This window comes from Salmo salar, chromosome ssa02, assembly GCF_905237065.1.
Source record: "Salmo salar chromosome ssa02, Ssal_v3.1, whole genome shotgun sequence".
NCBI lineage: Eukaryota > Metazoa > Chordata > Actinopteri > Salmoniformes > Salmonidae > Salmo > Salmo salar.
This window is the reverse complement of record NC_059443.1, coordinates 23,056,369-23,180,314: the sequence shown is the minus strand read 5'-3', so window position 1 is coordinate 23,180,314 and position 123,946 is coordinate 23,056,369. Positions and strand designations below refer to the sequence as shown.

Here is a 123,946-nt window from a genome sequence, read left to right as displayed (position 1 = left end):
GACAAGACTCTCGTTAACCTCTCTAGGCTAGGCGGGACGAATTCGTCCCACCTACGTAACAGCCACTGCCAGCCTGTGGCGCGATTTTCAAAACCTTAAAAATCCTATTACTTCAATTTCTCAAACATATGACTATTTTACAGCCATTTAAAGATAAGACTCTCGTTAATCTAACCACACTGTCCGATTTCAAAAAGGCTTTACAACGAAAGCAAAACATTAGATTATGTCAGCAGAGTACCAAGCCAGAAATAATCAGACACCCATTTTTCAAGCCAGCATATAATGTCACCAAAACCCAGAAGACAGCTAAATGCAGCACTCACCTTTGATGATCTTCATCAGATGACAACCCTAGGACATTATGTTATACAATACATGCATGTTTTGTTCAATCAAGTTAATATTTATATCAAAAACCAGCTTTTACATTAGCATGTGACGTTCAGAACTAGCATACCCCCCGCAAACTTCCGGGGAATTCGCTAACATTTTACTAAATTACTCACGATAAACGTTCACAAAAAGCATAACAATTATTTTAAGAATTATAGATACAGACCTCCTCTATGCACTCGATATGTCCGATTTTAAAATAGCTTTTTGGTGAAAGCACATTTTGCAATATTCTAAGTACATAGCCCAGGCATCACGGGCTCGCTATTTAGACACCCAGCAAGTTTAGCACTCACCATAATCATATTTACTATTATAAAAGTTTGATTACCTTTTGTTGTCTTCGTCAGAATGCACTCCCAGGACGTCTACTTCAATAACAAATGTTGGTTTGGTCCAAAATAATCCATCGTTATATCCGAATAGCGGCGTTTTGTTCGTGCGTTCCAGACACTATCCGAAATGGTAAAGAAGTGTCGCGCGCATGGCGCAATTCGTGACAATAAAATTCTAAATATTCCATTACCGTACTTCGAAGCATGTCAACCGCTGTTTAAAATCAATTTTTACGCCATTTTTCTCGTAGAAAAGCGATAATATTCCGACAGGGAATCTCCTTTTTGGCAAACAGAGGAAAAAATCACAAAGGCGGGGGCGGTCGGGTCACACGCATAAGCCCAGAGTCCATTGATCGGCCACTTGAGAAAGGCGATAATGTGTTTCAGCCTGGGGCTGGAATGACGACATTCTGTTTTTTCCCGGGCTCTGAGAGCCTATGGAAGATGTGGGAAGTGTCACGTTAGAGCAGAGATCCTTAGTAAAAGATAGAGATGGAAAAGAAGTTCAAGAAATGGTCAGACAGGCCACTTCCTGTAAAGGAATCTCTCAGGTTTTGACCTGCCATTTGAGTTCTGTTATACTCACAGACACCATTCAAACAGTTTTAGAAACTTTAGGGTGTTTTCTATCCATATGTAATAAGTATATGCATATTCTAGTTACTGGGTAGGAGTGGTAACCAGATTAAATCGGGTATGTTTTTTATCCAGCCGTGTCAATACTGCCCCCTAGCCCTAACAGGTTAATCTAACCACACTGTCCTATTTCAAAAAGGCTTTACAACGAAAGCAAAACATTAGATTATGTCAGCAGAGTACCCAGCCAGAAATAATCAGACACCCATTTTTCAAGCTAGCATATAATGTCACATAAACCCAAACCACAGCTAAATGCAGCACTAACCTTTGATGATCTTCATCAGATGACACTCCTAGGACATTATGTTATACAATACATGCATGTTTCGTTCAATCAAGTTCATATTTATATCAAAAAACAGCTTTTTGAATTAGCATGTGACGTTCAGAACTAGCATTCCCACCGAACACTTCCGGTGAATTTACTAAATTACTCACGATAAACGTTCACAAAAAAATATATATATTTTAAGAATTATAGATACAGAACTCCTTTATGCAATCGCGGTGTCCGATTTTAAAATAGCTTTTCGGTGAAAGCACATTTTTCAATATTCTGAGTAGATAGCTCGCCATCACGTGCTACCTATTTTGACACCCACCAAGTTTGGTACTCACCAAACTCAGATTTACTATAAAAAAATTGTATTACCTTTGCTGTTCTTCGTCAGAATGCACTCCCAGGACTTCTACTTCAACAACAAATGTTGTTTTGGTTCAAAATAATCCATAGTTATATCCAAATAGCGGCGTTTTGTTCGTGCGTTCAAGACACTATCCGAAGGGTAACGAAGGGTGACGCGCGGACGCGTATCATGACAAAAAATGACAAAATATTCCATTACCGTACTTCGAAGCATGTCAAACGCTGTTTAAAATCAATTTTTATGCCATTTTTCTCATAAATAGCGATAATATTCCGACCGGGAGTCGTTGTTTTAGTTCAAAGACTGATCATCTAAAATGAACTCTTCACGTGCATGCGCACATCCGTCTCATTGTTCTCAGATCCACCACTTACCAAATGCGCTACTGTTTTTCAGCCATGGGCTGCAAAGTCATCATTCAACGTTCTGGCGCCTTCTGAGAGCCTATGGGAGCCTTAGGAAGTGTCACGTTACAGCAGAGATCCTTTGTTTTGGATAGAGATGACAAAGAAGTCCGAGAAATGGTCAGACAGGGTACTTCCTGTACAGAATCTTCTCAGGTTTTGGCCTGCCATTTGAGTTCTGTTATACTCACAGACACCATTCAAACAGTTTTAGAAACTTTGGAGTGTTTTCTATCCAAAGCTACTAATTATATGCATATTCTAGTTTCTGGGCAGGAGTAATAACCAGATTAAATCGGGTACGTTTTTTATCCGGACGTGAAAACACTGCCCCCTATCCATAACAAGTTAAAAAATGCTCAGAGGCAACATCCTGAGAAAGTATGGCCTGGTCAAAGCCGCAAACAGAGAATTTGGATTTTCAGCAAAAGCAGTGAGGGCAAATGAAAACAGGCCAACAAGTCTTCAAAACTCCAGGAAAAAGCAGTGTAACATAATTAGCACAGCCACAGAAGAGAATATCACTAGATTCAATGAATGTGATGTCAACAGTAGAGCAACAACAGGGAAAAAGGACACACTAATGAGGAACAAGGGAAAAAAGCTACGCGCTTCTTGAATGGCAAAATTCAGAACCTTTATCAGAATTTGAAGAAGGAATATTCAGAGATTAAAATTTCCTACTATGAATTCTGCAAAATAACAGTCCAGGATAGGGACACATGCCTCTGCAAAACCCACGCCAATTTCCAGTTCATGGCGGACAAACTACAGTATCACAAAGTGATCAGCTGCAGGAACAATGAGAACCTTATTGCGTCTTTGTGCTGTGAGAACCTGAAGAAAGAGTGCATGAGCACTCTGAATATTTCCTCTTAAAATTCTAATAAAGGTTCTGAATTGTGCCATTCAAGAAGTGCTTCTGCTTTTTTTCTTGTCCCTCGTTAGTGTGTCCTTCTCCCCCTGTTGCTTTACTTTTGACATCACGTCCATAGAATCCAGTATCATGACGTTGGCCTGTGGGTAACGTTTATGACCCCTCCATAAATACCTTTCTCCCTTCCCCTCTCTTTCTGACCCTACTGAAGGACTGTTGAATAGCCTTTGTTAAATATAGAGAGTCTGAGAACATCAAACAAATGGGGAAAAGGAACCATATTTTGGTAATAAAACCAGTTGGAAATATGCTTTGGAACTTAATGAGTATGGATGTCAGTTCGGTTGTCATCTGAGACATTATGACTGATGACAGGACGACATAAACTGTACCTGGGAAAGTATACACCCTCTAGTTATCAGAGTCACATGGAATTGTTATGCAATTGAAATGTTTGATATTGAAATTGTTTGTTAGGAGATTAAATGTAATTTTAGCTTCCAATTGAGAGAATTGGGTTTTCATAAGGAAAGTGCCCTGCTTGATCAGTGTCCCGCCCCGGTGAAGAGACATCGGTTATAAACGATGAAACACACCCTCCTCCCCTCGCCACTATATAAGACAATGACACAATGTAACTGAGTTCCACTACGTGAGGTCTGCAGCCTCTGCGTTACAAGGACAGACATGTCAAGTACAGAACTAAGCCAACCTCGGCGTGAGCTTTGGTTGTGAATGGTATGAACTTTGAACTTATTCACTACAGAAGTGATACTTCCTAGCCGTTGAGTTAGCAGCGGCTGCTGTAGACGTGGGCTAGGAAAGGACGGATGACGGATCCAGTCTAACACAAACGAAGATACCACAACGTATCCAATTTACCACCAGAGACATTCTTCCGAGGACAGGAAGATCTCTCTTGGCCAACCCGGCCTACTATCTACGACCAATCTACCGAAGCACAGCTCAGAGTAAATATTTATTGCATTTTCCTTTTCCAAATGGGCGGTAATTTAGAATGCATAAGATTCTGTATTTACGATAGCATAGCTGTTTCTTTGTTCCTCGGTCTTCCCGCTCTTTCATTCAAGCCCAACCCCCTTTCTTTGTGTAACAAGCTGCCATGTCGGCTCCGTCCGCCAGGGACGTTTTCTGTATGACATAATTTGTATTCTGTGTACATGTAATTCTGTGTGATTAGTTAGGTATTTAGTAAATAAATAATTAAACCCAATTTTGTATTGCTGATTCAACTTGTTAGCCAGGGTTCGTGAAGATAACCAAGAATTTACAACTTTCATTATGAGACTGAAATAAGGTGAGGATTAAGATGACGGCTATCGATGTAAAATATTACTAAGTCTTTTAAGAGTTTATTCGGAAGATAACGGCTCTATAAACGTTCTTCCGTGGTGCCCCGACTTTCTAGTTAATTACATTTACATGATTAGCTTAATCAGGTAATATTAATTACAGAGAAAGGATTTAATAGAATAGCATGTCATATCACTTAATCCGACATAGCCAAAGACACAACATTTTGGAGCTCCCATGCAAGGAATCTAAAATAGGATGACGCTTTCATTTTGATTCAGCCTATATAAAATTGAAAAGCAGATTAAATAATATACCAAGTTTATTATATACATTATGGGAATTGTAGAAAGGAATTGTTGGTGGTGTGTGCTGGAGATTCCCCGTCTCCGTGTTGTTCTCTGACGTAGTCAGTGGGTAGCGTAAGCTATACATTTCTGTATTTGGGCTGATAAAGCTATCTGAGAAATAGTGTGTTTGGCCAAACGCAGGGCTATTTCTGCCTCGCGCGTTTCAGACGCGTGTTGGCTCGGTCATTATTGACTTCTCAAGCGAGGACAAAGATCCAGCCAATTGAAATTTAGTAGAGATTAGCTTGACCAGCGATAAGTATCTCTCTGTCTCTCTCGTGTTTACACGCGAGTAGACCACGGCGCAGTTTGTTGTTTGCCGCGAGTTCCGGTTAAAACATCGTCAAAATAACGCCAAAAAGGGTTTGAACATAGTACGTTATGATTAAAACCTTTCCGTTGCCAAGGGAATCCTATGTTATACCTGAAATATGCAAAATGTAGGATTAGCTTGCTCGAGATGCTAAGCTAACAAAAGGGAAAACAGCCATTTTGTTTTGTGCCATATGGTAAGTCCTCCGCCTTGCGGAAGGGAAGTCCCGCCCTGGGTACTTCCGCTTGATTTCAGTGTGTGCCAGCAGGGGCCTCTGAAGAGTCACCAGTACTTTCCTTCAAGAAGAATTAGTCAGGTGACACTCAAGTCGTTACTCATGATATCCAGACCGATATCGATGTCTTATTCAATTGAACTAATAAGTGAAATTGCCAAATTTACATTCTCAAGTGGATCTTTTAAATAATATCCAAATTGATGAGTTTTCTAAATGAGACATTGTAATCTTTTTTCCACATTAACGTGGAAAAGATGAATAAACCTCTCAGGTTAATTAAAGTTTAAATCCCAAATAGCCTATACAGGTTTGATTTATCATTAAAATTGATCAATCAGTAAAAAAATGTTTTGCAAAACCCATTCAGTAATCCAGTACTGACAGAAGTCCCGCCCCAGCGGGAATCCCATGTGGCTTCGGCCCAAGGAAGAAGTGTACCATAGTGGGACTTTGTTATCCTTAAGCCATTTTGCCACAACATTGGAAGTATGCTTGGGGTCATTGTCCATTTAGAAGACCGATTTGTGACCAAGCTTTAAGTTCCTGACTGATGTCTTGAGATGTTGCTTCAATATATCCATATAATTTCCCTCCCTCCTGATGCCATCTATTTTGTGAAGTGCACCAGTCCCTCCTGCAGGAAAGCACCCCCACACCATGAAGCTGCCACCCCCATGCTTCACGATTGGGATGGTGTTCTTCGGCTTGCAAGCCTCCCCCTTTTTCCTCCTAACATAACGATGGTCATTACGGCCAAATAGTTATATTTTTGCTTCATCAGACCAGAGGACATTTCTCCAAAAAGTATGATCTTTGTCCCCATGTACAGTTGCAAACCGTAGTCTGGCTTTTTTATGGAGATTTTGGAGCAGTAGCTTCTTCTTTGCTGAGCGGCATTTCAGGTTATGTCAATGTAGGACTCGTTTTACTGTGGATATAGATAGTTTTGTACCCGTTTCCTCCAGCATCTTCACAAGGTCCTTTGCTGTTGTTCTGGGATTGATTTGCACTTTTCGCACCAAAGTACGTTCATCCCTAGGAGACAGAACCCGTCTCCTTCCTGAGCGGTATGACGGCTGCGTGGTCCCATGGTGTTTATACTTGCGTACTGTTGTTTGTACAGATGAACGTGGTACCTTCAGGCATTTGGAAATTGCTCCCAAGGATGAACCAGACTTGTGGAGGTCTACAGTTTTTTTTCTGAGGTCTTGGCTGATTTCTTTTTATTTTCTTATGATGTCAATCAGAGGCACTGAGTTTGAAGGTAGGCCTTGAAATACATCCACAGGTACACCTTCAATTGACTCAAATGATGTCAATTAGCCTATCAGAAGCTTCTAATGCCATGACATTATTTGCTAGAATTTTCCAAGCTGATTAAGGCACAGTCAACTTAGTGTATGTAAACGTCTGATCCACTGGAATTGTGAAACAGGGAATTATAAGTGAAATAATCTGTCTGTAAACAATTTTTGGAAAAATGACTTGTGTCATGCACAAAGTAGATGTCCTACCTGACTTGCCAAAACTCTAGTTTAACAAGACATTTATGGAGTGGTTGAAAAACAAGTTTTAAACTTCTTAGAGACCCCTTAACCTCTTAGGGCTAGGGGGCAGTATTTACACCGCCGGATAAAAAACATACCCGATTTAATCTGGTTACTACTCCTACCCAGTAACTAGAATATGCATATACTTATTAGATATGGATAGAAAACACCCTAAAGTTTCTAAAACTGTTTGAATGGTGTCTGTGAGTATAACAGAACTCATATGGCAGGTAAAAACCTGAGAGATTCCTTTACAGGAAGTGGCCTGTCTGACCATTTATTGGCTTTCTTTGACATCTCTTTCCAAAACAAAGTATCTCTGCGGTAACGTGACACTTCCCACGGCTCCCATAGGCTCTCAGAGCCCGGGAAAAAGATGAATGTCGTCATTCCAGCCCCAGGCTGAAACACATTATCGCCTTTGTCAAGTGGCCGATCAGGGGACAGTGGGCTTAGGCGCGTGCACTGGTCGCCCCCGTCTTTCTTTTTTTCCCTCTATTTACCGAAACGCAGATTCCCGGTCGGAATATTATCGCTTTTTTACGAGATAAATTGCATAAAAATTGATTTTAAACAGCGGTTGACATGCTTCGAAGTACGGTAATGGAATATTTAGACATTTTTTTGTCACGAAATGCGCCATGCTCGTAACCCTGATTTACCATTTCGGATAGTGTCTAGAACGCACGAACAAAACGCCGCTGTTTGGATATAACGATGGATTATTTGGGACCAAACCAACATTTGTTATTGAAGTAGAAGTCCTGGGAGTGCATTCTGACGAAGAACAGCAAAGGTAATAACATTTTTTTTATAGTAAATCTGATTTTGGTGAAGGCTAAACTTGCTGGGTGTCTAAATAGCTAGCCCGTGATGGCTGGGCTATGTACTTAGAATATTGCAAAGTGTGCTTTCACCAAAAAGCTATTTTAAAATCGGACATATCGAGTGCATAGAGGAGTTCTGTATCTATAATTCTTAAAATAATTGTTATGCTTTTTGTGAACGTTTATCGTGAGTAATTTAGTAAATTGTTAGTAAATTCCCCGGAAGTTTGCGGGGGGTATGCTAGTTCTGAACGTCACATGCTAATGTAAAAAGCTGATTTTTGATATAAATATGAACTTGATTGAACAAAACATGCATGTATTGTATAACATAATGTTCTAGGGTTGTCATCTGATGAAGATCATCAAAGGTTAGTGCTGCATTTAGCTGTGGTTTGGGTTTATGTGACATTATATGCTAGCTTGAAAAATGGGTGTCTGATTATTTCTGTCTGGGTACTCTGCTGACATAATCTAATGTTTTGCTTTCGTTGTAAAGCCTTTTTGAAATCGGACAGTGTGGTTAGATAAAGGAGAGTCTTGTCTTTAAAATGGTGTAAAATAGTTATATGTTTGAGAAATTGAAGTAATAGCATTTTTAAGGTATTTGAATATCGCGCCACGGGATTAGACTGGCTGTTGCGTAGGTGGGACGATTTGGTGCCACCTACCCTAGAGAGGTTAACACTCAGATCCCGTTAACGGGATTGATTTTGACAACAGCCAGTGAAAAAATCAGAGCGCCAAATTCAAAACAACAAAAATGTCATAATTCAGATTTCTCACACATAATAGCATTATACATCATTTTAAAGATAAGATTCTCCTTAATCTAACCACATTGTCCGATTTCAAAAAGGCTTTACAGCGAAAGCAAAACATTAGATTATGTTAGGATACCACCTAAACAAGAAAAGCCACACAACCATTTTCCCAGCAAGGAGAGACGTCACAATAACCAGAAGTACAGCTAAAATTAAGCACTAACCTTTGATGATCTTCATCAGATGGCACTCATAGGACTTCATGTTACACAATACATGTATGTTTTGCTCGATAAAGTTCATATTTATATCCAAAAATCCCATTTTACATTGGCGCGTAATGTTCAGAAATGTTTACCCTCCAAACCTTCCGGTGAATGAGCACAATGAGCACACATATTACAGAAATACTCATCATAAACTTTGATCAATATACAAGTATTAGGCACAGAATTATAGATAAACTTCTCCTAAATGTAACCGCTTTGTCAGATTTAAAAAAAGGTTTGAAAGCACAATTTGCAATAATCTGAGTACAGCCCAGAAGACAACAACAACCAGCAAACAGAAACCCGCCATCTTGGAGTCAATAAAACTAAGAAATTACATTAGAAATATTCACTTACCTTTGATTATCTTCATCAGAATGCACTCCCAGGAATCTCAACTCCACAATAAATGTTCGATAAAGATTATCTTTATGTCCAAATATATCCATTTTGTTCGCGCGTTAGGTTCACTATCCAAATCCACAACGCGCGTGCTTACTTAGTCCAGACGAAAAGTCAAAAAAGTTTTACTACAGTTTGTAGAAACATGTCAAACGATGTATAGAATCAATCTTTCGGTTGTTTTTAACATATGTCTTCAATAAAATTCCAACCGGACCTATCCGTTCTCTTTAGGAATGAATATGAACGCAGCTCGCTCCCAAGTCTCTGCACATGACTGAACCCATGCCTTATAATGGGACACGTACTTCCTTGGGCTGTTATTCCCTTCAAATTCACCATCAAACAAGGTTCTAAAGACTGTTGACATCTAGTGGAAGCTTTAGGAAGTGCAAAATAAACCCTAAGTCACGGTATACTGTAAAGGCAATCACTTGAAAAGACTACAACCTCAGATTTCCCTCTTCCTGGTTGGATTTTTCTCAGGTTTTTGCCTGCCATATGAGTTCTGTTATACTCACAGACATCATTCAAACAGGTTTAGAAACTTCAGAGTGTTTTCTATCCAAATCTATATCCTACCTCCTGGGCACGAGTAGCAGGCAGTTTCATTTGGGTACGTTTTTCATCCAGCCGTGAAAATACTGCCCCCTATCCCTAAGAGGTTTTAATGACTCCAATCTAAGTGTATGTAAACTTCCGACTTCAACTGTATGTATAATTTACATTGATTGTGCCCGAAGGTGCAGAATCACCCACCTATACAATATTGGCAATATGCCTAGTAATCCTAATTGTACATAATGCACCTGACATGTACGTTCTGGGTTTTTACTTGTCACATCAGACTGTTATGATTGTTACTCTCTGAATGTAAAACAATAAGACCTGTACATCATTAATTAACTGAGAACGGTTTGTCTTCTCAACTTCAGAGAACTTAAAAAAACTCCCATTTCCTACCATAGCTGGGTTATCTTTGAGTAGAGTGCCATTTTGTCCTTGTGACATTGTGTGTTCATTTTAATAAAACACTAAATTTAACAGTTGGATCCCATACATCTACCCTGTAACTAATCTAAACAATGTAAAAAATGGCCGGTAGTGTGTTTTAAATTATATATAAGTTGTGGGGGGAGAGGAAACTGATAGGCAACCTTAGTTGCTAGGCGGGATGGGAAGAGGGTGAAATCATGGTTTCCGGGAGGTGGATGGTTGGATGGTAACATGTTGTCTGGGGGGGTTGGAGGCCCACCTTTTTTGTTTATTTTCCTTTATATACTAAATGGATTATTACTAAGTTTAGTAAATTTGGTCACAAATCTTTGGTCTTTGACAATCCCAATTTTGGCACGTCTCACATCATGTTTGTCCAACTTCTAAGAAGATTTTAACCCACTTAACCCCAACATTTCCCCAAGTTTTAACCATTGTGAAGCCCCAGTTATTTTGTTGCTTTGACAAAGTCATTTTTGAAGATTATTTATTGTATTTAATGTGATTAATTTACATTTCTCCCTCAGGTTTAAGGTCAACGTGTTATGTGAACTGAACTTTTTTGGGGGTGGGGGTTGGGGGGGTAGATCAGCTTTAATATTGCAGATTGTGGGTTTTAGAACTCTGGTGTTACTATGGTAAAACCTTTTTTCAAAAGGAACATTTGACCATCTAGTATATACTGAACAAAAATATAAATGCAACAATTTTACCACTATTTTACTGAGTTCCAGTTTATATGAGTAAACAAGTAAATTGAAATAAATGCGTTAGGCCATAATATATGGATTTCACATGACTGGGATGACTGGCACCTTAAAGAAAATGGGCCTCAGGATCTCGCCACGGTATTTCTGTGCATTCAAATGGCCATCAATAAAATGCAATTGTGTTTGTTAGCCGTAGCTTATGCCTACCCATACCGTAACCCCACCGCCACCATGGGGCACTCTGTTCACAACATTGACATCAGCAAACCGCTCTCCCACACATCATACACAGGGTCTGCGGTTGTGAGCCCGGTTGTACGTACTGTCAAATTCTCTAAAACAACGTTGGAGGCAGCTTATGGTAGAGAAATTAACATTACATTTTGTGGCAACAGCTCTGGTGGACATTCTGCGATACTCATGCCAATTGCACGCTCCCTCAACTTGAGACCTCTGTGACATTGTGTTTGCCAAAAATGCATATTTTTAGAGTGGCCTTTTTGTTCCCAGCACAAGGGGCACCTGTGTAATGATCATGCTGTTTTATCAGGTTCTTGATATGCCATACTTGTCAGGCGGATGGATTATCTTGGCAAAGGAGAAAGCTCACTAACAGGGATGTAAACAAATTTGTGCACCACATTTGAGAGAAACAAGCTTTTTGTGCATATTGAACATTTCTAGGATCTTTTATTTGAGCTCATGAAATATAGGACCAACACTTTACATGTTGCGTTTATATTTCTGTTCAGTGTAATATTCAAATCATACTGTAAAAGCAGGTGAGCTGGTGATACAATTTTACATTTTTTTGCAATTTTCTGATGTTTTGTGGTAGATGTTTTAAGTTCAAATGTTTTGATAAGCTTGCTTTCAATTGCTCCTCCCGGTTGCACACAACAAGCTTCCATCCCCCCTTTCACAAGAGGAGTTATGGCTGATTTAATAGGATGTTTTGATACCCTGTTACGGTCAACCTTGTTACTTTAATTGTCACCTTTTTATAGTCCTTTTTCTTAATTTAAGCTCTGGAGATGTTTAATTATAAAATTTGCCGTACTCTTAATGACAGAATGTTAAAATGAGGTGAAATAAATAGTTGGGTCTTTATTCAATCCATAAAGATTCTGTATAAGAAATGTAAAGGTTAGTTTTTCCATTGAGACAACATATACAGTGTTCACGCTGAATGCAGTCTCCACTAAAGTGGGAACATTGCCTTTAAATTTCAATCACGCTGTAAAGCTGAACTTCTGCGATGCAGATTGAATAGAGCCCTTATTCTTTAAAAAATTACACGAACAAAAAAAGCGCTATTCATGGAACGACCTAAGAGGGATAACTCAGAAACCAATAGGTGCTCAGCCTGAAACTCAGAAACATACAATAGAAGACAGACTTTCATATACACAAAAGTGTACAGACACTAACACAAGTGCACAGACACTAGCACAAGTGCAGATGAGACGAGAGAGAGACGTCATCAGAGCGCGCAACAGGACACTGTACTCTCTACACTCGGTTTGTTGTTTACATTAAAACTTTTTCATTAAATTGATTTTAATCCGAAGTAAAGTTTTTTTTACTAAGGATTCTACAACGCGGTTAGCTTTTACGGCTGGGACTGCAAGTTTGTGTTCCTTTTTTTTGCGTGGATTCTGCAAGTGCTGGCTGGCTGTACTACAGACACCTGTCATCGTCGTGGGAAAGACTCATTGTTATCTTTTTGTAAAACAACTGGTTGCAGTTGTCATGACGTTGGCCTCTTGTGGTACAGGGAGGACAGTTGATCCCCTCCCTTTTGCACCACCACCCAACCTACCTTCCCCCCAATCCACCCTGTGTGTAAAGGGTTGTAAAAACTCTTAAATTCCAGGAGAGTCTCTGGCCACATGGCCCACAGAGAGACACAGGAAATTCTTCCAACTCATAGAATTGGAGAGCCAAGCGACATTTTGTGTTCTGGAGAAGGTATGGAAGATTGGTGAAGAATCCAGCTACGAACTGATCCGCTTGGTACAATTTTGTGATACTCAGAAGAGACAATATAGCCATATTACCATAAAACTGTTTATATAATAGCATCAGCTTGAGACTTGCAACATAATGGTTGTATAGAATGTATTAATAAGGATAAAGCTTTTGTAAGACATTGAGATGCTATGTACTGATGTAATGTGATAGAATTGTATTTCTGTAACCAAGTCTAGCTCAGTCATCGGCCCGCCCCCAGGGACACATACAGGACCAGGCGTCATTTGACAAGCCTGTTCTATGGGCACTATAAAACACCCCCTGATTTACATTTCTTCAGACCAGGCCTACACTCTATGGCCAATAGGTTTTACCATCCAATTCCTCTACTGAAAGTGAACCATACCACGTGGTTAACTTTTAGACTATTGATACCGACAGAATAAGAACAAGTCTTTGATATTAATTATTAGTCTGCAGCTAAGTAAATTATATCATTGAACGCGAAGACCAACGAAACAACCATTCGATGACGACATTAATGAATGTCGCTTTGAAAGATCCATTCTAACCGAGAGAGAGAGAGACTCTCCATCAGAACTACTCTCCAACAAGAATCAGAACGATACACTGAGCGTAAATATATATTGATTGCAATTGTTCCCGAATGAGTGAGCCTTCAATTGTCAATTGTTAATATTAATGAACTCTGTGTGCCACAGCTGACCTTTTATGATCCATTGTTCAACAGGCCGACCTGCCTGTTTAGCCCACAAGGGCACATTCCTCTACCAATCCTTTGTGACGATAATTACTGTTTGTATGTTTTCTGTTAATTACTTAGTGTAGTAAATAAATGATTTTAAGACAATTGATGTATGGATGATTTTAGTAAAGACTGGGTTCGTGCAGATACAACAATTTACGACGTTTGGAATGAGACTGGACTCGAGGTAAAATACACCATTTAAACCAGAAGATAATCGGCCTATACTATAATAGGATATAATATTATAGTACAGGAAAGTTATATTAGGCAAATTATAGCTTTGTAATCTGAATATTCTCCTTGGTGCCCCGATCTCCTAGTTAATTACAATTAAACGATTAATCAGTTTAATCGCGTGATAATAATTACAGGGAGCTAATTGATAAACATATCTTCAGTTTAATGGTACCCCCAAAGACACGACACAGTATAGAGCCAATCTGGATACCAAGGAGATCCTGAGGGAAATCGACGAGTACCAACAGCTTTACGCTATGGAAGAACAACATACTCCTGGAAAGATCCGACCACCTCACAAAATAACTTTAACCCGACAAAAAAAAGAAAACAGATTCATCTACAGACACGGACGATTTACTTACCATTGAGGTAGAGGCTAGTGCTCTGGCTGCAATCCATGCAACAATGGAAAAGTTGTGTGAGGAGGTAGCAGGGCTGAGGGGGAGTTTGGAGTTCAGCCAGAGTGAAATTCTCAAGCTCCAAAGAGAAAACAAGACACTCACAGCCAAGGTAAAAATACACGATTCCAACATGGATTGCCTACTCAGGGAAAACAGGGTGATGAAGGAGACACTACTAGACATACAAAGTCGTAGCATGTGGGAAAATCAAATTTTTTCGGGTATTCCTGAGGACGCATCCAATAATCCAGAAGGCGCGATCAGAGAATTCATGAAATCCGCATTGAAACTTCCTATAGAGACTGTAAACAAGATGGCTTTCCACCGAGTACACAGACTTGGAGCTCGGAGCGACAAGACCAAGGGTCCCCGACCGATCATCGCAACATTTGAACACTACCAACAAAAGGAGCTGATCAAAAGCAGAGGAAGGGGGCTTAAAGGGACCAAATTCGGTCTCAGTGACCAATTTCCAAAGGAGATAAACGAACGTCGTAAGAGACTGTATCCAGTACAAAGACAACAAAGGATGGATGGTAGGCATGCCTTTATCATTGTGGACAAACTCTTTATAGATGGACAGCTATTCCGAGACAGCTCCATAACACCGTGGCTGTACTAAATTCTACAGGGACTTCCGGTTACGAAAAAAAGAAGGTATGGGGACTGTTTAAAATATCTGAACATTATGAAGTGGATATGAACACACACATACTCAACTACATGCTTGCTTACACATACGGACTTATACATACACACACACACCTGATCTCGCTCTCTTCTCTCACTCTCTCTTTCTCTTCTCTTCTCTCCCTCTCTTTCTATTGTCGAGAACTGTTTTATAATTTGATGTGTTTGTTTGTCTATCTTTTTTATGTATTTGTCTACAAGTTTATATATGTGTACAACAAGCAAAGGGAAGATATCAAAATAGGGGCATTGGGGAATAATAACATATTGTACGGAATACATTTCTACTGTAGTGAAGCCGTCTCTAGAGTAATGCAAGGTCTCTTTCATGATCATGTGAAACGTCAATTGCTATGGAAATGCTGGGATGTGTTTTTCAATACACACATAGACACTCAAACATGCAAATTGGCAGAGTTATTATTTATTTGGACATCACACATTATAGTCTTACTCTTATACAGACATCATACACACTCTCATTATATCATATCCAATATCATACACGTCAACCTACTCAGATTTGTTACACAGATCATTTGTCTCAATTTTCTAACATCTGTGGCACTGGCTCACAGGCAAACAGGCAAGGGAAAAAATCAAAATATTGCTAGAACCTATTTCTTGAATTCTAAATATCAGACATTTGAAAGCTCTAGTTAAGACCTTCAATATACCTCTGGTGGCAGTAACTTAACAAGCACTAATTATGGTCAATTTAGCCTGAGAATAGTATCTAGTTATGGTAAGGGGTGAAGTAAGTATAGCTAGTTATAATTGTAACGGTTTGGCAGATTATAAAAAAAATATCAGTCTTTACATGGCTAAAAGAAAAGGAATATAACATATACTGTTTACAGGAAACTCACTCTACATCCTTAGATGAAGTTGCGTGGAAAAAGGAACGGGGTGGTGAAATAATTTTCTGTCATGGACAAAGGAACTCAAAGAGTGTGATGATATTAATAGGTGGATTCTTTTGAATATGAAAGTGGACAAAAAATAGATTTGGCTCATTAATCTATATGGTCCAAATCAGGATGATCCACACTTCTTCGAAAACATTTATACCAATTTATTGAACTTACAGGCAACAAATGATCTAATCATTATGGTAGGAGACTATAACACAGTGTTAAGTACCTCAATGGACCGTAAAGGTAATCACTCTACAAACTATCATCACCGTGCCCTTAACCCTTTCACACGTACCATCGCACGGGTGTGATCGTTCTACAGTGGTCCCTGAAGCGTACGATCACACCCCGTGTGATTAGAACACTCATTTAGACCGCTCGTTTAGAATGGCCAGTTTCGAATGACGCAACAATCAGCATTTGCGCTGGCCACACTTTTTTCAGAAACTATTTACACAAATACAGTCCTTACAAAGTTATGTCCAGAATGTGAGCAGTTTATTTTTGGATGCATTGTCCAGAATGTGTGCAGTTTATTTTTGGATGCAATGTTCAGATATTCACAGAAGTATCTATAGCATAACACAATCATCCTAACCGGAAAAATGTAGGCTACATTTGTCCTAGCGCTAACTGAGGAAAGATCGACGCAACACAAGTGGTCATACTTTCTAACTCTCGGCTGACATAAACTACACTATGAATTAGCTAATAGCAATTACTATATATAATTAATCACATCATGTGTGAGCTCACCATAGAAATCGAAATAAATCCGTCAATTAGTTTCAACGCGCAGCCATGCTTTTTTACCTCACAGAAACCAAAGATAATAAGAGAAGACAATATTAGTTTGGTCTGTTTATAGTATGCATGTTGAAGGGGTGTGTCGTCTCCCATCGTTCACATCCCACATTCACTTCCTGAAGTTCTCAAAAAATGAGTGAACCCTTACTCACCTCATTTTGTTATAGCATCTTTGGTCCAACAGATGATCAAGTGAAACCCAGAATGCATTGTATGTCAACAAACATGGCTCCACACGCATAGCTGGAATTAGCTTAGCTCATCATAATCAGTACAACCTTCAAAACATTATTTTACACACATACTATGTGCCCATTACAATCTATGCCAAAATTGGAATGCATGATTTATCACTGGTAATTGAAAAACGTGAATAAAATAGTAAATATATCAATAATACCACACAAAACATTTTCTGATAATGATTTATTGATACAAACGGTGCGTGCAGGCAGTCAATCACGGTAACCTCTCACTCCCACTCTGAGCCACTCAGTGTTGTTGTTTATGTATGTAGCTAATGAGCTAAGCTGTAGCATTAGCAATGTCTTTCATAAGGAGACAACTCAGAAATGCAGAAATTCTGGAGATTTAAAGAAATTCTGACAATGAGTCTGAGTCTGAAAGTCAGGAATCAGATTCTGACAGTGACAGAGGACCCCTTGTCTGAGGACCCCTTGTCCACTGACAAAGTCCCAGTTCCCTTTGAAGATGCTGGTGGTGGTGGAGGCAGACCGATAGTGGATGAAGTACAGGAGTTCTGTGGTAGCTGGAAGGCTGCCAGCATTTCACTGCTGTTTGTGTTGATGAGTCCCAGTCTGGAGTGCAACGCCCCTTGCCATTTCCATCTGAGGCAGAGTGCTTCAAGTTGTTTCTGACAGAGGAGTTGGTGGGAGACATAGTAGAGACCAATCGCTATGCCTTGGAGCTACAGGAGAAAAGAGAGCCAGGAGTGGGGGGAGAGAACCACAATTAGTGAAATGTATGCATTCCTGGTGACAGTCCTTCTCATTGGGGATAATAAAGAAGAACTCCCTAAGAGAATACTGGAGCAGAGATCCTATGTCTGCAACTCACTTCTTTGCCACCCTCTTTTCCCAAGACTGCTTTCTAGTTCTGCTGCTATGACTGCATTTCATCAACAACGGTACTGCCATCCTAAATGACCCGTTATACAAAATAAGAAGTGTTAACAGCTGGCAGTAAAGTGCCATGACAAACGAGACGTCCATGTCCTCTCCACTGTCCATACAGCAACCATGTCGGCCACAGGGAAGGTGGACCACCTGACGGGAGAGAAACAAACCAGACAGAGAAACATCAAACCAGACTGCGTGCTTGACTATAACCTCAAAATGGGGGCAGTGGATAAGGCTGACATGATAAACAGCTTTGTGGAATGCACTCAGAAAATGACCAAGTGGTATAAGATATTTTTGAATTTTTCCAAGGTAGCTTCAAAATACAACATGCCAATACGTCTGACACATTTAGCATTGTTTTACAGAGATAATAGAAGAATGTAACTAGCTACATAAGCACGATTGAATATAACACCATAAAAGGTGAGTAACATGAGTAACGTTACCTCGCGTGTCCATGGTTATAAGGAATATACACAAATATATTGTGCTCCATACACACAGTGAGCTACAGTAGAAACGGTATAACACGACACACAAACTATTATAACGTAATAAGACACTTACTTTGATAGAAACACAGTCTGGATTTGAAGATGGGTGCCTGTAGTGACGCCTCTAGCACTGAGACGTAGTGCCACTTGGGAGTCATAAGGCCAGGGTAGCTTCAAAATACAACACATGCTAATACTTCCCTGACGCAATTAGCATTGTTTTCCAGAGCTAATAGAATAATGTAGCTAGCTACCTAAGCATTGAGTATAACACCATAAATGTTATGAAATGAGTAACGTTACATCGCGTGTCCACGGTTATAAGGAATATACACAAAAACATTATGCTACAGTAGAAACGACATAACACGACATGCAGAAACTATTAGAACGTAATAAGGCACTTACTTTGATAGAAACGCACACATTTCCAAAGTTATTATTGGTAACGAAATCAACTTTGATTGCGATGCAGGCAACAGACGTAAAATATGGACATGTAGGACGGCAGATGAGCAAATGTCTGCAGACTTGAACTGCACAAACATTTGAGAAGTGTTTTGGGGAATTTTGTCCGGGTCAGAAATGTCAAAAAAATGTATTGGTCCGCAAAAGTAAAAATGACTACTTGTATGTGAATGAATGAGGCGGAACACACCTCAATTCAAACTGTTATTAGAAAATTAAAAACTTAAAAAAGTATTTAAAATTGACAAGTTGAAAACACACTATAAATAAAAACAGTCTGGGTGCTTTGGTTTGAGGGCAGCACGGATTAAATGTACTGTTAAACTCCATAAAATGTGTTGCAGTGGCAATTATCACCACATTGGAGACTGGCTTTGTGTGTTAAAAACAGAATAACTACTTCCTATTTGCTTAGTTGACTGATCCAATACCACGCAGTATAGTGTTTAGCTGTATTTGCACACATCTTTAATTAACATAGCTGAAATGAGCACTTCAGGAGCTGTGCCATGCAGAAGAGCTCAGCTTTATATGGTGGGGTCATATGAGTTTGTAGCCCAAACCGTTCGGACGCTACAGACAGAAGTTGGCACATCAGCAGGTCCCGCCTTCAGACGAGTACCATGAAGCTTGTTCTAGCCCGATCCATTCAAACTCTGCAGACGTTTTCGTGAGAAGACCGATTTTCGGGATGTCTCATGGTCTAACAAACACCACTGTAGCTCTGCCACCGCAGATGCGGAAGACACAGCCCATGCTAAAAAACATAACTCTAGCTTAATCAGACAGATTTTGATGTTGTTTTTTTTGCTAATTATTAACTTAGGAGCTAAGTACAGTAAGATACAACATGGTTACTGTGTTAACCCTGTGAGACCCAAGCATAGATCCAAATGAGGAAAATAATGTATTCCCCTTCAGAAATACTTGTAATGGGCCTCTGATTATGCAAATAATATTTTTGTGAATTTGAAGTTTGTAGAACAGATTTCTGGAAACGTTGCAAAAATGCAACATTGGGCTTTAATGGTATGAACATTTTGTAGTAAGAAAACTAAAATTCTATCAAAAATCAAAAGCCTTGACATGTGATGGAACATACAGTATTGCCTAATGATACTGTATATGTGACTCAACACCTGGATTTGGTCTTATGTAGCAAAATATGAAATTGTTTTTTACATTGGATAAAAGTAGAGACTCAGAGCTACAAAATGGTATATCATTTACTTCTTTGAAAGTTGATAAACTTGTAAACTCACTTTTAAGAAAATGGCCTTTGAATGTTTTGGTATCTAGTGAAGAGCTCTTCTTTGTCGTCACCCATTCAGCATCGTTCACACACTCTTAAGCTTTAGCCCCACCCATCTTGTTTCACTCTCGGAGCGTTCAGAGCACACACTTGACGTCTGGCCAATGATTTGTTTACCTATGGATAACATGAAAACAGCCTAACCAGCTCTGCTGGCAACAATTTGCTTTTTTTCAGATGTTTATTGACACTGGCCATATTTAACGGGTGTTGTACAGTTTAGCTTAAGCCATGTAGCTAGCTGGCTAGATAAACAATGAACCTAGCTAGGTAAACAACGTGTAAGATCACACACGTCACGTAACGTTAGCTAACAAGCCAGCCAGCTAGCGTTAACTAGTTAAACAACGAACACAGTGCCAAATCATGTCTTAACTACCCTGCATGAATATGCTGGGAGCTAACCAACCAGGTTCAATGTTAGCTAGCTAACATTAAGCTCTAACTAGAAAAGCAAATGGCTCTGGGATACGAATAATAACGTCAGCTAGGGAGCCAGCCAGCTAATGTTAGCTAGCTAGCTAACAGTACACTTTAGCTTAACCTGTTATGGCTAGGGGGCAGTATTTTCACAGCCGGATAAAAAACGTACCCGATTTAATCTGATTATTACTCCTGCCCAGAAACTAGAATATGCATATAATTATTAGCTCTGGATAGAAAACACTCGAAAGTTTCTAAAACTGTTTGAATGGTGTCTGTGAGTATAACAGAACTCATTTGGCAGGCCAAAACCTGAGAAGATTCCATGCAGGAAGTGCCCTGTCTGACAATTTCTTGCCCTTCTTGATTATCTCTATCCATTACAGAGGATCTCTGCTGTTACGTGACACTTCCTATGGCTCCCATGGGCTCTCAGAAGGTGGCAAAAAGCTGAATCGTGGCTTTGCAGGCTCTGGCTGCAGTACTGGTTACAGTACTGTGAGACTCAGGCTCGTGCCCGCGTCGACCCCATGCTTTGTTTTCTTTCGTCTGTTTACCTAAACGCAGATTCTCGGTCGGAATATTATCGCTTTTTTACTAGAAAAATGGCATAAAAATTGATTTTAAACAGCGGTTGACATGCTTCGAAGTACGGTAATGAAATATTTAGAAATCTTTTGTCACGAAATGCGCCACGCGCACGACCCTTATTTACCATTCGGATAGTGTCTAGAACGCACAAACAAAACGCCGCTGTTGGACATAACTATGGATTATTTTGGACCAAACCAACATTTGTTATTGAAGTAGCAGTCCTGGGAGTGCATTCTGACGAAGAACATCAAAGGTAATCAAACTTTTCTAATAGTAAATCTGATTTTGGTCAGGGCTAAACTTGGTCGGTGTCTAAATGGCTAGCCGTGATGGCTGGGCTATCTACTGAGAATATTGTAAATGTGCTTTCACCGAAAAGCTATTTTAAAATCGGACATATCGAGTGCATAGAGGAGTTCTGTATCTATAATTCTTAAAATAATTGTTATGTTTTTTGTGAACGTTTATCGTGAGTAATTTAGTAAATTCACCGGAGGTTTGCGGGGGGTATGCTAGTTCTGAACGTCACATGCTAATGTAAAAAAGCTGTTTTTTGATATAAATATGAACTTGATTGAACAAAACATGCATGCATTGTATAACATAATGTCCTAGGGTTGTCATCTGATGAAGATCATCAAAGGTTAGTGCTGCATTTAGCTGTGGTTTTGTTTTTTGTGACATTATATGCTAGCTTGAAAAATGGGTAGTCTGATTATTTCTGGCTGGGTACTCTGCTGACATAATCTAATGTTTTGCTTTCGCTGTAAAGCCTTTTTGAAATCGGACAGTGTGGTTAGATTAACGAGAGTCTTGTCTTTAAAATGCTGTAAAATAGTCATATGTTTGAAAAATTGAAGTTTTCGATTTTAGAGGAATTTGTATTTCGCCCATCATTGGATATTGGAGCAGGTGTTCCGCTAGCGGAACGTCTAGATGTAAGAGGTTAATTGAGGAAAATAAGAACAATACGAAAAATAAATTTGATACTGTCGCAAAGCTAACTAAAAAGCAGCATTCCCCAAGAGAGGATGGCTTTCACTTCAGCAGTAATAAATTCAATAAATTCATAATTGAACTTCTTTGAGGAAAAGATCATGATCATTAGAAAGCAAATTACGGACTCCTCTTTAAATCTGTGTATTCCTCCAAAGCTCCGTTGTCCTGAGTCTGCACAACTCTGCCAGGACCTAGGATCAAGGGAGACACTAAAGTGTTTTAGTACTATATCTCTTGACACAATGATGAAAATAATCATGGCCTCTAAACCTTCAAGCTGCATACTGGACCCTATTCCAACTAAACTACTGAAAGAGCTGCTTCCTGTGCTTGGCCCTCCTATGTTGAACATAATAAACGGCTCTCTATCCACCGGATGTGTACCAAACTCACTAAAAGTGGCAGTAATAAAGCCTCTCTTGAAAAAGCCAAAACTTGACCCAGAAAATATAAAAAACAATCGGCCTATATCGAATCTTCCACTCCTCTCAAAACATTTTGAAAAAGCTGTTGCGCAGCAACTCACTGCCTTCCTGAAGACAAACAATGTATACGAAACACTTCAGTCTGGTTTTAGACCCAATCATAGCACTGAGACTGCACTTGTGAAGGTGGTAAATTACCTTTTAATGATGTCAGACCGAGGCTCTGCATCTGTCCTCGTGCTCCTAGATCTTAGTGCTGCTTTTGATACCATCGATCACCACATTCTTTTGGAGAGATTGGAAACACAAATTGGTCTACACGGACAAGTTCTGGCCTGGTTTAGATCTTATCTGTCGGAAAGATATCAGTGTGTCTCTGTGAATGGTTTGTCCACTGACAAATCAACTGTAAATGTCGGTGTTCCTCAAGGTTCCGTTTTAGGACCACTATTGTTTTCACTATATATTTTACCTCTTGGGGATGTCATTCGAAAACATAATGTTAAATTTCACTGCTATGCGGATGACACACAGCTGTACATTTCAATGAAACATAGGGAAGCCCCAAAATTGCCCTCGCTAGAAGCCTGTGTTTCAGACATAAGGAAGTAGATGGCTGCAAACTTTCTACTTTTAAACTCAGACAAAACAGAGATGCTTGTTCTAGGTCCCAAGAAACAAAGAGATCTTCTGTTAAATCTGACAATTAATCTTGATGGTTGTACAGTCGTCTCAAATAAAACTGTGAAGGACCTCGGCATTGCTCTGGACCCTGATCTCTCTTTTGAAGAACATATCAAGACTGTTTCAAGGGCAGCTTTTTTCCGTCTACGTAACATTGCAAAAATCAGAAACTTTCTGTCCAAAAATGACGCAGAAAAATTAATCCATGCTTTTGTTACTTCTAGGTTGGACTACTGCAATGCTCTACTTTCCGGCTACCCGGATAAAGCACTAAATAAACTTCAGTTAGTGCTAAATACGGCTGCTAGAATCCTGACTAGAACCAACATTTTTTATCATATTACTCCAGTGCTAGCCTCCCTTCACTGGCTTCCTGTTAAAGCAAGGGCTGATTTCAATGTTTTACTGCTAACCTACAAAGCATTACATGGGCTTGCTCCTACCTATCGTTCAGATTTGGTCCTGCCGTACATACCTACACGTATGCTACTGTCACAAGACGCAGGCCTCCTAATTGTCCCTAGAATTTCTAAGCAAACAGCTGGAGGCAGGGCTTTCTCCTATAGAGCTCCATTTTTATGGAATGGTCTGCCTACCCATGTGAGAGATGCAGACTCGGTCTCAACCTTTAAGTCTTTACTGAAGACTCATCTCTTCAGTGGGTCCTATGATTGAGTGTAGTCTGGCCCAGGAGGGTGAAGGTGAACGGAAAGGCTCTGAAGCAACGAACCGCCCTTGCTGTCTCTGCCTGGCCAGTTCCCCTCTCTCCACTGGGATTCTCTGCCTCTAACCCTATTACAGGGGCTGAGTCACTGGCTTATTGGTGTTCTTCCATGACGTCCCTAGGAGGGGTGCGTCACTTGAGTGGGTTGAGTCACTGATGTGGTCTTCCTGTCTGGGTTGGCGGCCCCCCTTGGGTTGTGCCGTGGCGGAGATCTTTGTGGGCTATACTCGGCCTTGTCTCAGGATGGTAAGTTGGTGGTTGAGGATATCCCTCTAGTGGTTTAGGGGCTGTGCTTTGGCAAAGTGGGTTTGATTATATCCTTCCTGTTTGGCCCTGTCCGGGGGTATCATCGGATGGGTCCACAGTGTCTCCTGACCCGTCCTGTCTCAGCCTCCAGTATTTATGCTGCAGTAGTTTATGTCGGGGCGCTAGGGTCAGTCTGTTATATCTGGAGTATTTCTCCTGTCTTATCCAGTGTCCTGTGTGAATTTAAGTATGCTCTCTCTAATTCTCTCCTTTCTTTCTTTCTTTCTTTCTTTCTTTCTTTCTTTCTTTCTTTCTTTCTTTCTTTCTTTCTTTCTTTCTTTCTTTCTTTCTTTCTTTCTTTCTCTCTCTCTCGGAGGACCTGAGCCCTAGGACCATGCCTCAGGACTACCTGACATGATGACTCCTTGCTGTCCCCAGTCCACCTGGCCGTGCTGCTGCTCCAGTTTCAACTGTTCTGCCTGCGGCTATGGAACCCTGACCTGTTCACCGGACGTGCTACCTGTCCCAGACCTGCTGTTTTCAACTCTCTAGAGACAGCAGGAGCGGTAGAGATACTCTCAATGATCGGCTATGAAAAGCCAACTGACATTTACTCTTGAGGTGCTGACTTGTTGCACCCTCGACAACTACTGTGATTATTATTATTTGACCATGCTGGTCATTTATGAACATTTGAACATCTTGGCCATGTTCTGTTATAATCTCCACCCAGCACATCCAGAAGAGGACTGGCCACCCCTCATAGCCTGGTTCTTCTGTAGGTTTCTTCCTTGGTTTTGGCCTTTATAGGGAGTTTTTCCTAGCCACCGTGCTTCTACACCTGCATTGCTTGCTGTTTGGGGTTTTAGGCTGGGTTTCTGTACAGAACTTTGAGATATCAGCTGATGTAAGAAGGGCTATATAAAAACATTTGATTTGATTTGATATTTGTCGTCCCACTGTTCTGAACTTGGGATCGGTCCATATCTCACCATCTGTTGCGTCATCGATCTCTCCAGAGTCCTATTAATCAAACCTCTCACACAGGGAATCAATCAACAACCACTCAACAATAACACACTCATACAGGTGAAAACAGCCCACAACACAGTGATTCCAACATTTTTCCATTTCCCAAACATACTATCGAACCACCCTGTCAGGGAAGTCTCCACCCCAGAGTTCTCTGCTAATTCATTTGCCAATGTGGTTAAACCAGCCAGGGCCTTGGTCACTGATCCATCTGGAGCTGTGTGATTTGGGATGAAAGTACAGCACATTGATCCGAATATCACACACACACACCACCCTTCTCAGCCAGTAATATATCCAATGCTATTCTATTCTGCCAAGCCATCAAACTAGCTGCCTCCGTCTGTTCTGCTAATCCTTTTATCGCATCACTACTATAGTTGATGAAGCGCTGTTGATTATGAATAGATATAATTTATCCAATCCACATTCTTATTTAAGGTGGAGCACCAGAAAATGCTTGACTCTAACCCTGCTAATATTTGGTTTCTTGCTTTAAATTCATATGGCACCCCTCGTGGAACCCCAATACTATCAATGTATACTCTATCGTCGAAGGACCCTGACGGAGCACTCCTCCTCTCTCTTCTGCCTTGCTCTAGGTCTTTGTGTTGAATAAGGGTGAAGGGCAAGCCTAACTGTACCAATGCTCAAATACCTGTCCAATTCATAGGTAAATTCGGCCACAGTTTCACTCCCCCACACAACCACCAAACATCAGCTCTTGGCTTCTCAATCTTACTGAAGTCCTCGGATCTCAACCACCCTGTCAGATCCCTCATAGTCTCATCAGTAGTGACATTTTCAGTCCTGTTACATCTGGCCACCTCCCCCAAGTCTCTCCCATGAGTATTGTACCGGGCCAAACCGTAATTGCCTCCTCCTGCCACTACGAAGGGGGGAAACCTAGATCTACTAGGCACATGGGGATACAAATAATGTAGATCAGTACAGCTATCATTGTCAGGCTTTCCTGCTTTCATGAAAAGATTTACCATACACGCTACCCCTCTAGGTGAATTAGTTGCATCAAGTGGGAATGGTGTAGTCGTTAATCGGGGTTTGGCTGCTCCACAGGCATAACCTTCTTTCTTAGCCATAGACCTTGCTGTATATTGGATCCACTCCATCCATAAATTAGTATCCGCGAACCCTATTTCTACCTCTATAACTTCGTTGACAGCTCTGGCAGTCTGTCCTGCTCCTCCTCTGGCTCCTCCTTGACTTACCGCTGGCTGAATGGCAGCTCTGAGGTCACAGCCATTGATGGAGTTCAGCTTGGTGATGGCAACAGCACTCTCACCATAGTCAAAGTGACCCGGTATGACCAGGGGCCATTTAGCTGTAATGTGTCCAACCCAGGCCCCCAGTGTCTGGTCTGGAGCGCAGTCACGAGCTCTGCAGGTTGGCTACTGCGTAGCATCCTAGCGATGACAAAAGCCACGGTCTTCCCCAGAAAGACTATGTAAATCACGATTGTCAGACGGCCAAACAACTTTTTGGAAGGCCGTTTTGGGCTCTAAAATTACTTTATTATTATCAAATTCGATCCCCGCGCTGAATTATTTTAAAGTTCAAATCAAGATATTTAATTAAATTGTGATCCATTCTGATGACTATATTTGTCATCACACAGGACCACGTGCTGACACAGACCAATCACTGACACAGACCAATCACGGGCCGGCAGACTACGAGGCTACAATTATCATTGTATCAGGAACCAAGGTAAGACCCAGATGCAGACTGTCGAAGTAACAATGTTTATTATAGCAACAGGGGCCGGTAACGACAGGTCAAGGCAGGCAGGGGTCGATAATCCAGAGTAGAGGGGCAAAGGTACAGGACGTCAGGCAGGCTCAGGGTCAGGTCAGGCAGAGGTTGGTAATCCAGTGGTGGGGCAAAGGTACAGGACGGCAGGTGGGGTCAGGACAGGCAGAGTAGTCGGGCAGGCGGGCTCAGAGACAGGACAGGCAAGGGTCAAAACCAGGGGGGCAAGAAAATGAGAGACTGGGGAAAAGCAGGAGCTGAAAAAACGCTGGTTGACTTGACAAAACAAGACAAACTGGCAACGGACAAACAGAGAAAGCAGGTATATATACACAGGGGATAATGGGGAAGATGGGCGACACCTTGAGGGGGGTGGAGACAATCACAAGGACAGGTGAAAAACAGATCAGGGTGTGACACATTGAATACATATTCAAATACCATGGTTTGATGATAACTAGACTAGATAGGGAATTTGCTCACACTTAACTTTGTGCTAATTTTTGTTTTATTTTACAAAGCCAGTCACCATGCCGGCATGTTTAGTATTTAACTGTACTAATCGTCATTCAAGAGTCTAATCGTACTTTTTTCTGGTAAGTTAGTCGTAATTCTGATTATCATTGTTCATATTTGTTGTCCGTTTTTTTGTTTTCCAATGTTGACCTGGCTAAGTTCTAGGTAACGCTGATCTTTTAAATGAACCTTCTGCTGCAAAGGTTTAACAATAGACTAGCATCAGGTTATTGCATGTTTATGCAGGTTATGGGCCTACCAGGTCGACTTAGCTAAATTAATTTGGTTAGCTTTGTTTTTATGACATGCAGTAATAAGCTTTAATGGCTATGCATGTGCAGTAGCTAATGGGGATCCTAATAAACTAAACTAAACCATGTATACTCAACAAAAATATATAAATGCAACATGTAAGGTGTTGGTCCCATGTTTCATGAGCTGAAATAAAAGATCACAGAAATGTTCTATTTGCATAAAAAATGTATTTCTTTCAAATTTTGTGTACACATTTGTTTTACATCCCTGTTAGTCTAGACAGTCGTGACAGTCGTGAAGAGGGCACGACAAAACCTATTCCCCCTCAGGAGACTGAAAAGATTTGGCATGGGTCCTCAGATCTTCAAAAGGTTCTACAGCTGCACCATCGAGAGCATCCTGACTGGTTGCATCACTGCCTGGTATGGCAACTGCTCGGCCTCCGACTGCAAGGCACTACAGAGCGTTGTGTGAATGGCTCAATACGTCACTGGGGCCAAGCTTCCTGCCATCCAGGACCTCTATACCAGGCGGTGTCAGAGGAAGGCCCTAAAAATTGTCAAAGACTCCAGCCACCCTAGTGATAGACTGTTCTCTTTGCTACCGCACGGCAAGCGGTACCGGAGCACCAAGTATAGGTCCAGAGGCTTCTAAATAGCTTCTACCCCCAGGCCGTACGACTCCTGAACACCTAATCAAATGGCTACCCAGACTAGTTGCATTGCCCCTCCCCCCCCACTCCCCCTCTTTTACACCGCTGCTACTCTCTGTTGTTATCGTCTATGCATAGTCACTTTAATAACTCTACCTAGATGTACATATTACCTCAACTAACATTCCTACAAAGCTGGGTGTTGGTTCTAAGTGATCCTACAGTGATGTCAGTGTTTGAGAAGGAGTATATTATATATAATATATAATCTATTATCAGAAAATACCTAAAGACCAAAGTCTACTATCTTTATCAGTCAAAGCCTGCAAAACAATAGAGGGCAACAGGCTCAGTGAATGTAAAACCCCACAAAGCTTCCTTATTAGTCTTAGTGGAGGTGGATTGTAGTATTCTGAAAGTGGAGTTTGGTCATTTGTTCCTTCATGCAGCGATATAACTCATCAAAACCCTTTATCTCAATATTCCTTCCTCATATCAGGTTTTGATGTTACTGTAGACCACTTTTATTGAAGCCCTGTCTCTTATGCAATACTTATTTCTAGGTACAGAAGTAGTCTGAATCACAGACATTTGTTACATCAGAAGAGATGGTGGCATCTGTAGTCGTCTTTCTTACCATGGCAATACTCTCAGGTGAGACCTTATCTGCTGCACTCAATAAAATACAGCCACATATAGGTTAGCCCTAAAAGCACCGACAAGGGACAATTTTAAATCCAAGGGGTGAAACACGTTATAATTTCTAAACCCTTTTTGATCCTTCTGAAAATGTAGGACCATGATTTCTGTGTTAATGTAATACATTATTCTCTGTTCCCGTGACAGTAGGAATGGTTCTTCAATCAATAGCAGGTTCTTTGTCAATATTCATAGACGTAGTTTCAATGATGTTCATGCCCCTCTCTAAGGCCATACACATTTAATTAAATGTTTAACGGATTGGTGTCAGATCTTGTCCATAGATGGCTTGCATGGTAAAGAAATCAATATGTCATTTTGTAATTTGGGTGAACTATCCCTTTCAGTTGGTGACAAATGCTGCTTAATATTTGCTTGCACAAAAGATAGTCATTCTACTAGGCACAATGGCTTCCACAGTGACTTCCAAAATTGTCTTGATAAAATAATTATGTTATAATTAATTTTGGGGGCGGCAGGTAGCCTAGTGGTTAGAGCCTTAGGCCAGTATCCAAAAGGTTGCTAGATCGAATCCCTGAGCTGACAAGGTAAAAATCTGTTGTTCTGCCCCTGAACAAGGCACTGTTCCTAGGCTGTTATTGTAAATAAGAATTTGTTCTTAACTGACTTACCTAGTTAAATAAAAGTGCATAAGAACTCATAAAAACTGTCTGGTTACAGTGTTTTTTGTTTGTTTTGGAGACATGATAATCAAGCCCTGTTAATGTTTCCTCAGTATATTGTGCTGGTCTAGAAGTGCTTCCACCTGGACCTGTGAATGGAACATTGGGAGGAAATGTGTTTTTCAAAACCACCATCAATCCAACCACACTTAGTGCAATCGTCTGGACTTTTGGTGACCCCCCTGTCATCATTGTTGACTTTCTCAGTTCTGAAGGTCCTGTGACCGGAGAGGGATATGTTGGCAGGATCAGTCTGGACAATAGCACTGGATCTCTGGAGCTCTTGAAACTGACCATTGCTGACAATGGAGAATACAGAGTGATCCTAAGAGTGTCTGATTTGATGTATTTGTCAAATACTTCACTGAATGTCTATGGTGAGTACCTCCTGAGTTCCAAAAGATGTCACTTAATGTTAAAGTTGAGTTGTCAACTGTGAATTGAATGTACTTCCATACATAAAAACAATACAAAACAAAAAACTGAATGTGCTTGTTGAAATGCAGTTACTCTAGTCTTTTGATGGTGCAATTTATTTGATGGATATCTCTTGACACTCTACTACAAACATGATCCATGGTCAGAAGCAGAGCTAGTGTGAGGGCCATGGGTACGACCAGCGTGGGTTTCAATTCCAATTAAATTCCAGTCAATTCAAAAAGTTAAGCAAACTCCAATTCAAATTTCAATTTTTACTAATTGAAAACCATAGAAGATAATTGGAATTGGAAATTAAGTGTACTTCCTGAATTTACAGGAACTGAAATTGAATTTACCCCAACCCTGGTGATCACCCCAGGGACCACACACCTAGGGGCCCCCTGATCCTGGAGAAATAAATAAATAAATAACAATTAAAAAACTTTTCAACAATGATGTACCAAAAACCAAAGAAAAAACATTTTTGACACTGTAAAACATCCCAATATATACAGTTGAAGTCGGAAGTTTACATACACTTAGGTTGGAGTCATTAAAACTCGTTTTTTAACCACTCCACAAATTTCTTGTTAATTAACAAACTACAGTATTGGCAAGTCGGTTAGGACATCTACTTTGTGCAAGACACAAGTCATTTTTCCAACAATTGTTTACAGACAGATTATTTCACTTACAATTCACTGTAACAAATTCCAGTGGGTCAGAGGTCTACATACACTAAGTTGACTATGCCTTTAAACAGCTTGGAAAATTCCAGAAAATGATGTCATGGCTTTAGAAGCTTCTGATAGGCTTATTGACATAATTTGAGTCAATTGGAGGTGTACCTGTGGGTGTATTTCAAGGCCTACCTTCAAACTCAGTGCCTCTTTGCTTGGCATCATGGGAAAATCAAAAGAAATCAGCCAAAACCTCAGAAAAAAAATGGAGACCTCCACAAGTCCGGTTCATCCTTGGGAGCAATTTCCAAACAACTGAAGGTACCACGTTCATCTGTACAAACAATAGCACGCAAGTATAAACAACAAAGGACGATGCAGCCATCATACCGCTCAGGAAGGAGACACGTTCTGTCTCCTAGACATGAACATACTTTGGTGCAAAAAGTACAAATCAATCCCAGAACAACAGCAAAGGACCTTGTGAAGATGCTAGAGGAAACGGGTACAAAACTATCTATATCCACAGTAAAACGAGTCCTATATCAACATAACCTGAAAGGCCACTCAACAAGGAAGAAGCCACTGCTCCAAAACCGCCATAAAAAATATAGACCAAGGTTTGCAACTGCACATGGGGGCAAAGATCGTACTTTTTGGAGAAATGTCTTCTGGTCTGATGAAACAAAATTAGAACTGTTTGGCCATAATGGCCATCGTTATGTTTGGAGGAAAAAGGGGGAGGCTTGCAAGCCACAGAACACCATCCCAACCGTGAAGGACGGGGGTGGCAGCATCATGTTGTGGGGGTGCTTTGCTGCAGGAGGGACTGGTGCACTTCACAAAATAGATGGCGTCATGAGGAAGGGAAATTATGTGGATATATTGAAGCAACATCTCAAGACATCAGTCAGGATGTTGAAGCTTGGTCGCAAATGGGTCTTCCAAATGGACAATGACCCCAAGCATACTTCCAAAGTTGTGTTAAAATGGCTTAAGGACAACAAAGTCAAGGTATTGGATTGGCCATCACAAAGCCCTGACCTCAATCCTATAGTAAATTTGTGGGCAGAACTGAAAAAGCCAGTGCGAGCAGGGAGGCCTACAAACCTGACTCAGTTACACCAGCTCTGTCAGGAGGAATGGGACAAAATTCACCCAACTTATTGTGGGAAGCTTGTGGAAGGCTACCCGAAACGTTTGACCCAAGTTAAACAATTTAAAGGCAATGCTACAAAATACTAATTGAGTGTATGTAAACTTCTGACCCACTGGGAATGTGATGAAAGAAATAAAATCTGAAATAAATCATTCTCACTACTATTATTCTGACATTTCACATTCTTAAAATAAAGTGATGATCATAGCTGATCTAAGAGAGGGAATTTTTACTATGATTAAATGTCAGGAATTCTGAAAAACTGAGTTTAAATGTATTTGTCTAAGGTGTATGTAAATTTCCAACTTCAACTGTAAAACTATTTCATTAGATCCTGGAATTGGTCTGAGCTGGTGTTGCTTATTTTATAAAGCAATGTACAACTAGCTGTCTGTCACTCTACCCCCTTGAGGGGCCCCCTGGCCTGGGACTGGCAACTGCCAGGGCTGCTGTCTGCTGCTGGGAGGGACCAGGGTCTTCAAAATGATTATTCATTTATTTAGTACGTTTGTTAGTTTAAAAGTACTAATAATGATTGAAAAAAATAAATATGAACATTGAAAAGGCTTGGCTAAACAATCTGTTTTCATTTAATATTATTGTCTAATTATTACCTGGAAAATTATTCTAATGTTGTATTGGTGCTGTATGAAGTAGACTATTAGTAGTGTTAAACTAACAAACTACTAATAGTCTACTTCATACAGCACCACTACATTGTTTCACAACCAAGAGACTTTAGGCCATTTTTGAACATTCAGCTACTGTAATATAGCAAGCAATGTATTAGGCTACATCATTTTTCAACATGCAATTAGCGGGAAAACACTGTTCTAAAGGGCAGCTGATCCCAGTGGTTTCATGTGACAGGTACAAATATCTGTTAGAAACTTAGAATGAGTGGAAATCTAAAGATGCAACAACTAGAATTGGTTGCTAATATGACTTATAAAAAAAGTGGCTATCTAAAACCTAATAGGGTTCTTCGGCTGTCCCCAAAGGAGAACCCTTTGAAGAACCATTTTTGGTTCCAGTTAGAACCCTTTTGGGTTCCATGTAGAAACCTTTCCACAGAAGGTTCTACATGGAACCCAAAAGGGTTCTACCTTGAATCAAAATGGGTTCTACCTGGAACCAAAAAGGGTTCTCCTATGGGGACAGCCATTGAACCCTTTTGGAACCCTTTTTTCTAATAGTGTAGGATTGTGACTTTGGCTTCTGGACAATGAAATAAAGTTGATATAAAAATGTATAGCACAAGAGAGAAATGCTGGTTTCAATGATATATGAGGTATAGTTATAAAATTATTCCCTAAACATTTCTATGGTCAAATTTTGGCTATAGGCTACTTCGAAGCAAGGTTAAACATGCGTCAAAATAGGATATGATGTAAAACGGTTTTCACACGCGATTGTATGTAGAAATGTTGCACAATGACTGGGATTATAAGAACACATGATCAATGAGCTGCGAGCTCTCGCTTTGCTCAAACTAGGCTCTGTATGCGGTTTGCAGTAACGCAAGTTATGAATAAGTTAGATGATAAAATAACCTACTAACAGCCTAATTTTCTTTTATGATGGGGCATATCAGCTATTAATTTTAAAAGATTTGCTAAGGACCTGTCATGCCAAATAGTGTCCCCTTGCCAAATAGTTTCCCCCTCTACGTCATTGATGGGATTCGATCAGTTCTAGCTTCTGTTGCTGGGCTGTTGCTAGAACTTCAGGTTGGATTTCATGTTTCACAAGGTGTTCATTATTGTAAATTGTAAGGTATCCTTTGATGGTATTTATTTGTTCCACATTATTCTTTGTTGTAGCCTAGGACCTACAATATATTGAACCACAAGGGTGTACTAATGTGCTATGCCAGAAAAGAAAATCCTAATAGAGGACTAGTGAAATTATATTATTTCAGTGTAGACAAGGGAAGGGCAGGTTAAAATAAAAACATGACAGCCAGACAAGCCAGTGTAAGAATCAAATGGATTTGCATATGAATGGAGTGGAAATTAGCTGACTTTGTGATCTGTAAGGTAAGTAACTTTAATGTGTCAAGCAGATTACACGTTTTCTTTGCCATTTCTGAAATGTAGCAATGTTTAAGACATGGATTTCATGTTGTAATGTTAACAAGGTACCCAAAAGTAGTTTGAATTAATTGTTTCATTTTATTAGCTAAACCAAACTTGTTTAAACAGCGAAATTGTCACGAAAATCAGCCTTGTTTGCATAGCAATGATGAAAAGAATGTAATTTAGAATGTAATGATTTCAAAAATTCTAATCATTAGGTCATCCCACCGTTGATATAACAACGGACGCTAATAGTTTAGCGAATCCCATTGTGACGTAGAGGGGGACACTATTTGGCCGGGAGACATTATTTGGCATGACAGACCCTTTGAGAGCGCACTGCCCCGTCTATGCTGATGAGCTCTGCGCCTGTCCATGGTAATGTCACACCAGTGGTGTACATTTTTTAAGTACCAATACTTTAAAGTACTACTTAGCCAGTTTTTGGGGGGTATCTGTACTTTACTATTTACATTTTTGAGAACTTTTAATTTTACTCCACTACATTCCTAAAGAAAGTAATGTACTTTTTATTCCCTACATTTTCCCTGACACCCAAAAGTAGGCGTTACATTTCCAATGCTTAGCAGCACTTATCAAGAGAACATCCCTAGTCATCCCTATTGCCTCTGATCTGGCAGACTCATTAAACACAAATGCTTTGTTTGTAAATATGTTTGAGTATTGGAGTGTGTCCCTGGCTACCCGTAAATTAAAATGACAACAAAATCGTGCTGTCTGGTTTGCTTAATATCAGGACGGTGAAATGATGTACTTTTACTTTTTTTTAGTATATTTCAGCAATTACATCTACTTTTGATACTTAAGTATATTTAAAACCAAATACTTTTAGACTTTTACTGAAGTAGTATTTTACTGTGACTCACTTTTACTTGAGTAATTTTCGATTAAGGTATTTTTACTTTTACTCAAGTTTGACAGTTGGGTACTTTTTCTACCACTGTGTAACATGAACATAAAACTAACTTGTTTCTCCTTTTCTTTTTTAACAAACCACAATAATTAGTATTATCTCATCTTGTATTAACTTCACAGAAACAGTATCTGGTGCTTCTATCACAATTACCCCAAACCCACCAATCATCGAGGGGGGCTCTGTCACTTTAACCTGTGATGCAGCTGGCTTCAACATCACCAGAGAGTGGATGAAGGATGGTCATCCTGTGTCTTCTGGTGACAATATCATCTTATCTGAGGATAAGAGAGTGCTGTCCATAAAGAAGAGAACAGACAGTGGTGAATACCTGTGTAGAGTCAGCAACCATGTCAGCTCTGAAAATGCCAGTGACACTGTGAATGTAATCTGTAAGTACTTCCCTATAAGCCTGGGGATAAATCAAATCAAATCAAATTTTGTTGGTCGCATACACATGCCAATAACATTTGATTTGATTTGATAAATGTACCAGATAAATGTAGCAACTGTACCATCAACAGATGCACGTGAAAAGAATATAACAATGACTGAACACACACTTTACACCAACCATTATGACTCCACCGTCACACTGATTACAAACTAATGAACTTGTAGCTATGACTAACTGGTGATCTCTGTGTTACAGATGGACCTGATGGTATGGAAATCAGGGTTCCAAATGAAATAGAAGTAGGACAGAAGTTTACATTGACCTGCTCTGCTGACTCCAACCCGCCTGCTAGTTACACCTGGATGCACAATGAGACAGAGATACCAGGACATTCACCTGAGTTCACTAAAGAGAAGGATGAATACTCTGACAGTGGGGAGTACTCCTGTACAGCAACAAATGATGTCACTGGAAACAAAACATCTGTGGTCCATAAACTGTCAGTAAAAGGTAAAGTTAGTAGAAGTTTTAAAGACAATATGAACATAGTAAGTAGATAAGTTACATCTAGTCATTTAGCATACCCTCTTATCCAGAGATACTTACAGTTAATGCATTAAGGTAGCTATGTGGGACAACCAAATATCTCAGTCATAGTAAGTACAATTTTTCTCAAAGTAATTATCAGAAAAGTCAGTGCTAGTAGAAGAAAAGTTATACGTATGAAGTTTTGCATTCCAAACTTGTTTTTAAATAGTGCCTTTTGTTGTGTTTGTTGTGTTGTAATTGTCACCTAGATGCACTGTAATGTGCAGTACTGCTTGTTCACTGTGTGTAGCCTTTCTCTCATCTCTGTATGGTTGTCTCTCTGGTCTCTGCAGCGGAGGGCTCTCTAACTCCAGACGGACTGTCTGTTGTTGTCATCACTGGGATTGTGATAATAGTGTTGCTGGTTGTGGAAGTGGCAGTTAGTGTTGCAGTCTATTTCATCAAGAAAAATGGGTGAGTTAAGAAACGTTTCATTCAAACAAGTGTATTTTCTATCACTGCCGGCAATAGACAATATGGGCTCTGTTTTCACATTGATCTAAACTGGTCAGAAAAAAGGGCTTGGGTATATTTCAAAAGCACCATAAACTTTTAAAAACATTGTAATATTATGTTCTTATCTTATAACTTCACTATAAACTGTTAAAAGCACTGTAATATCATGTTCTCATACCTTGTAATGTTTATTTATTGTTGCATATAGAAGCAATGTTGAGCCAATGCATCGAGGAGGTAAGCATATGCTTTATCTCCAATCTTATAATGAATCATGTTTTCAAACATTTGTTTTATCCATTTACATTAAAATTGTCATTTAGCAGTCACTCTCATCCAGAGAAATGTACAGTTTCCACAAAGAAATGAAATGGATTCATACAAATTACATGATATAGTACAACACCTCTATGACGATGCCTAATACTGTAACAATGCTTATGCAGACAAATGCAGACAAGATAACAGCAACTATACAACCACCTCTATTTGTGTATCTCTTAAAGGCTCGCAACAACATGTATATGAGAACCCATCACCTGTGTATGAGAACCCATCACCTGTGTATGAGAACCCATCACCTGAGAACACATCACCTGTGTATGAGAACCCATCACCTGTGCGTGACAACACACAACAAAATCAATCTCCACCTCTACCCCTGACAGTAAGTAAAACATGGGATGTGTCTGTGCACATCTGTATTCTACTACAGTCTTACTGTAATAAACAAGATTACTTTGCTTAACAGAATGTACAGTGTTGAAAATACTGTATGCAAGACTGTTTGCCAATTATTTACATTTACATTTACGTCATTTAGCAGACGCTCTTATCCAGAGCGACTTACAAATTGGCGCATTCACCTTATGATATCCAGTGGAACAACCACTTTACAGAAGTACATCTATATATTTTTTTTTTTGGGAGGGGGGGTTAGAAGGATTACTATATCCTATTCCAGGTATTCCTTAAAGAGGTGGGGTTTCAGGTGTCTACGGAAGGTGGTGATTGACTCCGCTGTCCTGGCGTCGTGAGGGAGCTTGTTCCACCATTGGGGTGCCAGGGCAGCGAACAGTTTTGACTGGGCTGAGCGGGAACTGTGCTTCCGCAGAGGTAGGGGGGCCAGCAGGCCAGAGGTGGATGAACGCAGTGCCCTTGTTTGGGTGTAGGGCCTGATCAGAGCCTGAAGGTACGGAGGTGCCGTTCCCCTCACAGCTCCGTAGGCAAGCATCATGGTCTTGTAGCAGATGCGAGCTTCAACTGGAAGCCAGTGGAGTGTGCGGAGGAGCGGGGTGGCGTGAGAGAACTTGGGAAGGTTGAACACCAGATGGGCTGCGGCGTTCTGGATGAGTTGTAGGGGTTTAATGGCACAGGCAGGGAGCCCTGCCAACAGGGAGTTGCAGTAATCCAGACGGGAGATGACAAGTGCCTGGATTAGGACCTGCGCCGCTTCCTGTGTGAGGCAGGGTCGTACTCTGCGAATGTTGTATAGCATGAACCTACAGGATCGGGTCACCGCCTTGATGTTAGCGGAGAACGACAGGGTGTTGTCCAGGGTCACACCGAGGCTCTTAGCACTCTGGGAGGAGGACACAATGGAGTTGTCCACCGTGATGGCGAGATCATGGAAAGGGCAGTCCTTCCCCGGGAGGAAGAGCAGTTCCGTCTTGCCGAGGTTCAGCTTGAGGTGGTGATCCGTCATCCACACTGATATGTCTGCCAGACATGCAGAGATGCGATTCGCCACCTGGTTATCAGAAGGGGGAAAGGAGAAGATTAATTGTGTGTTGTATGCGTAGCAATGATAGGAGAGACCATGTGAGGATATGACAGAGACAAGTGACTTGGTGTATAGCGAGAATAGGAGAGGGCCTAGAACTGAGCCCTGGGGGACACCAGTGGTGAGAGCACGTGGTGCGGAGACGGATTCTCGCCACGCCACCTGGTAGGAGCGACCTGTCAGGTAGAACGCAATCCAAGAGTGAGCCGCGCCGGAGATACCCAACTCGGAGAGGGTGGAGAGGAGGATCTGATGGTTCACAGTATCAAAGGCAGCAGATAGGTCTAGAAGGATGAGAGCAGAGGAGAGAGAGTTAGCTTTAGCAGTGCGGAGAGCCTCCGTGACACAGAGAAGAGCAGTCTCGGTTGAATGACCAGCCTTGAAACCTGACTGATTTGGATCGAGAAGGTCATTCTGAGCGAGATAGCAGGAGAGCTGGCCAAGGACGGCACGTTCAAGAGTTTTGGAAAGAAAAGAAAGAAGGGATACTTGTCTGTAGTTGTTGACATCGGAAGGATCGAGTGTAGGTTTTTTGAGAAGGGGTGCAACTCTCGCTCTCTTGAAGACGGAAGGGACGTAGCCAGCGGTCAAGGATGAGTTGATGAGCGAGGTGAGGTAAGGGAGAAGGTCTCCGGAAATGGTCTGGAGAAGAGTTTCGTTTTGACTTAATGACTACTATTCAGTCTCGATCCCTTTCATGTTATTCACTAACACATGATCGCTGTAAAAGTTTGTTTAGGACTTTGAGGTTATGTATTTTGTCATGGCAACTGTTGGTGTGGCTGTTGCCTTCTATGTTCTGCAGTTGTTTACTTCTGCTTTTATCCCAAATTATGAATTGCAGGACTTCAAGAGTACCTATGATACTAGGATAATGGTAAGTTTGTTCTAGACCACATGTCACCATGTGACTGTAATACTGTAAAAACAACTGATTTATGTGTTATATGTTAAATGGTATTCATGCCGTATTATAGCTGATAAATGGAAGTTAATGTTCCTTTCTTTTCTCCCTTACTTTCCTACTAGCAGTAAGAGGTCAGGAAGAGATCTCCATTCAACCACCATTCTCCAGTTCCACAATCAACACAAAGAAAACCTGCATGATAACACCCAGTGTGGATCTGAAATGTAACGTACATAATACATTTATGCTATGTTTGTCTGCTTTATTGTGTCATTTATTAACATTGAAAAGAAAACCTTGTTAATGAAAGTAGATAACGCATTACTGTACTGTAATTTTATAAATTAGAGCATAATTAATGCCAGTTAAATAAATACAAATTATTTAAATGATGTAAAAACAGAATGACTAATAAATATTGCCTGCTATTTTCCTACTACTCTGTTGTTCTTTGTGTCAGACCAGTGATTACCAGTTTATAAGATATATACTGAACAAAAATATAAAAGTAACATGTAAAGTGATGGTACAATGTTTCATAAGCTTAAATAAAAGATCCCAGAAATTGTCTGTACACACAAAAAAAAGATTTATCTCATATATTGTGCACAAATATGTTTACTTTAGTGAGCATTTCTCATTGTTAAGATAACCAATCCACCTGACAGGTGCGGCATATCAGGAAGCTGATTAAACAGCATGATAATTACACAGGTGCACCTTGTGCTGGGGACAATAAAAGGCCACTCTAAAATGTGCAGCTTTATCACACAACACATTGCCACAGACCTACAGACCTGACTGCAGTTAGGTGTCATAACTGACTTCAGTGGGCAAATGCTCACCTTCGATGGCCACTGGCACACTGGAGAAGTGCGCTCTTCACGGATGAATCCCGGTTGTATGGCATTGTGTGGGCGAGCGTTTTGCTGATGCCCATGGTGGCGGTGGGGTTATGGTATGGCCTGGCATAAGCTACGGACAATGAACACAATTACATTTTATCGATGGCAATTTGAATGCATGACGAGATCCTGGAGGCCCGTTGTCGTGCCATTCACACACCATCATCACCTCATGTTTCAGCATGATAATGCACGGCCCCAGGTCGCAAGGATCTGTACACAATTCCTGGAAGCTGAAAATGTCCTAGTTCTTCCATGGCCTAGATACTCACCAGACATGTCACCCATTGAGCACGTTTGGGATGCTCTGGATCGATGTGTACGACAGTGTGTTCCAGTTCCAGCCAATATCCAGAAACTTTCCCTAGCCATTGAGTGGGACAACATTCCACAGACCACAATCAACAGCCTGATCAACTTTATGTGAAGGAAATGTGTCACCCTGCATGAGGCAAGTGGTGATCACACCAGATACTGCCGTTTTTTTTATCCAAGCACCTACCTTTGTTTTTATCGTATCTGTGACCAATAGATGAATATCTGTATTCCCAGTCATGTGAAATACATAGATTAGTACCTAATGAATTTATTTTGATTGACTGATTACTTTATATGAACTGTAACTCAGTAAAATCTTTAAAATTGTTGCATTTTGCATTTATATTTTGTTCAGTGTACTTTAGTTATATGATTCCATATTACCATAAATATGAATATATTCTCAACACTTTAAAGTCATGAATACCTTCAATTCTGACAATGTAGATGCATGAGGCTCCTGAACTATTCCTGTTTTTGGTTTCTGATATCCAGCTTCTTCTGATATGACTAATCCTGTAATCCTGGATACGCGGTATTACCTACTGACCTTCAGTATTATATGTCCCTACAAAGCTGGGTGTTGGTTCTGAGTGATCATAGAGTGATTATAGCATGGGTTATGGTCATCAAATAACCCAACTCTATATGAGTCCCTGTACTGAACGACACTCCAAGACACAGGACCTTTAGCCCGCGTCATGGTAAACTATGGGCAGATTCACTCTTTTTTTCCGACACTTGACACATGAGATGGCATGAAAGCAGCTGCAATATTCATTTTCACCATGGCAGTACTCTCAGGTGAGTTTTACCTGGTGTTCTCAGCAACTTACAGAGACAAGGAAGTCAAAGAGGGACATTCATTTGTCTTCGTAAGGAGGGCAGTCATCTAAGTCTTCTAGGGATTCCCTGTTTCAACTACTGATAAGCGTGATCTTACAATTTGCTTCTGAGTAATGTAATGTTTTAATTGACTTACTTTATGGACTGCTGTTTGAGTCAAATTGTAAAAAGGACACTCAATCGGCTATTGATATAATGATTAACATTCATAATTGCCATCATTCAGGGCCAGCAGGTCAACATGTGTTTCCTTCTGAACCTGTACACTGAGCTGTAGGAAAGAATGTAAACCACATACAGTATCTCATCCAATTACATCAGTATCCTTAAAGTTAATGGTACCAATGTAATAACCTTTCCTCTGACACAAATGAACTGGGATACAATGACAGGATCACTCCTGTCATGTGCATGTAACATACATTATGAAGAGATACCCAAATCGGTTCTGCTTTTGTCTCTCCAGGGTCTTGTTATGGATTAGGTGTGTTACCAGATTAGGTGTGTTACCTAGTTGCGGCAGTAGGAGGAAATGTGACATTCACCACAGTGGTTGATACAGCGGTCAACATGTCCACAATATTCTGGAGTGCGAATGGCCTCCATATAATAATCGCTACCATCACTCGTGACAGCATCTGGCCTGGATACGAAGACAGGGTCACTCTGGACAGAACCTCTGGTTCCCTGGAGCTCACGGACCTGGCCCCATGGGACGGTGCAAAATACAAAGTATCCCCTTTTTCTTAAAGAAGGATCACCGCTGGGTGGGGAAACAAGGCTGGAGGTGTATGGTGAGTACTGTTGTTGGAGCACTTCTGATCCAGATCTATTAAATGGTTTTACCATCAAGTTAACTTTTCCCTCTGAGGTGAAATCAAAAACATCTGTAGAGTAGATTACATATTTTCAAATCAAATAAATGTTTATTTGTCACATGCTGCTAATACAACATGTGTAGACTTTACCATCAAATGCTTACTCACGAGCCCTTTCCCATCAATGCAGTTAAAAAGTAAGACAATTATTAAATAAAAATGTATAGCTGTTTCACAAATGCAGTCAGTTGTCTGGGCACAGCGCCATTTCTCCACTTCATTTCTTTCTAATGATCTCATGTATTTGTGTTAGTAGTGTATGATGAAACAAGGTGTTCAGAAGTGGTACATTCTTCAGAAATTGTCATCTAAGCAAAATGAAAAGTAGTTATTGTGTTTTTAACCCACAGAGTCAGTCTCCAGCGTGGTGATAACTCCCAACAACACAGACTTAGTGGAATTCAACAGCTCTGTCAGTCTGTCCTGGTCCTCCTCTGGCTCCTCCCCCTTCTCCTACCTCTGAATGGCAGCTCTGAAGTCACAGCCAGTGATGGAGTTCAGTTTGGTGACGGGAACAGCACTCTCACCATAGTCAATGTGACGCAATACAACGATGGGCCGTTTCGCTGTTATGTGTTCAACTCCGTCAGTAATGGAACCAGCCAGCCTCTAAACCTCACCATCAGTCCATTTTCATAAAAGAAACTGTATGCCTCTGTATGTTTTATCCAATGACTTGTTATTTTTGACTTTGCAGATAATCCTCAAGTATATTCTACTGGCTCTATGACTTACACTTGTTGACCACTCTAGCTGGTTGACTTTTGCCTCTTGGTCTTGACCATGACATTGATTGGACACTGTTTCACTGGGCTTACAATGGAATTCAAATATGTTGCAGATGGTCCAGAAAACACAACAATGAAGGCGACTCCTCTAGATGTACTGTATGGATCAGGGTCAGACCTCACGCTGTCCTGCTCAGCTGAGTCCAGTCCTCCTGCCCAGTTTCAGTGGGCTCTGAATGGAACACTGCTGTCCAATAAGGGACCAGAACTCAGTCTGGAGAACATTAAGGCCAGTCAGAGTGGTAGCTACAGCTGCTGGGCCCATAACACCAGAACCCTGAGGTACCAGACATCTGAGCCCTCTGACATCACTGTGCTGGGTAAGTGGTAGAGAGGAGATGGAGAGAGTCATGGGAGGAGAGACAGTGGTTCTAAAGGTTTCACAGATCTTAAGGAGTCACATCTGATCTGGGATGTTGGGTCTCTCGTCCATGTACAGAATCAATATCTGGTGAGTTAGATGAAAGTCATGACTGTTCATCTATGTCTATCTATCTTTATCTTATCTATATGTCAAATACGTCATATGAATGTACTGAAGGTGTATATATGTTTTGTATGTATTTAATACATAAAGGTTTATCTTTGTTGCTATATTTAGTTTTTACAACTGTTGTAGCTGTTGACTTATAAATATGGTCTTTATGCTGTATCATTGCTCAAGTATTAAAGTCAATTATTTTATTTTCTACCTCCACTTAAATCTACTGTAACAGCAAGAGAAGGAAAGTGGAAAGGAACCGGTAAAGTGGGAGCAGAAAGGGGACAGCAGTTAGAGTACTCTAATTCTGTTAATAATGTTGTTAAAACTAAATAAGAATTCATAAAGTTTGCCTTCAATTTTTTGATCGACTGTGTCTTTTGTGTCAGACCAGCAATAAATAATAATACATCATTTGGTGGGTGCTTGTATTTGTTCTATTTCAAGTGTGTATTAATAGGCATAATGTGAATAGAAAATGTTATTTTTGCACTCCCTTTATCAATAGAAGATTGAAGTATGACCAGACTGTCATACAAACTTTAGTTGTCAGACCCATATACAACTCAAAGTGTTTGGCCTTTCCCCAGACGCTACATATAATCCCCTTTATCAACATTAATGTAGGTGTTATGGCCTCCTAACAGTCTAGTATTTCACACGTCACTGATCTGCACTTTGAGACAGATAGAGGACCTTTGGTCCCTCCATGATGGACTAGGAGAAGATCACCCTCTAGTGGCTTCACATCTCCTCTGCACTCAGGACTTAGTGTGGGGCTCTGTTCGCAGTCGCTAACTGGGTTCACGTTTAAGAAGAGAAATAAACAATAACATTTTACATTCAGGCATACTTCAAAACTATTTAAAGGGTTTATAAGTAATTTATAACTATGTGTATCGACCTCGTATCCCAACCAGCTACTCTCCCTGGGGTCCACCCAAAACACAACACAAAACAGTCACACACAGACAGAAGCAACAGAATAGATATGCTAGCATTATGACATATTGACCCTCATAAACCAGATAAACTCGTCCTGTAGATTATTAACTTCAATCAGGCAGCAGACAATGCCTCCTCCACTGGCCAGGAGGGAGTAAGACAGGGGTCAGAGTGGGGTCAAATAGGCATTTTGAGGTGGAACTGCCCTGGTGGAACGTATCAAGATGTGTAGTAAATCTTGTATTGATGTTTCAAGCTTTATATCTTATTCAGTTCCATTATCTACACTGTTATCACATTAATGAGGTTGAAAAACAGCCACATATTAAATTCAAACCTCATGATGATGAGAATGAATAGACTATAAATGGAACATGGCTCCACAAGCTTGGCCAGATACAGTTAATTTTTTATTTAATTTAAGTCATTTAGCAGACACTCTTATACAGAGTGACTTTCAGGAGCAATTAGGGTTAAGTGCCTTGCTCAAGAGCACATCGACAGACTTTTCACCTCATCTGCTTGGGGATTCGAACCAGCAACCTTTCAGTTACTGGCCCCATCCCATGCTCTTAACCGCTAGGCTACCTGCCACCAGTATTGCCTTTACACAAACATCCATACAAAGGATTCAGCCACATTGAACTCACTGTCTGAAGTTGACAAGTGTGTGTGTGTGTGTGTGTGTGTGTGTGTGTGTGTGTGTGTGTGTGTGTGTGTGTGTGTGTGTGTGTGTGTGTGTGTGTGTGTGTGTGTGTGTGTGTGTGTGTGTGTGTGTGTGTGTGTGTGTGTGTGTGTGTGTGTGTGTGTGTGTGTGTGTGTGTTTAAGGAATAAGCACTAAAAGAAAGGTTTTGTTGGCCAGTCCCATTAGACATAGAGTTCTCTGGCCCTATGCCTCCTGTCTATAAAGCTATGTGTGTTGACATGGAGCGGCCAGTTTCAGTAGATACTCTGAGGTGTGTATGTATAGCGATGTCAGGGTGGTGCCAAGCTCCCACATAAACCCATGTCAGGAATTAGAGAACCAGCTAACACGGGTTACCTGGACAATTTAGACAATGTGGAATTGTGCATTTATAGTGTATACAATCACACGTTTTGTACCTACTTTGTATTTGGAAAGTATTCAGACCCCTTGACCTTTTCCACATCTTGTTACATTACAGCATTTTTCTAAAATGGATTAAATTTTAAAAAAAATTCCTTCTCAATCTTCACACAATACCCCATAATGACAAAGTGGAAACAGGTTTTTAGAAATTTTGGCAAATGTATTAAAGATTAAAAAAAAACATTTACATAATATTATTTCATGAATTTATTGATAATGAAAAACAATTCTATAATAATAGCATATTTGTTTTTGTTGATATAATAATGGCCATGATTTTGTGTTGGTTACTCTGTGTAAAACATGTTTCGTTGTAAATATTTCTGTAGATCTGTCAACGCCAGAGCCTTCTTGCTGATGAAGGACAATCTTGATGTGGACTCTTCTGGGCAAGAGGATGTTGTATAGAATCAAACCTGTCTGTAATTTTAATATGTAGCGATGTACAAACTGTAATATTACCTGTAGCCTGTCAAACTGTAATATTACCTGGGCTTTATTCAAATATTATGTTTTATATATATATTTATATATACAGTATATATAAATGAATCAAAGTAATCCATGGTACATGTCATGAAAGATTCATGTTCATGCAAAAATATGAATGCAACATGTAACATGTTGGTCTCATGTTTCATCAGCTGAAATAAAACATCCCAGGAATTTTCCATATGCAAGAAAAGCTTATTTCTCAACCAAAAAATTGCACATATTTGTTTACATCCCTGTTAGTGAGCATTTCTCGGTTGCCAAGATATTCCAATTACCTGGCAGCTGTGGCATATCAAGAAGCTGATTAAACAGCATGATCATTACAAATCAAATCAAACTTTATTTGTCACATGCGCCTAATACAACAGGTACAAATACAACCTTACCTTGAAATGATTACTTACAAGCCCTTAAGCAACAATGCAGTTCAAGAAAGAGTTAAAAAAATATTTACCATATAAACTAAAGCAAAAAATAAGAAAAAGTAACACAATAAAATAACAAAAACGAGGCTCTATACAGGGGGTACCGGTACCGAGTCAATGTGCGGGGATACCGGTTAGTTGAGGTAATTTGTACATGTAGGTAGGGGTAAAGTGACTAAGCATTGATAATTAACCTGTTGGGTCTAGGGGGCAGCATTTGCACGTCTGGATAAAAAAAATGTACCCGATTTAATCTGGTTACTAATCCTACCCAGTAACTAGAATATGCATATACTTATTATATATGGATAGAAAACACTCTAAAGTTTCCAAAACTGTTTGAATGGTGTCTGTGAGTATAACAGAACTCATTTGGCAGGCAAAACCCTGAGACATTTTCTGACAGGAAGTGGATACCTGATGTGTTGTATTGACTTTAAACCTATCCCATTGAAAAACACAGGGGTTTAGGAATATTTTGGCACTTCCTATTGCTTCCACTAGATGTCACCAGCCTTTACAAAGTGTTTTGAGTCTTCTGGAGGGAGATCTGACCGAACAAGAGCCATGGAACGATGATGGCCCATTAGACACCTGGCGCGCGAGTTCATGTTGGGTACCCTCGTTCCAATACGTTATAAAAGAGTATGCATTCGTCCACCTTGAATATTATTCATGTTCTGGTTAAAAAAGGCCCTAATGATTTATGCTATACAACGTTTGACATGTTTGAACGAACGGAAATGTATTTTTTCCCCTCGTTCATGACGAGAAGTCCGGCTGGCTTACATCATGTGCTAACGAGACGGAGATTTTTGGACATAAATGATGAGCTTTTTTTAACAAAACTACATTCGTTATGGACCTGTGATACCTGGAAGTGACATCTGATGAAGAGAATCAAAGGTAATGGATTATTTACATAGTATTTTCGATTTTAGATCTCCCCAACATGACGTCTAGTCTGTATCGCAACGCGTATTTTTCTGGGCGCAGTGCTCAGATTATTGCAAAGTGTGATTTCCCAGTAAGGTTATTTTTAAATCTGGCAAGTTGATTGCGTTCAAGAGATGTAAATCTATAATTCTTTAAATGACAATATAATATTTTACCAATGTTTTCTAATTTTAATTATTTAATTTGTTACGCTGACTTGACTGCCGGTTATTGGAGGGAAACGATTTCCTCAACATCAATGCCATAGTAAAACGCTGTTTTTGGATATAAATATGAACTTGATAGAACTAAAAATGCATGCATTGTCTAACATAATGTCCTAGGAGTGTCATCTGATGGAGATTGTAAAAGGTTAGTGCATCATTTTAGCTGGTTTTATGGTTTTGGTGACCCTGTCTTTGACTTGACAAAACATTACACACAACTCTTGTAAATGTACTGTCCTAACATACTCTAAATTTATGCTTTCGCCGTAAAACCTTTTTGAAATCGTAAAACGTGGTTAGATTAAGGAGATGTTTATCTTTCAAATGGTGTAACATAGTTGTATTTTTGAAAAATTTGAATTTTGACATTTATTTGGATTCAAATTTGCCGCTCTTGAAATGCACCTGCTGTTGATGGAGTGCACCACGGGTGGCACGCTAGCGTCCCACCTAGCCCCAAGAGGTTAACAGCGAATAGTGTAGGTGAAAATTGATGACCATGGTTGATTTTCCAGTATCTAGACTGTTCTCCCAGAAGTATTGAGACAGAAAACATAGGGTTAATTAATAGACATGTGTAAGCAGAATAAAGGTTGAGCTCAGGTGAATGTACAGACTGGGTCAACATGGAGTTAATCACTAGACATGCAAAAACAGAACGTAAGCAGAAAATGTATGCCTGTGCTGTTGTAGGCCTGAGGGAATTCATTACCTGGTCCTGTGACTAGCATTGAGACATGCAATTGCATTATGTATGTATGCCTGTGCTGTTGTAGGCCTGAGGGAAGTAATTTCCTGGTCCTGTGACTAGCTTTAAGGCATGTTATTGTATTGTATATGTATGTCTGTGCCATTACAGGCTTGGGGAGAGCCATTGTGTAGTCCTATATCATTGGACAGACACTTGCATTTGTGTATGGATACACCACCAATAGAATCGGTAAACAAGCAAGAATTGAGACAGAAAGATAATGGTGGCAAGAGGCCAAGGGGTGTTAATCATCTACATAGAGGGGAGTGACCATGTGTGTTATCTGAAAGTGGAAAGAAAACCTATAAAGCCTGAGGTCTGTGGCAAGAGAATTTAGTTCTTCCATGGAATTGCTCGGCTTTGTTACTTTTGTACTAAAGTCTAATTGAATTTACAAGTTCCGGTATCTGTGAAATATTTGATTCAATATTTCCACAACAGTAGCAGCAGTGTAAAAACAAATGGGGGGGGGTCAATGTAAATAGTCCGGGTGGTCATTTAATTAATTGTTCAGCAGGCTTATGGCTTGGGGGTAGAAGCTGTTATGGAGCCTTTTGGTCCTAGACTTGGTGCTCCGGGTGCACGGGTGCAGCTTGTGCTGGGGACAATAAAAGGCCACTCTAATATGCAGTTTTTTCACACAGCACAATGCCATTTGTATTTTTAATTGTATTTATTATGGATCCCCATTAGCTGCTGCGAAGGCACCAGCTACACTTACTGGGGTTTGACAAAATTAAGGCAGTTATATAGCATTTAAAATATTACATGACATTACATTTCATAACACTTTTCACAACACATTAAGTGTGTTCCCTCAGGCCACTACTCTACTATCACATATGTACAATACAAAATCCATGTGAACGTGTATGTATAGTGTGTATGTTATCATGTGTGTGTATGCATGTGTCTGTGCCTATGTTTGTGTTACTTCACAGTCCCAGAGTTTCCATAAGGTGTATTTTTACCTGCTTTTTAAATCTGATTCTACTGCTAGCATCAGTTACCCAATGTGGAATAGACTTCCATATAGTCATGGCTCTATGTTGTACTGTGCGCATGGGTGGGTATGCATGGTTATGCATGGGTGTCCAAGCTGTGTGCTAGTATTTTAAACAGACAGCTCTTACAAAAACAAGTAATGATGAAGTCAATCTCTCTTCCACTTTGAGCCATGAGAGATTGACATGCATGTAATTAATGATAGCTCTCCATGTACTTTTAAGGGCCAGCTGTGCTGCCCTGTTCTGAGCCAACTGCAATTATCCCAAGTCCCTCTTTGTGGCACCTGACCACAAGACTGAACAGTAGTCCGGGTGCGACAAAACCAGGGCCTGTAGGACCTGCCTTGTTGATAGTGTTGTTAAGAAGGCAGAGTCACGCTTTATTATGGACAAACTTCTCCCCATCTTAGCTACTGTTGTATCAATATGTTTTGACCGTGACAGTTTCCAATCCAGGGTTACGCCAAGCAGTTTAGTCACCTCAACTTTCTCAATTTCCACATTATTCATTACGAGATGTAGTTGAGGTTTAGGGTTTAGTGAATGATTTGTCCCAAATTCAATGCTTTTAGTTTTGGAAATATTTAGGACTAACTTATTCCTTGCTACCCATTCCGAAACTAACTGCAGCACTTTGTTAAGTGTTGCAGTTATTTTAGTCACTGTTGTTGCTGACATGTATAGTGTTGAGTCATCCGCATACATAGACACACTGGCCTTACTCAAAGCCAGTGGCATGTCGTTAGTAAAGATTGAAAAAAGCAAGGGGCCTAAACAGCTACCCTGTGGAATTCCTGCTTCTACCTGGATTATGTTTGAGAGGCTTCCATTAACCTCTTGGGGCTATGTGGGACGCTAGCGTGCCACCCGTGGTGCACCCTATCAACAGCAGGTGCATTTCAAGAGCGGCAAATTTGAAACCAAATAAATGTCAAAATTCAAATTTTTCAAACATACAACTATCTTACACCCTTTGAAAGATAAACATCTCCTTAATCTAACCACGTTGTCCGATTTCAAAAAGGTTTTACGGCGAAAGCATAAATTTAGAGTATGTTAGGACAGTACATTTACAAGAGTTGTGTGTAATGTTTTGTCAAGTCAAAGACAGGGTCACCAAAACCATAAAACCAGCTAAAATGATGCACTAACCTTTGACAATCTCCATCAGATGACACTCCTAGGACATTATGTTAGACAATACATGCATTTTTAGTTCTATCAAGTTCATATTTATATCCAAAAACAGCGTTTTACTATGGCGTTGATGTTCAGGAAATCGTTTCCCTCCAATAACCGGCAGTCAAGTCAGCACAACAAATTAAATAATTAATATTAGAAAACATTGGTAAAATATTATATTGTCATTTAAAGAATTATAGATTTACCTCTCTTGAACGCAATCGACTTGCCAGATTTAAAAATAACCTTACTGGGAAATCACACTTTGCAATAATCTGAGCACTGCGCCCAGAAAAATACGCTTGCGATACAGACAAACGGCCATGTTGGAGAGATCTAAAATCTAAAATACTATGTAAATAATCCATTACCTTTGATTCTCTTCATCAGATGTCACTTCCAGGAATCCCAGGTCCATAACGAATGTAGTTTTGTTCAAAAAAGCTCATCATTTATGTCCAAAAAGCTCCGTGTTGTTAGCACATGATCTAAGCCCGCCGGACTTCACTTCATGAACGAGGGGAAAAAATATATTTACGTTCGTTCAAACATGTCAAACGTTGTATAGCATAAATCATTAGTGCCTTTTTTAACCAGAACATGAATAATATTCAAGGTGGACGAATGCATTCTCTTTTAAAACGTATTGGAACGAGGGTACCCAACATGACCTCGCGCGCAGAGTCTAATCGGCCATCACCGTTCCAAGGCTCTTGTTCGGTCAGATCTCACAGTAGAAGACTCAAAACACTTTGTAAAGGCTGGTGACATCTAGTGGAAGCAATAGGAAGTGCCAAAAGATTAATAAGCCCCTGTGTGTTTCAATGGCATAGGCTTAAAGGTAATTCAACACATCAGGTATCCACTTCCTGTCAGAATCTGTCTCAGGGTTTTGCCTGCCAAATGAGTTCTGTTATACTCACAGACACCATTCAAACAGTTTTAGAAACTTTAGGGTGATTTCTATCCATATATAATAAGTATATGCATATTCTAGTTACTGGGTAGGATTAGTAACCAGATTAAATCGGGTACGTTTTTTTTATCCAGCCGTGAAAATACTGCCCCCTAGCCCCAACAGGTTAAAGAACACACTCTATGTTCTGTTAGTCAAGTAACTCTTTATCCACAATATAGCAGGGGGTGTAAAGCCATAACACATACGTTTTTCCAGCAGCAGACTATGATCAATAATGTCAAAAGCTGCACTGAAGTATAACAAGACAGCCCCCACAATCATTTTATCATCAATTTCTCTCAGCCAATCATCAGTTATTTGTGTAAGTGCTGTCCTTCCCTATATGTGTGCTGAAAGTCTGTTGTCAATTTGTTTACTGTGAAATAGCATCGTATCTGGTCAAACCATTTTTTTCATAAGTTTACTAAGGGTTGGTAACAGGCTGATTGGTCGGCTATTTGAGCCAGTAAAGGGGTTTTTAATATTATTGGGTAGCGGAATGACTTTAGCTTCCCCCCAGGCCTGAGGGCACACACTTTCTAGTAGGCAAATATTGAAGATTTGGCAAATAGGAGTGGCAGTATCATCCGCTATTATCCTCAGTAATTTTCCATCTAGATTGTCAGATCCTGGTGGTTTGTCATTGTTAATAGACAACAATAATAACAATCATTTGTTCACCTCTTCCACATTGACTTTACAGAATTCAAAAGTACAATTCCTGTCCTTTATAATTTTGTCAGATATACTTGGATGTGTAGTGTCAGCGTTTGTTGCTGGCATGTCATCCCAAGTTTACTTATCTTGCCAATGAAAAAGTAATTAATAAAGCAGTTGGCAATATCAGTGGGTTTTGTGATAAATTAGCCATCTGATTGTCACGGCCGTCGTAGTGATTGGACCAAAATGCAGCGGGTACGTGAATGCTCATTTTCTTCTTTATTAAATAAATGAACACTGAACAAAAAGAACGACGAAAATAGTCATGTCAGGTACACAGCTAAACAAGAAACAACTACCTACAAAAAAACCATGAAAAACACCCCTACTAAATAGGACCTTCAATTAGAGGCAACGAGGAACAGCTGCCTCCAATTGAAGGTCAAAACAATAAACTAGACATAGAAATAGAAAAACTAGAAAATAGAACATAGAAATACAAAACATAGAACACTACCCAAAAAACCCGACAACACAAAACAAACACACCCCTGCCACGTCCTGACCAAACTACAATAACAAATAACCCCTTATACTGGTCAGGACGTGACAGTACCCCCCACCAAAGGTGCAGACCCCGGATGCACCTTAAACAAAAACACAAAAATAAATCCAAAACAAAAATAATCCCAAACTAAAGGGAGGGAAGGGAGGGTGGCCACCATCAGCAACGGTTCTTGTGCTACACCCCAACCTCCTACTACGGAGGTGGCTCAGGCTCCGGCCTTACTCCCCAACCTAACCTGTCCACCCCCGCTAACTGCTTATTATATTTTAAACCCTCCCGAAGTCTCTGGACTAAGGCGCATCGCTGAAGACCTTGGGCTGAGGCACGTCGCTGGAGACCTCGGGCTGGAGGGCGACTCTGGGAGCTCCGGACTGGAGGGCGACTCTGGGAGCTCCGGACTGGAGGGCGACTCTGGGAGCTCCGGACTGGCGGGCCGACTTTGGGAGCTCCGGACTGGCGGGCCGTCTCTGCTGGCTCCGGACTGTGGGCCGTCTCTGCTGGCTCCGGACTGTGGGCCGTCTCTGCTGGCTCCGGACTGTGGGCCGTCTCTGCTGGCTCCGGACTGTGGGCCGTCTCTGCTGGCTCCGGACTGTGGGCCATCTCTGCTGGCTCCGGACTGTGGGCCATCTCTAGACGGGGCACTGTCGCCAGAAGCTCTGGACGGGGCACTGTCGCCGGAGGCTCTGGACGGGGAACTGTCGCCGGAGGCTCTGGACGGGGAACTGTCACCGGAAGCTCTGGACGGGGAACTGTCACCGGAAGCTCTGGACGGGGAACTGTCACCGGAAGCTCTGGACGGGGAACTGTCACCGGAAGCTCTGGACGGGGAACTGTCACCGGAAGCTCTGGACGGGGAACTGTCACCAGAAGCTCTGGACAGGGAACTGTCGTCGGAAGCTCTGGACGGGGAACTGCCGTCGGAAGCTCTGGACGGGGAACTGTCGTCGGAAGCTCTGGACGGGGACTGCGCACTGAAGGCCTGATGCGTGGGGCTGGCTTTGGAGGCGCCAGACTAGGGACATGCACCACAGGGCTAGTGTGAGGAGCAGGAGCAGGACGAACTGGACTGGGCTGACGTACTGGAGGCCTGGTGCGTGGGGCTGGTACTGGAGGTACCAGACTGGAGACACGCACCCCAAGGCTAGTGCGAGGAGCAGGAACAGGACGTACTGGACTGGGCTGACGCACTGGAGGCCTGGTGCGTGGTGCTGGCGTTGGAGGCGCCAGACTGGAAACACGCACCTCAAGGCTAGTGTGAGGAGCGGGAACTGGATACACTGGGTCATGAACCAGTACTGGAGGTCTGGAGCGCACAGCCTGCACCACCCGTCCTGGCTGGGTAGTCACAGTAGCCCTGCACAGGTGGAGTGCTGGCACAGGGCGAACTGGACTGTGCAGAGGGTGGCTGCCGTGCGTAGAGCAGGCGCAGGGTAGCCTGGACCCAGGAGACGCACTGGTGGCCAGATGTATTCTGCCGGCGCACTTCTCCCAGGCTGGATGCCCACTCTAGCATGGCACTTACGGGGGGCTGGGATCGCTCGCACCGGACTGTGCGTGCGCATGGGCGAGATCGTGCACACTTCCGCATAGACCGGCGCTCTCACTGCAAAACGCTCCCCATAAGAAACACGGGAAGTTGGCTTAGGGCTTACCCTAGGCCCAGCCAAACTACCCATGTGCCCCCCCCCCAAAACATTTTTTGGGGCTGCCTCTCGCACTTGCCTCTTGGTGCGTATAATGCCTCATAATAGCGCCGCTCCACCTTGGTTGCCTCCAGCTCCTCCTTAGGGCGTCGGTACTCCCCAGCCTGGTGGCAAGGTCCTGCCCCATCCAGAATCTCTTCCCATGTCCATGACTCCACAGAGCTCCTCTCCTGCTCCTTCCTCCGCTGCTTGGTCCGTTGTTGGTGGTTAGTTCTGTCACGGCCGTCGTAGTGATTGGACCAAAATGCAGCGGGTACGTGAATGCTCATTTTCTTCTTTATTAAATAAATGAACACTGAACAAAAAGAACAACGAAAACAGTCCTGTCAGGCACACAGCTAAACAAGAAACAACTACCCACAAAAAAACCATGAAAAACACCCCTACTAAATAGGACCTTCAATTAGAGACAAAGAGGAACAGCTGCCTCCAATTGAAGGTCAAAACAATAAACGAGACATAGAAATAGAAAAAAGAACATAGAAATACAAAACATAGAACACTACCCAAAAACCCCGACAACACAAAACAAACACACCCCTGCCACGTCCTGACCAAACTACAATAACAAATAACCCCTTATACTGGTCAGGACGTGGCAGGGGTGTGTTTGTTTTGTGTTGCCAACTCGGCTCCATCATTCATTGAATCAGTGTCACGTCCTGACCAAACTACAATAACAAATAACCCCTTATACTGGTCAGGACGTGACACTGATTCAATGAATGATGGAGCCGAGTTGGCTTTTTTCCCCAAAATGTCATTTAAGGTGCTCCAAAGCTTTTTACTATCATTCTTTATACATATAATTTATCTTTGTTTCATAGTATAGTTTATTTTTATATACCTTAGTCACATGATTTCCTAATTTGCAGTACGTTTGCCAATCAGTTGGGCTACCAGACTTATTTGCCTCATCCCTCTCAACCATACAATTTTTAAATTCCTCATCAATCCAAGGGGATGTAACAGTTTTTTCAGTCATTTTCTTAATGGGTCCGTGCTTATTAGTAACTGGAATTAGCAATTTCATAAATGTGTCAAGTGCAGCATCTGGTTGCTTCTCATTACACACCACAGACCAGCAAATATTCTTTATATCAACATATGAATCACTACAAGCATCTTGTATGACCTCTTATACACTATATTAGGCCCAGCCTTTGGAACTTTAGTTTTCCTAGATATGGCTATTATATTGTGATCACTACATCCTATGGATTTGGATACTGCTTTAAAACTTCTTAGGGCTAGGCCCCTTTTTTCTCCACTTCCTGTCTGAATGATGTGCCCAAAGTAAACTGCATGTAGCTCAGGCCCTGAAGCCAGGATATGCATATAATTGGTAGCATTGGAAAGAAAACACTAATGTAGGATAATATAACACAATATATATGGTAGGAGGAAATCCAAAGACAAACCAACCAACTCCTAGAAATGCAAGAGAAAGGTCATATTGAGAATTAGCTACCTGTATGCAATTCCTATGGCTTCCACAGGGTGTCAGCAGTCTATGTTCAAGGCTTCAGGCTTGTAACTTCAAAAATGAATACGAAATATCAGTTTTAGTAGAAGGACACAGTCTTGGAAATGTGTGTTTGCGCACGCCATGAAGACATTACGCACCTGCTTAAATCGGTTTCCTATTGAACATACTTCTTTCCGAAATAAATATTATAGTTTGATTACATTTTAGAGTATCTGAGGAGCAAATAGAAACATATTTTAACTTGTTGAAACTGTTACGATCGTCGTAGAGAGGAGTGGACCAAGGTGCAGCGTGGTAAGTGCTCATGTTTACTTTTATTTAACTCAGAACACTAAACAAAATAACGAAAAGGACTGCAGGCTTACACAGAGCTGTACAAAAACAAGATCACACAACTGAAGGTGGGAAAAAGGGCTGCCTAAGTATGATTCCCAATCAAAGACAACGATAGACAGCTGCCTCTGATTAGGAACCATACTCAGCCAAACACAAAGAAATATATGACATAGAATGCCCACCCCATATCACACCCTGACCTAACCAAACAGAGAAAAATGGCTCTCTCAGGTCAGGGCGTGACAGAAACAAAGTTTAGAGGTAGATTTTTGGATTCCTTTCTCTGCATGTTGAATGAGTGGATTACTCAAATCGATGGTGCCAACTGAACAGACTTTTTGGGATATAAAGAAGGATTTTATTTAACAAAACGACAATACATGTTAAAGCTGGGACCCTTTGGATGACAAATCAGAGGAAGATTTTCAAAAAGTAAGTGATTTTAATCTTTATATGTGAATGTATGAAACCTGTGCCGGTGGAAAAATATTTGGATGTGGGGCGCTATCCTCAAACAATCGCATGGCATGTTTTCTCTGTAATAGCTACTCTAAATCAGACAGTGCAGTTAGATTAACGAGAATGTAAGCTTTCAGCCGATATAAGACACATATGTACCTAAATGTTTAAAATCCATAATATGTATGATTATTTATTTGAATTGCACGCCCTCCAGTTTCACCGGAAGTTGTACCGCTAGCGGGACACCGATCCTTAAGAAGTTTTAAGCACATTTCTGCAGCATTAGTAAAGATGTGATTAATACATGTGGATGATTTCATTCCTGTGCTGTTTGTAACTACCCTGGTAGGTTGACTGACAACGTGAACCAGGTTGCAGGCACTGTTTACAGTTTGGATTTTTTTCTTGAGTGGGCACCTTGATGAGAGCCACATACATTATCAAGCATTTCACACATATTATCCATGTCACATCCTGACCAGTAATAGGGGTTATTTGTTATTGTAGTTGGGTCAGGACGTGGCATGGGGTATTTGTTTTATGTGGTTCGGGGTGGTTGTGTGTTTAGTGGTGTGTTTGATTTATTACTCTGGGGTTTTGGGCACTGTTCTATGTTAATGTATTTCTATGTTTAGTCTAGTTCTTTGTATTTCTATGTTTAGTTAATTGGGGATTGGACTCTCAATTGGAGGCAGGTGTTTTCTAGTTGCCTCTGATTGAGGGTCCTATATATAGGTATGTGTTTGTTTTAGTGTTTTGTGGGAGATTGTGCTTGGTATAGCTTTGTTGCCTTACCGGCCTGTTATTAGTCGTTGTGTTTTGTTGTGTTTGTTTTGGTTCACCTTCTTGTCCGTTTAAATAAAAAGAAGATGAGTGCACATTTTCCCGCTGCGTCTTGGTCCACTTTACCCTACGACAACCGTGACAATCCAGAGACTGACTGTTAGCACTTTGTGGTCTATAGCAGCTTCCCACAATAATGGGCTTTAGGTAAGGTAGGTGAACCTGTAGCCATATTACTTAAACAGTATTTAACATTAGACATTCTCTAAGCTTTACATGAATGTGGTTCTTCATATAGACCGCAAGACCACCCCCGTTGGCATTTTTGTCTTTTCGGTAAATGCTATAACTGTGTATTGCTACCATTGTATCATCAAAGGTAGTCAGAATATCAATGTCATCTGTTACAAGCAAGTTATTGACTTCATGGACCTTGTTTCTCAGGCTGCAAATGTTAATATGGGCTATTTTTAGCACTTTTCTGGGTTGCTTGATTGTTTTTAATGCTTTACCGGGAGATTATCAGAAGTAGACTTGATAGTGCAGGGTGAGCTGCACAAAGTGATCTTCCTGCTAGGGAACACCACCTCAGTGCTAACAGTGTAACTCTGGTTCATAGGCTCATGATTACTGCATACAATAGCTAATTAACAAAGGTATTCAGGGCAATTAGGGGCACATAAATTATGTTACTTACATTGTGTCTGCCAACGCCCCTTGGATAATGTACATTTGATGCAGCATCATGACAACTCATTGTCACAATGGTAGGGATTAACTGAGCTGGTCTTGGGTCATTGATAAGTCATTGTTTCAATGCAGCCTTGAAATGCGAGGACAGAGTCCAGGAGCCAAGATGATTTGGATAGACTCCTGTAGAGTATCTTCTGTTTCCAGAAGGTGTCAACGTTATCTATAAAAGTGACTCCAGCAGAGCTACAATAATCTTTTAGCCAGATGTGTAATGTCAGTAGCCTGAGGAATCTATCACACCCATGGCCCAACGATGGTATTGGACCTGAAATGATTTGCCGTTTTTTGGAGTCTTTTAATGCTAAAATCAGTTCTTTAAAATCAATTTTCAGATGTCCAGAGCTAGCCCTCCTGATGTCATTTGACCCCACAGAGTACGACAATGTCAGCTCCCGGCATCTGTCGTAGAACAGTCGGAAGCAGCCTGATGATGTCCTGTATTCGTGCTCCTGGCCATACATGTCTCAAGTTGAGGGAGCGTGCAATTGGGATATTGACTGCAGTAATGTCCACCAGAGTTGTTGCCAGAGAATGTAATGTTAATTTCTCTACAATAAGCTGCTTTAGAGAATTTTGGAGAATTTGGCAGTACATCCAACAGGCCTCACAACCGCAGACCACGTGTAACCATGCCAGCCCAAGACCAAACTGTCAGAAACTGTCTCAGGGAAGCTCATCTGTGTCAGGAATCCCGCTTCCTGAGTCTGTTTTCTGCCTGAGCTGACTGTTTTTTGGTTTTGGAGTCTTTTGTCTGAGGTTCCTGAACGCACCCTGTCTGGTTGCCAGGCGACGAAGCTAGGCGGGAGAACTTTTGATTACCCGCACCTGCATCTCATCAACCATCTGCACACCTGGTCCTGATCATCACCTCTTCATAAGCCCTGACCTGACATCCATTCCCTGCCGGATCGTTAGCAACGAACAGTATGTTGTGCCAGCATATCAGCCTCATGTTCCCTGAGTTTGTTTTGTTATTCTGTACTTGTTGCTGGTTACTCACTCCCGTTTACTCTGTCTACAGTCATTCTCCCGGAACATTCAACTCCCTTACCTGGCCGTCGGTGGATTCAGTGACTTCATTGGATCAACCCATTCACTCTCATCAACTCACCTCCGCTGCCGTTCCGTCTCCTGGATTATTCAATTTACACATCAAGACTACCAATAAATATTCACCTTCATTTTACTCACCTTGTCCTGGTCTGCTTCTGGGTTCTGTCTTAGAAAATCGTGACAATCTGCATGCTCGTTGTCCTCACCAGGGTTTGACCTGACTGCAGTTTGGCGTTGTAACCGGCTTCAGTGGGCAAATGCTCACCTTAGATGGCCACTGGCACGCTGGAGAAGTGTGCTCTTCACAGATGAATCCCGGTTTCATCTGTTCCGAGTAGATGGCAGACATTGTGAATGGCCTCGTGTGGGCGAGCGGTTTGCTGATGTCAACTTTGTGAACAGAGCGCCCCATGGTGGCAGTGGGGTTATTGTATGGGCAGGCATCAGCTATGGACAACAAACACAATTGCATTTTATTGATTGAAATTTGAATGCATAGAGATACTGTGACGAGATCCTGAGGCCCGTTGTCGTGTCATTCCTCCACCGCCATCACCTCATATTTCAGCATGATAATGCACGACCCCATGTTGCAAGGATCTGTACACAATTCCCGGAAGCTGAACATGTCCCAATTCCTCCATGACCTGCATACACACCAGACATGTCACCCACTGTGCATGTTTGAGATGCTCTGGATCGACCTGTATTACATCGTGTTCCAGTTCCCGCCAGTACCCAGCAAATTCACACAGCCATTGAAGAGGAGTGGGAAAACAGGCCACAATAAACAGCCTGATCAACTCTATGCAAAGGAGATGTGTCATGCTGCATGAGGCAAATGGTGGTCACACCAGATACTGACTGGTTTTCTTATCCACGCCCCTAATTTTTGTAAGGTTTCTGTGACCCACAGATGCATGTCTGTATCCCCAATCACGTTAAACCACAGCCTAATTTATTTATTTCAATTGACTGATTTCCTTATATGAACTATAACTCAGTAAAATCTTTGTTTGTTGCGTGTTGCATTAATATTTTTGTTCAGTTTATTTAGAATAAAGGGAAATGTTACCAAAAACGTAACATTGTCTAACAAATGTGAGTAATTGCCTAGTTGAGGGTGTGGCTGTCCAGGTAAAGACTGAATAAAGTTATAAGATCCACAACTTGCTTGTAGTTCAAGTTCATGTTTGGGTTGACGACTAAACTAAAGCTTGTTTACTGGATTCATTAAAAGCTGTAGTTTTGGTCAACATCCTTCTCTCTTTGAGTGTTTGTGTCCTAACTTCATTCCACAGCAAGGCCCAATCCTGAATGGCGAATCACATTAATGAATGACGATGTTAGGAAAAAGTGTGTGTTTATCTGCCATGCAGATCATTATCTAGTTTACCGATTTCCTGTCCTTCATGTACAGTAAACCATAAATATCTGTATCAAAATAACATTACAGGGCCATTACATGAACTGACACAAAGGTCACTGCAATGTGGCTTACAGTAATTGGGGAACTTCCTTGTCACCTGGCTGGCAGCTCTAAAAGATAGTACCTCAGCCTATTCTATAGCATCATACTGTGAGTGTACTAGAAGCACTCTCTAAATCTGGAACAGAACAAAGTATTCCAACAGCAATGAAAACTACAGTAGCCATCTCTCTCACTCTGTTCATACTCACAGGTAAAGCAGATATCTTCTTTGTCTCTTTAAACCTTGTTGTTACCTAGGCCATGCTTTACAGATCTTTGAGTTGTACATTTACATTGTAGTTACAATGTAATTGCACGTAGCACTAACTGCACAATAACTACACTCGTTGCTAATTTCATACAGCTACAGTTTCCTTTGATTGAATTGAAATTATTGTACTATAGATTACTGTGTACAGTAGAGTACAGTAATTACACTCTGATTACCAAAGTAAGGGAGAAAACTCTCTGTCAGTGATCATGCCTTATTCAGTTGATATATTCATGTATTTGTCAGACACCACGTGAAATTAGTAAAATGTTGATTCCACGTCTTATTCTCCTGTGTTTGAACTACAAATGTTGGCTACACCCCTTTTTGTGGAAGACAGTCTGTCTGTGTTGTGTGTACGTATAGCTAGCTATGTCTGACTATTAGTGCTGTGTGATTGTTACTGGGCCTATTGTTCTCTGAGTCAGTCATTTAGAACGGTCCTGAATGATGGAACGTTTTAGTGTACAGTGTGTACCACCATGTACAGCATGTTGTCTGAGGCCATGCTCTCTGCCGCCCTGTATTCCCTTCAGGTCTCTGTGCCGGTCAGGGTCTGTTTCCACAAGGTCCTGTGAATGGAGCAGAAGGAGGGACAGTGATGTTCATCACAAATCTAAGCCCACCAGCCCAGCCGTTCATAAGAATATCCTGGAGTGTTGGTGGAGCCAATATTATAATCTCATCCAGTGATGACTCTATAGGGCCTGGATACGGAGACAGGATCACTCTGAACAAAACTACTGGATCTCTGGAGCTCAGGAATCTGACCCTGGCTGACAGTGGAGAATACAGAGTGGCTATAACAACAGCTACAGCAGAAACAATCAATGGATCAACTGAACTGGTTGTGTATGGTAAGTCCAAGTGCCATGACAAAGACAGTTAAAGCTCAAATCCTTAAATGAAAAAATAACAAAGTGGTCGTCCCGCTTCAGTTTTGGTTAAAGCTGAGATATGGGTCTGGTGAAATGAAACAATTCTGAAAATCATAGACAAAGCTATGGATATCAACATTATAGTTGTAACCATCTTTTGAGGCTATACAGTGTTTGTTTACATTTATATTATTTACAAACATTGGAGTAAAACAAGCTTATATTTTGGGTTATGATGGGATATGGCTGTTGAACTAAGGTTATGAGGCACATACGTCAATTCAACGTCTATTCCACGTCAATTCAACGTAATTTCAGGTGGAAACAACATTAATTCAACCAGTGTGTGCCCAGTGGGAACTTACATTCAATAATCAATGGGTATATGTCATCAATTTTGAAGTCAATTAATGTATTTGGCAATAAAGATTAAGAGTTTAGTTACAATGAGGAAACTTTGAAATAGATATCACTTGACCTTATCATCATCAAAACCATAAAAATCATCATCATCATTATCATTGTGGTATCTTTGATATTCATAAGTGTTGGCTATGACTTCATGTTTTACAGAGAATATATCTGATGCCAACATCACAGGACCATCAAACCATCTGTTTGCAAATGTGAGCTCCGCCAACTTAACCTGTGAGGCTGCTGGTAACATCACTGCTATACAATGGATGAAGGAAGGTCAGCCTCTATCCGCTGGTGGCAATATATTCTTCTCAGAGGAAAACAGGAAATTATCCATCAGTCCTGTGAAGAGACACGACAGCGGAGAATATGTGTGTAAACTCACCAACCCTGCCAGCTCTGCTACTGCCTCCTATAGAATGATAGTGATCTGTAAGTAACGGTCTATAACTAATCTAATAATCTATGGGTCGGTTTCTCAGACACAAATTAAGCCTAGTCCTGAACTAACAAGCACGCTTCCAAGTATTTTAAATCCAGAACTAGGTTTAAAGCTGCAATATGTTACTTCTTGGGCGACTCGACCAAATTCACATAGAAGTGTGAGTTATAGATCTATCATTCATTGAAAGCAAGTCTAAGAAGCAATAGATATGTTCTATGTGCGCTATTTCTATGTTTCCCAATCTTCAATTTCATTTTTGAAAATACAATATTTTGGGTTATGGAAAAGATAAAAGTGGTTTGGATGGTTCAATGATTGTCTTCACAATACTTGCTTGTTTTGTCACATAAACTGAAATTAAGTAAACTATTTGAATTTTAGCAACCAGGAAATGGTGGACCAATTTCTGCATAGTGCACCTTTAGTCTGTGTCTGGGAAAACTGCCCTATGAGATATTACACTCATAATGCCCAGTTCTTAGAGCCCACTTTTTTTCTGTTCAGGTCATGTGGTCAGGAAAAATTCTTGGCCCTCATCATGCAGCTGCAGGATCTTAATTTGATTACCCTGTTGCATGATAACTTTCCTGCATCTCCTGCACTTTCCTGTATTGAGGTTTTAAAAGGCTTCTGAAGTTAGTAATTTCCATTTAGAAATTTCAGACTTGATTTTCCTTACAAAAAATGTAGCCACCCCTACGAAGATGTCCATTAATTATAAAAAATAAATAATTCATAATATTTCTGCTGTAGCATACTGGCTCAAATTAAGATCCTACATCTGTGCATGTTGTGTTTACTACTACAGTCTGAGGGTCTTCTGTTCATGGGCTTACAGATGGACCAGATTCCAATACCATCCTGGGCCAACACATCACTGAGGTGGAGTCATTCACCCTCATTTACTGCTCCGTTCAGTCTGTACCGCCTGCTACATTCACCTGGCGGTTCAATGGGCAACAGACAGGTGTACATGAAGCTGGATACATCATAAAGAGCGTCAGCTACAACAACAGCGGGGACTACAGATGTGATGCTAAGAATGATCTCACTGGAACAGTTGTCTCTATGGGCCATAGTCTGTCAGTTAAAGGTACTGGTCTCTGATACATTCACCATTAGACGTAGACCATCAAAGCTAACTAATGCCCAAAACGATCAACATCACATCAGCATTATTTCTATAGGTTGTGTTTTGTTTATTGAATGAGTTCCTGTGTTGGAGCATTGCAGATAAAACCCCTCCACCCCTAAGCCCAGAGGGAGCAGCAGGTATAGCAGTCGCTGTGATGTTGGTAGTCGTTGCTGTAGCTCTTGGTCTCTATTTCAGCATAACTCATCATCGGTGAGTCTATGAAACTAATGTGGTTTGTTATGCCAATAAGTCATTTTTCTTCTGGTGTAACAAAAACTGGAAACCATTGATTTCAATAGAAAACATTTAGTCTATCAATTGTGGGAAAATAACAATACATTTCAAAAAGACAATTGAGGTTTTGTGTATAAATATTTTGCAGACCATTTTGGAAGTAAATGTAAATGTTTTCTGTATGTTGTTTAGGAACAAGAAAGGGACCAACGAAGAGAAAGGTAAGAGAAAAACATGATAATTTTAGTCTAGTACACTTTTTTCAATTACTGTATGGTAATATCATTCATACAAGTATTGAGATGAGAGTGGAGAGCCTTTCTGTGCTGCAGCTGATGACCACAGTTGTCCTTTATCATCTTTGATGTCCATCAGATACAGACGCACTGAGCAGATCGTCCCAGACAGAGGATATGTCCATGTCCAGCCCTGACAAAGGACGTGAGGGGCACAAACTGACCACCCAAATCCAGGACAGAACCCATGATCGCAAGCAACCACAACCAGGCACCAGCCATACTATAGCCACCAGCCATGCACCAGGAACCAAAGGTCAGAGAGAGGTTTGCGTATATAGTGTAGCAAATATTTGCGAGCTGACAACAATCTGTCTCGTTATCAACTTCATCAGCTGCTATTTTGTTTTTCTCTCTCTCCACCCACCACATGCCCACACAGCTTCTGCAGGCGAACACGAGTATGAGTGCATAGGAAATAAGAAAACTGGAGCTCCAACACTACCTTTAAGAGTGAGTTTCCACCACAAAGTTAAATTAAACACTTATGATATTGTAATCCTATGGTTCCCACCATGTCCTGTATGAGTTAGTTACAGCGATAGCAGCATTGTGACAGACTGTGGGTCTGTTAGTATACTGTAGTGACTGAGTCCTTTACTGTTCTCTCTCAGGGAAAACTTCCTACCAGACAAACCAACACTGACACTGTAAGTAGTACAAGGTACCTCTGGCACCTTGCTGGCACCTTGCTGGCACCTTACTGCATTGAAGCATTTTGTTATAGCTGTAATGAAAAGGAGAACTCACCGATACACAATCTTTGATGTACCACATCATCCCTGAATAACCTACCTACAGTAGTTAGGTATAGACGATTTATACAAATGTACTCAGTGTGTCTCGTTCTGTCTTTACTAACCCGGGAAATCCAGGGCTCCAACACAGACAATAAAATTATAAATTGGTAAGTGAACTGTTTATTGGATCCTTGTTATGATATTACCATTGATTATACTTGTTTTATAGCTTTATAGTTGCCTCGGTCTCAATCTCTCTCTCTCTCTCTCTCTCTCTCTCTCTCTCTCTCTCTCTCTCTCCCTGACTCAGAGAGCAGCTGATCTCAACTACATATCTTCAGTTGGCTCTGGACTTCACCCATCAAGTTTTACACCTTAATCAAGTAAACATGGACACAACAAACCACTGGATGACCAGCCAAGAAGACTAGACACTACTGTACTCCACCTCTGATGAGACACTGGTCTTTGTCTAATTGCTCAATGTAATATAGACCAGGTAACAGTACACTGAGACACAAGGACAAATTGTATCCCCTTAAATTACACACACCAGTTGAAGTCCTACTCATTTCAATCGACTTCTTCTGGTCAAACTGCTATCCCTCAGACCATAATGACCTGTGTTACATTAAATGCCATCAGGGGAGGTTTCATAGAAACTTCCTACACTGAACCACATTACACATGTAGCAGATGCAACAGCTTTTTTTTTCCACTGAAAGGAGGAAGTCTGAGTGATCCTGCTATGCTTGCTGACTCCTACTCCACTACCTATGTGGTTCTGTCCAAAACTAGTGCACTATATAGGATGCAGAAGATTAACTGAAATTCCAATAAAATAATGGAATTAGATGTTTTATTCATCTCATGAACTGAACCCTGCTCCATGTATGGATTTTGTTAATGACTCTGGAATTGGGTGTAATACGTATAAACTTGACCATCACACTTTATTTAGAATAATATTATACACAATTCATGCACTGTGAGTGTTAAATGAGTGGAGTTGGAGTGGATGAAAATATCACAAACGAGTACATCAACAACTTTGTATTTATCATAGGTCTCTGATCACTATAGGGTCTTGTAAATAGTTCTTATTTTGTCTCACAGGATTAATTGAACAATAAAGAAATGAATCCCAATATTAAATGTCTTGTGTGTAAATTAGACAAACGAAACAGGAACATAGCGTCTCTGTGTTGTTTTTCATTCATATAGCTAGTTTTTTGAGTAGGAAGAGAGATGAAGGCAGCAAAAGTTCTCTTTGATATCGGCAGCACTGATCGGTAACGCTTAAATCTTTTGTCACATCAACATATTTTGTAGTATATTTAACCCATCTACATCTGTAATATGTTGAAGTACAATTGCTTAACTAATACTGGTATAATTTTACACTAAACTACATTTTACATTTCAACCTATAAGGCACTACGTGCCAAAACATTGCTTATGTTAACCCATTATATGTTGGGAGAATATAGTGTCGACTTTCTATAATTTTACACTAATACATACCTTCAGACCACCGCTCACTAATACCGTTACTTAACATGAGTCAAACACGGGGTCTCTTCCCCAGTAATTAAGCTGCTGTTTGGTCAAACAATCTGTAGGGATGCAAAGATAATCTAATTATTCCTAGTTTATGTTTCTCTCTGTCGCTCTGATTATCTCTGTTTCTCTATCTCTCACTCTCTCCCCCTTCTCTGCATCTCCAGTAGTTTTGACAGCCCAGGTCAGTGTTGACCAACAGATGATGGCGTTCCTGGCTAATGATGTCACACTACTTAGTCAGTTGCTCCAGGACAATCTCACTCAGGTTATGTGGCGGTAAGAGCAATCAGATAGAAAAGAGGTTGGCATAGCTCACCATAGCCCTACCTTTGGGAAACACATGTTGATTTGTGCCTAAAAGGGAGAGTGGAGTTCTCTGGTGCTTCCACAGAGGATCTCTCCTTCACTATAAAATATGTGGATGACCAGTGGTGTAAAGTATTTAAGTATTTAACGACAAAACTTTCGTTCATCAATGTGGTGATATACTCAATAAATGTTCACTAGATTTAATGTTATTAATCGTTGAGCATGTGTCGAAGGAAGCAAAAGAAGTTGAAGTTAAGATTAGCGAACATGAGGTTGTGATGAAGGAGATTCTAGGCCTTAATTTTACAGCCATAGACGACGCGATCAACCAGTCCATTTGGAAATACAGAGACTCTCTACAAGCAACAAAGATCAAGAAATATCAGCGTGACACAGAGGATTACCAGCTTAACCAGGTGTATGCATGGGAAGGCCCAAGGACAGGAGCACGGAGAGGCCGACGTAGGGACGCACCACTGATTGAGGGACGCAGATACGCAGCAGCAGGAGGACATGGAAATGTGGACACAGAGGCATCCACCGAGAGCGAATTCCCTACAGACAGTGACTCCAGCTATCATGGCACACAGCCGGTTTTTCTAGCCCGGAAGCAACACAAGGCTCTACGAAAGAAAAGAAACGATGTTGGAGAGGCAAGCGGTCGAAGAGGAGACCAGGATCACAGGCCGTGGACACGGAGCTACAGCAGGACGCGGTAATTAACCTCTCCAAAAAAGACCTTACTGACGCTCAAGTCTCAGTCTTATCTAAGGGTCTCTCTTTTGTACCTACATGTACAGATAAACCATTTGATACGAAAGTAGATCTGTTCAAATTCTTCCGAAAGATTAAACTTAAGCATGTGTTTTCACAAAACACTGTTTCGGGCCAAGAAACACATCAACGAACTGGCACACATTTTAAGCCCAAAAGCAAATTCTGTCCCATAGTTAACAATTCTTCGATTAATACCTATTGTAGGTTAGTCGAACAAGAAGCCATGTCAGTGTATACGAGACAAACAAACCACATTCAGAAAAATCTCACTAGAACAGAAGAACAGGCACTTAATGAATTAATGAAAGATCCATCGTTGGTTATTAAACCTGCAGACAAGGGGGGTGCTGTAGTTGTTTTAGACTATGAAAAATATAAAGAAGAAATTCAGAGACAACTCAGTAATGAACGTTTCTATAGAAAACTAAGTGTTGATCCCACACAGGTGTTCCAAAGGGATATATGCTCTAGTTTGGAGCAAGCCCTATTAAACCACCTTATCTCAAAACCTGAATATGAATATCTTTGCTGCAAATGTGCCATACGTCCATGCCTCTACATTTTACCGAAATTACACAAACCTAAAACACAACAAGGCAATTATCCAGGCAGACCAGTGGTTGCAGGAATAGGCTCAATGCTAGAGCCATTGTCGAACTTTGTAGACGCTTTTATTAAAACTCATGTGCAAGCATTGCCATCATATGTAAAAGACTCTATAGACTTCATAAACAAGATCTCACCAATAACGGGTTTGAAAGAAGACTGTATTCTGGTCACATTAGATGTTGAGAGTCTATATACCAGCATTCCCCATGCGGGGGGGCTGGCAGCACTAGCTCACTATTTGGGAGACAGAGATACTAATGAATATCCACCAACAAACTTTATTTTAGAGCTGGCAGAATATGTTTTAAAGTATAACTATTTTAGGTTTGATGATGAATACTACCTCCAAACGAATGGAACGTCGATGGGCTCCACATTCGCTCCGAGCTATGCTAACCTTTATGTGGGTCTATTTGAAGAACGTTTAGTCATTAACAAAAACGAAAATCCATTTTTGAATAAAATCCTGAAGTGGTATCGATATATTGACGACATTTTTTGCATATGGGAAGGAACTGAACAAGAGCTGTCAGATTTTATGGCACTACTCAATGACATGGATCCCAATCTCAAATTTACTATTGAAAGTGACACTCAACGCGTTCATTACCTCGATATGTGGATTGAGAAATCAAATGGAACCCTGTTTACAACTCTGTATCGAAAAGAAACAGACAGAAATACTCTATTACAGGGGGACAGCTTCCACCCTGAGCCATTAAAAAGAGGACTTCCTAGAAGCCAGTTTTTCAGACTGCGCCGTATATGCTATTCCAATGATGATTATCTAGAAAAAGCAGCGGAGATGCGCACTAGGTTTCTAAGAAGAGGCTATTCGCCACAATGTGTGGATGAAGCTCTTCATTTGGCATTGGGAAAAACACGAGATGAATTGTTACAAAAAGACCAGCTAAAGCAAAAGAACACTCCGTTATGTTCACAACCACATATACTTTGAATTCGCGAAAAGTGGGAGGTGTGGTTAAGAAACATTGGCATATTTTATCATCGGACCCAGCTTTGCCGGCTGAATTCAAGAATCCACCACTCATTGTGTATAGGAGAGGTCGCAATTTGCGCGATAAATTGGTTCATGCCAACTGCCAGCCACGAAAGAAAATCAGCCAGGCTCTTTTACGCCCGCTACCAAATGGTAGCTATAAATGTAGAGGATGCGCACAGTGCAACAATATGATGAAGTGTGAATATTTCTGCCACCCACACACAGGAAAACGGTTTCAAATTAACGATATCATCACGTGCACCACCACCCATGTTATTTACATTATTAAATGTCCATGTGGGCTCTGCTATGTCGGTAAAACCTCCCGCTCTCTCAAACAGAGAATTAGTGAACATAAAAGTTCAATCAGGAGAAACGACAGGGATTATCCAGTCGCAGTACATTTTAATGACCAAAAGCATGACATTTCTACCTTTAGATTTTGTGGTATAGAGAAAGTCAAGATATCAGACAGGGGAGGTGATATTAATAATACTCTGAGCAAAAGAGAATGTTTTTGGATTTTCACCCTCCAGACATTATTTCCTAAAGGACTTAATGATGAAATGCCTATGTATGTTATGTTGTGAATTTAAAATATGTTCCTATTTAAGATTACTTAGTTTTTTTGTATGATGTACCCAATGATTAATGAAAACTTGCTATGTCCTCGTTGTGATTTTATGGACGTGTTCGGTACGTCTTGTCTATACACTTTTGTAATATTTGTGAAATGCATATTGTTATGTTTGGTAGCACTTATTTATTTTTCCTTTGCCTCCAACCCCTTTCCATACGTGGAACGGATGTGGGTGGGGCTAGGTCTACATAGAGGTGCTGTTTTCTGAAAATTCACAAAAGCTCTGACGAAGGCCGTTAGGCCGATACGTAAGCTTATTAAATATCAGTGATACTATCAAGAACAGTGTGCGGTTTCCTTTTTTCATTCATCCTGTTTCAACTGTTGCCATGCACCTGTAACAAGATTGCTCAGATGTGCGAGTGCCTTTTGAATCTTGTAAAGTATTTAAGTACAAATACTTTAAAGCACAACTTAAGTGGTTTTTGGGAGTATCTGTACTTTACTTTACTATTTATATTTTTGACAACTTTTACTTTAACTCCAAAATGATGTACTTTTTACTCCATACATTTTTCCTGACACCAAACATACTTGTTACATTTCGAATGCTTAGCAGGACAGGAAAATGGTCCAATTCACACACTTATCAAGAGAACATCCCTAGTCATCCCTACTGCCTCTGATCTGGCAGACTCACTAAACACAAATGCTTTGTTTGTAAATTATGTTTGAGTATTGGAGTGTGTCCCTGGCTACCTAAACTTAAATAACAACATCTTAATATAAGGAATGTGAAATTATGTACTTTTACTTTTGATACTTAGGCTGACATATTTTAATTACTGTTTAACGGATGCCCCGCCTCACTTTTCTCCACACCCCGAAATAAAATGAACATCAGTTGTGTTATTTTTCGGCCAATATATGCCGCTCTTCGTTTATAATGCACTGTTCGCTCTGCCTTGAGGCTTTCCCGAGTCGATGCCCAACAGACCAAACAGCGTCAGACCACGCGCTCAGATCATGTTCGAGCCTCGGATTGGACAGTGAAACACACACGCTCGCACCTTGTAACGCCCTGGCCATAGAAAGGGGTTTTTTGTTCGTTATTTTGGTTAGGCCAGGGTGTTACATTGGGTGGGCGTTCTATGTTCATTTTTCTATGTTGGCTGATTTCTTTTGTTTGGCCGTGTGTGGCTCCCAATCAGGCACAGCTGTAGTTCGTTGTTGCTGATTGGGAGTCACACATAAGTAGCCTGTTTCCCCTTTGGGGTTTGTGGGTGATTATTTTCTGTTTAGTCATTTGTTACCTGACAGAACTGTTTGGCTGTTGTCTTTTGTTTATTTTGTAAAGTGTTCTCTTTTTTCATTAAATTACAAAGATGAGCACTAACCACACTGCGCATTGGTCTACTCCATTCAACAGCCGTTACAGAACCACCCACCACAAGAAGACCAAGCAGCGTGGAAAAGAGGACTGGACATGGGAGGACATCCTGGATGGCAAGGGATCCTACACGTGGGAAGAGATCCTGGCCGGAAGGGATTGCCTCCCATGGGAACAGGTGGAGGCACTCAGAAGAGCGGAGGCAGCAGGAGAAAAGGACCAACGGCAACGGTATGAGGGAACACGGCTGGCAAGGAAGCCCGAGAGGCAGAGTCAGCTTGGAGAGCTGAGCCAGCTCCCCGTGTTTACCGGAAGCAGCGTGGTACTGGTCAGGCACCGTGTTATGCGATGAAGCGCACGGTGTCTCCAGTGCGCGCTCATACATAGCCCGGTGCGCTATAGGCCAGCCCCCGCAAGTGCCATGCTAGAGTGGGCATCGAGCCGTTGACGGGTTGTACAGGCCGTGCGCTCCAGACCTCCAGTGCGTCTCCAGGACCCGGTCTATCCTGTGCCTGCTCCCAGAGCCAGGCCTCCTGCAAGTCTCCCCAGCCTGGTGCGTCCTGTGCCTGCTCCCAGAGCCAGGCCTCCTGCAAGTCTCCCCAGCCTGGTGCGTCCTGTGCCTCCTCCACAGACCAGGCCTCCAGTGGGTCTCCCCATCCTGGTCAGTCCTGTGCCTCCTCCACAGACCAGGTCTCCAGTGGGTCTCCCCATCCTGGTCAGTCCTGTGCCTCCTCCACAGACCAGGCCTCCAGTGGGTCTCCCCATCCTGGTCAGTCCTGTGCCTCCTCCATGGACCAGGCCTCCAGTGGGTCTCCCCATCCTGGTCAGTCCTGTGCCTCCTCCACGGACCAGGCCTCCAGTGGGTCTCCCCAGCCTGGTGAGTCCAGTGCCTGCGCCCAGAGCCAGGCCTCCTTCATATTTCCCCAGCCTGGTGAATCCTGGGCCAGAGCCGCCAGAGCCGCCAGAGCCGCTCGCCAGTCCGGAGTCGTCAGAGCCGCCCGCCTGTCCGGAGCTGCCAGAGCCGGCCGCCAGTCCGGAGCCGTCAGAGCCGCCCGCCAGTCCGGAACCGCCAGAGCCGCCCGCCAGTCCGGAGCCGCCAGAGCCGCCCGCCTGTCCGGAGCCGCCAGAGCCGCCCGCCTGTCCGGAGCCGCCAGAGCCACCCGCCTGTCCGGAGCAGCCAGAGCCACCCGCCTGTCCGGAGCAGCCAGAGCCACCCGCCAGCCCAGAGCCGCCAGAGCCTCCCGCCGGCCCAGAGCCGCCCGCCGGCCCAGAGCCGCCAGAGCCGCCCACCTGCCTGGTGAGTCCTGAGCCTGCGCCCAGGGCCAGACCTCCTCATGTCTCCCCAGCCTGGTGAGTCCTGTGCCCAGGGCCAGGCCTCCTTCATGTCTCCCCAGCCTGGTGAATCCTGGGCCAGAGCCGCCAGAGTCGCCCGCCAGCCTGGAGCCACCAGAGCCGCCCGCCAGCCCGGAGCCGCCAGGGTCGCCCGCCAGCCCGGAGCCGCCAGGGCCGCCCGCCAGCCCGGAGCTGCCAGGGCCGTCCCCCAGCCGGGCGCAGCCAGGGACGCCCACCAGCCGGGCGCAGCCAGGGTCGCCCGCCAGCCCGGAGCGACCCTATTTATGTGTCCAGGTTAAACGTGGGACGTCCCTCATTATAAACAAACAGTGGGTTAAATCCATGGTTATTGCATCATGTTCAGATCTATTACAATCGATTAATAGACGAAACAACAATGTAACTTAACCAATTGACTGGCCAGAGATCAGGGCATTCATCAGCAAAGACGCAGTGCAAGCTGATAGTATTTTGGACAACCAAATTGAATTCAAAATGATTGATGAAATAGACGTGTGTCAGCTGTATGGTGATTTGCAATTCATAACTTACATTTTACCGGTACTACCAGTAGTAGTAGGCCAACAGATAACACCATGACGGAATGCGTTTGAAATGATACGCCGCCGAGAACAGCTAGCATGTCCAGCAAAGTACATCGCCAGTGGCACACACACACTTCACGCAGATGGGGGCTTTTCGTGGCAGCCAGACGAGACAATCGAAGGAGGATGCGGTGAGCAAAGTTACTGGGCTCGAATTTAGTCATGCTTGCTCTATATAAATTGATGCTTCTATTTGTGCATGTTATAAACACATTTATTTTATTTTGATGATGATAGAGTATACTCTATGGCTGGATTTATAATTTGTTTCCAATGCTACATTAATTTGTCAGACCTAACTAGATTGACCCTGTTTCTACAAGACCTAGTCTATGAGAGGCCTAATCATATTTGTATGAATATTCTGTTAACGCCTAGGCTATAGAGATGCATTCAGGTAATGAACTCATTATTATGCATTAACATTTTAATTTGATTACAAGTATTTATTGTCAATCATTCTTGAATTTGTTAGGCTATACAATTAAGTAGATTAATGAACTGATAAAACATTCATACATTACATTTTTTAACCTGTTAGGGCTAGGGGGCAGCATTGACACGGCTGGATAAAAAACATACCCGATTTAATCTGGTTACCACTCCTACTCAGTAACTAGAATATGCATATACTTATTACATATGGATAGAAAACACCCTAAATTTTCTAAAACTGTTTGAATGGTGTCTGTGAGTATAACAGAACTCAAATGGCAGGTCAAAACCTGAGAGATTCCTTTACAGGAAGTGGCCTGTCTGACCATTTCTGGAACTTCTTTGCCATCTCTATCATTTACTAAGGATCTCTGCTCTAACGTGACACTTCCCACGTCGTCCATAGGCTCTCATAGCCCGGGAAAAAAGAGAATGTCGTCATTCCAGCCCCAGGCTGAAACACATTATCGCCTTTCTCAAGTGGCCCATCAAGAGACACTAGTTTATGCGCGTGACCCCGACCGCCCCCGCCTTTGGGATTTTTTCCTCTGTTTGCCGAAAAGGAGATTCCCTGTCGGAATTTTACCGCTTTTCTACGAGAAAATGACGTAAAAATTGATTTTAAACAGCGGTTGACATGCTTCGACGTACGGCAATTGAATACTTTGAATTTTATTGTCAGGAATTGCGCCAAGCGCGCGACACTTCTTTACTATTTTGGATAGTGTCTGGAACGCACGAACAAAACGCCGCTATTCGGATATAACGATGGATTATTTTGGACCAAACCAACATTTGTTATTGAAGTAGACGTCCTGGGTGTGCATTCTGACGAAGACAACAAAAGGTAATGACATTTTTATAATAGTAAATATGATTATGGTGAGTGCTAAACTTGCCGGGTGTCTAAATAGCGAGCCCGTGATGCCTGGGCTATATACTTAGAATATTGCAAAATGTGCTTTCACCAAAAAGCTATTTTAAAATCGGACATATCGAGTGCATAGAGGAGGTCTGTATCTATAATTCTTAAAATAATTGTTATGCTTTTGTGAACGTTTATCGTGAGTAATTTAGTAAAATGTTAGCGAATTCCCCGTAAGTTTGCGGGGGGTATGCTAGTTCTGAACGTCACATGCTAATGTAAAAAGCTGGTTTTTGATATAAATATGAACTTGATTGAACAAAACATGCATGTATTGTATAACATAATGTCCTAGGGTTGTCATCTGATGAAGATCATCAAAGGTGAGTGCTGCATTTAGCTGTCTTCTGGGTTTTGGTGACATTATATGCTGGCTTGAAAAATGGGTGTCTGAATATTTCTGGCTTGGTACTCTGCTGACATAATCTAATGTTTTGCTTTCGTTGTAAAGCCTTTTTGAAATCGGACAGTGTGGTTAGATTAACGAGAGTCTTATCTTTAAATGGCTGTAAAATAGTCATATGTTTGAGAAATTGAAGTAATAGGATTTTGAAGATTTTGAAAATCGCGCCACAGGCTGGCAGTGGATGTTACGTAGGTGGGACGAATTCGTCCCGCCGGTCACATAGAGGTTAAAGAATTTTTGAATATGATAGAATATTGCATTCTATTATACATCCTATGTGAATAATGTTCATTGATGTTAATTTGTGTATTAAAAATAATAATCGGAAAATCAGTTTGAAATGTAATGTTTTTCCTATTGTTCATGTCCATATAGCCTAGGACAATGTGGTAAAGTATTGTTATTCCTTATCCACTTAATGTATATATATATATATATATATATATATATATATATATATATATATATATATATATATGTGTGTGTATTGTTGTTTATGTTCGCTCACTCGCCTCACTTTTCTGGGATGAGAATCCGTTAAACAGTGAATCAATTTTGTCTGGCCTAAAGTATATTATAGCAATTACATTTACTTTAGATACTTGAGTATATTTAAAACCAAATACTTTTAGACTTTTACGCAAGTACTATTTTACTGGGTGACTCACTTGAGTCATTTTCTAGCATGACAGTTGGGTACTTTTTCCACCACTGATAGTCTCACCCAAGGATCACAGTCATACCTGGCAATGGTGCTGGGCCCGAAGAGACAACTTCCTGCTGTCCCATGTTCTCCGCTGCAACCTGTTGGAGAGGGCTCCTCTGACAGGAGCAAACCTGGGATCTGGTCTTCTGTTGCATAATGCCAATAAGACTCTGTATATCACAGGATGTTGGTGGCACCTTAATTGGGGAGAACGGGCTCATGTTAATGATTGGAGCGGAATCAGTGGAATGGTATCAAATACTGTAGATGGTTTCCATGTGTTTGATGCCATTCCATTTCTTATAAGCTGTTCTCCCCTCAGCATCCTCCTGTGCTGTATATTCTGCTCAATACAGGTAATACAGTACTTCCTGTACTCCATATGACTTATGCAGCGATGTCCAAGGCGCTGCAACTCCCTGGTACTCCAACGTAGAAGAATAATCCACACGCTGGGTTGTTGGGATGCAGCCCCACCTGGTGCCGAGTAGTATCCCACAGGTGGCGTACAGGGGACATAAGGTCCATGCTGCACCATCAGCAGGCGTGGGGCTCCCATAGGCTCCAGAGAGGGGGTATAATCCATATGGTAGTCATCCACTGGATACCCTGGAGCCATATTCCACTGGACCGCCGGTGGGTAGTGTGGAAATTACCCTGTGTGGTCTCTGTGGGACTCCATACTGTAGTGATGTCAGCAAAGTCACAAATCCCGAGATAAAGGTCCATGAAAGAGAGTGACCTGGCTCTACGTATTTTACTGGTTTGTGACTCTGCCCACATAAAGCAGCCCAAGAGTTAACACACAGGTATTTTATTTAAACACACTGAGGAAGATAAACATGGGGATGCATGTCACGGTTGTCAAAAGGATCGGACCAAAATGCAGCATGTGTTTCGTTCCACATATTTATTAGACTGTGAAACTTTATGCAACACAAAATAAACTGAAGGACAAAACAACAAACCGTGACGCAGAGGAGAAACAAACACTACTCACAAAATATAATCACCCACAAAACAGGTGGGACAAACATCAGCTTAAATATGACCTCCAATTAGAGACAACGACAACCAGCTGCCTCTAATTGGAGATCATACCAAACAACACCAACATAGAAATACAAAACTAGAAACTGAACATAGAAATACAAAACATAGACAAACACCCCCTGTCACGCCCTGACCTACTCTACCATAGAAAATAACAACATACTATGGTCAGGACGTGACAATGCACATGGGAATGAAAAGCGGGAATTGTACTGGTTCTGTAATGAACAGATGCAGAGGTAATAAATTCACACATACCCAATCAATACACCAGGGCACAAATGTACAGATACAGAATCTTACATAATATAGCAGTAAGGACTGTATAGATTCCATGTCTTCTGTTTGCTTAAAATGAGTGCTATTCAGCAGTGGTGATTTTAGCATGTAAATCTTGGTGGGTCAACAACAAAAAAAGTGGGATGCATGCCAGCAAAACCACTACACAACACAACACTGAACAATACATTATTTGCACTATAACAGAGACAAACGGTGCCCACAAACCATTAGGGCCTACATAAAGCTGTCCCAACAGCAGAGTTCCAAAAGCAGTCCCAACACCTTACCACCGCTACACCTGGCGATCAGCGGACCCTTGTCTGCCAGCCAATTCAGCCTCATTTACTGCCTTTAAAAAAAACATAGCTGATATAGCTGACTTGCTTAAACAAATGTGGTTTCTAATGGAAATTGAGATGTACAAACTATGGCATAAGGGGACGACAAGCGGATAAGAGGCAATCGGTAATTTCGATGAAGACATTAATGAGCGAGCTAGGACGGATGAAGTTAATATAACATTTGTTTAGCACTTTTTAAATGTACGGCAACAGAATCCCGAACATGGGCCGTTCTTACAGTGTTCTCCTTGTACGCCAAGTCAGTGTTTTGTGTTGGAAAGTGGGGGGGAACACAACTCTGGTGTGGGCCAAGGGACTGTTGGATACCTGCCTATAAAAAACTGCCTAACAGCAATAGCTTTGATAAGAACAATAGGACCAACAAGTGATATGCATGGAGATACATTGAAATAATGTTAAATAGGTAAATATATAACATGTAATATGTTATTTTAATTCTGTGGATAATTATATAAATGTAGAATAAGTGATATAATCATATTGGCACTGAGGTTACTGTGCCTGTGTTCACTTAAGGAACATGAACTCAATCCGGATAAGAATTATTGACCTCTCATACTCACTTACAGTCAACAGTGAGGAAGACTTAGTGGAGGCAAGACAGAGTGGTACAGTATGTTCTGGATGGAGGAAGACTCAGGAGAGGCAGGACAGAGGGGTACAGTATGTTCTGGATGGAGGAAGACACAGGGGAGGCAGGACAGAGGGGTACAGTATGTTCTGGATGGAGGAAGACAGTGGAGGCAGGACAGAGTGGTACAGTATGTTCTGGATGGAGGAAGACAGTGGAGGCAGGACAGAGTGGTACAGTATGTTCTGGATGGAGGAAGACAGTGGAGGCAGGACAGAGGGGTACTGTATGTTCTGGAGTGAGGAAGACAGTGGAGGCAGGACAGATGGGAATAGTATGTCCTGGATGGAGGAAGACTCAGTGGAGGAAGGACAGAGTGTTACAGTATGTTCTGGATGGAGGAGACAGTGCAGGCAGGACAGAGTGTTACAGTATGTTCTAGATGGAGGAAGACTCAGAGGAGGCAGGACAGTGGTACAGTATGTTCTGGATGGAGGAAGACTCATGGGAGGTAGGACAGAGTGGTACAGTATGTTCTAGATGGAGGAAGACAGTGGAGGCAGGACAGAGGGGTACAGTATGTTCTGGATGGAGAAAGACAGTGGAGGCAGGACAGAGATGTACAGTATGTTCTGGATGGAGGAAGACAGGGGAGGCAGGACAGAGTGGTACAGTATGTTCTAGATGGAGGAAGACAGTGGAGGCAGGACAGAGTGGTACAGTATGTTCTGGATGGAGGAAGACAGTGGAGGCAGGACAGAGGGGTACAGTATGTTCTGGATGGAGGAAGACAGTGGAGGCAGGACAGAGATGTACAGTATGTTCAGGATGGAGGAAGACTCAGTGGAGACAGGACAGAGGGGTACAGTACGTTCTGGATGGAGGAAGACAGTGAAGGCAGGACAGAGTGGTACAGTATGTTCTGGATAGAGGAAGACAGTGGAGGCAGGAAAGAGGGGGCAGTATGTTCTGGATGGAGGACGACAGTGGAGGCAGGACAGAGTGGTACAGTGTGTTCTGGATGGAGGAAGACAGTGGAGGCAGGAAAGAGGGGTGCAGTATGTTCTGGATGGAGGAAGACAGTGGAGGCAGGAAAGAGGGGTACTGTATGTTCTGGAGTGAGGAAGAGAGTGGAGGCAGGACAGAGGGGTATAGTATGTTCTGGATGGAGGAAGACTCAGTGGTACAATATGTTCTGGATGGAGGAAGACAGTGGAGGCAGGACAGAGTGGTACAGTATGTTCTGGAAGGAGGAAGACAGTGGAGGCATGACAGAGTGTTACAGTATGTTCTGGATGGAGGAAGACAGTGGAGGCAGGACAGAGTGGTACAGTATGTTCTGGAAGGAGGAAGACAGTGGAGGCAGGACAGAGTGTTACAGTATGTTCTGGATGGAGGAGACAGTGGAGGCAGGACAGGGTGTTATAGTATGTTCTAGATGGAGGAAGACTCAGAGGAGGCAGGACAGTGGTACAGTATGTTCTGGATGGAGGAAGATAGTGGAGGCAGGACAGGGTGTTACAGTATGTTCTAGATGGAGGAAGACAGGGGAGGCAGGACAGAGTGGTACAGTATGTTCTAGATGGAGGAAGACAGTGGAGGCAGGACAGAGTGGTACAGTATGTTCTGGATGGAGTAAGACAGTGGAGGCAGGACAGAGTGGTACAGTATGTTCTGGATGGAGGAAAACAGTGGAGGCAGGACAGAGGGGTACAGTATGTTCTAGATGGAGGAAGACAGTGGAGGCAGGACAGAGGGGTACAGTATGTTCTGGATGGAGGAAGACAGTGGAGGCAGGACAGAGATGTACAGTATGTTCTGGATGGAGGAAGACAGTGGAGGTAGGACAGAGTGGTACAATATGTTCTAGTTGGAGGAAGACAGTGGAGGCAGGACAGAGTGGTACAGTATGTTCTGGATGAAGGAAGACAGTGGAGGCAGGAAAGAGTGGTACATGATGTTCTGGATGGAGGAAGACTCAGGGGAGGCAGGACAGAGTGGTACAGTATGTTCTAGATGGAGAAAGACAGTGGAGGCAGGACAGAGGGGTACAGTATGTTCTGGATGGAGGAAGACAGTGGAGGCAGGACAGAGGGGTACAGTATGTTCTGGATGGAGGAAGACAGTGGAGGCAGGACAGAGATGTACAGTATGTTCTGGATGGAGGAAGACAGTGGAGGCAGGACAGAGTGGTACAATATGTTCTAGATGGAGGAAGACAGTGGAGGCAGGACAGAGTGGTACAGTATGTTCTGGATGAAGGAAGACAGTGGCGGCAGGACAGAGTGGTACAGTATGTCCTGCAGTGAGATAGACAGTGGAGTCAGGACACTCTGTCCTGCCTCCACTGTCTCCCTCCATCCAGAACATACTGTACCACTCTGTCCTGCCTCCACTGTCTTCCTCACTCCAGGACATACTGTATCCCTCTGTCCTGCCTCCACTGTCTTCCTCCATCCTGGATGGAGGAAGACTCAGTGGAGGCAGGACAGAGTGGTACATATGCGTGGGGGATATGGTCACTAGTGTAACCAGGAGGAGAGGCCTCGTTTAACATCGTAAATTCATCAGGCTTAAGATACAGTCTCAATGGGGATAGCTGAGCTGCCTACACTGACTGTGCTAGTGGCAGACTCCACTAAGCTGGCAGGCTGGCTAACAGCAGGCCAGGCTTGGTCCTGTTTGTGGGTGAGTCCCAGAGAAAGGGCCAATTATCTACAAATTCTATCTTTTGGGAGGGGCAGAAAACAGTTTTCAACCAGCGATTGAGTTGTGAGACTCTGCTGTAGAGCTCATCATTCCCCCTAACTGGGAGGGGGCGTGAGACAATTATTCGATGCCGACACATCTTTCTAGCTGATTTACAGGCTGAACCTATGTTGCGCTTAGTGACCTCTGACTGTGTCATCCTAACATCACTGGTGCTGACATGGATAACAATATCCCTATACGCTCTACACTCACCAATTTTAGTCTTAGCCAGCACCATCTTCAGATTAGCCTTAACGTCGGTAGCCCTGCCCCCTAGTAAACAGTGTATGATCGCTGGATGATTCGTATTAAGTCTAATACTACGGGTAATGGAGTCGCCAATGACAAGGGTTTTCAATTTGTCAGAGCTAATGGTGGGAGGGTTCGGCGTCTCAGACCCCGTAATGGGAGGAGGAGAGACCATACTGACCGCAGTCTAAAAAAAAGGTCCAGATAACCAGAAACAGTTTCACACAGTCTACCACACTCATGGGAGGAAGCACGAAATATGCTTCCTATATTTTCACTTCTCTATCTGTAGTGGTTTGTTAAGCCACATTAGACAAGCAAAGAACCTTGTGAAGATGGTGGATGAAACAGGTACAAAAGTATCGATATCCACAGTAAAACAAGTCCTATATCGACAACCTGAAAGGCTGCTTTGCAAGGAAGAAGTCACTGCTCCAAAACCGCCATAAAAAAGCCAGACTACGGTTTGCAACTGCAAATGGGGACAAAGTGTCACGATCGTTATCTTCGAACTCCCGATCATAAATAAACCAAGGCGCAGCGTGCATGGAATTCCACATCTTTTTTAACCTGTCTGGGCTAGGGGGCAGTATTTTCACGGCCGGATGAAAAACGTACCCAATTTAAACAGGTTACTACTCTGGCCCAGAAACTAGAATATGCATATTATTAGTAGATTTGCATAGAAAACACTCTGAAGTTTCTAAAACTGTTTGAATGGTGTCAGTGAGTATAACAGAACTCATATGGCAGGCAAAAACCTGAAAAAAATCTAAGCAGGATGTGAAAAGTCTGAGAATTGTAGTTCTTCTTTTGATTCTCTATCAAAGCTACAGTGTCTGTGGGGTGACGTTGCACTTCCTAAGGCTTCCATTGGCTGTCTAAAGCCTTCAGATAGTGGTTTGAGCATTGTCCTGTCACTGGGCAGATAATAGGAGCTCAGTTACTGAGTGGTCTGCCTGGCAACAAAGGGATTGGATATGTGCGGTCACGCGAGCACGCCGTTCCTTCTTTTTCTTCTTGAATGAATATGCTATTGTCCGGTTGGAATATTATCGCAATTTTACGTTAAAAATACCATAAAGATTGATTTTAAACAGCGTTTGACATGCTTCTAAGTATGGTAATGGAACATTTTGACTTTTTGTCTCTCGTTCCCCGCTCGTGCGTTATGCCTTTGGATAAGTGATCTGTACGCACGAACAAAACGGAGGTATTTGTACATAAATATGGATTATTTCGAACAAAAACAACGTTTATTGTGGAAGTAGCAGTCCTGAGAGTGCATTCTGATGAAGATCAGCAAAGGTAAGAGAATATTTCTAATACTAATTCTGAGTTTAGGTTGCCTCGAACTTGGCGGGTGTCTGAATAGCTCACCGTGATGGCTGAGCTATGTACTAAGAATATTAAAAATGTGCTTTCTCCATAAAGCTATTTTAAAATCTGACACAGCAGTTGCATCCAGGGGTAGTCTGTCTATAATTCTTAAAATAATTGTTCTATATTTTGTCAACATTTATGATGTGTATTTTTGTAAATTGATGTGAACATTCAACGGACAGTTTGGTGGGAATACATTTTCTGAACATCACGCGCCAATGTAAAATGCTGTTTTTGGATATAAATATGAACTTTATCGAACAAAACATACATGTATTGTGTAACTTAATGTCCTAGGAGTGTCATCTGATGAAGATCGTCAATGGTTAGTGCTTCATTTAGCTGTGTTTTGGGTTTTATTGACACATGTCCCTGCTTGGAAAATGGCTGTGTGAATATTTTTGTCTATGTACTCTCCTAACATAATCTAATGTTTTGCTTTCTCGGTAAAGCCTTTTTGAAATCGGAAAATGTGGTTAGATTAACGAGAAGTTTATCTTTAAAATGGTGTAAAATAGTTGTATGTTTGAGAAAGTTGAATTATGACATTTTGTTGTTTTTGAATTTCCCGCCCTGATATTTCACTGGCTGTGTCCCGCAGGTGGCTAGCACTAGCGTCCCACCTAGCACATAGAAGTTAATGAAAATGAAACTCACCAAAACAACAAAACAGGAGAACAACGAAAACGTGACGTTCTGGGGCTGCTCAAAGGCAGCTACACAAAAACAAGATCCCAAACCTAAAGGTGGAAAAAGGGCTGCCTAAGTATGATTCCTAATCAGAGACAATGACGGAGGGCTGCCTCTGTTTAGGAACCATACTCTGCTCAACACAAAGAAATAGACAAACTAGATTGCCCACCCCACATCACACCCTGACCTAACCAAACTAGAGGAAAATAAACATCTCTCTAAGGTCAGGGCGTGACACAAAGGTCGTACTTTTTGGAGAAATGTCCTCTGGTCTGATGAAACAAAAATAGAACTGGCCATAATGACCATCGTTATGTTTGGAGGAAAAAGGGGGAGGCTTGCAAGCCAAAGAACACCATCCCAACCGTGAAGCAAAGGGGTAGCAGCATCATGTTGTGGAGGTGCTTTGCTGCAGGAAGGACTGGTGCACTTCACAAAATAGATGGCATCATGAGGAAGGAAAATTATGTGGATATATTGAAGCAACATCGCAAGACATCAGTCAGGAAGTTAACCTGTTGGGGCTAGGGGGCAGTATTTTCACGGCCGGATAAAAAATTTACCCGATTTAAACTGGTTACTACTCTTGCCCAGAAACGAGAATATGCATATAATTAGTAGATTTGGATAGAAAACACTCTAAAGTTTCTAAAACTGTTTGAATGGTGTCTGTGAGTATAACAGAACTCATATGCCAGGCCAAAACCTGAGAAGATTCCATGCAGGAAGTGCCCTGTCTGACAATTTGTTGTCCTTCTGTTGCATCTCTATCGATATTACAGCATCTGTGCTGTTACGTGACACTTTCTAAGGCTTCCATTGGCTCTCTAAAGCGTTCAAAAAGCGGAATGACGTGTCTCCTGTCTCTGGGAAAAGTACAGCAGCAGAGTTTGTAAGTGGCCTGCCTGGGGACAGTGAGACTGAGATGCGCATTCACGAGACTTCTAAATTTTTTGAATGAATACAACGTTGTCCGGTTGGAATATTATCGATATTTTACGAGAAAAATAGCATAAATATTGATTTTAAACAGCATTTGACATGCTTCTAAGTATGGTAATGGAACATTTTCAAATGTTTTGTAGTAGTGACCTGAACGCACAAAAAAAACTGAGGTATTTGGATATAACTATGGATTATTTGGAACCAAAACAACATTTGTTGTTGAAGTAGAAGTCCTGGGAGTGCATTCTGACGAAGAACAGCAAAGGTAATCCAATTTTTCTAATAGTAATTCTGAGTTTAGGTGACAACCAAAGTTGGTGGGTGTCAAATTAGCTAGCCGTGATGGCTGAGCTATGTCCTCAGAATATTGCAAAATGTGCTTTCACCGAAAAGCTATTTTAAAATCTGACATAGCGATTGCATAAAGGAGTTCTGTATCTAGAATTCTTAAAATAATTGTTATGTATTTTGTGAACGTTTATCATGAGTAATTTAGTAAATTCACCGGAGGTTTTCGGTGGGTATGCAAGTTCTGAACATCACATGTTAATGTAAAAAGCTGTTTTTTGATATAAATATGAACTTGATTGAACAAAACATGCATGTATTGTATAACATAATGTCCTAGGAGTGTCATCTGATGAAGATCATCAAAGGTTAGTGCTGCATTTAGCTGTGGCTTTGGTTTTTGTGACATATATGCTTGCTTTGAAAATTGCAGTGTGATTATTTTTGGCAGGGTACTCTCCTGACATAATCTAATGTTTTGCTTTCGCTGTAAAGTCTTTTTGAAATCGGACAATGTGGTTAGATTAACGAGAGTCTTGTCTTTAAATGGTGTAAAATAGTCATATGTTTGAGAAATTGAAGTTATAGCATTTTTGAGGTATTTGTATTTTGCGCCACGCGATTCCACTGGCTGTTGAATAGAGTGGGACGCTAACGTCCCACTGGCCCAGAGAGGTTAAAGCTTGGTCGCAAATGGGTCTTCCAAATGGACAATGACCCCAAGCATACTTCCAAAGTTGTGGAAAATGGCTTAACCTGTTAGGGCTAGGGGGCAGCATTGACACGGCTGGATAAAAAACATACCCGATTTAATCTGGTTACCACTCCTACTCAGTAACTAGAATATGCATATACTTATTACATATGGATAGAAAACACCCTAAATTTTCTAAAACTGTTTGAATGGTGTCTGTGAGTATAACAGAACTCAAATGGCAGGTCAAAACCTGAGAGATTCCTTTACAGGAAGTGGCCTGTCTGACCATTTCTGGAACTTCTTTGCCATCTCTATCATTTACTAAGGATCTCTGCTCTAACGTGACACTTCCCACGTCGTCCATAGGCTCTCATAGCCCGGGAAAAAACAGAATGTCGTCATTCCAGCCCCAGGCTGAAACACATTATCGCCTTTCTCAAGTGGCCCATCAAGAGACACTAGCTTATGCGCGTGACCCCGACCGCCCCGCCTTTGGGATTTTTTTCCTCTGTTTGCCGAAAAGGAGATTCCCTGTCGGAATTTTACCGCTTTTCTACGAGAAAAATGACGTAAAAATTGATTTTAAACAGCGGTTGACATGCTTCGACGTACGGCAATTGAATACTTTGAATTTTATTGTCAGGAATTGCGCCAAGCGCGCGACACTTCTTTACTATTTCGGATAGTGTCTGGAACGCATACGAACAAAACGCCGCTATTCGGATATAACGATGGATTATTTTGGACCAAACCAACATTTGTTATTGAAGTAGACGTCCTGGGTGTGCATTCTGACGAAGACAACAAAAGGTAATGACATTTTTATAATAGTAAATATGATTATGGTGAGTGCTAAACTTGCCGGGTGTCTAAATAGCGAGCCCGTGATGCCTGGGCTATATACTTAGAATATTGCAAAATGTGCTTTCACCAAAAAGCTATTTTAAAATCGGACATATCGAGTGCATAGAGGAGGTCTGTATCTATAATTCTTAAAATAATTGTTATGCTTTTTGTGAACGTTTATCGTGAGTAATTTAGTAAAATGTTAGCGAATTCCCCGTAAGTTTGCGGGGGTATGCTAGTTCTGAACGTCACATGCTAATGTAAAAGCTGGTTTTTGATATAAATATGAACTTGATTGAACAAAACATGCATGTATTGTATAACATAATGTCCTAGGGTTGTCATCTGATGAAGATCATCAAAGGTGAGTGCTGCATTTAGCTGTCTTCTGGGTTTTGGTGACATATGCTGGCTTGAAAAATGGGTGTCTGATTATTTCTGGCTTGGTACTCTGCTGACATAATCTAATGTTTTGCTTTCGTTGTAAAGCCTTTTTGAAATCGGACAGTGTGGTTAGATTAACGAGAGTCTTATCTTTAAATGGCTGTAAAATAGTCATATGTTTGAGAAATTGAAGTAATAGGATTTTGAAGATTTTGAAAATCGCGCCACAGGCTGGCAGTGGATGTTACGTAGGTGGGACGAATTCGTCCCGCCGGTCACATAGAGGTTAACTTCTATGGGCCAGGTGGGACGTGACCGTCCCACCAGCGGGACACACTATTCAACAGCCAGTGAAATAGCATGGCACGAAATACAAAACAGCAAAAATCTCATGATTTCATTTTCTCAAACAATCAACTATTTTACACCATTTTAAAGATAAACTTCTCGTTAATCTAACCACAAAAAGGCTTTACGGGGAAAGCATACAATTAGATTATGTTAGGACATAAACTTCATAAGAAATACCACACAGCCATTTTCCAAGCAAGGACATGCATCACAAAAACCAAACATACAGCTAAAATATTCACTAACCTTTGATGATCTTCATCAGATGGCACTCATAGGACTTCATGTTACACCATACATGTATGTTTTGCTCGATAAAGTTCATGTTTATATCCAAAAACCCCATTTTACATTGGCGCGTGATGTTCAGAAAATGTATTCCCACCAAAACAGCCGTTGAATGTGCACATCAATTTACAGAAATAATCATCATAAACGTTGATAAAATTTACAACAGTTATTGAAAGAATTATAGATATACTTCTCCTTAACCTGTTGGGGATAGGGGGCAGTATTTGCACGGCTGGATAAAAAACGTACCCGATTTAATCTGGTTACTACACCTGCCCAGTAACTAGAATATGCATATAATTATTGGCTTTGGATAGAAAACACCCTAAAGTTTCTAAAACTGTTTGAATGATGTCTGTGAGTATAACAGAACTCCTATGGCAGGCCAAAACCTGAGAAGATTTCAAGCAGGAAGTGGCCTGTCTGAGAAGTAGTGTTTCATCTTGGCTCTTTTTATTGAAGACTCAGGATCTGTGCAATAACGTGACACTTCCTACGTCTTCCATAGGGTCTCAGAGCCCGGGAAAATGTTGAACGATATCGAGGCAGGCTCTGGCTGAAACACTTTATCGCTTTTGGCAAGTGGCCACTCAGAGTACTATGGGCTTAGGCGCGTGACCGCTTCGACCGAATGGTTTCTTTTCCTTTGTCTGTTTATCTAAACGCAGATTCCCGGTCGGAATATTATCGCTTTTTATTGAAAAATGGCATAAAAATTGATTTTAAACAGCGGTTGACATGCTTCGAAGTACGGTAATGGAATATTTAGAATTCTTTTGTCACGAATTGCGCCATGCTCGTCACCCTTATTTAGCCTTTAGGATAGTGTCTAGAACGCACGAACAAAACGCCGCTGTTTGGATATAACAATGGATTATTTTGGACCAAACCAACATTTGTTATTGAAGTAGAAGTCCTGGGAGTGCATTCTGACAAAGACAACAAAGGTAAGAACATTTTTCTTATAGTAAATCTGACTTTGATGAGTGCTAAACCTGCTGGGTGTCTAAATAGCTAGCCCTGTGATGCGATCTACTGAGAATATTGCAAAATGTGCTTTCACCGAAAATCTATTTTAAAATCGGACATATCGAGTGCATAGAGGAGTTCTGTATCTATAATTCTTAAAATAATTGTTAAGCTTTTTGTGAACGTTTATCGTGAGTAATTTAGTAAATTCACCGGCAGTGTTCGGTGGGAATGCTAGTCACATGCTAGTCACATGCTAATGTAAAAAGCTGGTTTATTATATAAATATGAACTTGATTGAACAAAACATGCATGTATTGTATAACATAATGTCCTAGGGTTGTCATCTGATGAAGATCATCAAAGGTTAGTGCTACATTTAGCTGTGGTTTGGGTTTATGTGACATTATATGCTAGCTTGAAAAAATGGGTGTCTGATTATTTCTGGCTGGGTAGTCTGCTGACATAATCTAATGTTTTGCTTTCGTTGTAAAGCCTTTTTGAAATCGGACAGTGTGGTAGATTAACGAGAGTCTTATCTTTAAAATGGTGTAAAATAGTCATATTTTTGAAAAATTGAAGTAATAGCATATCTAAGGATTTGAATAACGCGCCACAGGATTCAACTGGCTGTTGAGTAGGTGCAAGCGTCCCACCTAGCCCATAGAGGTTAATGCAACAGCTGTGTCACATTTTAAAATAACTTTACGGAGAAAGCACATTTTTCAATATTCTGAGTACATAGCTCAACCATCAAAGCAAGCTACAGTTACCCGCCAAGTTCTGGGGTCAACTAAACTCAGAATTAGTATTATAAATATTCTCTTACCTTTGCTGATCTTCGTCAGAATGCACTACCAGGACTCCTACTTCCACAAGAAATGTTCTTTTTGTTCGAAATACTCCATATTTATGTCCAAATACCTCCATTTTGTTCGTGCATTCAGATCACTATCCAAAGGCATAACGGGCGAGCGCAGTACCAGAGACGAAAAGTCAAATAGTTCCATTACCGTTCGTAGAAACATGTCAAATGTTGTTTACAATCAATCCTTAGGGTCTTTTTAACATAAAACATCGATAATATTCCAACTGGACAATAGCGTATTCATTCAAGAAGAAAAAGAAGGAGGGGCGCGCTGGCGGGCTCGCGCATCACCAAGCCCTTTGTCCTCAGGCAGTCCACTCATTGACTGAGCTCCTATTTTCTGCCCAGTAACAGGAGAAGGATGAAACACGTTTCTAAAGGCTGTTGACAGCCAATGGAAGCCTTAAGAAGTGCAACATGACCCCACAGATACTGTAGTTTCGATAGGGATTCAAAAGAAGAACTACAATTCTCAGAGTTCCCACTTCCTGGTTGGATTCTTCTCGGGTTTTTGCCTGCCATATGAGTTCTGTTATACTCACAGACATCATTCAAACAGTTTTAGAAGCTTCACAGTGTTTTCTATCCAAATCTACTAATAATATGCAAATATTTGACTCTGGGCCCGAGTATTAGACAGTTTACTCTGGGCACGCTTTTCATCCGAAAATGAAAATACTGCCCCCTATACCTTAAAAGGTTAAGGACAACAAAGTCAAGGTATTGGAGTGGCCATCACAAAGCCTTGACCTCATCCTATAGAAAATTAGTGGGCAGAACTGAAAAAGTGTGTGCGAGCAAGGAGGCCAACAAACCTGACTCAGTTACACCAGCTCTGTCAGGAGGAATGGGCCAAAATTCACCCAACTTATTGTGGGAAGCTTGTGGAAGGCTACCCGAAACGTTTGACCCAAGTTAAACAATTTAAAGGCAATGCTACCAAATACTAATTGAGTGTATGTAAACTTCTGACCCACTGGGAATGTTGTGAAAAAAATAAAAGCTGAAATAAATAATTCTCTCTACTGTTATTATGACATTTCACATTCTTAAAATAAAGTGCTGATCCTAACTGATCTACGACTGGGAATTTTTACTAGGATTAAATGTCAGGAATTATGAAAAACTGAGTTTAAATGTATTTGGCTAAGGTGTATGTAAACTTCCAACTTCAAATGTATACTCCAATTTAGACACTCCTCCTTTTCTCCAATCCTTACATCTTTTATGGTCCAACAGGAAGACGAAGTGATAGAGTAATAAACCATTCTGTCTCCCTTAATGTGACCTGACCTGACCTCAACACCCTTGATGTCTAGTCCAAAGCTCTCCACCTGTATCACCTATTGCACTCCTGTGACTTCTTCCCATCCACCCAGCACATTCCAAAGTCATCTGTCTCCTACAGATAACCATTAACTTGTTATGGATAGGGGGCAGTATTTTCACGGCCGGATAAAAAACGTACCCGATTTAATCTGGTTATTACTCCTGCCCAGAAACTAGAATATGCATATAATTAGTAGCTTTGGATAGAAAACACTCCAAAGTTTCTAAAACTGTTTGAATGGTGTCTGTGAGTATAACAGAACTCAAATGGCAGGCCAAAACCTGAGAAGATTCTGTACAGGAAGTACCCTGTCTGACCATTTCTTGGCCTTCTTTGTCATCTCTATCCAAAACAGAGGATCTCTGCTGTAACGTGACACTTTCTAAGGCTCCCATAGGCTCTCAGAAGGCGCCAGAACGTTGAATGATGACTTTGCAGTCCATGGCTGAAAAACAGTAGCGCATTTTGATAGTGGTCGATCTGAGAACAATGAGACGGGCGTGCGCATGCACGTGAAGAGTCCATTTTGCATTTTCAGTCTTTGAACGAAAACAACGACTCCCGGTCGGAATATTATCGCTATTTTACGAGAAAATTTGATTTTAAACAGCGTTTGAACAGCAAAGGTAATCCAATTTTTCTTATAGTAAATTTGAGTTTGGTGAGTACCAAACTTGGTGGGTGTCAAAATAGCTAGCCTGTGATGGCCGGGCTATCTACTCAGAATATTGCAAAATGTGCTTTCACCGAAAAGCTATTTTAAAATCGGACACCGTGATTGCATAAAGGAGTTCTGTATCTATACTTCTTAAAATAATTGTTATGTTTTTTGTGAACGTTTATCGTGAGTAATTTAGTAAATTCACCGGAAGTGTTCGGTGGGAATGCTAGTTCTGAACGTCACATGCTAATGTAAAAAGCTGGTTTTTGATATAAATATGAACTTGATTGAACAAAACATGCATGTATTGTATAACATAATGTCCTAGGAGTGTCATCTGATGAAGATCATCAAAGGTTAGTGCTGCATTTAGCTGTGGTTTTGGTTTTTGTGACATTATATGCTAGCTTGAAAAATGGGTGTCTGATTATTTCTAGCTGGGTACTCTCCTGACATAATCTAATGTTTTGCTTTCGTTGTAAAGCCTTTTTGAAATCGGACAGTGTGGATAGATAAAGGAGAGTCTTGTCTTTAAAATGGTGTAAAATAGTCATATGTTTGAAAAATTGAAGTTTTCGGATTTTCGAGGAGTTTGTATTTCGCGCCACGCCCTATCATTGGATATTGGAGCGGTGTTCCGCTAGCGGAACGTCTAGATGTAAGAGGTTTAACTTCTAATGTAACAACCATTCTCTATCACCCCTCAGGTACTATAGTATTACTTCTGATCTATCATGTCTCTAGTATAGCAATGTTCAAAGTTTAGCCCAGAATCCAATACCAATAAAAGAACTTCAGTTAAATGTATATGAATGTAAAGGATGTCTGGTTAGCCCTTTTCTGTTATTGTGCTTAGACAGTCCATACATCATCTATGTCCCAGTCCTTTTTCACCACCTGAGAGTAAACTGTGTCTTCCCTTGAAGGATGCTGGTTCCCCACTGCCACTGCAGAGTAGGTGACATCCTCAGCTGGCTTGACGTCTGCATCTTTCTGGTCTTCTCCAGATGGGTCATGTGCTTTGCTCTTGGCAATGTTGAATCTGACGATCTCAGAATAAACCAGGTCCTGGAGAAAGACAACGGGAGGGAGAGTGTGAGATAGATGAGGATCGCTGAATGATTACACATGTAATGTGATTAGCTAAAACCTTAGGCTGGAATTCAGTCAAACGCACAACGAAAAACAAGTTTTCAATGAAAAACCTTACCTGTTCTCTTCCTGTTCCTGTCCTGTCTGCATTGACCACCAGGCTGCTTGCATCTGAAAAACAACCACAGCGGGTTTTACAGAAAGCAGAAATCCAGGACAGGGCTGACTGAGCAGAAGGGGAACTTTTATGTGTGGTTCCTACTCACCAATGCTGACAGAGGGGTTGAATAAAGCCTTGTGCCTAGTTAGAGAGAATAATATAAATATATTCACTGGTAAAACATCCCTTAAAGGATGCTGGTTCCCCACTGCCACTGCAGAGTAGGTGACATCCTCAGCTGGCTTGATGTCTGCATCTTTCTGGTCTTCTCCAGATGGGTCGTGTGCTTTCCTCTTGTCAATGATAATCTCAGAATAAACCAGGTCCTGGGGAAAGACAAAGAGAGGGAGAGGGTGAGAGAGATGAGGATTGCTGAACGATTATTAATTTAATGTGACTATTTGAAATCTTAGGCTGGAATTCAGTCAAACACACAAAGAAAAACATGTTTTCATTAGTTCTCTGTTCCGCCTTATTTGGACACAAGCTGAAGCTAAACAACCTCACATCTTCTCTTCCTGTGCGTGTCCTGTCTGCATTGACCGCCAGGCTGCTTGCATCTGGAAAACAACCACAGAGGGTTTTACAGAAAGCAGAAATGCAGGTCAGGGCTGACTGAGCAGAAGGGGAACTTGAGTCGTGTGCTTGGTAAAAAATATGGTTCCTACTCACCAATGCTGACAGAGGGGTTGAATAAAGCCTCACGCCTAGTTAGAGAGAATGCTATAAATTCCTCTGCGCTTCTAATGACCTTCAAGACCATGAGTATATAGATCTACTGAAAAATAACAAAATACTTTTGATCAAACTTATCAAGTTGCATACATAAAAAATGCCATGCTCTGAAAATGATTCACTAACGTCTAACTAACACATGCACATATTTGATGATATCATATGACTGTAGATGTCTGATGATACATTCAATTCCATTGAGATACATACAGTATATATTTATTATGTTCTCTTTAATTACAGACAGTGTACACACCTCTTCCTGACAATGATGAGGTAAGCTGTGGCTGTCACGACAACTGTTACCAGGAGGGCTGCGGTAACAATTCCCACTACCTCGCCAGATGATGGAGGTGGAATGTGATCTGGGAAAGGAAACAGAACCACTGTAACCTCTTTGACCTCTGATACAGCTGCATGTCAGATTGAATCCTACAGTATCTACAGGAAAACTACTGTCACTAATCAATGTTTATTTTTCAATCATTTAATGAGATCCTTTCTTTTCCTGCTGATGTTAAGAGTTCCAGACTCACCCAGTAGAGTGAGGATGGTTGTTATCTCAGATGAGCCGCTGGGGAAGACTGTCAGGATACAGGTGTATTTCCCTGCATCAGTCATCTGCACATATTTTATAGTAATAGAGGAATCACCTGTGGAAGATCCAGCGAACTCCAACCTCCCATAAATGTTTTGCCCAAAGATAGGGCTATAGACAGCAATGGAAAACTTTTTGCTATCTGATTTCTCCCAAAGTCACTCAGCCTGAATGAGATTGCCCTAGCGCAACTCACACCGCAGTGTGACATCATTACCCAGGTACCCTGTCACCTGTGGTTCAACACTGACCTGAGCTTCCAACACTACTGGAGATTGTGAGAAGAAGACCGAACAGTAGTGAGATAGAGAGAGAGAGCGAGAGAGAGAAAGAGAGAGGGATTACGAACCTTTATTATTTTTTCACTCAGAATCATTCAGTAGTTTTATATTATTGGTTCTTAGATTCTGTTTTCCCCTCTAGTCTGGGTTGTGTTAATTTGGGCCCAACATACTCAAATGTTTTGCAACTGAGAACTAAAACGCCCTGTTTTCTTCATGTCCACTGAACACAACTCAATTCAAATCAAATTTTATTGGTCACATACACATGGTTAGCAGATGTTAATGCGAGTGTAGCGAAATGCTTGTGCTTCTAGTTCCGACCATGCAGTTATATCTAACAAGTAATCTAACAATAAGTACAACAAGTAATCTTCACAACAACAAAGGAATGAATAAGAATATGTACATATAAATATATGGATGAGTGATGGCCGAACGGCACAGGCAAGATGCAGTAGATGGTATAGAGTACAGTATATACATATGAGATGAGTAATGTAAGGTATGTAAACATTATATAAAGTCGTGCTATAAATTCTCAGACAACCCAAAGATTTCTTGATGCCCTTTCAGACTCCCTCTGCCTACCCAAGGACATCAGAGGACAAAAATCAGTTAACCACCTAACTGAGGAACTCAATTTAACTTTGCGCAATACCCTAGATGCAGTTGCACCCCTAAAAACTAAAAACATTTGTCATAAGAAACTAGCTCCCTGGTATACAGAAAATACATGAGCTCTGAAGCAAGCTTCCAGAAAATTGGAATGGAAATGGCGCCACACCAGACTGGAAGTCTTCCGACTAGCTTGGAAAGACAGTACCGTGCAGTATCGAAGAGCCCTCACTGCTGCTCGATCATCCTATTTTTCTAACTTAATCGAGGAAAATAAGAACAATCCGAAATGTCTTTTTGATACTGTCGCAAAGCTAACTAAAAAGCAGCATTCCCCAAGAGAGGATGGCTTTCACTTCAGCAGTAATAAATTCATGAACTTCTTTGAGGAAAAGATCATGATCATTAGAAAGCAAATTACGGACTCCTCTTTAAATCTGCGTATTCCTCCAAAGCTCCATTGTCCTGAGTCTGCACAACTTTGCCAGGACCTGGGATCAAGGGAGACACTAAAGTGTTTTAGTACTATATCTCTTAACACAATGATGAAAATAATCATGGCCTCTAAACCTTCAAGCTGTATACTGGACCCTATTCCAACTAAGCTACTGAAAGAGCTGCTTCCTGTGCTTGGCCCTCCTATGTTGAACATAATAAACGGCTCTCTATCCACCGGATGTGTACCAAACTCACTAAAAGTGGCAGTAATAAAACCTCTCTTGAAAAAGCCAAACCTTGACCCAGAAAATATAAAAAACTATCGGCCTATATCGAATCTTCCATTCCTCTCAAAAAGTTTAGAGAAAGCTGTTGCGCAGCAACTTACTGCCTTCCTGAAGACAAACAATGTATACGAAACGCTTCCGTCTGGTTTTAGACCCCATCATAGCACTGAGACTGCACTTGTGAAGGTGGTAAATGACCTTTTAATGGTGTCAGACCGAGGCTCTGCATCTGTCCTCGTGCTCCTAGATCTTAGTGCTGCTTTTGATACCATCGATCACCACATTCTTTTGTAGAGATTGGAAACACAAATTGGTCTACACGGACAAGTTCTGGCCTGGTTTAGATCTTATCTGTCGGAAAGATATCAGTTTGTCTCTGTGAATGGTTTGTCCACTGACAAATCAACTGTACATTTCGGTGTTCCTCAAGGTTCCGTTTTAGGACCACTATTGTTTTCACTATATATTTTACCTCTTGGGGATGTCATTCGAAAACATAATGTTAAATTTCACTGCTATGCGGACGACACACAGCTGTACATTTCAATGAAACATGGTGAAGCCCCAAAATTGCCCTCGCTAGAAGCCTGTGTTTCAGACATAAGGAAGTGGATGGCTGCAAACTTTCTACTTTTAAACTCGAACAAAACAGAGATGCTTGTTCTAGGTCCCAAGAAACAAAGAGATATTCTGTTGAATCTGACAATTAAACTTGATGGTTGTACAGTCGTCTAAAATAAAACTGTGAAGGACCTCGGCGTTACTCTGGACCCTGATCTCTCTTTTGAAGAACATATCAAGACTGTTTCAAGGACAGCTTTTTTCCATCTACGTAACATTGCAAAAATCAGAACATTTCTGTCCAAAAATGACGCAGAAAATTAATCCATGCTTTTGTTACTTCTAGGCTGGACTACTGCAATGCTCTACTTTCCGGCTACCCGGATAAAGCACTAAACAAACTTCAGTTAGTGCTAAATACGGCTGCTAGAATCCTGACTAGAACCAAAAAATTTGATCATATTACTCCAGTGCTAGCCTCCCTACACTGGCTTCCTGTTAAGGCAAGGGCTGATTTCAAGGTTTTACTGCTAACCTACAAAGCATTACATGGGCTTGCTCCTACCTATCTTTCCGATTTGGTCCTGCCGTACATACCTACACGTACGCTACGGTCACAAGACGCAGGCCTCCTAATTGTCCCTAGAATTTCTAAGCAAACGGCTGGAGGTAGGGCTTTCTCCTATAGAGCTCCATTTTTATGGAATGGTCTGCCTACCAATGTGAGAGACGCAGACTCAGTCTCAACCTTTAAGTCTTTACTGAAGACTTATCTCTTCAGTAGGTCCTATGATTAAGTATAGTCTGGCCCAGGAGTGTGAAGGTGAACGGAAAAGCTCTGGAGCAACGAACCGCCCTTGCTGTCTCTGCCTGGCCGGTTCCCCTCTTTCCACTGGGATTCTCTGCCTCTAACCCTTTTACAGGGGCTGAGTCACTGGCTTACTGGTGTTCTTCCATGCCGTCCATGGGAGGGGTGCGTCACTTGAGTGGGTTGAGTCACTGACGTGGTCTTCCTGTCTGGGTTGGCGCCCCCCCTTGGGTTGTGCCATGGCGGAGATCGTTGTGGGCTATACTCGGCCTTGTCTTAGGACGGTAAGTTGGTGGTTGGAGACATCCCTCTAGTGGTGTGGGGGCTGTGCTTTGGCAAAGTGGGTGGGGTTATATCCTGCCTGTTTGGCCCTGTCCGGGGGTATCATCGGATGGGGCCACAGTGTCTTCTGATCCCTCCTGTCTCAGCCTCCAGTATTTATGCTGCAGTAGTTTATGTGTCGGGGGGCTAGGGTCAGTCTGTTACATCTGGAGTATTTCTCTTGTCTTATCCGGTGTCCTCTCTCTAATTCTCTCTTTCTCTCTTTCTGTCTTTCTCTCGGAGGACCTGAGCCCAAGGACCATGCCTCAGGACTACCTGGTATGATGACTCCTTGCTGTCCCCAGTCCACCTGGCTGTGCTGCTGCTCCAGTTTCAACTGTTCTGCCTGCGGCTATGGAACCCTGACCTGTTCACCGGACGTGCTTGTTGCACCCTCGACAACTACTATGATTATTATTATTTGACCATGCTGGTCATTTATGAACATTTTAACATCTTGACCATGTTCTGTTATAATATCCACCCTGCACAGCCAGAAGAGGACTGGCCACCCCTCATAGCCTGGTTCCTCTCTAGGTTTCTTCCTAGGTTTTTGGCCTTTCTAGGGAGTTTTTCCTAGCCACCGTGCTTCTTTCACATGCATTGCTTGCTGTTTGGGGTTTTAGGCTGGGTTTCTGTACAGCACTTTGAGATATCAGCTGATGTACGAAGGGCTATATAAATACATTTGATTTGATTTGATTTAGGTGTCCTGGAGGGCAGATAGTTTGCCCCCGGTGATGCGTTGTGCAGACATCACCACCCTCTGGAGAGCCTTACGGTTGTGGGCGGAGCAGTTGCCATACCAGGCGGTGATACAGCCCGACAGGATGCACTCGATTGTGCATCTATAAAAGTTTATGAGTGTTTTTGGTGACATGCCAAATTTCTTCAGCCTCCTGAGGTTGAAGAGGCACTGTTGCGCCTTCTTCATCACACTGTCTGTGTGGGTGGACCACTTCAGTTTGTCCGTGATGTGTAAGCCGAGGAACTTAAAACTTTCCACGTTCTCCACTATTGTCCCGTCGATGTGGATAGGGGGGTGCTCCCTCTGCTGTTTCCTGAAGTCCACAATCATCTCCTTTGTTTTGTTGACGTTGAGTGTGAGGTTATTTTCCTGACACCACTCTCCGAGGGCCCTCACCTCCTCCCTGTAGGCCATCTCGCCGTTGTTGGTAATCAAGCTTACCACTGTAGTGTCGTCTGCAAACTTGATGATTGAGTTGGAGGCGTGCATGGCCACGCAGTCATGGGTGAACAGGGAGTACAGGAGAGGGCTGAGAATGCACCCTTGTGGGGCCCCAGTGTTGCGGATCAGCGGGGTGGAGATGTTGTTTCCTACCCTCACCACCTGGGGGCGTCCCGTCAGAAAGTCCAGGACCCAGTTGCACAGGGCGAGGTCGAGACCCAGGGTCTCGAGCTTAATGACGAGTTTGGATGGGTACTATGGTGTTAAATGCTGCGCTGTAGTCGATGAACAGCATTCTTACATAGGTACACCTCTTGTCCAGATGGGTTAGGGCAGTGTGATTGCGATTGCGTCTTCTGTGGACCTATTGAGGCAGTAAGCAAATTGGAGTGGGTCTAGGGTGTCAGCTGGGGTGGAGGTGATATGATCCTTGACTAGTCTCTCAAAGCACTTCATGATGACGGAAGTGAGTGCTACGGGGCAATAGTCGTTTATCTCAGTTACCTTAGCTTTCTTGGGAACAGGAACAATGGTGGCCCTCTTGAAGCATGTGGGAACAGCAGACTGGGATAGGGATTGATTTAATATGTTCGTAAACACACCAGCCAGCTGGTCTGCGCATGCTCTGAGGACGCGGCTAGGGATGCTGTCTGGGCCGGCAGCCTTTTGAGGGTTAACACGTTTAAATATTTTACACACATTGGCTGCGGTGAAGGAGAACCCACAGGCTGTGTCGGTGGCACTGTATTGTCCTCAAAGCAAGCAAATAAGTTGTTTAGTTTGTCTGGGAGCAAGACATCGGCATCTTAGTCACCGTGGGTACAACATTACCGATGTACTTGCTAATAAACTCACTCACCGAATCAGCGTATACATCAATGTTGTTGTTCGACGCTATCCGGAACATATCTCAGTCCACGTGATCGAAGCAATCTTGAAGCGTGGAATCAGGTTGGTCGGACCAGCGATGAACAGACCTGAGCACGGGCGTTTCCTGTTTTAGTTTCTGTCTATAGGCTGGGAGCAACAAAATGGAGTCGTGGTCAGATTTGCCGAAAGGAGGGCGAGGGAGGGCTTTGTATGCATCACGCAAGTTAGAGTAACAATGATCCAGAATTTTGCCAGCCCGGGTCGCGCATTCGATATGCTGATAACATTTAGGGAGCCTTGTTTTCAGATTAGCCTTAAAATCCCCAGTTACAATAAATGCAGCCTCAGGATATGCGGTTTCCAGTTTAAATAGATTTCAATGAAGTTCTTTCAGGGCCGTCAAGGTGTCTGCTTGGGGGGGATATACACGACTGTGATTATAATTGAAGAGAAGTCTCTTGATAGATAATGCGGTCGGCATTTGAGTGTAAGGAATTCTAGGTCAGGTGAACAAAAGGACTTGAGGTCCTGTATGTTGATATGATCACACCACGACTCGTTAATCATAAGGCATACACCCCAGCCCTTCTTCTTACCAAAGAGATTTTTGTTTCTGTCGGCGCAATGCGTGAAGAAACCGGATGGCTGTACCGACTGATAACGTATCCAGAGTGAGCCATATTTCCATGAAACAGAGAATGTTACAATCTCTGATGTCTCTCTGGAAGGCAACCCTTGCTCGGATTTCATCTACCTTGTTGTCAAGAAACTGGACATTGGCGAGTAGTATACTTTGGAGCGGTGGGCGATGTGCCCATCTATGGAGCCTGACCAGAAGACCGCTCAGTCTGCCCCTTCTGCGGCGCCGTTGTTTTGGGTCGCCTGCTGGGATCCGATCCATTGTCCTGGGTGGTGGACCAAACAGAGGATCCGCTTCGGGAAAGTCGTATTCCTGGTCATAATGTTGGTAAGTTGACATTACTCTAATATCCAATAGTTCCTCCCGGCTGTATGTAATAAGACTTAAGATTTCCTGGGGTAACAGTGTAAGAAATAATACATTAAAAAAACAAAATACTGCATAGTTTCCTAAGAACGCGAAGCGAGGTGGCCATCTCTGTTAACCTAACTCTAGGTTAACAGGACCTTCACTATTTTCCCTCCAGGTTAACAGGACCTTCTCTATAAGAGGATGAAATTATGAATAAAAATATGTCTTATCCTGACCAACTTGCCCTGCAAATACACCTCTGCTGTTTTCAATCAGGATCTCAGCGATCACTGCCTCATTGGCTGCATCCGTTATGGGTCCGCGGTCAAACGACCACCCCTCATCACTGTCAAACGCTCGCTAAAACACTTCTTTGAGCGGGCCTTTCTAATCGACCTGGCCCGGGTATCCTGGAAGGATATTGACCTCATCCCGTCAGTAGAGGATGCCTGGTTGTTCTTTAAAAGTAATTTCCTCACCATCTTAAATAAGCATGCCCCTTTCAAAAAAATGTAGAACTAGGAGCAGATATAGCCCTTGGTTCACTCCAGACTTGACTGCTCTTGACCAGCACAAAAACATCCTGTGGCGTACTGCATTAGCATCGATTAGTCCCCGCGATATGCAACTTATCAGGGAAGTCAGGAACCAATATACACAGTCAGTTAGGAAAAAGAAGGCTAGCTTTTTCAAACAGAAATTTGCATCCTGCAGCACTAATTACAAAAAGTTTTGGGACACTGTAAAGTCCATGGAGAATAACAGCACATCCTGAGGCTAGGAAACACTGTCACCACTGATAAATCCACAATAATCGAGAATTTCAATAAGCATTTCTCTACGGCTGGCCATGCTTTCCACCTGTGTACCCCAACCCTGGCCAACAGCTCTGCACCCCCCCCCCACTTCTCCTTCACCCAAATCAAGACAGCTGATGTTCTGATAGAGCTACAAAATCTGGGCCTCTACAAATCAGCTGTGCTAGACAATCTGGACCCTCTCTTCCTAAAATTATCCGCCGCCATTGTTTCAACCCCAATTTCTAGTCTGTTCAACCTCTCTTTCGTATCGTCTGAGATTCCTAAAGATTGGAAAGCGGCCACGGTCATCCCCCTCTTCAAAGGGGGAGACACTCTAGACCCAAACTGACCTATATCCATTGCTAAAGTCTTCGAAAGCCAAGTGAACAAACAGATCACCGACCATTTCGAATCACACCGTACCTTCTCTGCTATGCAATCTGGTTTCTGAGCTGGTCACGGGTGCACCTCAGCCACGCTCAAGGTCCTAAACAATATCATAACCGCCATCGATAAAAGACAGTACTGTGCAGCTGTCTTCATCGACCTGGCCAAGGCTTTCGACTCTGTCAATCACCGTATTCTTATCGGCAGACTCAACAGCCTTGGTTTCTCTAATGACTGCCTCGCCTGGTTCACCAACTACTTCTCAGATAGAGTTCAATGTGTCAAATCGGAGGGCTTGTTGTCCGGACCTCTGGTAGTCTCTATGGGGGTGCAATTCTTGGGCCGACTCTTTTCTCTGTATACATCAATGATGTCGCTCTTGCTGCAGGTGATTCTTTGATCCACCTCTACGCAGACGACACCATTCTGTATACATCTGGCCCTTCTTTGGACACTGTGTTAACAAACCTCCAAATGAGCCTCAATGCCATACAACACTCCTTCTGTGGCCTCCAACTGCTCTTAAATGCTAGTAAAACGAAATGCATGCTCTCCAACCGATCGCTGCCCGCACCCGCCCGCCCGACTAGCATCACTACTCTGGACGGTTCTGACTTAGAATATGTGGACAACTACAAATACCTAGGTGTCTGGCTAGACTATAAACTCTCCTTCCAGACTCATATTAAGCATCTCCAATCCAAAATGAAATCTAGAATCTGCTTCCTATTTCGCAACAAAACCTCCACTCATGCTGCCAAACATACCATCGTAAAACTGACTATCCTACCGATCCTTGACTTTGGCGATGTCATTTACAAAATAGCCTCCAACACTCTACTCAGCAAATTGAGCAAAGTGTGACCTGTATGCTCTCGTGTGCTGGTCCTCGCTACATATTCGCTGCCAAACCCACTGGCTCCAGGTCATCTATAAGTCTTTGCTAGGTAAAGCTCCACCTTATCTCAGCTCACTGGTCACCATAGCAATACCCACCCGTAGCACGCGCTCCAGCAGGTATATTTCACTGGTCATCCCCAAAGCCATCACCTCCTTTGGTCGCCTTTCCGTCCTGTTCTCTGCTGCCAATGACTGGAACGAATTGCAAAAATCACTGAAGTTGGAGACTTATATCTCCCTCACTATCTTTATGCATCAGCTGTCAGAGCAGCTTACCAATCGCTGTACACAGCCCATCTGTAAATAGCCCATCCAACCAACTCCCTACCTCATACCCATATTTGTTTTTTTTGCTCTTTTGCACACCAGTATTTCTACTTGCACATCCCCATCTGCACATCTATCACTCCAGTATTAATTGCTAAATTGTAATTACTTCGTCACTAAGGCCTATTTATTGCCTTACCTCTACTTCATTTGCACACACTGTATACAGATTTTTCTATTGTGTTATTGACTGTACGTGTAACGGCTGTCATCGGATATAGACCAAAATGCAGCAGGGAAATGTGCACTCATCTTCTTTATTATAATCAGACAAGAAGGAGAACCAAAATAAACATGTACACAAAGAAAACACAACAACTATTCACAGGCTGGTAAGGCACAAGGCTATACACAGAACAAGCGCCCACAAAATACTCAACAAACACATACCTGTATATAGGACTCTCAATCAGAGGCAACTAGAAAACACCTGCCTCCAATTGAGAGTCCTACCCCAATTAACAAAACATAGAAATACAAAAGACTAGACAGAACATAGAAATATACTAACATAGAACAGTGCCCATAAACCCCCGGAATACATAAATCAAATACCCTACTAAACAAACCACCACCCCGAACCACATAAAACAAATACCCTCTGCCACGTCCTGACCAAACTACAATGACAAATAACCCCTATTACTGGTCAGGACGTGACAGTACGTTTGTTAATCCCATGTGTAACTCTGTGTTATTGTTTTTGTCGCACTGCTTTGCTTTATCTTGGCCCGGTCAAAGTTGTAAATGAAAACTTGTTCTCAACTGACCTACCTGGTTAAATTAAGGTGAAATAAAACAAATAAAATAAATCCCTCTCAACCATACAGTCATTTTCTTAATGGGTGCGTGCTTATTATTAACACATAAATGTGTCAAGTGCAGCGTCTGGTTGCCCCTCATTACACACCACAGACCAGCAAACATTCTTTACATCATCAACATATGAATCTCTACAAAACTTATTGTATGACCTCTTATACACTATATTAGGCCCAGCCTTTGGAACTTTGGTTTTCCTAGATATGGCTATTATATTGTAATCACGACATCCTATGGATTTGGATACTGCTTTAAAGCACACTTCTGCAGCATTAGTAAAGATCTGATCAATACATGTTGATGATTTCATTCCTGTGGTGTTTGTAACTACCCTGGTAAGTTGACTGACAACCTGAACCAGGTTGCAGGCACTGGTTACAGTTCACATTATTTTCTTGAGTGGGCAGCTTGATGAGAGCCAGTCAATATTTAAATCACCCAGAAAATATACTTCTCTGTTGATGTCACATGCATTATCAAGCATTTCACACATATTATCCAGATACTGACTGTTAGCACTTGGTGGTCTATAGCAGCTTCCCACAATAATGGGCTTTAGGTGAGGCAGATAAACCTGTAACCATATTACTTCAACAGTATTTAACATTAGATGTTCTCTAAGCTTTACAGGAATGTGGTTCTTTATATAGACCACCACTGTTGGCATTTCTGTCTTTTCGGTAAATGTAATAACCATTGATTGCTACCACTGTATCATCAAAGGTATTATCTAAGTGAGTTTCAGAGATAGTCAGAATATGAACGTAATCTGTTACAAGCAAGTTATTGACTTCATGGACCTTGTTTCTCAGGCTGAAAATGTTAATATGGTCACTTTTCTGGGTTGCTTGATTGTTTTTAATGCTTTAGTGGGAAGCTTATCAGAAGTAGACTTGATAGTGCAGGGTGAGCTGCACAAAGTGGTCTTCCTACTAGAGCACACGGCCTCAGTGCTAACAGTGTAACTGGTTCATAGGCTAATGATTACTGCATCCAATAGCTAATTAACAAAGGTACTCAGGGCAGTTAGAGGGACATAATTAAGTCACTTACATTGTGTCTGCCAACGCCCCTAGGATAACATACATTTGATGCAGCATCATGACAACTGATTGTCACAATGGTAGGGATTAACTGAGCTGGTCATTGATAAGTCATTGTTTCAATGCAGCCTTGAAATGCGAGGACAGAGTCCAGGAGCCAAGATGATTTGGATAGACTCCTGTAGAGAATCTTCTGTTTCCAGAAGGTGTCAAAGTTATCTATAAAAGTGACTCCAGCAGAGCTACAATAATCTTTTAGCCAGATGTGTAATGCCATTAGCCTGCAGAGTCTATCACACCCGTGGCCCAACGATGGTACTGGACCTGAAATTATTGGTCTTTTTTGGAGTCTTTTAATGCTAAAATCAGTTCTTTAAAATCCATTTTCAGATGTTCCGAGCTAGCCCTCCTGATGTCGTTTGACCCCACATGGACAATGACAGTGTAAGCTCCAGGCATCTGTCATAGAACAGTCGGAAGCAGCCTTGTGATGTCCTGTACTCGTGCTTCTGGCCATACATATCTCAAGTTGAGGGAGAGTGCAATTGGCATATTGACTGCAGTGATGTCCACCAGAGTTGTTGCCAGAGAATCCAATGTTAATTTCTCCACCATAAGCCGCTTTAGAGAATTTTTGAGAATTTGGCAGTACGTTCAACAGGCCTCACAACCGCAGACCACGTGTAACCATGCCAACCTGGACCAAACTGTCAGAAACTGTCTCAGGGAAGCTCATCTACGTGCTCGTCGTGTGCGGGCGGTTTTCTGATGTCATCGTTGTGCACAGAGCGCCCCATGTTGGCGGTGGGGTTATATGTGCAGGCATAAGCTACGGACAACGAACACTTTATCGATCGCATTTTATCGATCGCAATTTGAATGCATAGAGATGCAGTGACGAGATCCTGAGGCCCATTGTCGTGCCATTCATCCGCCGCCATCACCTCATGTTTCAGCATGATAATGCACGACCCCATGTCGCAAGGATCTGTAACAATTCCTGGAAGCTGAAAATGTCCCAATTCTTCCATGGCCTGTATACTCACCAGACATGTCACCCATTGAGCATGTGTGGGATGCTCTGGATCGATGTGTATCACAGTGTGTTCCAGTTCCCACCAATATCCAGCAAATTCGCACAGCCATTGAAGAGGAGTGGGAAAACTTTCCACAGGCCACAATAAACAGCCTGATCAACTCTATGCAAAGGAGATGTGCCATGCTGCATGAGGCAAATGGTGGTCACACCAGATACTGACTGGTTTTCTGATCCACGCCCCTACTTTTTTTAAAGGCTTCTGTGACCAACAGATGCATATCTTTATTCCCAATCACGTTAAATCCATAGATTACAGCCTAATTTATTTATTTCAATTGACTGATTTCCTTATATGAACTATAACTCAGTAAAATCTTTGTTTGTTGCATGTTGCGTTAATATTTTTGTTCAGTGTATTTATAATAAAGGGAAATGTTACCAAAAACGTAACATTGTCTAACAAATGTGAGTAATTGCCTAGTTGAGGGTGTGGCTGTCCAGGTAAAGACTGAATAAAGTTATAAGATCCACAACTTGCTTGTAGTTCAAGTTCATGTTTGGGTTGACGACTAAACTAAAGCTTGTTTACTGGTTTCATTAAAAGCTGTAGTTTTGGTCAACATCCTTGTCTCTTTGAGTGTTTGTGTCCTAACTTCATTCCGGATCATGGTCCACAGCAAGGCCCAATACTGAATGGCGAATCACATTAATGAATGACGATGTTAGGAAAAAGTGTGTGTTTATCTGCCATTCAGATCATTATCTAGTTTACGGAATTCCTGTCCTTCATGTACAGTAAACCATAAATATCTGTATCACAATAACATTACAGGGCCATTACCTGAACGGATACAAAGGTCACTGCGATGTGGCTTACAGTAAATGGGGAACTTCCTTGTCACCTGGCTGGCAGCTCTAAAAGATAGTACCTCAGCCTATTCTATAGCATCATACTGTGAGTGTACTAGAAGCACTCTCTAAATCTGGAACAGAACAGTATTCCAACAGCAATGGAAACTACAGTAGCCATCTCTCTCACTCTGTTCATACTCACAGGTAAAGCAGATATCTTGTTTGTCTCTATAAACCCCGTTGTTACCTAGGCCATGCTCTACAGATCTTTGAGTTGTACATTTACATTGTAGTTACATTGAATGGTGTTCCTTCCCCCTTGTAATTGCACGTAGCCCTAACTGCACAATTACTACACTTGTTGCTAATTTCACAACTACAGATTCCTTTTATTGAAATTAAATTATTGTACTATAGATTACTGTGTACAGTAGAGTACAGTAATTACACTCTGATTACCAAAGTAAGGGAGAAAACTCTCAGTCAGTGATCATGCCTTATTCAGTTGATTTATTCGTGTATTTGTCAGACACCACGTGAAATTAGTAAAATGTTGATTTCACGTCTTATTCTCCTGTGTTTGAACTACAAATGTTGGCTACACCCCTTTTTGTGGAAGACAGTCTGTCTGTGTTGTGTGTACGTATAGCTAGCTATGTCTGACTATTAGTGCTGTGTGATTGTTACTGGGCCTATTGTTCTCTGAGTCAGTCATTTAGAACGGTCCTGAATGATGGAACGTTTTAGTGTACAGTGTGTACCACCATGTACAGCATGTTGTCTGAGGCCATGCTCTCTGCCGCCCTGTATTCCCTCCAGGTCTCTGTGCCGGTCAGGGTCTGTTTCCACAAGGTCCTGTGAATGGAGCAGAAGGAGGGACAGTGATGTTCATCACAAATCTAAGCCCACCAGCCCAGCCGTTCAGAACAATATCCTGGAGTGTTGGTGGAGCCAATATTATAATCTCATCCAGTGATGACTCTATAGGGCCTGGATACGGAGACAGGATCACTCTGAACAAAACTACTGGATCTCTGGAGCTCAGGAATCTGACCCTGGCTGACAGTGGAGAATACAGAGTGGCTATAACAACAGCTACAGCAGAAACAATCAATGGATCAACTGAACTGGTTGTGTATGGTAAGTCCAAGTGCCATGACAAAGACAGTTAAAGCTCAAATCCTTAAATGAAAAAATAACGAAGTGGTCGTCCCGCTTCAGTTTTGGTTAAAAGCTGACACATGGGGTTGGTGAAATGTAACCACCTTCAAATTCATAGACAGAGCTATGGATTCAAGGACTGACCATCCATGATGTGACGATTATTGTTTTAACCATCTTTGGAGACATGTTTACATTTATATTCTTTACAAACATTGGAGTAAAACAAGTTTACATTTTGGGTTATGATGGGATTGTGACGCGTTTATAACCCACTGTGCACAGACGTCAATTCAACGTCTATTCCACGTTGGTTCAACGTAATTTCAGGTGAAAACAACGTTAATTCAAATAATTTGCCCAGTGGGATGTTACATTCTTCAAGAATAAATGGATATATGTCATAAATGTAAAAGTCAAAAATGTTATGTAGCAATAAGGATTCTAGCTTTAAGAGTTTAGTTACCATGAGGACAGGTTGAAACAGATATTCACTTGACATTATCACCATCATCAAAATCATTATCATCATCATCATCATTGTGGTATCTTTGATATTCATAAGTGTTGGCTATGACTTCGTGTTTTACAGAGAATGTATCTGATGCCAACATCACAGGACCATCAAACCATCTGTTTGCAAATGTGAGCTCCGCCAACATAACCTGTGAGGCTGCTGGTAACATCACTGCTATACAATGGATGAAGGAAGGTCAGCCTCTGTCTGCTGGTGGCAATATATTCTTTTCAGAGGAAAACAGGAAATTATCCATCAGTCCTGTGAAGAGACACGACAGCGGAGAATATGTGTGTAAACTCACCAACCCTGCCAGCTCTGCTACTGCCTCCTATAGAATGATAGTGAACTGTGAGTAACGGTCTATAACTAATGTAATAATCTATGGGTCGGTTTCTCAGACACAAATTAAGCCTAGTCCTGAACTAACAAGCACGCTTCCAAATAGTTTTACATCCAGGACTGGGCTTAAAGCTGCAACATGTTACTTTAGGGCGACGTGACCAAATCCACATAGATATGTGTGTTATAGATCTGTCATTCTTATTGAAACAGTCACGACCCATCATTCAGAGCCCCACATATTTTGAGACCCACATTTTTAGCTAAAACTACAAAATTTGGGTGGGTTGCCCGTTTTGCATTTTATTTTGGCATTAATAATACGTGTCACATATCAGTTTGCAAACAATGTAAAACATTTTTTATAATAATAATCATTGAGTTAATAAAGCCCAATATGCAGGTGTTTCAGCCTAGCTCAGTGCATAGGGGTTGGTAATGTTCTCTAGTTGTGCCCTGATTGGTTCAGTGTTCTGTCACTCATGGGGACACTACGTCACCTCCAAATCTAAGGGTAGAGCTAGAAAATTCAAGCCCCTTGGGTTCTGCCATAGACTTGTATTAGAAGTGCCTATCCAAGAAAGCTCAAGGTCATTGGCCACAGATACAATTATGTCAAATCACATTATATCTACAGTAGCTTTGATTGGACTGATCATGTCAACATCATACTTTCAAAATTAACCACTCATTGTTGAATTTGCGATTTCCAACTTGTTGTGTACTGTATATGTCCAATGGCCAATGAGCAATGAAACATTTTATCTATAATGTCTCTTCATTATTTCTCTTCATATGACAAAACTTGAGAAGGATTTGCAAGTAGATTGTCGAATTGATTCATGATTATGACTGCAAGCTAAGATTTTGAAAGTATGATGTTGACATGATCAGTACTTCTTCTTCTTCTGTGGATTTTATATGGAGGTTGGCAACCACATGGTCAGTCCATTCAAAGCTACTGTACATATAATGTGATTTGACAGCATTTTATCTGTGGCCAATGACCTTTAGCCTTCTTTGGTGGGCACTTCTAATGTAACTCTATGGCAGCACCCCAGGGGCTGGAATTTACGAGGTCTCCCCTTAGACTTGGCGGTGACGTAGTGTCCCCATGAGTGACTGAACACTGAGCCAATCACGGTGCAATGCTTCGTATTTTCTGCTGGCTTGCCCCACCACCACAGAAAGCACTGAGCTAGGCTGAAACTGCTGCATTTTGGAGCTGCCTTACTCAAGAAAACAAAAAAGAGATAATGTCTGTATGTGGCTATATTAACTCAATGATATAGATTTTTTTACAATGTTTGCAAACTGATATGTGACACGTATTAATGCCAAAATAACATGCAAAACAGGCATTTTTTTGCAAATCATTTGGGGGCTCTGAATGACGGGTCACCACTGTTACTACTACAGTCTGAGGGTCTTCTGCTCTTGGGCTTACAGATGGACCAGAGTCCATGACCATCCTGGGCCAACACATCGCTGAGGTGGACACACATACGCTCATGTACTGCTCCGTTCAGTCTGTACCGCCTGCTACGTTCACCTGGTTGTTCAATGGGCAACAGACAGGTGTACATGAAGCTGGATATATCATAAAGAAGGTCAGCTACAACAACAGTGGGGACTACAGATGTGGTGCTAGGAATGATCTCACCGGAAATGTTATCAGTGTGGGCCATAGTCTGTCAGTGAAAGGTACAATGGAATCTCTGATACAGTCACTAGAAAATCAAAGCTAATTAAATGCAAAAACTATCAACTATCACAAAAACTATCAACTATGACAACAGTGGTCATCTGTAGCTCAGTTGATAAAAAATGGCACTTGCAACGCGAGGATAGTGGGTTCAATTCCCAGGACCACCCACATCTAAAAAAATGTATGCATGCATAACTGAAAGTCGCTTTGGATAAAAGTGTCTGCTAAATGGCAGTAGCATCATCTGTTCTATAGGTTGTGTTTTGTTTATGTTTGATTGAATCCATCCCTGTGCATTGCAGATAAAGCCCCTCCACCCCTAAGCCCAGAGGGAGCAGCAGGTATAGCAGTCGCTGTGATGTTGGTAGTGGTTGCTGTGGCTCTTGGTCTCTATTTCAGCATAACTAATCATCGGTGAGTCTATGAAAATAGCATGGTTGGTAGTGACAATATGCTGGGAAAGTAACAAACAAAATCATTGTATTTCTGGTTTTACATAGAAAACAGGAAGCCATTTGATTTCAATAGAAAAAATGTCTTCCATCAATTGTGGGGACATAACAATACATTTCAAGAAGACATTTGAGGTTTTGTGTATTAATGTTTTGCAGACCATTTAGGCTGTAGATAGATGTCCCATATATAAATGTTTTCTGTATGCTGTTTAGGAACAATTCCACAAATACTACTGAGGCAGGTAAGAGAAAAACATGATCATTTTAGTCTAGTACACTTTTTTAAATTACTGTATGGTAATATCATTCGTACAAGTATTGAAATGAGATTGGAGAGCTGCAGGTGATGACCACAGTTGTCTTTTATCGTCTGTGAACTCCTGCAGATACACACTGTGCACTGTAAAAAAAAAATTAAAAAAAAGGATTTGTTGTTTCAACTTAATTAGTCGCATGGCCTTTTTCAAGCTCTATCTTTGACAAATAAAATATATTAAAGTCAACTTCACCATTTGTCAGTATAACCTACTATTCCTAGTTGAATCAATTTCAACTTTAATGTAGAGTTATCCAAACTAACAACAAATTTACTTCAGGAAGCAGCCATGCACCTGGCACCAGCCAAGGACCAGGAACCAGCCATGCACCTGACACCAGCCATGGACCAGGAACGAAAGGTCAGAGAGATTGTTGAATGTTGAGTATTAAGTGTTGCGAAACAATCTGTCTCATTAACACTTAAAATGTACTGTACATTATCAACTGCTGATTTGTTTGCAGGTGGTCGTGTGTATGAGAATGTAGGACCTCCATTACCACCTCCAAGAGTGAGTTTCCACCACCAAGTTAAATAAAACACTTATGATGCCATGATATTGTATATCTATGGATCCCACCATGTTTCAGTTAATTTTCAGAGTTTTATAAAAACATTTATATTTCGTTTTTATATTATTTAGTTTTAGCATTAGGGACAGAAAGTAATCTATGCGTGGGAGGCTAGGAGACATTTGTGTTGTATAGTTTTTGTGTATTTTTGGGATATCACTTGCCACTGTGGTGCGGTAATGCATAAGGTGATGGGTCAGGTCATAGGTTAGGTTTAAAGGTAGACTCAGTGAGATGACGTAGATGCACCAACTAAACAGTGGTAGTGGATCCATTTCCGCAATCAGGAGCATTGAAGCGCGAGGCTAAACCTCTCAGCTGTCACGATTCCTACCGACGGTGGCGCCCCCTCCTGCTCGGGTGGCGCTCGGCGGTCGTCGTCACCGGCCTATTAGCTACCACCGATTCCCTTTTTGTTTTTCCCTTTTTTTATGTTTTCTCACCTGCCCTGAGTTAGTCATTAAGAGGGCTATTTAGTTCAGCTGGCCCGCTCCCTATTGTGGGGGATTGTCTTTCTGTGTGTCGACTGCGTTTTGTTCGACTGTGCTTGTCGAGTGTATTTTCCCTGTTGTTGGGAAACCTTTTATTTTGTGCTTGTGGTTTATTAAAATGACCACACAGTGTTCGCTGCTTCCTGCGCTTCTTTCCGCCACACAACAGACAAGCCGTTACATCAGCCCAAAATGTAGAGAAAAAAAACTGCATCATTCATGATGGTTTTTAGTTTGTTTTGGAGTCAAAGATAATAGTTTAAGTATAGTTTTAGTTTTTCAAGGAAGTTTGTTAATTATTTTATTTCAGTTTAATTCATAGTTTTTTGACTATAGGTTTTAGTTTGTTATAATAACCTTGCAACTTACTGCATTGGTGTCACGGTTGTCGTATGAAGGAGACCAAGGCGCAGCGTGTGTATCGTTCCACATTTTATTATCACTGTGAAACTATGCAAGACATACAAATATACAAACCAACAAACCGTGACGAAGTGGTGCAACATACACTAACTCAAAATAATCTCCCACAAACCCAGGTGGGAAAAACATCTACTTAAATATGATCCCCAATTAGAGACAATGATGACCAGTTGCCTCTAATTGGAGATCATCCTCCAAAAAAGACATAGAAAAACAGAAACTAGAACATAACAACATAGAAAATTTAAACTAGACAAAACCCCGTCACGCCCTGACCTACTCTACCATAGAAAATAAAAGCTTCTATGGTCAGGACGTGACAATTGGAGCATTTTGTTATGATACCTGTGATGAAAAGGAGTACTCTCCGATACACAATCTTTGATATACCACATCCCTGACTAGCCTATCTATTAGCTAGATGATTTAAACAAACTTACTCAATGTGTCTATTTTTGTCTTCACTACAGGAAATCCAGGACTCCAACATATACAATAGAAGTATAAAGTGGTAAGTGAACTTTTTATTGCATCCTCATTATGATATTACCTTTGATTATACTTGTTTTATAACTCTCCCTCTCTCTCTCTCTCTCTCTCTCTCTCTCTCTCTCTCTCTCTCTCTCTCTCTCTCTCTCTCTCTCTCCCTCTCTCCCTCCCTCTCTCTCTCCCTCTCTCCCTCTCTCCCTCTCTCCCTCCCTCCCTCCCTTACTCAGAGAGCAGCTGATCTCAACTAATCTTCTTCAGTTGGCTCTGGACTTCACCCATCAAGTTTTACACCGTAATCAAATAAATGCAGACAGGACAAACATTCACTGGAGGACCAGCCAAGAAGACTAGAAACTAGACACTACTGTACTCCACCACTGATTAGACATGGGTCTTTGTACTGTACAGCTCAGCCATCCAGCTATGTATACTTGCTCAATGAAACTATAGAACAGGCAACTATAGAGGGCACTGAGACATAAGGACAAATTATATTCCCTTAAATTGCACACACCAGTTGAAGTCTTACTAATTTCAATCAGCTTTCTCTGGTCAAAGTGCCATCCCTCAGACCATGACCTGTGCTACACTAAATGCCAACAGGGGTGTTTTCATAGAAACCTCCCATACTGAACTACATTTTGAAACAGATGTAACAGCAACTTTTTTCCGACTGAAAGGAGGTAGATGAGAGGAGGTTTGAGTAATCCTGTTATGCTTGCTGAATCCTCACTAAACTAGTGAGGACCAGACTGCCTGTGGCTCTGGCCAAAATAAGTGCACTATATAGGATGCAATATATGAACTGAAATTCCAATAAAAGAATGGTATTAAATGTTGTATTCATCTCATGAACTGAACCTGCTCCATGGTATGACTGTTGTTAATAGGTGCCCATAGCTTTGTTAGACTTTAAGTCTTACATTCCTGAGTCACCACTAGAAGGGAGGGTGGTGTTGGCTAATGCTTTCAGAGACTCCATCACTATAAAAGATGTGGAGATGATGGGAAATACACCTTTAAATGGGCAGGCTCCATCAGTGGCACACTTAAAGAAACAACCATCCTCACTGTGCTGGGTGTCAGTAACTCCCAAGGGTAATGTGAGTTATCCTATCAAACAAATGTTATTTATTATGCATTTATCATTCTTGCCCTTATTTGCAATGCTCCTGTCTAGTAATCCATGCTGTAAAATGCCCTAAAGAACAAGAGATGGTGTGGGAAGTCAAGGCTGTTTGTGTAACCAGACTATATTTTGTTTTCAGAAGAACCACCATCATCAGTAACGTTGTCAGTGGGGTCTGTCACTAGGATTGTGCTAGCAGTGCTTGTAACGCTGATTGTCATCTCTGAGTGAGAAGCAATCCAAATATAACCCTTCCTACACACCTGCACGCACGCACATACAGTACGTGCAGACGCTTGCACAAAAGTGTTTTAAACATGGGGCAAGTGATCATAATCTTCAGACAATCAAAGAATACTCCTGACTGGCCACCTGTTGGTGACAAATCAGAAGTAGTCATACTGACCGCAGTCTAAAAAAAAGGTCCAGATAACCAGAAACAGTTTCACACAGTCTACCACACTCATGGGAGGAAGTACGAAATATGCTTCCTATATTTTCACTTCTCTATATGTAGCGGATTGTTAAGCCACATTAGACAAGTAGTCCAAAGAGACTTTTCCAACGTCTATGCTCAGTTCCTGGTTGATCGAATGCTTCAGTTAATTTAATGTAATTTTTTTTACAAGTTGAGAGTGTTTTGACCGTGTGTAGGCCATAGATCACACAGATCACATTTGTAGCAGGAGTGCTATGGAAAAATGCAGACTGTCTGCCGTTTTGCTGCTGGCACACATTGGCCTCTCTTCAGGTAAGACATCTTTTTATTTATAACTTTATTCTCTTATAGAGAAGGTCCTGTTAACCTGGAGGGAAAATAGAGAAGGTCCTGTTAACATGGAGGGAAAATAGAGAAGGTCCTGTTAACATGGAGTTTTGTTCACTAGACATGAAGAAAACAGGGAGTTACTATCTGAACTTGTCCAAAAAGGAATAGTAATTTTGGTTCACAGTTGCAAAAAAAAATGATATTTTGGTCCCAAATGAACACGACCCAGACTAGAGGGGAAAACAGAAGCTAAAAACCAATAATAAAACAACTGTGTGATTCTGTGTTTTTTTTTAAATGGTTCATAATCCCTCTCTCTATCTATCTCTCTCCATTTCTCGCTCTTCTTCGGTCTTCATCTCCAGTAGTGTTGGAAGCTCAGGTCAGTGTTGATTCACATGTGACGGGGCACCTGGGTAATGATGTCACACTGCATTGTAAGTTGCTCCAGGGCAATCTCACTCAGGCTGAGTGGCAGTGGGAGAAATCAAATACTAAAAAGGTTTCCATAGCTGTCTTTAGCCCTAACTTAGGGCAAAACATTTCTGGGTCACCCCTAAAAGGGAGGTTGGAGTTCGCTGGAGATTCCACAGGTGATTCCTCTATTACTATAAAATATGTGCAGATGACTGATGCAGGGAAATACACCTGTATCCTGACAGCCTTCCCCAGCGGCTCATCTGAGATAACAACCATCCTCACTGTACTGAGTAAGTCTGGAAGTTCAGCTTTAATATTGCAGATAGATTGTGGCTTCCATCAATGTAATTGTATGCATCATTTCCATCATTTCCAATATATATTTATTTATTTATTATTTATTTTTTTACAGATATTTTCCTTTATTATTTTCCCCTAACCATTCCATCCCTCCCCTATTTGGAGTAAACTAATGGGCAACAACACTTAGGCTTCTACTTCCAGCTTATACATACTATATACATTTTACGAATACAGTATATTTTACAATAGTTATATTTTGTTTGTTTTTAGTCCCATCCTTCAGCTCCACTCAACCCTCTAGAACTCTTAATATAGGGAAGAGAATAAAATATCTTATTAAATGATTAAGAAAGAAATCTTGATTAGTGACAATATTTTTTCTGTAGATACTGTAGGGTTCAGTCTGACAATCAGCTGGGTCAGAGGTCAAAGTGGTGACAGTGGTTCTGTTTCCTTTCCCAGATCAGACTCTACCTCCATCATCTGGCGCGGTTGCTGGGATTGTTACCGCAGCCCTCCTGGTAACAGTTGTTGTGACAGCCACAGCTTACCTCATCATTGTCAGGAAGAGGTGTGTGTACGCTGTCTGTAACACATAGTTACAGAACATAATAAATATATACTGTATGTATCTCAATGGCATGTAATGTATCATCAGACATTAGAAGTGCAGAGGAACTGAATGTTATGTTTTACCAGTGAATATATTTATATTATTCTCTCTAACTAGGCACAAGGCTTTATTCAACCCCTCTGTCAGCATTGGTGAGTAGGAACCACACATAAAAGTTCCCCTTCTGCTCAGTCAGCCCTGTCCTGGATTTCTGCTTTCTGTAAAACCCGCTGTGGTTGTTTTTCAGATGCAAGCAGCCTGGTGGTCAATGCAGACAGGACAGGAACAGGAAGAGAACAGGTAAGGTTTTTCATTGAAAACTTGTTTTTCGTTGTGCGTTTGACTGAATTCCAGCCTAAGGTTTTAGCTAATCACATTACATTTGTAATCATTCAGCGATCCTCATCTATCTCACACTCTCCCTCCCGTTGTCTTTCTCCAGGACCTGGTTTATTCTGAGATCGTCAGATTCAACATTGCCAAGAGCAAAGCACATGACCCATCTGGAGAAGACCAGAAAGATGCAGACGTCAAGCCAGCTGAGGATGTCACCTACTCTGCAGTGGCAGTGGGGAACCAGCATCCTTCAAGGGAAGACACAGTTTACTCTCAGGTGGTGAAAAAGGACTGGGACATAGATGATGTATGGACTGTCTAAGCACAATAACAGAAAAGGGCTAACCAGACATCCTTTACATTCACATTAATTTAACTGAAGTTATCTCTTGTTGGGGAAGTGACCTCCTTATTAGACAAAGCCATCTGGATCTTAGAGAAGGGCTATATGTGTGAACACTGAAAAATTACTGCCACCAACAGAATGCTATATATATGGGGCATACAACCATCTCAGCTCTGTTGATTTTGTTGCGAAGAGACAGAATCAGTAGATCACTTATTCTGGTCTTGCCCCTATGTAGCTTGTTTCTAGTCACAGGTTCATTGTTCATTGTTAAAAAACCACAACATGCACTTTGGAAAGCCCTAGTCAGTCAATAAATAATATAATAATACTCGTAGGAAAGGTTTTCATCTTTAGCTCACAATCTGTGCATAATATACAATTATAAAGGTTAAAAAATGTTGTCAAACATCGCAGCACAATTGAAAAATACATGGCATATGGAAACCAAACGAGGGTGATCTATGGTGATAGGTGGGATGGGCTGAGAGTGGCTGAGGGTTGGGTTTAAAGAGTTTATGTTTGGTAATGTATTATTGTTATGAGTCTGCTTTATGTAAAAGTGCCATGTACAGTTGAAGTCAGAAGTTTACATACACTTAGGTTGGAGTCATTAAAACCAGTTTTCCAACCACACCACAAATTTCTTGTTAACAAACTATAGTTTTGGCAAGTCGGTTAAGACATCTACTTCGTGCATGACACAAGTCATTTTTCCAACAATTGTTTACAGACAGATTATTTCACTTATAATTCACTGTATCACAATTCCAGTGGGTCAGAAGTTTATATACACTAAGTTGACAGTGCCTTTAAACAACTTGGAAAATTCCAGAAAATTATTTAATGGCTTTAGAAGCTTCTGATGGGCTTATTGACATAATTTGAGTCAAATGGAGGTGTACCTGTGGATATATTTCAAGGCCTACCTTCAAACTCAGTACCTCTTTACTTGACATCATGGGAAAATCTAAAGAAATCAGCCAAGACCTCAGAAAAAAACTTTAGACCTCCACAAGTCCGGATCATCCTTGGGAGCAACTTCCAAACGCCTGAAGGCACCATGTTCAACTGTACATCAATAGTACGCAAGTATGAACACCATGAGACCACCCAGCCATAGCCATCATTCCGCTCAGGAAGGAGACGCGTTCTGTCTCCTGGAGATTAACGTACTTTGGTGCGAAAAGTGCAAATCAATCCAAGAACAATAGCAAAGGACCTTGTGAGGATGGTGGAGGAAACAGGTACAAAAGTATCTATATCCACAGTAAAATGAGTCCTATATCGACATACAGTGACAAAGAAAGGATCAGTCTATCAGTTTAATGGTAGGTTTATTTGAACAGTGAGAGACAGAATAACAACAAAAAAATCCAGAGAAACGCATGTCAAAAATGTTATAAACTGATTTGCATTTTAATGAGGGAAATAAGTATTTGACCCCCTCTCAATCAGAAACATTTCTGATTTCCCAGATGTCTTTTATACAGGTAACGAGCTGAGATTAGGAGCACACTCTTAAAGGGAGTGCTCCTAATTTCAGCTTGTTACCTGTATAAAAGATACCTGTCCACACAAGCAATCAATCAATCAATCAAATTCCAAACTCTCCACCATGGCCAAGACCAAAGAGCTCTCCAAGGATGTCAGGGACAATATTGTAGATCTACACAAGGCTGGAATGGGCTACAAGATCATCGCCAAGCAGCTTGGTGAGAAGGTGACAACAGTTGGTGTGATTATTCGCAAATGGAAGAAAAACAAACAAACTCTCAATCTCCCTCGGCCTGGGGCTCCTTGCAAGATCTTACCTCGTGGAGTTGCAATGATCATGAGAACGGTGAGGAATCAGCCCAGAACTACACGGGAGGATGTTGTCAATGATCTCAAGGCAGCTGGGACCATAGTCACCAAGAAAACAATTGGTAACACACTACGCCGTGAAGGACTGAAATCCTGCAGCGCCCGCAAGGTCCCCCTGCTCAAGAAAGCACATATACATGCCCGTTTGAAGGTTGCCAATGAACATCGGAATGATTCAGAGGACAACTGGGTGAAACTGTTGAGGTCAAATGAGACCAAAATGGAGCTCTTTGGCATCAACTCAACTCGCCGTGTTTGGAGGAGGAGGAATGCTGCCTATGACCCCAAGAACATCATCCCCACCGTCAAACATGGAGGTGGAAACATTATGCTTTGGGGGTGTTTTTCTGCTAAGGGGACAGGACAACTTCACCACATCAAAGGGACGATGGACGGGGCCATGTACCGTCAAATCTTGGGTGAGAACCTCCTTCCCTCAGCCGGGGCATTGAAAATGGGTCGTGGATGGGTATTCCAGCATGACAATGACCCAAAACACACGGCCAAGGCAACAAAGGAGTGCCAGTCTCCAGACTAGCCAGTCTCCAGACCTTAATCCCATAGAAAATCTGTGGAGGGAGCTGAAGGTTCGAGTTGCCAAACGTCAGCCTCGAAACCTTAATGACTTGGAGAAGATCTGCAAAGAGGAGTGGGACAAAATCCCTCCTGAGATGTGTGCAAACCTGGTGGCCAACTACAAGAAACATCTGACCTCTGTGATTGCCAACAAGGGTTTTTCCACCAAGTACTAAGTCATGTTTTGCAGAGGGGTCAAATACTTATTTCCCTCATTAAAATGCAAATCAATTTATACAATTTTTGACATTCGTTTTTATGGATTTTTTTGTTGTTATTCTGTCTCTCACTGTTCAAATAAACCTACCATTAAAATTATAGACTGATCATTTCTTTGTCAGTGGGCAAACGTACAAAATCAGCAGGGGATCAAATACTTTTTCCCCCCACTGTATATTTCTAAAGCCCTTCTTACATCAGCTGATGTCACAAAATGCTGTACAGAAACCCAGCCTAAAACACCAGACAGCATGCAATGCAGGTGTAGAAGCACGGTGGCGAGGAAAAACTCTCAAGAAAGGCTAGAACCTAGGAAGAAACCTAGAGAAGATGTACAAAATCAGCAAGGGATCAAATACTTTTTTCCCTCACTGTAACCTGAAAGGCCGCTCAGCAAAGAAGAAGCCACTGCTCCAAAAGAGCCATAAAAAAGACAGACTACGGTTTGCAACTGCACATGTGGACAAAGATCGTACATTCTGGAGAAATGTCCTCTGGTCTGATGAAACAAAAATAGAACTGTTTGGCCATAATGATAATCGTTATGTTTGGAGGAAAAAGTGGGAGGTTTGCAAGCCTTAGAACACCATCCCAACCGTGAAGCACGGGGGTGGCAGCATCATGTTGTGGGGGTGCTTTGCTGCAGGAGGGACTGGTGCACTTCACAAACTAGATGGCATCATGAGGGAAGAAAATTATGTGAATATATTGAAGCAACATCTCAAGACATCAGTCAGGAAGTTAAAGCTTGGTCGCAAATGGGTCTTCCAAATGGACAATGACCCCAAGCATACTTCCAAAGTTGTGGCAAAATGGCTTAAGGACAACAAAGTCAAGGTATTTTAGTGGGCATGACAAAGCCCTGATCTCATTCTATAGAAAATTTGTGGGCAGAACTGAAAAAGCGTGTGCGAGCAAGGAGGCCTGCAAACCTGACTCAGTTACACCAGCTCTGTCAGGAGGAATGTGCCAAAAAACTTATTGTGGGAAGCTTGTGGAAGACTACCTGGAATGTTTGACCCAAGTTAAACAGTATAAAGGCAATGCTACCAAATACTAATTGAGTGTATGTAAACTTCTGACCCACAGGGAATGTGATTAAAGAAATTAAAGCTGAAATAAATCGTTCTCTCTACTATTATTCTGACATTTCACATTCTTAAAATAAAGTGGTGATCCTAACTGACCTAAGACAGGGAATTTTTACTAGGATTAAATGTCAGGAATTGTGAAAAACTGAGTTTAAATGTATTTGGCTAAGGTGTATGTAAACTTCCGACTTCAACTGTATTTAAAATGTATATGTAAAATGTATCTGTATGTAGTAAAAAAGCTTAAAACAAACTAAGATATTTGTCCTCCGAATAGTGGTGTGGTGGAAGGGTTAATAAAAACAAGTTTTAAAAAGTGTCTGACCTCCCTACTGCTGTCTCATCACTGTTAGTGATCAGGCCTGCCACCGCAGTGTTGTCAGCAATCTTGAGGATGGTTTTGGAGTCATCCGTGGCCACGTAGTGAACAGGGAGCAAAGAAAGGGACTAAGCACACACCCCTGAGGGGCCCCCGTGTTGAGGGTCAGCGGGGCGGAGATGTTGTTGCCTACCCTCAGAACCGCTGGACAGCAACATAATGAACTAAACCACTGATGATTGAGAATGAGATCAGAATGACTGCTAAGGCTTGATCCATTAATAAATAAATAACTCAATAGGTAGCCGAGACTACAAAACTTAAACAATCTGTTCAAATCAAAAGGCCTGATTTAACATGACATCAATAATGCAGCCACAACACGAGTCCCCTGTGCCGACACATTCAGAAATCAAAAGGTTTAATATTTCGTTTAAAAGCTCTGACGAAGGCTAAAAGAACAATAAACACCTTTCAGTGAGAAAACAGAAAACCAATTAAAGAAGAAAAAAATACTGTTTTCAAAGACGTAGCCTACGATCAAACAGTCGTTATCATTTTAAGGAGAACAAAAACTACATTTGAACACTGCAGAAGCTTCGGTCTAATACTCCTAGCCCACCTCTCCAATGCATTGTTGGGAAAGTGTGCATTGAATTTTAGTAGATGACGAGCCGAACATCCTGTCATTTAAATCACACTTGATTTTCAAAATGTCACATACTATTAAATATTATATTTTCGCATACAGAGAACGTGTCATGCATGACTGGATTGTTTCCCGCTATTTGTTGATTTAGGTTGCGCATCCCCATATCTTATTGTTCAGCGGTTGTCAAAGACAACATGAGTATGACATCCGGGTATTTAAAGTAGACTTTATTTTCTAATTCAATCAATCAATCAAATACAGTATATTTATAAAGCCCTTCTTACATCAGCTGATGTCACAAAGTGCTGTACAGAAACCCAGCCTAAAACACCAAACAGCATGCAATGCAGGTGTAGAAGCACGGTGGCTAGGAAAAACTCCCAAGAAAGGCTAGAACCTAGGAAGAAACCTAGAGAAGAAACAGGCTATGAGGGGTGGCCAGTCCTCTTCTGGCTGTGCTGGGTGGAGATTATAGCAGAACATGGCCAAGATGTTCAAATGTTCATAGATGACCAGCAGGGTCAGACGAAAGAAAGAAAGAAAGAAAGAAAGAAAGAAAGAAAGAAAGAAAGAAAGAAAGAAAGAAAGAAAGAAAGAAAGAAAGAAAGAAAGAAAGAAAGAAAGAAAGAAAGAAAGAAAGAAAGAAAGAAAGAAGTAGAGAGAGCAAATTTAAATTCACAAAGGACACCGGGTAAGACAGGAGAAATACTCCAGATATAACAGACTGACCCTAGCCCCCCGACACATAAACTATATACTGGAGGCTGAAACAGGAGGGGTCGAGAGACACTGTGGCCCCATCCGACGATACCCCCGGACAGGGACAAACAGGCAGGAGAGAACCCCACCCACTTTACCAAAGCACAGCCCCCACACCACTCGAGGGATATCTTCAACCACCAACATACCATCCTTAGACAAGGCCGAGTATAGCCCACTAACATCTCCCCCATGGCACAAACCCAAGGGGGGCGCCAACCCGGACAGGAAGATAGCGTCAGTGACTCAACCCACTCAAGTGATGCACCCCTCCTAGGGACAGCATGGAAGAGCACCAGTAAGCAAGTGACTCAGCCCCTGTAATAGAGTTTGCGGCAGACAATCCCAGTGGAGAGAGGGGAACTGGCCAGGCAGAGACAGCAAGGGTGGTTCGTTGCTACAGTGCCTTTCCATTCACCTTCACACTCCTGGGCCAGACTACACTCAATCATAGGACCTACTGAAAAGATGAGTCTTCAATAAAGACTTAAAGGTTGAGACCGAGTCTGCGTATCTCACATGGATAGGCAGACTATTCCATAAAAATTTAGCTCTATAGGCGAAAGCCCTGCCTCCAGCTGTTTGCTTAGAAATTCTAGGGACAGTAAGGAGGCCTGCGTCTTGTGACCGTAGCGTACGTGTAGGTATGTACGGCAGAACCAAATCAGAAAGATAGGTAGGAGCAAGCCCATGTAATGCTTTGTAGGTTAGCAGTAAAATCTTGAAATCAGCCCTAGCCTTAACAGGAAGCCAGTGTAGAGAGGCTAGCACTGTAGAAATGTGATCACATTTTTTGGTTCTAGTCAAGATTCTAGCAGCCGTGTTTAGCACTAACTGAAGTTTATTTCGTGTTTTATCCGGGTAGCCGGAAAGTAGAGCATTGCAGTAGTCTAACCTAGAAGCGACAAAAGCATGGATTAATTTTTCTGCATCATTTGTGACGGAAAGTTTCTAATCTTACGTAGATGGGAAAAGCCTGTCCTTGAAACAGTCTTGATATGTTCTTCAAAAAAGAGATCAGGGTCCAGAGTAACACCGAGGTCCTTCACAGTTTTATTTGAGACGACTGTACAAGCATCAAGATTAATTGTCAGATTTAACAGAATATCTCTTTGTTTCTTGGGACCTAGAACTAGCATCTCAGTTTTGTCCGAGTTTAATAAGTATAACATTTGCCGCCATCCACTTCCTTATGTCTGAAACACAGGCTTCCAGGGAGGGCAATTTTGGGGCTTCACCATGTTTCATTGAAATGTACAGCTGTGTGTCGTCCGAATAGCAGTGAAAGTTAATATTATGTTTCCGAATGACATCACCAAGAGGTAAAATATATAGTGAAAACAATAGTGGTCCTAAAACGGAGCATTGAGGAGCACCGAAATTTACAGTTGATTTGTCAGAGGACAAACCATCTGTCACGTCCTGACCATAGTAAGTTGTTATTTTCTATGGTAGAGTTGGTCAGGGCGTGACAGGGTTTTTTTCTAGTTTAGTTTTTCTATGTTGTTATGTTCTACTTTTGTATTTCGATGTTGGGTTGTTCTAGTTTTGTATTTCTATGTTGGGCTGTGTTTGGGATGATCTCCAATTAGAGGCAGCTGGTCATCGTTGTCTCTAATTGGAGGTCATATTTAAGTTGGTGTTTGTCCCACCTGGGTTTGTGGGAGATACATTTTGAGTAGTGTACGTTTCACCTCTGCGTCATGGTTTGTTGTTTTTTTGTCATTCAGTTTATTTATGTATTGCATAGTTTCACAGTATAAATAAAATGTGGAACGACACACACGCTGCACTTTGGTCCGCTTCTCCTTTCGACAACCGTGACTCCATCCAAAGAGACAAACTGATATCTTTCCAACAGATAAAATCTAAACCAGGCCAGAACTTGTCCGTGTAGACAAATTTGTGTTTCCAATCTCTACAAAAGAATGTGGTGATCGATGGTATCAAAAGCAGCACTAAGGTCTAGGAGCAAGAGGACAGATGCAGAGCCTCGGTCTGATGCCATTAAAAGGTAATTTACCACCTTCACAAGTGCAGT

General features: G+C 41.6%; 4 protein-coding genes and 2 long non-coding RNA genes across 14 annotated transcripts; 4 read left to right on the top strand and 2 right to left on the bottom strand.

The window, feature by feature from the left end:
- The first annotated feature begins 14,884 nt into the window (after positions 1–14,884).
- LOC106578911 (carcinoembryonic antigen-related cell adhesion molecule 1) lies at positions 14,885–39,788 on the top strand. 5 transcript variants are annotated; one of them, XM_045700593.1, is made up of 11 exons: positions 14,885–15,075; positions 27,012–27,103; positions 29,132–29,222; positions 30,004–30,327; positions 35,344–35,613; positions 35,874–36,128; positions 36,500–36,620; positions 36,871–36,899; positions 37,169–37,329; positions 39,290–39,322; positions 39,475–39,788. In XM_045700593.1, exons 3-11 carry the CDS (start codon positions 29,177–29,179, stop codon positions 39,478–39,480), a joined length of 1,245 nt encoding a protein of 414 aa, XP_045556549.1. In that variant the 5' UTR covers positions 14,885–15,075; positions 27,012–27,103; positions 29,132–29,176; the 3' UTR covers positions 39,481–39,788. The 5 variants fall into 5 exon arrangements, with proteins under 5 accessions (XP_045556549.1, XP_045556553.1, XP_045556559.1 ...); XM_045700597.1 differs by lacking the exon at positions 14,885–15,075 and adding an exon at positions 25,064–25,121; XM_045700603.1 differs by lacking the exons at positions 14,885–15,075; positions 27,012–27,103 and having other exon boundaries at positions 28,680–29,222; positions 39,478–39,788.
- Positions 17,823–19,831, bottom strand: LOC106578725 (uncharacterized). The gene is made up of 3 exons (XR_006760293.1): positions 18,877–19,831; positions 18,542–18,639; positions 17,823–18,118 (listed from the first exon to the last, which is right to left on the bottom strand). It is a non-coding gene; the product is annotated as an uncharacterized lncRNA (long non-coding RNA).
- Positions 39,789–60,871: 21,083 nt separating the features above from the next.
- Positions 60,872–66,450, top strand: LOC106578919 (carcinoembryonic antigen-related cell adhesion molecule 1). Of its 2 annotated transcripts, XM_014158191.2 has the most exons (11): positions 60,958–61,095; positions 61,692–62,012; positions 62,607–62,882; positions 63,734–63,988; positions 64,129–64,240; positions 64,457–64,485; positions 64,640–64,816; positions 64,943–65,013; positions 65,175–65,210; positions 65,436–65,467; positions 65,611–66,450. In XM_014158191.2, coding segments are annotated over exons 1-11 (1,356 nt in total). In that variant the 5' UTR covers positions 60,958–61,049; the 3' UTR covers positions 65,612–66,450. The 2 variants fall into 2 exon arrangements, with proteins under 2 accessions (XP_014013660.2, XP_014013666.2); XM_014158185.2 differs by lacking the exon at positions 65,436–65,467 and having other exon boundaries at positions 60,872–61,095.
- A 25,227-nt stretch (positions 66,451–91,677) lies between these two features.
- On the bottom strand, positions 91,678–93,195 carry LOC106592230 (uncharacterized). Its single transcript, XR_001325598.2, has 4 exons — positions 93,158–93,195; positions 92,273–92,307; positions 92,125–92,177; positions 91,678–91,982 (listed from the first exon to the last, which is right to left on the bottom strand). It is a non-coding gene; the product is annotated as an uncharacterized lncRNA (long non-coding RNA).
- Positions 93,196–105,997: 12,802 nt separating this feature from the next.
- Positions 105,998–113,342, top strand: LOC106575652 (carcinoembryonic antigen-related cell adhesion molecule 6). Its single transcript, XM_014152273.2, has 10 exons — positions 105,998–106,237; positions 106,853–107,173; positions 107,787–108,062; positions 109,503–109,757; positions 110,064–110,175; positions 110,430–110,458; positions 110,813–110,893; positions 110,997–111,043; positions 112,489–112,529; positions 112,735–113,342. Coding segments are annotated over exons 1-10 (1,209 nt in total). The 5' UTR covers positions 105,998–106,191; the 3' UTR covers positions 112,736–113,342.
- A 732-nt stretch (positions 113,343–114,074) lies between these two features.
- Positions 114,075–117,266, top strand: LOC106575638 (T cell immunoreceptor with Ig and ITIM domains). Of its 4 annotated transcripts, none has more exons than XM_045700567.1 (7): positions 114,075–114,387; positions 114,771–114,787; positions 115,031–115,115; positions 115,591–115,699; positions 115,859–115,893; positions 115,989–116,041; positions 116,184–117,266. In XM_045700567.1, the coding sequence occupies exons 1-7, from the start codon at positions 114,330–114,332 to the stop codon at positions 116,397–116,399; spliced, it is 573 nt and encodes a 190-aa protein (XP_045556523.1). In that variant the 5' UTR covers positions 114,075–114,329; the 3' UTR covers positions 116,400–117,266. The 4 variants fall into 4 exon arrangements, with proteins under 4 accessions (XP_045556523.1, XP_045556529.1, XP_014007729.2 ...); XM_045700573.1 differs by having other exon boundaries at positions 114,076–114,387; positions 114,774–114,787; XM_014152254.2 differs by having other exon boundaries at positions 114,089–114,387; positions 114,771–115,115.
- The last annotated feature ends 6,680 nt before the right edge of the window (positions 117,267–123,946 follow it).

Excerpts from the sequence above, each read along its gene's own strand:
- LOC106578911 (XM_045700593.1), top strand. The coding sequence starts at position 29,177 with ATGGTGGCATCTGTAGTCGTCTTTCTTACCATGGCAATACTCTCAG. Across the intron at positions 30,328-35,343 it reads TACTTCACTGAATGTCTATG|AAACAGTATCTGGTGCTTCT; the intron begins GTGAGTACCTCC and ends TTAACTTCACAG. Across the intron at positions 36,621-36,870 it reads TATTTCATCAAGAAAAATGG|AAGCAATGTTGAGCCAATGC; the intron begins GTGAGTTAAGAA and ends TGTTGCATATAG.
- LOC106578919 (XM_014158185.2), top strand. The coding sequence starts at position 61,050 with ATGAAAACTACAGTAGCCATCTCTCTCACTCTGTTCATACTCACAG. Across the intron at positions 62,883-63,733 it reads CTATAGAATGATAGTGATCT|ATGGACCAGATTCCAATACC; the intron begins GTAAGTAACGGT and ends ATGGGCTTACAG. Across the intron at positions 64,486-64,639 it reads AGGGACCAACGAAGAGAAAG|ATACAGACGCACTGAGCAGA; the intron begins GTAAGAGAAAAA and ends GATGTCCATCAG.
- LOC106575652 (XM_014152273.2), top strand. The coding sequence starts at position 106,192 with ATGGAAACTACAGTAGCCATCTCTCTCACTCTGTTCATACTCACAG. Across the intron at positions 110,459-110,812 it reads CACAAATACTACTGAGGCAG|GAAGCAGCCATGCACCTGGC; the intron begins GTAAGAGAAAAA and ends AATTTACTTCAG. Across the intron at positions 111,044-112,488 it reads CTCCATTACCACCTCCAAGA|GAAATCCAGGACTCCAACAT; the intron begins GTGAGTTTCCAC and ends TCTTCACTACAG.
- LOC106575638 (XM_014152254.2), top strand. The coding sequence starts at position 114,330 with ATGGAAAAATGCAGACTGTCTGCCGTTTTGCTGCTGGCACACATTGGC. Across the intron at positions 115,894-115,988 it reads CAACCCCTCTGTCAGCATTG|ATGCAAGCAGCCTGGTGGTC; the intron begins GTGAGTAGGAAC and ends GTTGTTTTTCAG. Across the intron at positions 116,042-116,183 it reads CAGGAACAGGAAGAGAACAG|GACCTGGTTTATTCTGAGAT; the intron begins GTAAGGTTTTTC and ends GTCTTTCTCCAG.